The 144,179-nt window shown below is 47.9% G+C and overlaps 1 protein-coding gene across 8 annotated transcripts; it reads right to left on the bottom strand.

Moving 5' to 3' along the window:
• Nucleotides 1–67,849: 67,849 nt before the first annotated feature.
• Nucleotides 67,850–136,542, bottom strand: PCBP3 (poly(rC) binding protein 3). 8 transcript variants are annotated; one of them, XM_065413139.1, is made up of 13 exons: nt 136,474–136,542; nt 133,205–133,228; nt 130,585–130,617; nt 129,828–129,944; nt 116,679–116,810; nt 115,986–116,114; nt 113,078–113,221; nt 104,050–104,091; nt 89,331–89,409; nt 88,357–88,416; nt 83,317–83,369; nt 71,086–71,255; nt 67,850–67,886 (listed from the first exon to the last, which is right to left on the bottom strand). In XM_065413139.1, exons 1-13 carry the CDS (start codon nt 136,540–136,542, stop codon nt 67,850–67,852), a joined length of 1,089 nt encoding a protein of 362 aa, XP_065269211.1. The 8 variants fall into 8 exon arrangements, with proteins under 8 accessions (XP_065269211.1, XP_065269212.1, XP_065269214.1 ...); XM_065413140.1 differs by having other exon boundaries at nt 89,331–89,406; XM_065413142.1 differs by having other exon boundaries at nt 113,147–113,221.
• Between the last annotated feature and the right edge of the window lie 7,637 nt (nt 136,543–144,179).

The raw sequence follows: 144,179 nt of genomic DNA, 5'->3' as shown, positions 1-144,179 counted from the left end.
TGAGGACAAGGTCTGTTGTCTTGTCAATGGCAGCAAAGGTATTTGTATCCTGGGCCTCTCCAAGAAATATCATGGGCATTCCCCTGTGCCAGGGGAACCTGCCACCAAGATCCAGGAAGAGGTCACTTTGTCTTATCTCCCAGCCCTGTATGCAAAACAGGCTTGTGTTTCTTTTACCTTTTCCTCCAGGTACCACCTTGGTCTGCTTCATACCCTGTTGTACCTTCTAGGCCTAGGCTGAGATCCCGTGCAGTGCCTGGTGGAGGCGCCGCAGCCCAGGGGCAGGGGGCTATGGTTACTTTAAGTCACAGCTCCATGCTCCCAACCCTGGGAAGCTCTGGGGGTTGGACGGGCCCCTAGTGTAACTTAGGCTGGCCCCCAGGAGTGTCTTAGTTTGAGGAGCCTCTCCTGGCTGCCCCATGGAATCTCCGCAGTGCTGCATTCTGCAGCCCCACCCCAGCATGTCCCTTAGGCTGCAACTTGCAGGAGGTCCTTGGAGGGCAGGCTTATGGCTGTCTCTGCAGTGCCGACACTCAGGGAATTCTCCCCCGGCTGGATGAGGGCTTGCAGGGCCCCTTTCTGTAGCTCTCACCCCCTCACCTGGGACAGCGACTGGAGCAGAAGTGATGATCTCCCCCTAGCCTGGGCTGTCTGGTGCCGGGCGAAGGTTTACACAGTGCCCGGCGCAATGGGGTCAGGCGCCCTGCCTGTGGCCCCTGGGCATTGCCAGCCACCAACCAGCAACGTGACAGAGTGTGTCTCGCAATGACTCCTTCGCTCGACTCAGCACACTGTGTTCTCAGTCCCCACTGACGAGGAGTTTACACATGCAGCTGTGGCTGCTGCTTGCCAGCTGTTTTCACCATTTCCTCTTGGCTCCCTGCTCTCTGGCCCTAGGAGAATCGGACCACGCAGCAGCCATCGGAAGCGCTGACTTCTTTGGAAAGCAGCTGGCACTGTGCCTCGCCCTGCCTCAGGCTGTGCAGGGGGCGAATCCCCGCTGGGATCCTGGCTGTGGCCATGGCTGCACCATTCTCCTTTCCAGACCAGCAGGTCAGCCCCTTTGCTCTCCAATCAGCTGTGGCTGGCGACTGGTGGCAGACTGCAAGAGCTGGGTGTGTTAGCTGCTGCTTTCCCATAATGCACTTTGGGAGAGTGAGTGATGAAGTGCAGGAGCAACGGAAGGTCCCTCAAAGTGAGGGGGGGGGGCACAGGTGCCCAAACCATGGCCCCACCCCCCGTGCTGTACCTATCCCTCGCTACCCCACTCGCACGCCACCCCTTCTGCCCAAGCCCCCAGCCCTCCCCCGTCACGCACCCTTTCAGCCAGTAAAAACGGGGGGCATGCCCCCTGGCCCCCCTCTTTTGGCCCCCCTGATGAGGTGCCAGTGAAACACCAAAGCCACAGACACCCCAGAGAGCTGGCCAGACCCCATGCCAGTGTGAGCGGGCACCATTATCCTGGCTTCAAGGGAGCAATGCTCATTGATACAAGCTGAGGGCATGACTCTGTGTCCCAGGATGAGTGCTGAAGGATGGGGGCTCGCGTTAAATGGTGGGTACATTAGGAAACCCTCAGGCCTCTGGGAGGGTCACGAGGCCTGCTGCCAGCCTGGGGAGCGCAGTCAACTCTGCACCCAGGGAGGGCGGACCTAGAGACCAGGGCAGAAGCCTGATTGGCTCTGGTTTTACAATGGGAGAGCGGGGGGACCAGCAGGTATTGTCCGTGTGACTCTGGGGTAGGCGACAAAGCTGTGGATGGTGCAGGGCTGATGAGCTCGTTAGGGACAGGCTGCTCCTCCCGCATGGCTTCTGCATGGCTGTCGCAGGAGGTGCATGGATACATGCTGACAGCACAGGCACGCGCGCTGGGGGCAGGACTCACCAACGCTGCCGTACCTGACCCCTCCATTCCCCAGCCTGCCCCCTAGGGTTGCCAACTTATTAATTGCACAAAACCGAATACCACCGCCCCACCCCTTCCCCCGAGGCTCCACCCCTTCTCTGAGGCCCCACCCCCACTCACTCCATCCCCCCCTCCCTTCATTGCTCGCTCTCCCCCACCCTCACTCACTTTCACTGGGCTGGGCAGGAGGTTGGGGTGCAGGAGGGGGTGAGGGCTCCAGCTGGGGGTGTGGGCTCTGGGGTAGGTCCAGAAATGAGGGGTTCAGGGTGTTCAGCTCTGGGCTGGGGCTGGGGGTTGAGGTGCGGGAGGGGATGCAGGCTCCGGCTGGGGGTAGGGTTGCCAGGTGTCCAGTTTTCTACCGGAACACCTGGTCTAAAAGGGACCCTGGCAGCTCCGGTCGGCAACACCAACCAGGCCGTTAAAAGTCAGATTGGCAGCGCAGCGGGGGCCCGGGGCTAAGCAGGAGTGGCGCCAGGGTTTTTGCCGCCCTAGGCAGCAGCGCTCCTCCTTTGAGCATTCGGCGACGGGGGTCCTTCCGCTCCATGTCTTTGTGGCACTTCGGCGGCGGGTCCCGGAGCAAGTGAAGGACCCGCCGCCGAATTTCCGCCGAAGACCCGGAACGGAAGGACCCCCCGCCGCCGAATTTGCACCGAGGACGGCAAAATGCCGCCCCCCAAATCCTGCCGCCCTAGGCGACCGCCTAGGGTCACATAGTGGAAGCGCCGGCCCTGGGGCTAAGGCAGGCTCCCTGCCTGCCCTAGCGCCGTGTGGCTCCTGGAAGCGGCCGCCAGGTCCTTGCGGCCCCTAGGCACATGGGTAGCCAGGGAGGCTCCGTGTGTTGCCCCCGCCCCTAGTGCTGGCTCTGCAGCTCCCATTGGCCAGGAACCGTGACCAATGGGAGCTGTGGGAGTGGTGCCTGTGGGCACGAGGGCAGCACACAAGCCTCGCTGGCTGCCCATGCACCTAGGGGTTGCACTGCGGGGACCTGGTGGCCACTTCCTGGGAGCCGCTGCCTGAACCACACACACCGAACCCTCTTCCACACCCCAACCCACTGCCCCAGCCCAGAGTCCCCTCCCACACCCAAACTCCTTCCTGGAGCCCGCACCCTCACAAACCCCCACCACCCCAATGCCCTGCTGCAGCCCTGAGCCCCCTCCTGCTCCCCAAACCCCTCATCCCAGGCCCCACCCCAGAGCCCACACCCCCAGCCAGAGCCCACACACCCTCCCGTACTCCGAACCCCTCTGGGGTGAGGACTCAGGCTGGAGATGCAGCTCTGGGGTGGGGCTGAGTATGAGGGGTTTGGAGTGCAGGAGGGGGCTCAGGGCTTGGGTAGGTTATTGGGGTGCAGGAGGGGATGTGAGCTCTGGGAGGAAGTTTGGGTGCGGGAGGGGGTTCCGACCTGTGGCAGGGGTTGCAGTGCAGGCTCTGGCCAGATGGCACTTACCTCAGGCAGCTCCCAGCCAGCGGTGCAGTGGGGCTAAGGCACGCTCCCTTCCTGCCCTGGCTCTGCACTGCTCCCAGAAGTGGCAGCTATGTCTGGCCTCTAGGCGGAGGCACAGCCAGGCGGATCTGTGTGGTGCGCGCTGCCCGCGCCCACAGACACTGCCCCCAGAACTCCCATTGGCCGCGGTTCCCGGCCAATGGGAACTGCGGAGCCAGCGCTGGGGGTGGGGGCAGCGTGCTGAGTTTCCCTGATTGCCCCTGCGCCTAAGGGCCGCAGGGACATGCTGGCTGCTTCCGGGGAGCTGCGCAGAGCCAGGGCAGGCAGGGAGCCTGCCTTAGCCCCACTGCGCCACCGACTGGACTTTTAATGGCCCAGTCAGCAGTGCTGACCGGAGCAACCAGGGTCCCTTTTCGACCAGGCGTTGTGGTTGAAAACCGGACGCCTGGCAACCCTGCTGCCCCTCGGTCACTGACACCGGCTGCCTCAGTGTTTGCCAGGGAGGGAGTGGGGGGGGGGGCAGGTCTGAGTTACAGTGTGGTAGGGTGCCCTCCAGCAAGGGGTGCTGAGGTGCTGCATGGAATCGGCTCAGGTGCCTTGGCTACACCATTTCCTTGTGCAGCACCAGCCGCTGCTTTCTGCACAATGGCCTTCTCTCCAGTAGGGTCCAGTGCCAGGGCCAATCCTGACTGACGCTGGCCCATGCATTGTGAGGAGGCTGTCCAGGCACCTTCCCCCTCATATCCGAGATGGATACTCGCTCCAGAAAATACTGGCCCACGCCTGTCTTCCCAGCCAGACTGGCTTGATAAAGGTGTTCTGGTCGCAGGTCTCCACTAGAGGTACAGCTCTGGGAGGGTCGCCCATGCTAATGCCTTTCACACTCTGAGCTCCATCCTGCAGATGGATCATGAGTCAATGCAGCACATTCATTATGTCCCTTTTCTTTAACTGTACCCAGCTAGCCTGTGAGCAAAGCCTGTTTCACTTTGCACATGAGGGCCCATGGGCGGTGCGTGAACTGCAGACTCGGGGAAGCTAGCCCCCAGCCCTGCCCCTTCTGCCCGAGACCCCACCCCTTCCATGCACCTCCTCCCCGCTGGAGCCCAGAGCCTCTCCCCACCACAGCCACTGTCCCCTGCCCCAGGATAGCCCCCCAGCTCCGGAGCCGGGCCACCACACAGGGGGACTGGAACTACACACTGCCGCACGCAGTGCAGGCAGGAAGGGGGGAGCCTGGGGGCGCAGCATGGTTGGGGCCACGCCTGGCTGTTTGGGGAGGCACAGCCTCCCCCAGCCTATGGTACCCGCCGCTAATGTTAGGGCCCCACCAATAAATGCCAAGGACGCCTGCAAGGATAGGGCCTCCCTTTCCCCTTCATTCGCCTCTCTCCTTCCTGCTCTCACACGCTGTGCTTCCCCACTCTCAGAGCAGTTTGCTTGTGTTAATAGGGCTAATCCCCTTGCAACAGAGCCAGTCTGTTCTGGGCTACACATCGCACTGCCTGCCGCAGGCCAGGGGGCAGCTTGGGAAGAAATTCCTGGTTCTTGTTTGGCCAGCACTCAGCACAGAATCATAGAATAGAATCATAGAATATCAGGGTTGGAAGGGACCTCAGGAGGTCATCTAGTCCAACCCCCTGCTCAAAGCAGGACCAATTCCCAACTAAATCATCCCAGCCAGGGCTTTGTCAAGCCGGGCCTTAAAAACCTCCAAGGAAGGAGACTCCACCACCTCCCTAGGTAACGCATTCCAGTGCTTCACCACCCTCCTAGTGAAATACTGTTTCCTAATATCCAACCTAGACCTCCCCCACTGCAACTTGAGACCATTGCTCCTTGTTCTGTCATCTGCCACCATTGAGAACAGCCGAGTTCCATCCTCTTTGGAACCCCCCCTCAGGTAGCTGAAAGCAGCTATCAAATCCCCCCTCATTCTTCTCTTCTGGAGACTAAACAATCCCAGTTCCCTCAGCCTCTCCTCATAAGTCATGCACTCCAGACCCCTAATAATTTTTGTTGCCCTCCGCTGGACTCTTTCCAATTTTTCCACATCCTTCTTGTAGTGTGGGGCCCAAAACTGGACACAGTACTCCAGATGAGGCCTCACCAATGTCGAATAAAGGGGAACGATCACGTCCCTCGATCTGCTGGCAATGCCCCTACTTATACAGCCCAAAATGCCGTTAGCCTTCTTGGCAACAAGAGCACACTGTTGACTCATATCCAGCTTCTCGTCCACTGTGACCCCTAGGTCCTTTTCTGCAGAACTGCTACCTAGCCATTCGGTCCCTAGTCTGTAGCTGTGCATGGGATTCTTCCGTCCTAAGTGCAGGACTCTGCACTTGTCCTTGTTGAACCTCATCAGGTTTCTTTTGGCCCAATCCTCTAATTTGTCTAGGTCCCTCTGTATCCGATCCCTACCCTCTAGTGTATCTACCACGCCTCCTAGTTTAGTGTCATCGGCAAACTTGCTGAGAGTGCAGTCCACTCCATCCTCCAGATCATTAATAAAGATATTAAACAAAACCGGCCCCAGGACCGACCCTTGGGGCACTCCGCTTGAAACCGGCTGCCAACTAGACATGGAGCCATTGATCACTACCCGTTGAGCCCGACGATCTAGCCAGCTTTCTATCCACCTTACAGTCCATTCATCCAGCCCATACTTCTTTAACTTGGCAGCAAGAATACTGTGGGAGACCGTATCAAAAGCTTTGCTAAAGTCAAGGAATAACACATCCACTGCTTTCCCCTCATCCACAGAGCCAGTTATCTCATCACAGGAGGCAATTAGGTTAGTCAGGCACGACTTCCCCTTGGTGAATCCATGCTGACTGTTCCTGATCACTTTCCTCTCCTCTAAGAGTTTCATAATTGATTCCTTGAGGACCTGCTCCATGATTTTTCCAGGGACTGAGGTGAGGCTGACTGCCCTGTAGTTCCCCGGATCCTCCTTCTTCCCTTTTTTAAAGATGGGCACTACATTAGCCTTTTTCCAGTCATCCGGGACCTCCCCCGATCGCCACGAGTTTTCAAAAATAATGGCTAATGGCTCTGCAATCTCATCCGCCAACTCCTTTAGCACCCTCGGATGCAGCGCATCCGGCCCCATGGACTTGTGCACGTCCAGTTTTTCTAAATAGTCCCGAACCACTTCTTTCTCCACAGAGGGCTGGTCACCTTCTCCGCATATTGTGCTGCCCAGTGCAGCAGTCTGGGAGCTGACCTTGTTTGTGAAGACAGAGGCAAAAAAATCATTGAGTACATTAGCTTTTTCCACATCCTCAGTCACTAGGTTGCCTCCCTCATTCAGTAAGGGTCCCACACGTTCCTTGACTTTCTTCTTGTTGCTAACATACCTGAAGAAACCCTTCTTGTTACTCTTAACATCTCTTGCTAGCTGCAACTCCAAGTGTGATTTGGCCTTCCTGATTTCACTCCTGCATGCCTGAGCAATATTTTTATACTCCTCCCATGTCATTTGTCCAATCTTCCACTTCTTGTAAGCTTCTTTTTTGCGTTTAAGATCAGCAAGGATTTCACTGTTTAGCCAAGCTGGTCGCCTGCCATATTTACTATTCTTTCTACACATCGGGATGGTTTGTTCCTGCAACCACAATAAGGATTCTTTAAAATACAGCCAGCTCTCCTGGACCCCTTTTGCCCCTCATGTTATTCTCCCAGGGGATCCTGCCCATCTGTTCCCTGAGGGAGTCAAAGTCTGCTTTTCTGAAGTCCAGGGTCCGTATTCTGCTGCTCTTCTTTCTTCCTTGTGTCAGGATCCTGAACTCGACCATCTCATGGTCACTGCCTCCCAGGTTCCCATCCACTTTTGCTTCCCCTACTAATTCTTCCCAGTTTGTGAGCAGCAGGTCAAGAAAAGCTCTGCCCCTGGTTGGTTCCTCCAGCACTTGCACCAGGAAATTGTCCCCTACACTTTCCCAAAACTTCCTGGATTGTCTGTGCACCGCTGTATTGCTCTCCCAGCAGGTATCAGGGTGATTAAAGTCTCCCATGAGAACCAGGGCCTGCGATCTAGCAACTTCTGCTAGTTGCCAGAAGAAAGCCTCATCCACCTCATCCCCCTGGTCTGGTGGTCTATAGCAGACTCCGACCACGACATCACCCTTGTTGCTCACACTTCTCAACTTTATCCAGAGACACTCAGGTTTTTCTGCAGTTTCATACCGGAGCTCTGAGCAGTCATACTCCTCTCTTACATACAATGCAACTCCCCCACCTTTTCTGCCCTGCCTGTCCTTCCTGAACAGTTTATATCCATCCATGACAGTACTCCAGTCATGTGAGTTATCCCACCAAGTCTCTGTTATTCCAATCGCATCCTAGTTCCCTGACTGTGCCAGGACTTCCAGTTCTCCCTGCTTGTTTCCCAGGCTTCTTGCATTTGTGTATAGGCACTTAAGATAACTCATCGATCGTCCCTCTTTCTCAGTATGAGACAGGAGTCCTCCCCTCTTGCGCTCTCCTGCTTGTGCTTCCTCCCAGGATCCCATTTCCCCACTTACCTCAGGGCTTTGGTCTCCTTCCCCCGGTGAACCTAGTTTAAAGCCCTCTTCACTAGGTTAGCCAGCCTGCTGGCGAAGATGCTCTTCCCTCTCTTCGTTAGGTGGAGCCCGTCCCTGCCCAGCACTCCTCCTTCTTGGAACACCATCCCATGGTCGAAGAATCCAAAGCCTTCTCTCCCACACCACCTGCATAGCCATTCGTTGACTTCCACGATTCGACGGTCTCTACCCAGGCCTTTTCCTTGCACAGGGAGGATGGACGAGAACACCACTTGCGCCTCAAACTCCTTTATCCTTCTTCCCAGAGCCACGTAGTCTGCAGTGATCCGCTCAAGGTCATTCTTGGCAGTATCATTGGTGCCCACGTGGAGAAGCAGGAAGGGGTAGCGATCCGAGGGCTTGATGAGTCTCGGCAGTCTCTCCGTCACATTGTGTATCCTAGCTCCTGGCAAGCAGCAGACCTCTCGGTTTTCCCGGTCGGGGCGGCAGATAGATGACTCAGTCCCCCTGAGGAGGGAGTCCCCGACCACCACCACCCTCCTCCTCCTCTTGGGAGTGGTGGTCGTGGAACCCCCATCCCTAGGACAGTGCAACTTTTGCCTTCCAATCGGTGGAGTCTCCTTCTGCTCCCTTCCCTCAGATGGGTCATCTACTCCACTCTCCGCATTAGTACCTGTGGAGAGAACATGGAAACGATTGCTCACCTGTATCTCCATTGCTGGTACATGGACGCTCCTCTTTCTCCTTCTGGAGGTCACATGCTGCCAAACTTCTTCATCATCCGTCTGTCCCTGCTGCGCCTGCTCTGAATCTTCAGAACATTGTGGCCGTAGAAGCATCTCCTGACGTCTGTCCAGGAAATCTTCATTTTCCCTTATGCAACGCAGAGTCGATACTCGTTTCTCCAGACCTCGAACCTTCTCTTCCAATATGGAGACCAGCTTGCACTTTGTACAGACAAAGTCGCTTCTGTCCTGTGGAAGAAAGACAAACATGGCACAACCTGTGCAGGTTACAACAGCTGATCACTCACCTTCCATATCACCTTCCTCTTAAGAGCTTCCTCAGCTGTCGCAAGAACTACTCAGAGAAACCTGCAGATGAAAGCCTCAGTGAGCTCCTCTCGGACAGCTCCCAGGCAAACTCCCTCTGTTAGCCTCTGCTGTTCGCCGCTCAGCTGGTTCGCTGCTGACTGCCCTTATATACCAGTCAGGCCCACTCAAGACCCACCTGGAACAAAGCACTCCCAATTCACACTTTTCAAACAAACAAGCAAGCAATCAAGCACACGGTCAAACTGACAAACTGTCCCAGCAACAGACACTCAGATACTCACCAACACAGCCCCCCTAATGCAGCACTTAGCGTACCTCCTCTCGGACAGCTCCCAGGCAAACTCCCTCTGTTAGCCTCTGCTGTTCGCCGCTCAGCTGGTTCGCTGCTGACTGCCCTTATATACCAGTCAGGCCCACTCAAGGCCCACCTGGAACAAAGCACTCCCAATTCACTTTTCAAACAAACAAGCAAGCAATCAAGCACACGGTCAAACTGACAAACTGTCCCAGCAACAGACACTCAGATACTCACCAACACAGCCCCCCTAATGCAGCACTTAGCGTACCTCCTCTCGGACAGCTCCCAGGCAAACTCCCTCTGTTAGCCTCTGCTGTTCGCCGCCCCCGATCCCTGACTGGGGCCCCGGGTGCTGCTGTAAGGGAAATAATCCAGCATTATCCTGACCTGCATCCCTTCCTCTTTACTGTCTATGGTATCTTCGCTAGTCGTTCAGTCACATGTTATTGTGAGAAGACTGAAGCAAAGTAGGCATTAAGCTAGGGTTACCATTCGTCCGGATTTTCCCGGACATGTCCGGGTTTTGGGGTTAAAAATAGCGTCCGGGGGGAATCTGTAAATAGCTACAAATGTCTGGGATTTCCCCCCCATGCAGAGCGCGGCAGGGCTGCAGGAAATTCAGCCGGTCACATGGGGCTCCGGCAGCCGGAGCCCTTCCCCCACCGCTTCAGATCAGCTGCCGGAGTCCAGCCCGGCCAATGTAGAGCTACTCTCTTCCCCTCCCTCCCTGAATTCTCAGATCACCGATCGGCCGGGCCGTTTGCATCGGGCCTCGGCAGCTCCTCCTCCTCCCCCCCTTCTCCTCCTCCCCTGCTCCCCCTCCCCTGCTGCCCAGCGCCCCGCTCCAGCAGCACTGTGCGGGGGCAGGGACCGGGTTGTGTGTTGCGCTGGGGAGCGCAGCCACGGGTCGGGCTCCGCGCGGAGCCCGACATGCTGTTCTGAGCGGCAGGGTAAGGGGGCCAGGGGGCTGGAGAAGGGGCAGGGGGTTTCTGGAGGGGGCAGTCAAGGGACAGAGAGTAGGGGGGATTGGATGGGTCAGGGGTTCTCGGGGGGCTGTCTGGGCAGAGGTGTGGAGAGGGGTCGAGGCAGGCAGGGAGCAGAGGGGGTTGGATGGGTTAGGAGTTCTGGGGGTCCTGTCAGGGGGCAGGGAGCAGTTGGATAGGGCATGGGAGTCCCGGGGGTCTGTCTGGGGGCGGGGGAGTGGATATGGGGCAGGGCAATCAGGGGACAGATAGGGTCCTGGGGGGCAGTTAGGGTGGGGGGTTCTCAGGAGGGGGCAGTCAGGGGACAAGAAGCAGGGAGGCTTAGATAGGGGGTGGGGTCCTAGGGGGCAGTTAGTGGCAGGGGTCCCAGGAGGGGGCAGTCAGGGGACAAGGAGCAGGGGGAGGTTGGGGGTTCTGAGGGGGGCAGTCAGGGGTGGGAAGTGGGAGGGAGTGGATGGGGGCGGGGTGGGGGTGGGGCTCCCCACCCCCCCAGTGTCCTCTTTTTTGATTGTGGAACTATGGTAACCCTAATTAAGCATCTCTGCCTTCTTATCATCTTCCATTATCAGCTCACCTTCTCCACTGAGCAGCACACACACCATCCCTGATCTTCCTTTTTTGTCTGACATATTTGAAGAACCCCTTCGTGTTGTCTCCAACATTTCTTACCAGCTGTCACTCATTCTTTGCCTTGGCTTGCCTGATTTTGTCCTACACTCTCATGCTGTATACTTCCTTTTCATTTCCTGTAGCACAGGCGCCAACTTTCCAATGTGCCAGGGGGGTGATCAACCCCCTGCTCTGCTCCAGGCCCCATCCCCACCCCACCCCTTCCCCCAAGGCCCTGCCCCTGCTCTGCCTCTTCCCACCCCACCCCTGCTCCCAAGCCCCCGCCCATCCCATCTCTTCCCGACCTTGCTCCACCCCCATTCCGCCTCTTCCCACCCCATTCCACCCCCTCCCCCGAGCATGCCGCACCCTGGCTCCTCCCTCCTCCCCCCCCCATAGACTTCTGCACATGGCGAAACAGCTGATAGCAGTGGGTGGGAGGCGCGGGGAGAGAGGGGGAAGCATTGATCAGCAGGGCACGCCAGCAGGCAGGAGGCGCTGGGGGGAAGAGGGTACTGATAGGGGGATTGCCAGTGGGTGCTCAGCACCCACCACTTTTTCCCTGTGGGTGCTCCAGGCCCGGAGCACTCATGGAGTCGGCACCTATGTCCTGTATGGATCCCTTTTGGGTTTTAGATAGCTAAAAAGCTCTCTTCTTATCTTTCCTTGGCATTGGAATAGCTTGATGTTGAGCCTCTAGTATTACATCTTTTAAGAACTGCCAGTCCCCTTGGACTCCTTTTCTTCCTAACTGTTTTTACCACGGGAGCTTGCCTACCATTTCTCTGAGTCAGCTGAAATCTCCCTTTCTGAAGTCCAGTGTCTGTGTTTTGCTGTTCTCATGTCCTCCTTCCCTTAGGGTCTTAAATTCTGTCAGATCATAGAATCATAGCCTCATAGATTCATACGACTGGAGGGGACCTCGAGAGGTCATCTAGTCCAGTCCCCTGCACTCATGGCAGGACTAAGTATTATCTAGACCATCCCTAACAGGTGTTTGTCTAACCTGCTCTTAAACATCTCCACTGATGGAGATTCCACAACCTCCCTAGGCAATTTATTCCAGTGCTTAACCATCCTGACAGTTAGGAAGTTTTTCCTAATATCCAATCTAAACCGCCCTTGCTGCAATTTAAGCCCATTGCTTCTTGTCCTATCCTCAGAGGTTCACAAGAACGATTTTTCTCCCTCCTTCTTGTAACAATCTTTTATGTACTTGAAAACTGTTATCATGTCCCCTCTTAGTCTTCTCTTTCCAGACTAAACAAACCCATTTTTTTCAACATTCCCTCACAGGTCATGTTTTCTATACATTTTATCATTTTTGTTGCCCTTCTCTGGACTTTCTCCAGTTTGTCCACATCTTTCCTGAAATGTGACACCAGAACTGAACACAATACTACAGTTGGGGCCTAATCAGCGAGGAGTAGAGCCACCATGGTAGCATTTAATTTCAGAAAGGGCACCTGCACAAAAATGAGAAAGTTAAACAGAAATTAAAGGGGACAGCGCCAAAAGTGATATCCCTGCAAGGGGCATGGAAACTTTTTAAAGACATCATAATAGAGGCTCAATTTAAATATACACCCCAAATTTAAAAAAACAAGTAAGAGAACCAAAAATGTACCGCTGTGGCTAAACAACAAAGTAAAAGAAGCAGTGAGAGGCAAAAAGGCATCCTTTAAAAAGTGGAAGTTAAATCCCATTGAGGAAAATAGAAAGGAGCATAAACTCTGGCAAGTGAAGTGTAATGTGACATTGCAGTCTATATGATTTTATAAAAATATGCTAATCAGTGAATATAATGTAACTGGAATATGCTTCATGCAAAAGGTCTCTTGTAAGGTATCATTACAAAGCTTATAATCTACTGAGTGTGATCATCCGATTTGTATAAATGTACCAATCTTGTATCTAAAACTAGAAACATGGAATATAACTCTGAGGGCCTATTGTAATTATGCAAAGTGTGGGCCATTAATGGTGGTTTGGAATCTTGATGACTCCCATTAACCAGGACCATTGTCTGCAGATGGGTGTGTTTTACCTGTGAGTCTCCCTGTATACGTGTGTGCTGGCAAGTGGGCAATGAAGTCTTACAGTGACATGTGATCATGTCACCTGAACTGGAATCCATCTTTAACCTGGTGCTTTTCCATGGGGGGTGTGGGGAGGGACAAAAGATTCCCGCCTTATGCAAAAGATATATAAATGGGTGGAACAGAACAAAGGGGAGCCATCATGAGGAATCCCCTAGCTACCACCTGAGCTGGAACAAGGGCTGTACTAGGGGAAGGAATTGTGCCCAGGCCTGGAAGGTGTCCAGTCTGAGAAAAAAAACTTACTGAAGCATCTCTGAGGGTGTGATTATCTGTATTCAGTTTGATTAGGCATAGATTTGCGTGTTTTATTTTATTTTGCTTGGTGACTTACTTTGTTCTGCCTGTTACTACTTGGAACCACTTAACTCCTACTTTCTGTATTTAATAAAATCACTTTTTACTTATTAATTAACTCAGAGTATGTGTTAATACCTGGGTGGGCAAACAGCTGTGCATATCACTCTATCGGTGTTATAGAGGGTGAACAATTTATGAGTTTACCCTGCATAAGCTTTATGCAGGGTAAAATGGATTTATTTGGGTTTAGACCCCATTGGGAGTTGAGCATCTGAGTGTTAAAGACAAGAACACTTCTGTTAGCTGCTTTCAGTCAAGCCTACAGCAGTTAGGGGGCGTGATTCAGACCTGGGTCTGGCTTTGCAGCAGGCTAGTGAGTCTGGCTCAAACCAGGCACGGCATTGAAGTCCTAAGCTGACAGGGCAGGAAAGCAGGGGCAGAAGTAGTCTGGGCACATCAGGTGGCAGCTCCCAGGGGGTTTCTGTCATCCAACCTGTCACAAAATCCCATTGAGGAAAATAGAAAGGAGCATAAACTCTGGCAAGTGAAGTGTAAAAATATAATTAGGAAGGCCAAAAAAGAATTTGAAGAACAGCTAGCCAAAGAATCAAAAGCAAAAGCAAAAGCTTTTTTAAGTACATCAGAAGCAGAAAGCCTGCTAAACAACCAGTAGGGCCACTGGACGATCGAGATGCTAAAGGAGCACTCAAGGACGATAAGGCCATTGCAGAGAAAATAAATGAATTTTTTGCATTGGTCTTCATGGTTGAGGATGTGAGGGAGCCATTCTTTTTAGGTGACAAGTCTAAGGAACTGTCCCAGACTGAGGTGTCATTAGAGGAGGTTTTGGAACAAATTCATAAACTAAACAGTAATAAGTCACCAGGAGCATATGGTATTCACCCAAGAGTTCTGAAGAAACTCAAATGTGAAATTGCAGAACTACTAACAGTGGTATGTAACCTATCACTTAAATCAGCCTCTGTACCAGATAACTGGAGGATATCTAATGAGACATTTTAAAAAAAAGGCTCCAGAGATGATCCTGGCACTTACAGGCCGGTAATCCTAACTTCAGTACCCTGTTAATTGGTTGAAACTATAGTAAAGAACATAATTATCAGACACATAGATGAACACAATTTGTTGAGGAAGAGTCAACATGTTTTTTGTAAAGGGAAATCATGCCTCACCAATCTACTAGAATTCCTTGAGGGGGTCATCAAGCATGTGGACAACGGTGATCCAGTCCATACAGTGTACTTAGATTTTCAGAAAGCATTTGACATGGTCTCTCACCAAAGGCTCTTAAACAAAGAAAGCTGTCATGGGATAAGAGGGAAGATCCTCTCATGGATCAGTAACGAGTTAAAAGATAGGAAACAAATCGTAAGAATAAATGGTCTGTTTTCAGAATGGAGAGAGGTAAATAGTGGTGTCCCCTTGGGTCTGTACTGGGACCAGTCCTATTCAACATGTTAATAAATGATCTGGACAAAGGGGAAAACAGTGAAGTGGCAAAATTTGCAGATGATATAAAGCTACTCAAGATAGTTAAGTACAAACCAGACTGCAAAGAGTTACAAAGGGATCTCACAAATCTGGGTGACGGGGCAATAAAATGCGGATTAAATTCAATGTTGATAAATGCAAAGTAATGTACATTGGAAAACATAATCCCAACTATACATATAAAATGATTGGATTTAAATTAGCTGACTCAAGAAAGAGATCTTGGAGTCATTGTGGGTAGTTCTCTGAAAACATCCACTCAATGTGCCGAGGCAGTCAAAAAAGCTAACAGAATGCTGGGAATTATTAAGAAAGGGATAGATAAGTAATAAGACAGAAGATATCATATTGCCTCTATATAAATCCATGGTACACCCATATCTTGAATCCTGCGTGCGGATGTGGTCACCACATCTCAAAAAAGATATATTGGGATTGGAAAAGGTTCAGAAAAGGGCAACAAAAATGATTAGGGGTATGGAACAGGTTCCATATGAGGAGAGATTAATAAGACTGAGACTTTTCAGCTTGGAAAAGAGACGACTAAGGGGGGATATGGTAGAAATCTATAAAATCATGACTGATGTGGAGAAAGTAAATAAGGAAGTGTTATTTACTCCTTTTCATAACACAAGAACTAGGGGTCACCAAATAAAATTAATAGGCAGCAGGCTTAAAACTAACTAAAGGAAGTATTTCTTTACACAATGCCCAGTTAACCTGTGGAATTCTTTGCAAGAGGATGTTGTGAAGGCCAAGACTACAACAGTGTTCAAAAAAGAACTAGATAAGTTTCTGGAGAATAAGTCCATCAATGGCTATTAGCCAGGATGAGCAGGGATGGTGTCCCTAGCCTCTGTTTGCCAGAAGCTGGGAATGGGCGATAGGGGATGGATCACTGGATGATTATCTGTCTGTTCATTCCCTCTGAAGCACCAGGCCCTGATCACTGTCGGAAGATGGGATACTGAGCTAGATGGACCTTTGGTCTCACCCAGTATGGCTGGCCATATGTTCTTAGGAATTACTTCTGGTACTGTATCTTGCTTACAACATGTAAATAATTAACAGTAATTCAGATTACTCACATTTTAATCACGTCCTCCCAAGTTCCTGACCACCTTCACAATCACAACTAATTCATCCCTGTTGGTCAAAACCAGGTCCAAAATGGATGACTCCCAAGTTTTGCTGCAATGTTCTTCCAAAAGATATCAGAGAAGTTAAAATCCCCCATTAAGGTCTGGTCTACACTATGAGTTTAGGTCGAATTTAGCAGTGTTAAATCGAATTAACCCTGCACCCGATCACACAACGAAGCCATTTACTTCGACATAAAGGGCTCTTAAAATCAATTTCTGTACTCCTCCCCGACGAGGGGAGTAACGCTGACATCTACATTGCCGGTTCGAATTAGGGTTAGTGTGGACGCAATTCGACGGCATTGGCCTCCGGGAGCTATCCCACAGTGTACCATTGTGACCGCTCTGGACAGCAATCTGAACTCGGATGCACTGGCCAGGTAGACAGGAAAAGTCCCGCGAACTTTTGAATTTCATTTCCTGTTTGCCCAGCGTGGAGCACTGATCAGCACAGGTGACCATGCAGAGCTCATCAGCACAGGTAACCATGCAGTCCGAGAATCGAAAAAGAGCTCCAGCATGGACCGTACGGGAGATACTGGATCTGATCGCTGTATGGGGAGAGGATTCCATGTTAGCAGAACTACGTTCCAAAAGACGAAATGCCAAAACATTTGAAAAATCTCCAAGGGCATGATGGAGAGAGGCCACAATAGGGACTCACTACAGTGCCACGTGAAAGTTAAGGAGCTCAGACAAGCATACCAGAACACCAAAGAAGCAAACTTACACTCTGGGGCAGAGCCGCAGACATGCGGCTTCTACGCTGAGCTGCATGCAATTCTAGGGGGGGCTGCCACCACTACCCCACCCTGACCGTGGATTCCGATGAGGGGTTACTCTCAGCCATGCCTGAGGATTTTGCGGACGGGGAAGATGAGGAGGAGGACGACGAGCTTGCGGAGAGCACACAGCACACCGTTCTCCCCAACAGCCAGGATCTTTTTCTCAGCCTGACTGAAGTACCCTCCCAACCCTCCCAAGGCAGTATCCCGGACCATGAAGCCATAGAAGGGACCTCTGGTGAATGTACCTTTGTAAATATAAAACATTGTTTAAAAGCAAGCGTTTTTTAATGATTAATTTGCCCTGATGACTTGGGATGCATTCGTGGCCAGTACAGCTACTGGAAAAGTCTGTTAACGTGTCTGGGGATGGAGCGGAAATCCTCCAGGGACATCTCCATGAAGCTCTCCTGGAAGTACTCCAAAAGCCTTTGCAGAAGGTTTCTGGTGAGGGCAGCCTTATTCCGTCCTCCATGATAGGACACTTTACCACGCCATGCTCGTAGCAAGTAATCTGATATCATTGCATGACAAAGCCTGACAGTGTATAGTCCCGGTGTTTGCTGGCATTCAAGCAACATCCGTTCTTTATTTCGCTGTGTTATCCTCAGGAGAGTGATATCGTTCATGGTAACCTGGTTGAAATACGGGAATTTAATTAAGGGGACATTCTGAGGTGGCCGTTACTACTGGGCTGTTTGCTTGTGGCTGAAAAGAAATCTTCCCCGCAGTTAGCCAAGCGGGGGAGGGGGGAGGGGCATTGGCGCTGAGCTGTTTGCGTTTGGCTAACAGGGATCTTCCCTGATACCAGCCACATGTGGGGGGAAGGGTAAAGCGATCATCCCAGAGAATTGGATGGGGGGGGTGTTAGTTTGGTTTCTGCTGCTGCACGTTAACACGAAAACTGCAGCACTCAACGGGCTTTGCTTGCTATGGGAAAGGAGGGCGCTGCTTTTATGAAGGTTGCAGAAGCCGAAAGACAGTGGCTTACCATGGCCGCATGCAAGCCGAATTCTGTTGCCCAGCCCTGTGTCTGTGATCTCTAACACCAAAGCCGCAGGCACTCAATATTAAGATGCAAAATGCGACCTTGTACCAAAATCACATGTGCTATGTAATGTGAATAGTGTTGTTCACTGTGAAAGAGTATACCCATTGTTCTGTAAACTGTATCTTTTTAAATACTTCTCTCCCTTTTTTCCCTCCCTCCAGCAGCTGCAAATTTTTCAAGCCTCCCTCCTCTGTCCCGAAGGCTATCTCAGATAAGGCGGCGAAAAAAACGCACATGAGATGAAATGTTCTCCGAGATCATGCAGTCGACCTGCAATGAAAGAGCTCATCTGAATGAGTGGAAGGACACAGTATTACAATACAGGAAAGCGGCCAATGAACATGAGGACAGGAGGGATGAACGTGAGGACAGGAGGGACGAACGTGAGGACAGAAGGGATGCTCGAGATGAGAGGTGGCAGCAGGAATATCAGAGGAGGCAGGATGCAACGCTTGGGCTACTGCGGGATCAAACGGACATGCTCCAGCGTCTGGTGGAGCTTCAGGAACGGCAGCAGGATCACAGAGTGCCGCTGCAGCCCCTGTTTAACCGCCCTTCCCCCTCCCCAAGTTCCATAGCCTCCTCACCCAGACGCCCAAGAACGCGGGGGGGGGGAGGCTCCGTGCACCCTGCCACTCCACCCCAGTGGACAGCCCAAGCAACAGAAGGCTGTCATTCAACAAGTTTTGAAGTGGCCTTTTCCTTCCCTCCTCCCACACCCCACCCGGGCTACCTTGTCAGTTCTCTCCCTATTTTTATAATCAATTAATAAAGAATACATGGTTTTTAAACGATAGTGACTTTATTTCCTTTGCAAGCAAGCTGTGATCGAAGGGGGGAGGGGGGTGGCTTACAGGGAATGAGTCAATCAAGGGGTCAGGTTTTCATTAAGGAGAAACAAACAGAACTGTCACACCGTAGCCTGGCCAGTCACGAAACTGGTTTTCAAAGCTTCTCTGATGCGCAGCGCTTCCTGGTGTGCTCTTCTAATCGCCCTGGTGTCTGGCTGCATGTAATCAGCGGCCAGGCAATTTGCCTCAACCTCCCACCCCGCCATAAATGTCTCCCCCTTACTCTCACAGAAATTGTGGAGCACACAGCAAGCAGCAATAACAATGGGAATACTGGTTTGGCTGAGGTCTGAGCGAGTCAGTAAAGTGCGCCGGCGACCCTTTAAACATCCAAAGGTAGATTCTACCACCATTCTGCACTTGCTCAGCCTATAGTTGAACAGCTCCTGACTACTGTCCAGGCTGCCTGTGTATGGCTTCATGAGCCATGGCATTAAGGGGTAGGCTGGGTCCCCAAGGATAACTATAGGCATGTCAACATCCCCAACAGTTATTTTCTGGTCTGGGAAGTAAATCCGTTGCTGCAGCCATTTAAACAGACTACTGTTCCTGAAGACGCGAGCCATTCCCGGCCATCCCATGTTGATGCTGGAGAAACGTCCCTTGTGATCCACCAGTGCTTGCAGCACCATTGAAAAGTACCCCTTGGGGTTTATGTACTGGCTGCCCTGGTGGTCCAGTGCCAAGATAGTGATATGGGTTCCATCTATCGCCCCACCACAGTTAGGGAATCCCATTGCAGCAAAGCCATCTACTATGACCTGCACATTTCCCAGAGTCACTATCTTTGGTAGCAGCAGCTCAGTGATTGCTTTGGCTACTTGCATCACAGCAGCCCCCACAGTAGATTTGCCCACTCCAAATTGATTCCCGACTGACCGGTAGCTGTCTGGCGTTGCAAGCTTCCACAGGGCTATCGCCACTCGCTTCTCAACTGTGAGGGCTGCTCTCATCTTGGTATTCTGGTGCTTCAAGGCAGGGGAAAGCAAATCACAAAGTGCCCTTATGCATGCGAAAGTTTCACAGCCACTGGGAATTGTCCCAGACCTGCAACACTATGCGGTCCCACCAGTCTGTGCTTGTTTCCCGGGCCCAGAATCGGCGTTCCACGGCATGAACCTGCCCCATTAACACCATGATCTCCAAAGCGCCGGGGCCCGCACTTTGAGAGAATTCTGTGTCCATGTCCATATCACTCTCGTCGCCATGCTGCAGTCGCAGCCTCCTCCTCGCCTGGTTTTGCAGGTTCTGGTTCAGCATAAACTGCATGATAATGCGCGAGGTGTTTACAATGTTCATGACTGCTGCGTTGAGCTGAGCAGGCTCCATGCTTGCCGTGGTATGGCGTCTGCAGTGTTCACCCAGGAAAAAAGGCGTGAAACGGTTGTCTGCCGTTGCTTTCACGGAGGGAGGGGGAAAGGGGGGCCTGACGACATGTACCCAGAACCACCCGCGACAATGTTTTTTGCCCCATCAGGCATTGGGATCTCAACCCAGAATTCCAATGGGCACGGGAGACTGCGGGAACTATGGGTTAGCTATGGGATAGCTACTCACAGTGCAACGCTCCGGAAGTCAACACTAGCCTCGGTACTATGGATGCACACCGCTGAATTAATGTGCTTAATGCACTCGACTTTATACAATCTGTTGCCAAAAATCAAATTCTGTAAAATCGGAGTAATCCCGTAGTGTAGACATACCCTAAGAGTAGCTCATGTGTGTTAACTGATTTTGTTACCTGCTTGTCGAATGACTAAGAATGACTAAATGCTTGGAGAATGACTTTCTCTTCTTGATTTAGTGTCTATAATAGACCCCCAACACAACATCGCTACTGTTCTTTTCCCTTGTTATGCTCACCCAGAGACAGGGCCGGCTTTAGGAAGTGCGGGGCCCAATTCGAACATTTTCGGCGGGGCCCCAACAGGGATGACTTAAAAAAAAAAAAAAAACACGTAAAAAAACACCTTTCATTTCTTCCATGTATTATTTACTTTCCATAACTATATAAATAATAACAAAATTATATATTACATACATTGTGTAATGTATGCGGATGCATGCTAAGCCTACCTAAAGTTCTTGACACACCCCCCGGGACCCCTGACCCATCCACCCCCCTTCCCTGTCCCCTGACTGCCCCCTGCCGCCCCATCCAACCCTTCCTCTCATTCCTGATGGCCCACTGGGACCCCTGCCCCATCCAACCACCCCTTCTCTCTGTCCCCGACTGCCCCTGGAACCCCTGCCCCTGACTGCCCCCCACCGCCCAACCCAACCCCTGCTCCTTCCTGACTGCCCCCCCAGGACCCTTGCCCCCATTCAATCCCCCTGTTCCCTGCCCTCTGACCGCCCCGACCCCTATCCACCTCCCCACAACCCTCCGAACTCCCCTGCCCTCTTCCAACACCTGCTCCCTGCCCCCTTACCGCGCTGCCTGGAGCCGGTCAGCTGGGTCCGGGTCTGGGCCGGGTCCGCTCGGTCCGGGCTGGGTCCAGGGCCGGGTCCAGGGCCGGGTTCGGGCCCGCTCAGCCCGGGCCTGGGTCCGGGTCCGGGCCGGATCCGCTCGGCCGGGTCCGGGTCCGGGTCTGGGCTGGAGCCGCTGGGCCAGGGCCGGGCCGGAGCCTCTCGGTCCGCGCTGGCGCCGCTCGGCTGGGGCCGGCGCCGCAGGGCCCGAGCTGACCCGGGCCAGAGTGGCTCGGCCGGGTCCACGTCCGGGCCGGGGCCGGGGCCTGGGGCCGCGGGGCCGGGCCAGAGCCTCTCGGGCCGGGCCGGCGCCACTTGGCCAGGGCCAGCACCGCGGGGCCCCAGCTGGGCCGGAGCCGCTCGGCCGGTTCTGGGTCCGGGTCCCGGCCGGAGCCGCTCAGCCGGGCCCGAGACCGGCGCCGCGGGGCCCGAGCCGGGCCGGGCCAGAGCCACTCGGCCGGGACCGGGCTGGGGCTGGGGGTGTTCGGCCGGGGCCAGGCCGGAAGAAGCCGTGCGCTCGGCCAGGGCCGGACTGGGCCACACTGTGCCTCCCTGGAACTCTCCTCGCCCCTCCCCCCCCCCCCCCCCGCCAGCTTACCTCCTGCCTGCTGCTTGTTTCAGGCTTCCCACGAACATCTGATTCGCGGGAAGCAGGGGAGAGGGAGGAGAAGGTGGGCGGAGCGTTCAGGGGAGGAGGGGGAAGTGGGCCGGGGGCGGGGTGGACAGCTGCGCGGGGCCCTCTAGGCGCGGGGCCCCATTCAGGGGAATCGGCCGAATCGGCCTAAAGCCGGCCCTGCCCAGAGACTCTCAGTAGGTCTGTTGCTCACTTCCTCTTGGACCTCGGAGCAAGTGGATACATTCTTGATGTATATCGCAACCCGGACCCATTCTTCTCCTTTTTTCCCATACCTATCCTTTCAGAACAAGCTGTGTCCCTCAGTGCTGGTACTGCAATCATGGGAGTCATCCCACCAAGTCTCTCTGATGCCAATTAAGTCACAATTTTCTTCATATACCATGACTTTGTGTGTGTGTGTGTGTGTGTGCGCGTGACAGAGTACAAAATGTTTGTTCAGTAAACAGATTTCAGTTTATAATTTCCAGAAGAAGATGAACAAAATGAGTAAAATATCTTTAAACGCTAACAACTGTTGCAAGCAGGCAGGATTAACATTCCTTCACATAGCCACTGTTCCTATGACAACCAATTGACTCCAGATTCTCCTAGCAGCCAGTGGCGCTGCCTGCGCTTGCAAAAATACAACTTTCAAACTCACTTTTACTTTGCCCTGAGTTCCAGGAGAATCCAGCCTAACTACTTTATAAACCAACTTTAGCAACAATCAAAACAGACACCCAAATTCTCATTTACAAAAAGCCTAAAAGCCAAATAGGCATAGCTGCCACTACGATGGTTTGCAGGGAAAATAGGGCATGCTTTCAGCTCCAGGCCTGAATGGATCAGACTGGGTCAATATTATGGAGAGAGAATGGGGGAAGTGTCAGTGTGTATGCTCTCAATGTAAGGCTTGATTCTCCTCAATAGAGTAATCTGCCATGTAAAGAAATTGCCAAAGAAAATGCCCAAACTGACATACTGCCATCATCACCCTATAAAACAAAGGTCTCCAGTGTGCTGGGTATGCTGGGTTCTTTAACGACCTCACTGCATGGCATGAGACCCCCCAGCTGGGCCTGTGCAAAAACACACTCGCTCTCCCCCACCTTCACTCACTTTCACCAGGCTGGGGCAGGGGGTTGGGGTGTGGGAGGGGGCTCAGGGGTGGGGCAGGTGGTTGGGGTGTGGGAGGGGGCTCAGGGCTGGGGCAGAGGGGTGGGGTGCGGAAGGGGATGTGGGGTGTGGGCTCTGGGAGGGTGTTTGGGTGCAGGAGGGGGCTCAGGGCTGCGGCAGGGGCTGGGGTGTGGGAGGTGGTGTGGGGTGCAGACTCCTGGCGGGAGTTTGGGTGTGGGAGGGGGCTCAGATCTGAGGAAGGAGGAGGAGGTGTGGGTGGGGCTCCAAAAGGGAGTTTGGGTATGGGAGGGGGTCAGGGCTTGGGCAGAGGGTCAGGGTGTGGGAGGGGGCTCAGGGCTGGGGCAGAGGGGTGGGGTGCGAAAGGGGGCATGGGGTGTGGGCTCTGGGAGGGTGTTTGGGTGCAGGAGGGGGCTCAGGGCTGGGGTGTGGGAGGAGGTTCAGGGTGAAAGCTCCGGCCAGGCAGCGTTTACCTCAGGCAGCTCCCAGAAGTGGTTGTAATTATTATTATAATTATAAGTGGTGGCATGTCCAGCAGTGGCCCCTAGGCTCAGTGGTGGCCAGGCATCTCTGCGCTCTGCCCCTGCCTGCAGGCACCGCCCCTGCAGCTCCCATTGACCGTGGTTCCCAGCTAAGGGGAGCTGCGGAGTTGGCGCTCAGGGCGGGGGCAGCACGCAGAGACCCCCTTGACACCCCTCAGCCTAGGAGCCGCTGTTGGACATGCCGGCCACTTCCAGGAGCAGCGTGGAGCCAGGACAGGCAGGGAGCCTGCCTTAGCCTCACTGCACTGCCGGATTTTTAGCGGCCAAAAATCTCCCGGATTGGCTTCAGTAGCCTCTGGGAGATCAAGCCCAATTCCGGGAGACTCACAGCCAAACCGGGAGGGTTGGCAACCCTAGTTGTGATTGGGTATGGCTGGATTGTGAGGTGTGGCAGGGCTGTGAGGTGTGTTTGGGTATGGCTGGATTGTGAGGTGTGGCAGGGCTGTGAGGTGTGTTTGGGTATGGCTGGATTGTGAGGTGTGGCAGGGCTGTGAGATGTATTTGGGTATGGCTGGACTGTGAGGTGTGGCAGCAGGGCTCTGAGGTGTATTTGGGTATGGCTGGATTGTGAGGTGTGGCAGCAGGGCTCTGAGGTGTATTTGAGTATGGCTGGATTGTGAGGTGTGGCAGGGCTGTGAGGTGTGTTTGGGTATGGCTGGATTGTGAGGTGTGGCAGGGCTGTGAGGTGTGTTTGGGTATGGCTGGATTGTGAGGTGTGGCAGGGCTGTGAGATGTATTTGGGTATGACTGGATTGTGAGGTGTGGCAGGGCTGTGAGGTGTGTTTGGGTATGGCTGGATTGTGAGGTGTGGCAGGGCTATGAGATGTATTTGGGTATGCAGGGCCGGCTTTAGGCCGATTCCCCCGATTCCCCCAAATCGGGCCCCGCGCCTAAGAGGGCCCCGCACCTAAGAGAGCCCCGCGCCCAGTGGCCTTTTTAATTTTTACTCACTCGGCGGCACTCCAGGTCTTCAGCGGCACTTCGGCGGCGGGTCCTTCACTCGCTCCAGGTCTGTGAAGGACCCGCCGCCAAAGTGCCGCTGAAGACTCGGAGCACCGCCCGGTGAGAACAAGCCCCATGAATCGGGCCCCACACTTCCTAAAGCCGGCCCTGGGGTATGGCTGGATTGTGAGGTGTCGTTGGGTGTGGCTAGGTTGCGAGGTGTGGTTCGATGTGGTGGGGTTGTGAGGCGTGTTTGGGTGTGGCTGGATTGTGAGGTGTGGCAAGGTTGTGAGGCATGTTTGGTATAGCTGTATTGTGAGGAGTGATTCAGTGAGGCGGGACTGTGAGGTGTGACTGTATGTGGCGGGATTGTGAGGTGCGTTTGTGTGCTGAGCAGCTCTGATGTGCGTTTGGGTTGGTAGCACCGTTTTTTAGCAGTAATTCAGATTACTCACAATTGAATTCCCATCACATATATTGCTGTGTAGAGTAGGGCACAGTCCCAGCAGGAGAGGGCCTCCCATCCCAGCTCCTCTGTCTCTGCAGGGTGGTCTCAGTTCACTGAGTCACATCTCTACGTGTACTAATTTTGCTCGGTAAAAAGAGAGTTTCCTGGGTGAAATGCATTCTACAACAGATTGGCTATTTAGACGGAAATAGCCTATAGCTCAAGGGGGTTGTCCTCGGCACTGGGGAATGGAGCTGCAGGAGAAGGGTACATTGACTGGGTCTTTTTGAGAGCTACCATTGTATCACACAGTTCAGGCTGAGTTGGGGACTGGAGTGACTTGTCTCTTGCCCGCCTCCTGGAGCTGCCCCTGTCCCAGTTGTGGGGTGGCTGGAGGGCGTTCTACCCTGTGGCCTGGCTGTGACTCACAGTGCTATAAACACAGCCTCCTGTTGGATAATGAATCCAGGCCCTGCCAGCTGGGCTGCCATGTGGAAAACCTTTTGATTTTCTTTGTGATACTTTCCCCCTCCCTCTTTGCCTTCTGGCGGCTCCGCTCCTGCATTCTATCATTTCCTGATACAAACCAGAGCCAGGACGCTGAGGCCCGTTTTCCAACAGGCCATTTATAGGCTCCAGTTTATTCCAAGGCTCTCATAGGCCAAGTTTCAATGTTAACCCTTCTCGGGTCATTTGCACACATGTAAAGTCAGAGGGATGTTATTTTTCCCTGCCTCGGGAATACCCTGCAGCATTAGCTCCCACTGGGACTTTATGAGCACAGCTTCCCATTTCCAATCACTCCCTTTCTCTCGGCAGGATCGTCACAGGACTGATATGATGCAGGAGCATGAGGCTCAGTGCTAGCAGCATCCAACGTCTGAGCCTCTGCACCCGGCCCAGGAACTGGCAGTTTTTCCTCTGCCGCCCTCCCGGTTTCCGCTCAGTCCCCCAGAGAGCTGCTGAGACACCGATGCGTGGAGTCAGCCCAGGATAAGGCCTCTGTCCTCGAATGAGCAGAGCACAAGTGAACAGAGCCAGCTGGCAAAAGGTTCACTACTCTGTGTCAGCACCTCCTCAGAGGCCTGACAAATTCAGTACACCTAGCACGCCGCTTTCAGAGTATTCATCCATAGCGAATATGATGTAAGGTGTCTAACAGCAACTTACGTCATATTGCTTGTCATAATCACTGCAAAGGGTCTGTACAGCTGGTATTTAAGAATGGCCTGAGTGCAAGTACTGATAAGGTACGTTGGACAGACAGGTTTTGCCAGACAAAGGGCTGTATAGTCACCAGTCTGCCTAGGGTCAGATGGAGATTAAGCATTGTAAGCTGAACAATGGAAGCTCCATTCACATACAGGGGGGTGGGAAGGCCGCAGGAAGAGAACGGCAGGGCAGCTTTGCCTAGCGGGGCACTTCCAGGGGTTATTGGACTCTTAACTGGGGACAGGGACTGTGATCGACCACTGAGGGAGCAAAATGAACAACACTTTTTGCATCCCTGAGGGGTGGGTCCCAGCCACGTGGTTTGGTGACTCTGGGGGTTTGCTTCAAGAGAGAAATCACTTTAGACAAGGATTTGAGCCTGTTAAAGTTAAGTTTAGGCTCTAAGAAGTGTGTTATACTTTTTGTTTTATACGTGTGACCTTTCTGTTTCCACTTGTTAGCCTCTCTCACTAGCTCTTAAACTTCACTTTGATAATAAACTTTGATTGTTTCACTATGACTAGATCTCAGTGCTGTGTTGTTCTGAAGGCCTGATCCTGAGCTGTGCCAGTCAAGCTGTGCGCACACTGTCTCTTCGGGGACAGCTTACCTGGTCATTTCTGAGCGTGGCAGTGACGGGCTGGATGCTGCAGGGAGCGCACTGAGGGCTCAGGGCTTGCTGTGTGTCTGTCACTAGCCGCAACAGAGGGGGTGAGTCTGCAGAGACCTGGAAGTCAGTGCTGGGGGGTCCAGAGGCTGTTGGTTTCAGGGAGCAGAGCTACACAGGCACAGACAAGACTGTTGTAGGAAACCCTACAACAGATGCTCTACACTGGCATCTCTAGCAGACCTTGCCTCCAGCCCTCCCTCTCCCCGCCCTTCACCCCACAGGCGATATGTGGGAATTGTAGCCTCAGTCCCCATCCTCTCACCTCTTCTAAATAGGATTTTTAAAGCTGGGCCCAATCCTGAGCCACCTCCCTAAAATCTGACTCGATGGAGTCACTGAATATATCCTGTAACCGGGCACCTTCCAGACACAGCGCCATTGCTATGGTAGATCCAGGGACAATGGCCATCGAACTGACTTCTTATCATCTTATCTTGAGACAGATTGCCCTGTGCACAGTAAGAGGGCAGCATCTTGTCAGCAGGGCCACAGGAAAGCTACCCCACGCTCGCTAGGGAAACAGACATCTGCATACTTAGTCCTCCCACATAAGGAGACACCCTGACACATCAGGCAGTCCTTGGGGTTTCTGTTTCAAGGAGAAGGTGAATGCAGCCCCCATGTGTAAATAAATCTCACTTTTGCCTTTCTGGACTGTGCGGAAAGGGCTTTTTAAATAATTAATACTTTATTGTATTTCCACAAATAAACAGACATAGCCATTAAAATACAATAGAAAGCCTAATTACAGAGAGGAGTGTAATGCTAATAAAATGCAGCCCATGGCACAAAAGGGCAATGACACCTCTCCTTACAGACCCCTGTGCATTAGGAAGAGATGCCCCGTTTGCTAGGTTAAGGACGAAATGCTACACCAGAACTCCAGCTCTAGCTCCAGGCAAAGACACCAGAATCCGCATCTGCAAAAGCTGACACTGCTGACCACAAATGAATACATATGAGCAGGGGTGGAAGTAATATTAAATTAAATTCTTACTGGTATGGGGACCTGGCTCTGGGCCCCCGGAAGGGGTGGGGCCTCAGGTGGAAGGGGCGGGGGCTCAGGCAGAAGGGGCGGGGCTGGGGGTCAGCCTCCTCCAGACAGCCCATCCGTGCTCCTGGCCCGTGCCGCCTGGGGCTCCGGCGGCAATTTAAATGGGCCTGGGGCTGCTGACGGGATGGGTGTGGGGGAGGGGCAGCAACATTAAAGCGCTGCCAGCTGCATACTGGCCGGTACCAGCTTCTTACCGTTACGCCGTACCAGCCTGTACCAGCCCACTTCCATCCCTGCATGTGAGTCACTTGAAGAGTTCCCTCCCCCCTCAAAATCTCAATCCCACAGGAGTCCATCCAGGCATCTCGAAGGGAGTCTGCTTACACTAGAAAACATTAAGCAAAGCTTTAACCTGTAGATCTATGCAAACTAAAGAATGGTTTCGTACTGGTTCCAGTTCTGCAGTGTGAAAGCTCATTTGTACTGACCGGAGTTATACTAGGTTTCAAAGTAGCAGCCGTGTTAGTCTGTATCCGCAAAAAGAACAGGAGTACTTGTGGCACCTTAGAGACTAACAAATTTATTAGAGCATAAGCTTTCGTGGGCTACAACCCACTTCTTCATATATGCATATATGCATCTGAAGAAGTGGGTTGTAGCCCACGAAAGCTTATGCTGGAGTTATACTAGTTATACTCCATTTGCATCTTCAGAAGACGCTCCGATTTACTAAGCCAGTACCATGTGTTTGCGACGAAGCTCCAGGTATGCAGGGAATGTTTTTCTCACGTGGGGCCCTGGATCCAGAGAACTGAAAGGAGAGGAAACAATTTCAAACGACAGGGGTAACTTCAGCCTCCTGGCCAGCACTGCTTTTCAGCGAACCAGCTTCCATACTTGTGCCAGAACCCTCCTGGCTGGTCCCAGAGTCCTCTCCAGCCAGTGGACGGTCAAGTCGTCTCGCGAGCTCAAGCTGAGCCCAGAATGGCAGCTGTATCTACCAGCACACTGTGGCTGACATGTCCAAATACAGACACCTGATGTTAGGTGGCTAAATCCAGACTCCAGCCTTGCTACACTGGCATTTTCCTGGTATGGCTGGTGCAGCGAAACTCTCCTAGCGTTGACGCAGTTACTCCAGCATAAAGGGTGCTTTGGTTGCTCTAGCTGCCACTGGTTCGGTGTGCAAAATCAGCTCTGCCGCACAAGCCCTGCTTTGCTGGTATAACTGCAGCTACACTAGGGCTTGGCCTGCACAGCTATCTAGTCACTGCTCCCCCATCCCACACAGAGAGCATCGCCTAATAGTGGGAGTCCCAGGGCACACCCAGGGGAGGGAAATAGGAATTGCCAGACTGGATCAGACATGACTCCATCTAATCCAGCCTCCAACAGCAGCAGAACCAGATGCTGCAGATAGGGGCTCTCCTGGAGATTGGCCCACTCTCCGCTTCTATATCAACTCTGACCAAAGGGCTCCACCTTCCAAAGCTCTGAATTACATTTTTAATATTTACTATTATAACACTAGAATGTCTTGCTCATATCAGAGTCTACTACTGCTAAGTGTTGGGCCTCAATGACATCCGGTGGCAATGAGTTCCACGGGTTCTGTTCTCTCTGTCTCCTAACACAAGAACAAAGGGAGGTTCTGTGAAATTCAGAATTGACCAAAGGAAATATTTTTGTGGAGAGAACATAAAAATATTTCCTTTGGTCAATTCTGAATTTCACAGAACCTCCCTTTGTTCTTGTGTTAGGAGACAGGAAGAACAGAAACTCCACCTTATCTTCTCTAGGCCAGTCAGTAATTTATATAGTTATATCACATCCCCTCTTATCACTCTCCTCTCGAAGGTAACAGATCCAGTCTTTTCAATCTCTCTTCATAGGAGAGTTTTTCCAGGGCCTTCATCATTCTCATTAATAGGGAATTTTTCATCAGACCGATTTTCTAATTTGATTTGAATCAGAATATTTCAGTTTTTCCGGAGCCCATTTTCTTACATGGGCATGGTTCCCTGGAGGACTTCAGAGTAGCAGCCGTGTTAGTCTGTATCCGCAAAAAGAACAGGAGTACTTGTGGCACCTTAGAGACTAACAAATTTATTAGAGCATAAGCTTTCGTGGGCTACAACCCACTTCTTCGGATGCATATAGAGTGAAACATATCTTGAGGAGATATATATACACACCCATACAGAGAGCATGAACAGGTGGGAGTTGTCTTACCAACTCTGAGAGGCCAATTAAGTAAGAGAAAAAAAACTTTTGAAGTGATAATCAAGATGGCTCAGTACAGACAGTTTGATAAGAAGCAAGTGTGAAAATACTTACAAGGGGAGATAGATTCAATGTTTGTAATGGCTCAGCCATTCCCAGTCTTTATTTAATCCTGTGTTGATTGTGTCTAGTTTGCATATCAATTCCAGCTCAGCAGTCTCTCGTTGGAGTCTGTTTTTGAAGTTTTTCTGTTTTAAGATAGCCACCCGCAGGTGTGTCATAGAATGGCCAGACAGGTTAAAGTGTTCTCCCACTGGTTTTTGAGTATTATGATTCCTGATGTCAGATTTGTGTCCATTAATTCTTTTGTGTAGAGACTGTCCGGTTTGGCCAATGTACATGGCAGAGGGGCATTGCTGGCACATGATGGCATATATCACATTGGTAGATGTGCAGGTGAACGAGCCCCTGATGGTATGGCTGATGTGATTAGGCCCTATGATGATGTCACTTGAATAGATATGTGGACAGATAAATTTGTTAGTCTCTAAGGTGCCACAAGTACTCCTGTTCTTTTTTCTGGAGGACTTCATTTCCCATAATGCAATGTGGATTTGCCTCTGAGAGATGAGAGATATAGTCCAGCTAGGGAGCTTGGCCCATAAGGGAGAATGGAGACGTTAGGTTCCCAGACGACAACTCTATGGCACCCTAAGGAAATGCAGCTTAATGTTGAAATGATTTTTGAGTCTTTTCAGCAAAAAGAGATGAAACACTTTGATTTGGGGAATACTGAAATGTTGAATTTGGGTCAATAATGTCAAAGTGAGGCATTTTTGGAACTTCCATTCTATGGAAAATTTCAATCCTTCCTTAGAGTTTTTTAAGGTCAGCCCATATTTCTTTAACTTGCTGGCAAGAATACTGTTGGAGACCGTATCAAAAGCTTTGCTAAAGTCAAGGAATAACAGGACCACTGCTTTCTCCTCATCCACAGAGCCAGTTATCTCATCATAGAAAGCAATTAGGTTAGTCAGGCATGATTTGCCCTTGGTGAATCCATGCTGACTGTTCCTGATCACTTTCTTCTCCTCTAAGTGCTTTAGAATTGATTCCTTGAGGACCTGCTCCATGATTTTTCCAGAGACTAAGGTGAGGCTGACTGGCCTGTAGTTCCCTGGATCCTCCTTCTTTCGTTTTTAAAGATGGGGACTACATTAGCCTTTTTCCAGTCATTCGGGACCTCCCCCGATCGCCATGAGTTTTCAAAGATAATGGCCAATGGCTCTGCAATCACATCCGCCAACTCCTTTAGCACCCTCGGATGCAGTGCATCCAGCCCCATGGACTTGTGCTCATCCAGCTTTTCTAAATAGTCCTGAATCACTTCTTTCTCCACAGAGGACTGGTCACATCCTCTCCATGCTGTGCTGCCCAGTGCTAGGGTGACCAGATCGCAAGAGTGAAATATCAGGACACATTGGGCGAGCGGGGCAGGGGGAGGGGAGAGGACAACAATGACAGACACAGGTGCACAGAGCCATGAGAGGGGGCCCTAGGAAGCTGCGAGAGGGGTTGTACGGCCCCTGCTGCAGCCCGCACCACAAGCCACAGGGCAAGGACACCTATTGAATTCAATGAGAATTTTGCATGTGAATTGATGTACCTAGTTCTGAGATTATAAAGCCAGAAGGGATCCGGTGATCACCTGGTCTCACCGCCTGTATAGCACAGACATAGAACTTTCCCAAAATAATTCTTAGAGGATAGCTTTTAGAAAAAGCTTTTAGAAAAACACCATGACCCTTAGTATATTGTTAATCGTTAATTACTCTCACCATTGAAAAGGTATGCCTTATATCCAGTCTGAATTTGTCTAGCTGCAACTTCCAACCGTTCGCTCATGCTCTGCCTTTCTCTGCTAGACTGAAGTGCCCATGATTAACTATTTGTTCCCCATGTAGATACTTACAGTCTATGACCAAGTCACTTCTTAACCTTCTTTTTGTTAAGCTAAATAGATTGAGGTCCTTGAGTCGATCACTATAAGGCATGTTTTATAATCCTTTAATCAGTCTTGTGACTCTTCTCTGAACACTCTCCAATTTATCAATATCCTTCTTAAATTGTGCACACCAGAACTGGACACAGGATTCCAACAGTGGTTGCACCAGTGCCAAATACAGAGATAAAATAACCTCTCTACTCCTGCTTGAGATTCCCCTATTTAGGCATCTGGTCACCCTATTTCTGTATGCATTTCCCCAGGGTTTTTTGTAAAAATCAAAACTGAACTGCCCCAGAAATTCTGGCATGTGGAATCATCGTGAAACTCGCATGGCTCCAACCCTGCCAATGAACCTTTAGATCCACTGCACAGACTTCTGCCACTTGAGCTAATGGAGTAAGTGATGGCAGAGGCAGTAGGTTGTCATCCTATATGTGATAGATCAGCTCTATAGGGGGATGAGACACTTTTTTTGCCACTGGGTTTCACAGATATCTGCTGACAGAAGAGGAACTGTGAAACTCAGGAATCCTGAGTCTATCCCAGGCTCCTGAATGGAGTGGTCTCTAGTAGTCAAAGACCCTTCTTCCCCGTCCCCTCCAGTCTATGTCTATCCTATTGCTGTCTAACCCGCCCCAGCTCCTCATCTGATTTCAACTGCCCCCCACTACCGCTCTGGATTCCTTGTCCCAGTTTCCTGGTCCTGTCTCACTCTCCTCTCTTCCCGCCCCCATCCCTCAGATGGGATGTTTGTTCCAGACTGGCAAAATTATAAAGCTTCCCAACATTTCAATACTTCCCATTCTAAATTTTCGGTTGCTTAACTATAGGCTAGCTCTGCCTACAACAAGCATATTCAGAACCTCTGATGAAAGGGATTATAAGTGTAGCAACCTCCATCATAGCTAGTCACCAAAGATTGAACCTGAGCCATCCAGACTTAAAAGCATGAGCTTCTACTACTTGAGTTCAAGCTATAACTCCCTTAGCTGGTAGCTATACAGTTATCCTCTAAAAATCCACCAGAGGAGGGCACAAAACACAGGTTGGACAGTGAATTACAAAAGTGCCAAATATTATTATTAGACCTGCAATACTTTTCACAATGAACATCAGCGGGGGATAAACTGGGAGTTTAAGAATATTTGGAAAACAATTTTAGAATAACATTCAGTGCTGTGGTTTAAAAGAAAAAAAACCTGTTAAAACTCATAACTTAGCAGCATTCAGTGTTTGGGGAAAAAAAACAACTTCTAGGAGCTATGGGATACAAGTTAAGAATATTGAAACAGGAAGATGTTATGCTTAGTTACCACTTGGGCAAGGCGGCGTGCTATGTAATACTTGCAAGATTTCACTGTAATGTTTTACAATATATAGCAGCGCAATGCTGATTCCATTGATATTGTTGAGCAATTCATGCTGATTTTATTTCAGCCCACATCTTAATAGTTTCGAATACTATAGGTCACAATTTTCAGCTCAGTTGGTCTGAACATGCAGAGCTTTAAAACTGCTATGCTCTAAACTGTATATTAACTACAATTTTATAAACCTGCATGTCAGAGAACTGTGTGCCACTACTACTAGACAGTAGCACAAGGCAATTCAGTGTGAATCACAGAAATGTAGGACTGGAAGGGATATCAACAGGTCATCTAGTCAAACCCCTGCACTGAGGCAGGACTGAGTAATAACAACACTAGACCATCCTTGACAGGTGTTTGTCTAACCTCTTAAAAAACTCCAATGACTGCTATTCCATAACCTCTCTAGGTAATTTGTCCAGTGCTTAACTACCTTTACAGTTAGGAAGTTTTTCCTAATGTCTAACCTAAATCTCCCTTGCTACAATTTAAGCCCATTGCTTCTTTTTCCTGCATGTCCTGAGTGGGACGGGGGTGGGTCCAGGCAGTGGGATTGGGGGGAGGGAGGTCGAGGGAGTCGGTGGGTGTGTGGGGATGGACCAGGGGAAGCAGGGTGGAGGAACTGAGGGGGACAGGACTGGGAGAGTCGGGGGGGTTGAGGGGGATGGGACAGGACTGGGATGGGGGGAGTAGGGTAGGGGCTGAGGGGAGCATGAATGGGACAGGGTAGAGAGCTGTTTAGAGTGGGGCGGGGCGGGGGAGACAATGGGGCTGGGCTGGGGAGGGTCGGGGGGTTGGGGAGAGGGACAGGGTCTGGAGGGGATGAGACAGAGGGGAGCAGAACTGGAATGGGGGGAAGTTGAGGGGGTGGGACAGCAGGGGGAGCAATGGGGGTGGGATGACGGGGGAGGCTGAAGAAGAGATTTGGGGTAGGGCAAGGCTGAGGGCAGTGGGTTGGGGGGAGCAGGGGGACTGTGGGGGAGGCTGTTGGAATGGGGGCAGGGACTGAGGGCAGTGGGTTCGGGGTGGGAGGTACTGGGGGGACTGCGGGGGAGGCTGAGGGAACAGGGTCAGGGTGGGGGCTGAGGGCAGTGGGTCGGGTCAACACTGGCACCTCTCAGCATTGCTGTGCCGGGCGGCAGACCTGCACCAGCGCTACCCTTGCAATGGAAGAGTCCTCAGTGGAAATGCAGACGTCATGACACAGACCCTCCTCGTCACTTCAAACCTGGTGCTGCTCTGGTCAGTCGCTAGGCTCTTGTCACTTTCAAACCCATGCAGGTATCTGGCTCTTTTTCAGTGCTCAGGTTAAGAAAAGCCTCTGCATTTTGTGAGGGCTTCAGCATTCACATTCCTACTTGACAAACTGTCTGCCTGACACATTGCTCCCAGGGCATTCATCTTTATTCATTATCGGCAGGTCCATCAGACTAACGAGCAACCCAGGGGGAGGCAACACAATGGTGTCAAGGATTTTTAATTTTTCAAACCACTTTGGCCTCAACAGGGATAACAGCAAATCTGGACAGAGCAGATGGGTGTCAGGATGCGTTTGGGTATTTATTTATTTATTTTTTTAAGTGAAAATGTTTGGGTCTGAGCAAAGGCTGCAAACTTCCCTTTGGAAACCTCTGCTGATCTTTTGCCCCAGGGGCTAACGACAGCCTGGAATCCGGGACAGATTTCCACATCCATGCAGGGTGAGATGATCGGCGGCGGGGGGGAGGGACTGTGGGGGAGACAGAGGGAACAGGGTCAGGGGGGCTGAGGGCAGTGGATTGAGGGTGGAGGGCACAGGAGGGACACTGCAGGGGAGGCTGAGGGAACAGGGCCAGGGTGGGGCCTGAGGGCAGTGGGTCGGGTGAGATGATGGGGGGGGGGAGGGGAGGGACTGTGGGGGAGGCAGAGGGAACAGGGTCAGGAGGGCTGAGGGCAGTGGATTGAGGTTGGGGGGCACAGGGGGGACTGCGGGGGAGGCTGAGGGAACAGGGTCAGGGTGGGGCCTGAGGGCAGTGGGTCTGAGGGGAGCCCCCACAGAGGGACCTGCCAGGGGGCCAGGTGAGCCCAGCAGTGCTTACCTGGAGCGGCTCCCAGGAAGCATCCATCAGGCAGGTCCCTCCCAGTCCCTCTGGCCCCTTCCTAGGGTCGAGTCAGGTCGGGTCGAGGGGAGGGGGCGGGGGCAGGGGGGGGCTCTCTGCCCGGCGGCCGCTGCCTGCTGCCGGAGTCTACAAGCCCTGCCCCGCTGCAGTACGCAGGGGAGTGAGACCTCCTCGCTGCCTCTCTGTGTGCCGGGGCAGGGGCAGGGCTGCGCTCTGCAGGCTCCTGCCGGCCAGGCGTGGGGCCCTGTGGGCTGGCGCCGCTGCACCGGGAGCTCGGCTGCGCGCTGCCCCAGGGCCCGGGGAGGGAAGGTGAGTGGCACCGGCGGCGCCGGCTTGCCGCGGTCCCCCTCATATAGGGTGACCAGACGTCCCGACCAATGTAAGGTCGGGACGCGGGACAAGTCCCCTAAAATCCGGACTGTCCCGATAAAATCGGGACGTCTGGTCACCCTACCCAGTGCAGTAGTCTGGGAGCTGACCTTGTTCGTGAAGACAGAGGCAAAAAAAGCATTGAGTACATTAGCTTTTTCCACATCCTCTGTCACTAGGTTGCCTCCCTCATTCAGTAAGGGGCCCACACTTTCCTTGACTTTCTTCTTGTTGCTAACATACCTGAAGAAACCCTTCTTGTTACTCTTAACATCGCTTGCTAGCTGCAATTCCAAGTGTAATTTGGCCTTCCTGATTCACTCCTGCATGCCTGAGCAATATTTTTATACTCCTCCCTGGTCATTTGCCCAATCTTCCACTTCTTGTAAACTTCATTTTTGCGTTTAAGATCAGCAAGGATTTCACTGTCGCCTGCTATATTTGCTATTCTTTCTACATATCGGGATGGTTTGTTCCTGCAACCTCAATAAGGATTCTTTAAAATACAGCCAGCTCTCCTGGACTCCTTCCCCCTCATGTTATTCTCCCAAGGGATCCTGCCCATCAGTTCACTGAGGGAGTCAAAGTCTGCTTTTCTGAAGTCCAGGGTCTGTATTCTGCTGCTTTTCTTTCTTCCTTGTGTCAGGATCCTGAACTCGACCATCTCATGGTCACTGCCTCCCAGGTTCCCATTCACTTTTGCTTCACCTACTAATTCTTCCCAGTTTGTGAGCAGCAGGTCTAAAAGAGCTCTGCCCCTAGTTGGTTCCTCCAGCACTTGCACCAGGAAATTGTCCCCTACACTTTCCAAAAACTTCCTGGATTGTCTGTGCACCGCTGTATTGCTCTCCCAGCAGATATCAGGGTGATTGACGTTTCCCATGAGAACCAGGCCCTGTGATCTAGTAACTTCTGTTAGTTGCTGGAGGAAAGCCTCATCCACCTCATCCCCCTGGTCTGGTGGTCTATAGCAGACTCGCACCACGACATCACCCTTGTTGGTCACACTTCTTAACTTAATCCAGAGACTCTCAGGTTTTTCTGCAGTTTCATAGGAGCTCTGAGCAGTCACACTGCTCTCTTACATACAATGCAACTCCCCAACCCTTTTTGCCCTGCCTGTCCTTCCTGAACAGTTTATATCCATCCATGACAGTACTCCAGTCATGTGAGTTATCCCACCAAGTCTGTTATTCCAATCACATCATAGTTCCTTGACTGTGCCAGGACTTCCAGTTCTCCCTGCTTGTTTCCCAGGCTTCTTGCATTTGTGTATAGGCACTTAAGATAACTCGCTGATCATCCTGCTTTCTCAGTATGAGGCAGGAGTCCTCCCCGCTTGCACTCTCCTGCTTGTGCTTCCTCCCAGCATCCCACTTTCCCACTTACCTCAGGGCTTTGGTCTCCTTCCCCCGGTGAACCTAGTTTAAAGCCCTCCTCACTAGGTTAGCCAGCCTGCTTGCGAAGATGTTCTTCCCTCTCTTCGTTAGGTGGAGCCCGTCTCTACCTAGCACTCCTTCTTGGAACACCATCCCATGGTCAAAGAATACAAAGCCTTCTCTCCGACACCACCTGCATAGCCATTCGTTGACTTCCACGATTTGACGGTAATCTGGATCACCTGGTAAACTGGGTGCAAGCAAACATCATGCATTTTAATATGGCTCAATGTAAATGTACACATCTAGGAACAAAGGATGTGGGCCATACTTACAGGACGGAGGACTCCATCCTGGGAAGCAGGGACTCTGAAAAAGATTTGGGGGTCATGGTGGATAATCAGCTGAACATGAGCTGGAGACTCGCTCACAATACAGGAATCATCACTCCCTCTCTAGGTTTGGAAAAGGTCCATGGAATCGTAATGGCCACAGATAGATAAAAATATTCTCAAAATAATCTCATCCCAAAGGCAGCACTTCCAGTGCCTCATATAAACATGCTGAGGTACTGGGTGAACGTAGGCTCCAAGCAAAGAGTGCCTGAAATACCTGGCTTTTCTTTGGAGGTCTCTTATGCAAGTAATGGTCAGAACCAACCCTGCTTAGCTAATAGATTCACAGATTCAATAGACTCCAAGGCCAGAAGGGACCACTGTGATCATATAGGGTGACCGCCTGGTACAGCACAGGCCATAAAACCCCACCAAAGTAATTCCTAGAGCAGGTCTTTTAGAAAGACATCCAAAGTTGATTTAAAAATGGTCAGTGATGGAGAATCCCCCATGACCCTTGAGGAAATTGTTCCAGTGGTTAATTACTGTCACTTTTTAAAACATACACATTTTTTCCTGTCTGAATTTGTCTAGCTTCAACTTCCAGCCATTGGATCATGTGAGACCTTTCTCTGCTAGATTGAAGAGCCCATAGTAAATACTTGTTCCCCCTAAGGCAGGTTTTCCAATCCTTTAAGCATTCTTGTGGCTCCTCTCTGACCCCTCTCCACTTTATCAACATCCTTCTTGAATTGCTGGACACAGGATTCCAGCAGCGGTCACACCAGCGCCAAATAACAAAAGTAAAATAATCTCTCTGCTCTTGAGATTCCCCTGTTTATGCATCCCAGGGTCGCATTAGCCCTTTTGGCCACAGCGTCTCACAGGAAGTTCATGTTCAGCTGATTATCCACCATGACCCCCAAAGTGTTTTCAGAGTCACTGCTTTCCAGAATAGAGTCCTGTAAGTATGGCCGACATTCTTTGTTCTTAGATCCATACGTTTATATTTAGCCATATTAAAATGTATATTGTTTGCTTACTCGCTGCTTGCCACGTGATCCAGATCACTCTGAATTAGTGACCAGTCCTCATCATTATTTACCACTCCCCAATTTGTGTGCCATCTGCAAACTTCATCAGTGATAATTTTAGGTTTACTTTCAGGTCGTTGATAAAAATGTTAAATAGCATAGAACCAAGAACCGATCCCTGCGGTACTCTATTGGAAATAGACCCACTTGATGATGATTCCCGATTTATAGTTACATTTTTTAGACCCATCAGGTAGCCAGCTTTTAATCCATTTAATGTGTTCCATGTTAATTTGATATCATTCTACTTTTTTAATCAAACTATTGTGCGGTAGCAAATCAAATGCCTTAGGGAAGTTTAAGTATATTATATCTTATTTGAGATATATATATATATTATAGTCTCCCAATGGTGAGAAGCCAGATGAATTCGAGTCTGGTATTTCCCAGGCTCTCCTGGAGTTGGAGATTAACTCTGATTTAAAAGCTCAGCTGAGAGAGTTGAACATCACAGCAGCTAAGGAAATTGAAGTAGGGGGTGGGAGAAAAGCAATCATAATCTTTGTACCAGTTCCTCAGCTGAAATCTTTCCAGAAGATCCAGGTCCGACTAGTTCATGAGCTGGAGAAAAAAATTCAGCGGCAAGCATGTGGTGTTCATTGCTCAGAGAAGGATTTTGCCCAAACCAACAAGGAAAAGCCGTACAAAAAACAAGCAAAAATGTCCCAGGAGCCGTACACTTACTGCAGTGCATGATGCCATTCTCGAAGATCTGGTCTTCCCTAGTGAAATTGTGGACAAGAGAATCCGCATGAAACTAGACTATATCAACACTATTACCTTTGTCAACCAAACTCAGAAAAAGATATCAAGTTAGTTAGTTAGACACTGGATTTATGGCTCATTCCAACAATGTATAACCCACTAACAACCCCCTACCCACTGCCTTCCCCCTTCCATTTCCCCCCTATGACTGGAGGGATGTTAATGGGCCACTTCACCTTGAATGGTCCCTTGAAATGTGTGTTAACTGCTTATGCTAACAATCAGTTACACCTTATGTTTAGCTGTGATGCACTGAGTACATTGCCCAGACCCGAAGAAGAGCTCTGTGTCAGCTTGCAAGCTTCTCTCTCTCCCCAACAGAAGTTGGTCCAATAAAAGACAAGGTGGGTGAGGTAATATCTATCCAGTTAGTTTGACAAGATTTATTTTCCATTAGCCCATGTAGATTTGCATTAATTCCGTGACCTTCCTTTAGTTCTTTATTAAATGAGTTCCGTATCAGTCTCTCCATTACCTTGCCCATGGTCAATGTCAGGCTGACAGGCCTGTTATTACTCAGGTCATCCCGTTTACTCGTTTTAAATATTGGCACAACGTTAGCTTTCTTCCAGTCTCCTGGAACTTCCCCAGAGCTCAGAGACTTATTGAAAATCCACTCTAACGGTCCAGCAAGCTCCTCAGCCAACTCAGAGAGTCCCTGTGAGGATGTTTATGCAGCAGCTTCTGCTAGCACTGCGTTCTGTGCTTGGACTTTGTTCTGCACCCAGCCCGCACTTCCAGCAACATGGGAGCCCGTGGAGCCATTCTGGGAGGGACACCGCAGGAGTCCTGGCTCAGCAGGGAAAGTGCCATGTACTGAATTAACAGCACCACTGCCTGAAACTCCTGGTTCCCCTTTGGAGTGTTCCTTTCCAGCAAATGCTCAGAGTCGGGCGGGCCTGCTTAGCTTGGGAGCTCCCAAGTGCTCAGGTGAAGGTGGCGTGGCTGCTGTGCCTTACACCCCCGGGAGTGTGACTTGGTAGAAAGGGACATTCCTTCCTGTTCCCTGCAGGGATTGCACCTCCTCACCCACCTGCCCCTCTCCCTGACAGCGTTACTTCCCGAGGACGCTGGGGGAGATTGGCAAGGGCAGCTGAGCAGCCAGCTCCCTTGGACAGTCAATGACACCTAGCTGCGTTTTGTGCCTTTGAAAATCTCCCCCAGGCTTTAGCAGGAGCAATTGTGGTGATTGGGGTCTCACGGCTCTTTTATAACCTTAGCTCCACAGGTGCAGGGCCAGTAGAGGGCGCTCATGTGCATCCTCTGAAGTGCCACCATACTGAGGGATCTGCAGAGGCAAGACACTTGCAGAGCTGCAGTGACTGGTGACTTTCAAACCCTTTCACTGCTTGGTCCCTATCCCTGTGTCACTGCAGGAGTGACACTCCTGGAAAACAGGTGACCTCCCTCCCCCTCCCCCCCGGGCTTGGGTCTGAAAGTGAAAGTCACCTGTGCTCAGTGAGGGACTTGCTGTGGTGCTGGGAAACTCTGGATGAGCCTTGGGATGTTTGGGGTCTAGCTAGGATCCTTCCTCCCCACATGCACTGTCACCCCATTGCAGGAGGGTGAGGAGTACAGCAGAGCAAAATGTGGAATTTCCTTCCCGCAGGAAACTGACATTTCAACATTTGTTTTTGTTGTGAAACAGGACAAAAGCTTGACAAAGCCCTGGCTGGGATGATTTAGTTGGGGATTGGTCCTGCTTTGAGCAGGGGGTTGGACTAGATGACCTCCTGAGGTCCCTTCCAACCCTGATATTCTATGATTCTATGATTCTACTCTGTATTAGTGACTGGTCCTTATCATTTTTACCACTCCCGCAATTTGTGTGTCAGCTGTAGACTTTATCAGTGATGATTGTATGTTCTTTTCCAGCTCATTGATAAAAATGTTAAATAGTGTAGGCTCAAGCACTGATCTCTGCGGGAACCCACTAGAGACACAACTGCTGGCGGGAGTGGAAAGCGGACAGTGACTGTGACTTGCCAATGCTGTCTTGTGTGGGCATAATAGCTCTCTTCCAATACGCAGAAGAGAGGGGAATATAAAATAGTTCATGCACTGTCCTTTACCCAAAAGAATCCCTAAGCCCTTGACACACACACACATTACAGTTACCTGTTGAAATCCATCAGCCAGCTTTTCATCCATTTAATGTGTGTGTATTGGGGTGAACTCACCATGTACTGGACGGGGAAGGGTTAACTCCTCACTGGGGGGGAAGCCATGCCCCCACAGCTTACTGGGCATGCTCCAGGTGTAGCACCAGTATAAGAGGGAGGAGCCCGGCTCAGTCTGGGCTGACTGCCGGAGAGGAAGGACACTCCTTGCCGGCTCCTGCCCAGAAACAACTGGAGCCCCAGACCACGGAAGCCAGAGGCCCTGAGACCCAAGCAGATGCCCAGCTACTTGTGGGTGCCTCAGGGAGGTCTGAGCGACAGGGAGTTGCACTGGCCGAGGAACCCAGAGACTACAAAGATGCACAGACCGCCACCAGGAGTCTCACAGTAGAAAGTAGCCCGGGGGGCAACTAGCCATTGTCCCGATGATGGTCAGCGTGTTGTGGACGGATCCCCACTGACCCAGTGGTGGACACACATGCCACTGACACGGCCCTGGGTTGGTACCCTGTGGAGCAGAGATGGCCCAGGTCCCCCTACCCTGGCAGCCACCCACCCCCTCGGTTGGTGGCCCACACACCCCAACTGGCCAGTAGGCCATACAGCCCCACCCTGAAGGGCTATACTATTGACTCTGGCCACTAGGCCACACTGCTCTGCAAACCTGGGCATCTCTATTGACCCAGGCCGCCAGGCCTTATTGCCCTGCGCACCCAGGGTATCTCTCTTTACTCTGGCTGCTAGGCCACAGTGCCCTGTGAGCCCAGAGTAACTCTAGTAACACTGGACAACAGGCCTCGCTGCCCTGTAAACCAGGGTAAATCTATGGACTCCAACTGTTACGCCCCGCTGCCTGCGGAGAAGGGCTACCTCACTGACTTGAGCCACCAGGCCCTACTTCCCTGTGGATCAGGGTGACTATATAGACTCCAGCCACTAGACCTTACAGCCCTGCAGATCAGGGCAACTTAATTGACTTTAACCCTTAGGTCTCACTGCCTCGGGACTGAGGACAACTCAAAGGATGGGGTGAACTCACCCCGCACTGGACAGGGTCCCCCGACCCCGTCACAGTGTGCCATGTCATTATATTGTGCTAGCTTTTTTAATCCAAATGTTGTGTGGTACCAAGTCAAATGCCAACCCGCTTCAATACAGAACCATCGACCACACAGTGACTCTAGGCACGCTACACACTAATACACTCATAATTGTAGAAAATATGCCTTGTAAGCTATTATAGGGAAGCTAATAACACATGGGTTAATAAAATAATTGTAAAACACATGTTAACGGCACATGTGAAGTTATGAATTTCCTCTGTATGATGTGACTAGAACATGTTTAAGAGCAGACAACCTCGCCCAAGGAAAAGTATAAACACATCTGTTCCACACAAAGGAATGTGGGTTTATCTCAATTTACATATTAGCCATAAACAAATCCATTGAGCTAAACCAAGGGGGGCAGAGGGGTATCCTGAGCCTCAACGCAAGAGACAGAGAATTCACATGGCTCCTGTAGCCCAGAGAGACACAGACGACTGAATCCCTGGGAGGCCTTCCTGACTTGTAAGACAAACACAGTCCCTTTGGGATTATAAGAAACGGAGAGACTCCATCTTTACCCTTCACCGGGGGAGAGAAAGGAACCAAGTGATTTGATTTCTGTGATGGTCCTGGCCAGGCCAGCCAGTGAAAAGCTAGAAAGGGGGCTGTGGGTGAGAGAAACCATCTTGAACAAAGACTGTATCTTGCTAGATGAAGTTGTAGTCTTTTAGATGCATGTTTTCACTTTTATTTGCTTGTAGCCATCTCTGTTTTTATCCTTTTACTTGTATCACTTAATCCTGGCTCGTTTGTTACTAAACTTGTTTTACTCTAACCCAAGTCAATGTTGTGCTGGAAGGGAAGGGCGTATTTATCCCAGATAAATCAATCCGCTGTGATGTATTGACTCTTCATCAGAGCAGTGAATGTAACCTCCTCTGTGAATGGACAGGGGTAGTGGCTGTGCACTGCAGAAAAACATCTCTGAGGGGCTTGGGGGCTGGAGCTCGCTGTTACCTGCTTGGCGAGGTTTGGGCCGGGAGAGCCTTGAGGAGGTTGCTGGTGAGGAAGACAGACGGGGCTGACAGGGAGCTGACATAGGGTCTACTCTCTCACAAAGCTCACTCTTGCTGAGGAAGAGAGGTAACAGTGGCTCACAGCTCTGGGTGTCCCCAGCTGTGTGCTACATCTTCAACACAGAACACTCCCCTCTGACCGCACACTCCTACTTGTTATCTACCACCCCACACTGCAACTCATACGGGGATGTCAACCCATTTTCTGGCCTTCAAACAACCCCCCAGCCTCGCCAAGCGCGTCATCAGAAGGAAGCTCCCCACAGACCAGGACACACCAACTCAAAGTGGCACCAGATTCTGCCAGAACAGATGCAAAACCCACAGGCACATCTTCACTGCTATGATGTTCAATAACACCACAACTCACCCTTCAAAATCCTACACATGCCTATCACAATACCTGGTGTACCTCATTCAGTGCATCAAATGCCCCAACAACAGCTATGTAGGTGAAACCAGACAATCGTGATGCTCTCGAATGAACTCACACAGGAAAATGATAAAAGACAAAAACACCCTGTCACCTGTGGGTGAGCACTCTTCACAAAGCGATCGCTTCATATCTGATCTCTCAGTCCTCATCCTCAAAGGAAACCTGCACAGCACTTTCCAAAGACACGCCTGGGTGCTTCAATTCATAACTCCATGAGACACTAGAAATCATGGACTCAATAGGGATACTGGACTTTATGTCACTTTCCATAGGGCTCTGTCTACACTGATCATTTTACAGCAGTGCAGCTACCCCAATGCAGCTGTGCCATTGTAGCACTTCTGGTGAAGACGCTCTAAGCTGACAGGAGAGAGCTCTCCTGTCAGCTGAATAACTCCTGCCACTGTGAGAGACGGTAGCGATATCGGTGGTCTACACCGGCGCCTAGGTAGTTATCATTTACATAGCTCAGGGGTGTGGATTATTCACACCCCCGAGCGACATAAATTATACTGAAGTAATTTGTAATGTAGATGTAGCCTAAATCTGAAACCCACTAACTCACCTTTGTCCTATGACTGCAGAAGTGTAAACAGGCCACTTCATTTTCAGTGGCCCCTTGCAATGTGTTTACTCCTTTGCTTAACAATCCGTTCCACCTGGTATTTAGCTGTGACACTCGGAGTACCTTTTCTATACCCAACGAGCAATGTGTAGCTCAAAAGCCTGTCTCGGTCTCTTCCACCAACAGAATCTGGTCCAGTAAAAGATATTATCTCACCTACCCTGTGTCTCTCATATCCTAGGGTCAACACTCCTACAATAACATCACAGAAGGCTAAGCATATTACATCAATACAATTACCTTTCATCATCCAAACTTGTAATCTCATCAAAAATAGATAGCAAGTTAGTATGACAGCATCTATTTTTCACAAACCCAGGTTGATTGCCATTAATTGTACTACCCTCATTTAATTCTTTATTAAGCAAGTCCTATATCAGCTGTTCCATTATCTTGCCTGAGATTAATGTCAGGTTGACAGGCTTACAATTCTCTGGGTCATTCCATTTACTCTTCTTCTTAATGTCCTTAACTTGCGGGCTACAGCGTTCTCCTTGTGTCCCTTTGCTTCCCTTATCAGTTTTCTACAATTCCTAGCTTCTGAATTATATTCATTATTATCAAATTCCCATTTCTTCCTTTTGTGTGTGCATGTATACAATCTTGTATAGCTGTCTTCACTTCCCCTCTAAAGCTGGTTTTATTTTTGGGTTGTTTTTTTAAACAGTACAGCCTTCTTTCTCAATTCTGGCATTTCAGGCAACTAGGAAAGTATTCTAAACAATTTCCAATTATCATTTCACATTTTTCTGATTAAATTCTTCTTCCCAGATCTGATTTCGCTCATAATTGTTTGCAGCTTTGTAGAATTGGCCCTTTTGAAGCACCGTGTGTGTGTGTGTATAAATGGTCTGCACTTTATTCTGTTTGCACATTATAAATGTGAGCAAGTCACGATCACTTGTACCTACGTTGCCATTCTTTTTTAGCTCTGTGATCAGTTCCTCCTTATCTGTCAAGATGAAGTCTAATATAGAATTCCCCCATGTTGGATGCAACACTTTTTGAGTTATGAAATTGTCATTAAAAATGTTTAGAAATTGTGAGGATGTTTTCGTCCTGGCAGCATGAGCCCTACAGCGTGTGTCACTCAGACTGAAGGCCCCTGTAATCACACAGCTTTTTTTCCGACACATTGCAAAGCGGTGCATATGGAAGTGGTCATCCTGTTCCTAGTGTGATTTGGAGGGCTCTAGCAGACACTAACTAGCACCCCATCTTGTGCTTTATCTGTTAGGACATTGATCCATTAGCATTCTAGGTCATTTTCTTCTGAGTTATTAGTGACTTAGAAACATTTCATTTTTGGCAGAGTGCCACTCCCTCCCCCAGCCCTTTGCCTAACCAAATCTTTCCTAAATAGGTGATAAGACTTGACAAACACTCAGCCAAGCATGGGACATCCACAGACCACCTATAAGCAGTCAGCTTGCCGGTTTAATTACTGTAGTGTCGAATGGTGATAGGGAGAGGAACATTTCCAAGTTGAGAATACAGCAGGTATGCAAGTGTCTTATCTTTTATTGAAATATCTGTCCTAAAATACAGTAAAATGAATTTATAAATGGTGGCTTTATTTCACTTGTTTCTAAATTATTTTATTTCAGACTGAATCACATTGAGGGGAAATGCACTTACTGAAAGGAACGGAAAGCACAGGAAGGACTATTTGGGAGTCACCAGAGATGCACTGGGCATAAATCAATTCAGAGCAAGACCTTGTAATTTATTAACACACAAACACTTTTCCCTGGGCAATTCATAGAATCATAGAATCATAGAATATCAGGGTTGGAAGGGACCTCAGGAGGTCATCTAGTCCAACCCCCTGCTCAAAGCAGGACCAATCCCCAACTAAATCATCCCAGCCAGGGCTTTGTCAAGCTTGACCTTAAAAACCTCTAAGGTATCATAAATTATGAAGTGAGTTCAGAATATGTAATGTAACTGTACGTTTACACTACATTTGCTAACAGTTTCCACTGGGCTTGATGCTGCAGTCTTTGTGCACCCAGAACTCCCACTGACTTCACTGGAAAACTGCAAGGCCTGCTGGTGCTATGAGATATGGCCCTGCCACTCTAGTATGTGTATGCCTCACAATCCTGGAGACATTTGATCCTTATGACCTCCTGTAAGGCAAGGAGCTGTTCATTTTCTCAGTAGACTGCACTAACAATATCAGGGCCCAACCCTCCCTCCTTTGCTCAGATGACCTGTTCATTCTCACTTGCGCACCCCCAATTAAATCAATTTGCCCACGTGGATGAGTAAAGGTGGCAGGTGCATAAGGAGGTTGTGGAAGCTTCTTCCCTGTAGGTTTTCAAGAGAAGGCTGGATGGCCATCTGTCTTGGATGGTTTAGACACAACAAATCCTGCTCAACCTCCAGCACCCCAACCTTGCCAGACAGCTGTGTGCAGGCAGTGGCAGTACCGACAGCATCTGGGGCCTGTCGGAGGATTCTTCTCTTCCTGTGCTCAGCCCTGCAGCAGCTCTGCTAATGGTGGCAAGATTTCAGCCTTCCCTGTGCCAATGACCACTTACCTGCTAGTCAGAACTTGCTCCTTAGAATGCACAAGCCAGTAATTGCCCTAAACGGCTACCCACAAACCCAATTTTAGGCCCTAGGTTGAGAGAGTTCTCGACAGTTTCTCCCTGAGACTCGTTCCTGCCAGGGAAAATTTTTGGTATCAGTGTTACAATGGTCCTTCCCTTAGAGGTCTACTAGAGCATTTCAAATCCAAGGGCCAATTCTTCCTTGGAGTAACACTTTCAAAATCCAGGGAGTGGTGCACACGGATGGTTCTGGGTCCAGTTGCCAAAAGTCTGCATTCAGATTAGCTCCTTCTTTGGTCACTACTATTAGATTTCCATTTACACATGGATGTTCTCTTCCTCCAGGAACAATTCAGCTTCTCCAAGGTCCTTAGCTGAACAGAAGGGAACTCCGTCTTTCCAACTGATCCTGTCAAATACAGATGTCCCTCAGGCCCATCACAAAAGTGTCTATGCTCCTCAAGACCTGCATAGACAGTCCGCCATCAACCTTCTGTCTAACAATTCTATAATGACCTCTTTGAGATATGCCTCAATCTGCTGTCCCTGAACAAGCTCTGGTTATTCTGGAGATGGCCTTCCACTCAGAGATCAAAGTCGTTCATTCTAGAAACATCATGTGTGGGAAGTTCAGCCAGCCTAAGCAGTGTGATACAAAACTTCAAATCATACTTAGTCCAGATACAGTTAATTTTCACATTAACTACAGTGAGCTTTCATCTTTACTAATTCCTCTTTGAGGGATATATATTGCTAAATTGTCTGGTCAACTACATTTGCTCTCCATGTAGGGAAACAACAAAATTACAAACTCCTGAGAACAAATATGCATCTGTGGTGAAGTTGCATAAGCTGTGGAGTGGGAATTTGTATACATGTGAGCTGGTTTTTAAACAGTCAAGCAGACAGAGTTAATGTGCTGGATTTTTTTTTTTGAATGATTATGCCTCTCTCTGTACTACTGTTTCTCTTTGCAGGACCACAGCAGAGGGGGAGCAGATGCTACTAATACCACCAAAGGAATTGCACAAGGCACTGCCTGCCATGTTATCCTGTGATGAGCGCCCTTGGACGGTGCTATCATGCTTGATACATAACACAGTGGATTATGAAACAATACAGTATTTTTGAGAAAAGAAAACAATTGCATGGAGCAAAGCATTTGTCCCCCTCATCTGTAGGGCAAGGAGCGGGAACAGATGGGCCGCGTCACTGACCTTTTGTGTGAATAGCTCCGTACTAAGCTCTACGGCTGTACTTGTGTCAACCACAACTATTCCCAAAGTGAAACGTCTGAGAGCACAATGTGAGGCCAAAGGCGGCTGGGCGGAGAGACAGTCCCTCCCCCGAGGAGAAGAGCTGCCGGGGAGCACAGGCTCTGGGTTGGGCTGTGCCTCGGCACCAGCAGCAGCTCCAGGGACCATTGTGCCTGAAGGAGGCCCCATACTTCCCAGAGCTCCACAGAGCGCACCCACTGTCCCACACTGGCAAGAGGCTGTCGTGTCTGCTCCCCTCTGAGACCAACAGGCTCTGCTGGCCGCGGCATGGGCCATGGACAGGCTACCACCACCACCAGCACTAGCTTTGCACTAGCTTGGTGGGATCAAGGGCCATAAGGTAGGAGGTCCTGCACCAGTGTGCAAGTAAACAAGGCTCTACATGTCCAATCCCCATCCTTGTGCACCTGCACAGAGTTGGCCACATGCTAACTGGACCACCGCTTCCTTCAGGGTGTCATTTCAGACAGTGGGGGGCAGACCTGTGACAGCAGGTAGAACATTATACGGGATTATATTGTATCCTGCCAAGACGGGCGAGATAGGGAGAGGGCAAAAAGTGGAAGACATACTGGAGCATAGAGCCTGGGGGAGGACAAACGCTTCCTTGCCCATAGCAAATGATGCCCCTGGCTTCCCTTAGCAGTGCTGATTAAGAGTTAACGAGACAGACCGCTGGCCAGTGCCCGGCAGATATATTGATTTTCAAAGCAGGAGCGCTGGGGCCTGTGATTATTATATGCTATTTATTAAGGTAGCTGCATTTCTGTTGTTATGGGGCTTATGCAGCTGTCCCAGCGCAGGCAGCAACTCGGTCGCCCTTTTAAGCCCTGTTTTCAGCCCTCCCCCCACTAAAACCTGCAGTTAAAGATCTGGGGGCTGGGGGAGGGGCACCTCATGGCCCAGGCAGAATTTTTGTAGCAAGTTTCATGCGAATGGAAAGGGGGGAAATCGGGAGCTTTGGATCCCCAAGCCCAGCAGGTGTTGAGAGTCTGCATCTTGTCACTCTTCACTGTTGCCAAGCACACACCCCTGGGCCAGCACTAGCGCCTGGCAGCAGTTCCTGAAGCACCCCAAGGAGAGGGCGGGACATGCTTTTCTTGTTCCAGAAAAGAGGGCTCTTAGATTGCCAGCTGTGCTGAGCCACCCTTCAACCAACACTACGATGCCTCCGCTGGCTCGTCCCTCCTGCTGCTGATCCACCGCGAGATCCTGGCTTTGGGGCAAGCCAAGGCACAACCAGCATTGCTGCCACTCTCCCCTTTGGCCTAGCAGCTCTGGGCTGGGAGACAGGTGACCATGAGTTCTGGTTCATGGTACCCAGAGGAATGCAGCTCCATGGAAACAGTGCTGTCATGGAGGGGAGGGAGAGCTTGGAGGGGCTGCATGAATGATGCTGACCTTTGCCCAGTTCCATGGGACATGTGGGCTCCACAGGCTGAACCTCCTCCCCTTCCATCACCCCCACAGAAATGCTGGGGATGCCTACAGAGGACGGTAACAGCCACAGAGCTTACAACAGTCCAGGAGCTCTTGGTGCAGCTCCCAAAGGGTCACATGTCTCAGAGTAACATCTCCAGAAGTTTCCCCTCAGCCCTAGCAACAATGGCTGGTGCAGTAGCCACTGCTGAGGAGATTGGTCGGCTTCTACGAAAGCTTTGGAAGAACTGGGTTTCGTCCAATTCCCCTTCAGCATTCTGGAAAGAATTCTTCTCTGGCTTAAGAGCCAGGATGAGACATTTTAGACAAACAGGAATTTTCAGAATGTTGGAGACAGAGGATTAAAATGAGGCATATAATGGAAGCTGTCTCCCAACCTTCGTTACAGAGCCATGGCTGCGGCCCCATGGTTATATATAGAGAGAGTGTGGGTGCACATACTCAGCTCAGTGTCCTGAAAGGTTTTAAAGGATACCGTGTCTGCCAAACAAGCAACACAACACACTGCTGTGTGTCATGAATCTTCAGAGGCGAGGACATGAAAGCCAGCCCTTAATACCTGCTGGCTTGGGCCCTCCTCCAGAGCCCAGTGAAGTCAAGGGGAGTCTTTCCATGGACTTCAGTGGCTTTGGGTCAGGCCCCCAGTGTCCCCACTGCCCATGGGAGCTGCAAATGTTTGGTACTTTGGGAAGAAGCACTTAGCAACTCGCAGGATCGGGCCCTTACGTCAGCGAGCCCCTTCTAGCTGATTGGCAGGCACCATTGCATGCAAGCTCGCCAGCCCAGTCAGCGTACACGCCAATGACAATGGCTGTCTCTAGCTGAGGCCAGGTCTATTGCCCCGTCACTGCAGCTCCTGAGTTGTGGGCATGAGCACTTCACGGGGTCCAGCACAGGGGACACTGCATTTTCCAGTGAGCCACCAGAGGGCTCGTCTCTCACCGTCCCTCGGCGTGGAAGAATGCAGGGTGTGAAAGCGAGGCTGCTCTCTGTAATAGGAGCACACGGGCTGCACAACATCCAGCCCACTGCTGTGGGATTCCGCCCAGGGGAGGGACAAGGGGGCCATTGCTGACGCAAGGAGCTGTTTAAAACACAGGCAGAGAGTGACATCTGGTGGCCAGCCTGGGTGTTAATACTTACAACCTTGGCAATAGGGAAGAGGGACAGATGAGTAAGGAAGCTTCAAGCTGCAGGGGGTTATTACCCTCCAGCCCTGCTGCCAGAATCCTAACGCACATGTTAAAACTTACCAGAACAATTATGCCTATAACAAAACCATCCCCAAAATGAGAAGGACCCGATTCCGTATTTATTCAGGCCGCTTGGCAGCCTCTTCGACGTCAGTACCAATCTCAGAGTCAATTTAGCATGACAAGGCCCGATTTTGCCACCCTTACTGAGTAACACCTTCTGCCACGAGTACCCCACTGGTGCCAACAGCTGTACTTGTGCAGTAAAGTACGGCTCGTGAGTGAGAGTGGCAGCATCTGGCACCAGGCCTGATCCAACTCTGCTGAAGAGACTGAGGGTCTTTCTATTGACTTCAAATCCATTTTGAAGCACGTGGAGGAGAGGCAGGTGATCAGGAACAGTCAACATGGATTCACCAAGGGCAAGTCATGCCTGACCAACCTGATTGCCTTCTATGATGAGATAACTGGCTCTGTGGATATGGGGAAAGCAGTGGACATGATATACCTTGACTTTAGCAAAGCTTTTGATACAGTCTCCCATAGTATTCTTACCAGCAAGTTAAAGAAGTATGGGCTGGATGTATGGACTATAAGGTGGATAGAAAGCTGGCTAGATCGTCAGGCTCAATGGGTAGTGATCAATGGCTCCATGTCTAGTTGGCAGCCGATATCAAGCACAGTGGCCCCGGGATCGATCCTCGGGCTGGTTTTGTTCAACATCTTCATTAATGATCTGGATTATTGGATTAATTGCACCCTCAGCAAGTTCGTCAATGACACTAAACTGGGGGGAGAGGTAGATATGCTGGAGGGTAGGGATAGGGTCCAGAGTGACCTAGACAAATTGGAGGATTGGGCAAAAAGAAATCTGATGGGGTTCAACAAGGACAAGTGCAGAGGCCTGCACTTAGGAAGGAAGAATCCCATGCACCGCTACAGGCTGGGGACTGACTGGCTAAGCAGCAGTTCTGCAGAAAAGGGCCTCGGGATTACAGTGGACAAGAAGCTGGATATGAGTCAACAGTTTGCCCTTGCCAGCAGATCGAGGGAAGTGATTATTCCCCACCAGTATTATTTGACACTGGTGAGGCCACATCTGGAGTACTGCGTCCAGTTTTGGTCCCCCCACTACAGAAAGGATGTGGACAAATTGGAGAGAGTCCAGCTGAGGGCAACAAAAATGATTAGGGGGCTGAGGCCCATGACTTATGTTATAAGGAGAGGCTGAGGGAACTGGGGTTATTTAGTCTGCAGAAGAGAAGAGTGAGGGGGGATTTGATAGCAGCCTTCAACTACCTGAAGGGGGGTCCAAAGAGGATGGAACTAGGTTGTTCTCAGTGGTGGCAGATGACAGAACAAGGAGCAATGGTCTCAAGTTGCAGTGGGGGAGGTCTAGGTTGGATATTAGGAAAAACTATTTCAGTAGGAGGGTGGTGATGCACTGGAATGGGTTACCTGGGGGGGGGAGGGTGCAATCTCTGTCCTTTGAGGATTTTAAGACCCAGCTTGACAAAGCCCTGGCTGGGATGATTTAGTTGGGGATTGGTCCTGCTTTGAGCAGGGGGTTGGACTAGATGACCTCCTTTGGTCTCTTCCAACCCTAATCTTCTATGATTCAAAGGGGCCTGGCTCTGGTCCTAAGAATGTCGGGGTGACTAGGGCCAGCTGGAGATGATGCAAAGAGGTGAATGGTTCCCTCTCCTAATCTGCTAATTCACCTCAGTCCTGATCTGCTAAATCCACCATCAGGCCAAATGCACAAGTCTGTAAAACAGGCCCACATCAGTCTTCATTTGTTCTGGGCTTCATTTGAACCAAGGCTATTAGCACTGGCAAACCGCGCACTAGTTTTGTGATGGGGATAAGTAGGAAGAGCCCATCAACCAGTTTTCATTTGTGACCCAAACCAGGACTAAAATTCAGGACTTATCATATATAAAGCTAGCATGCTAAACCACTGAGCCAGCTAACCCCAGGGCTGAGCCCTGCCACTGGAAAAGGGAGGGTTATATTTCTTTTGGAATTTAACTGATCCATGGAATAGGTGTCTGGAAATAGACTCAACTACAGCTATAACTGATAAGTAGGAGGTGGACTTCTCAGGTTCCATTTCTTGCAAATGCAATGAGAAAAGCTGTCAAAAATCGTTTATACAGATCAAAACCCATCCTTCCACCTCTGTGACTCTATCTATCCCACATCTCCATGTGCAGAGGAATCCTGCAGCCCTAATTCCAGAGGCACTGCGGGTGGGGGGGGAATTACACTTTCTAATGGACTCCATGTTTGAAAATTAGAATAATTAAAAGTGACTAGTGTGAATACACAAAAAGCTGAATTACAGCTAAAGCAGAAGCATTTAAATGAAAAATGTCTCACTGGTGAAAGTCACTTTCCCGTAGGGAAAATGATCTATTTTTCCAAACCCATTACCAGTTATATATTGTGTTTGCTAAAGTATATTGTACATGCAGTATAGGAAAATATATGTAACAATACATGAAATACTTGGCCTAATTTTTGTTTAGTACCCAAATGTAAAAGCCAGAAGCACATTTTCCACTTACTGTCAATTTCAAGATATGGAGATTTCTTTAGTTAAGTGCTTTAAATAGCCAAGGTTTTACCTCTTCCTGTCTCTTCTTAAACTCCTCAAACCAAAGGAGAAACCTTTCCCAAGAAAGCAGAGATTGCCAGTCCAGCCTCAGACCAAAATGATTAGCGAGTCATTCAGCGATATTTTAGGGTGGACTCAAGTGGCAGATTCCTTCACTGACGGAGGAAGCCCTCCAACACCACCGGTGTGAGTTCAGGTCTTCACGGCTAAGCAAGAAAGGGTTCCAACAGTGCGCCAACTCTAGATACACAGCTGGTTGGAGACACACCAATGGCACGTTTACTGGGGTCACCCCCTAAACACTGGGGTTGGCTTTGGGGGTGTGTCAAGCCATTAAGATTTACACTAAAGAAACCCCCTGATTCTTTTCACACATGAAAAGTACGGCCACCGGATAAAATTAACGTTCTCTCAGACCTGCGGTCATGCAGATGGGGTCATCTGCCCCCTGCTGGCAGAGGCTGCTCATGGCAGCTGGAGATGGGACACAGCCTTGTGCCTCTTTGGAGCTCTCTGGAGCATTACTGGGGCAGGCCACTGACCTGTCATTCTGTACCACCTTGCAGGGTTCTTGCTCCTCCGGCAGAGCTGCCCAGTAGGACACTGCTGGAACTCCCCTGGCCAGGCAGCAGTAGCGGGGCAGAGCACGGACCAAGCCAGGCACAAAAGCTGCCCTGCAAATATTTGTTTGACTGCACAGAGGGGATGCTCCCAGAAAACAAAGCCAGCTCCGGATAGCTAACAGAAGCTCAACGCCTCTCCTGAGAGACAGCACTGGGACACCAGAGCTGGGGGAAAGCACCCATGCATGGGGGATGGAGCGTCCTGCCAAGCCACGGCTACGGAGATGCAGAATTACAGCTCAAATAGTCCCGCCTCTGCAGGACGCTCCCCCGAGAGGCAGCAGCTCAAGGGGCATCCCAAAGGAACAGCTGGCGTCCGCTGTGAGACTAGGGAGGTTTCTCTGTGCGCACAAAAGGCACGCTTTCTCACAGGCAGTGTGGGGACATAGCCCACGGGATCCTCTGAGGTGGGGCTTTTTCTCAAGCACCCTGCAGCGGGGGCAGCTGGGCGAGGTATGCAGTCCCTCTCCATTACCTGGTTGGAACAGAGACAAGGGCCAGCAACCCTGCTGCCTGCAGCACACCTGGGTTGTGGCCCCGACAAGTTCCTGGAATGGCTGTCACTCAAACTCAGCTGCCCTGGCCACTTTCTGGCTAGCCTGAGGCGGTGCACAGTGTTACCTCTGTTCCCCTAAAAACCAACCCAGGGTCACACTTGTATTAGTTTTATTACAATGCCGCTGTTAGGTCAGATAGAAAAGAGATGGAGCTTATTCATACACGCACACATTCACTGCATTCATACCCTCATGCACCCACACACTTACACAGGCAGAGAGTTACCGGAGACAGCATGGAGGCCGAGAAGCCGAAGCGTGGTAGATCTGCTGTGTCTGTCTGTGGTCACGAATCCAGGCTGCTGAGAGGGTCAAGAAGCAGGGGCTTGTGTGCATGCCTTCTTCCTCTTATTTTGGAACTGGCCGGCTCCTGTCACATACACTGAGTTTCCTTTCTGTGTCCATCACCGAGAAGCATTCCCAGACCAGTTCCTTTCATGCATACCAGGTTCTTCTTTTCTTTACAGCACTTCATGACTGCCTTCTCAGGGCAGATTATATCAGACACACCTGGCTCCTGGCTCCAGGCTCCGGGCTCGTCTCTCCTTGCAGTTCCTCTCCGCCCAGTCCCACATACACTCCCTTGTTCACACTCCCTCGTTCACACTCTCTCTGAGGGATGGGATATTACAAAGCTTGGAAGTTCATACAAGTGGCAACCTGAAAAGGCCACAGAGCTTGCAAAGGTTACAAAACTTAAAAGGCTATGCTAACAATAACTGAAGTTACAAAGTCTGCAAAAAGGTTGCAGAACTTAATGATACAAGTTACAGATCTTACAATTGCATTTGAGCGGAGGCTTTACATAACACACAGCAGCCAGCTCTGGTCCAAAATGATCACAAGTGACACATTCCAGTGAGATGTTCCAATTTTGACAAAGCTGCATTCTGCAGTGGAAACCTGTTCCACTGAATTGTCTTGGCCAGCTCTACTTCAAAATCTGGTGATGATGTAGGCGGGGGGGTGCTGCAGTCATTCCACATGGTTTGGTTTTCCGTTTTTCTTTGTGAAATAATCTAGGAAATTGCATACAAAAAGCTAAGTGAAAACAACATGATTAATGTTACAAAGTCAGAAGTTAGGAGGTGACACAATTAAGACTACCTAAACCATTTAATGGGTCCTGTGGCGGGGCGACGACTCATCGGCACGGCGCCTCCTGCTGGTTGTCCAGGGAATTAGCACTCCAGCCTCCAGAGCGGCCTCTGCAGGCCGGCTGATGTCTCGCCTGCCGCTGGCCCCCGTGTCCCTCCCGGCCCCCGTGCCCTTTCTCTCGGGGTTCTGCCTTCTGCAGTACCCCCGCAGTCTCTGGGTCTCCCCACCCAGGGGAACCCCCAACCCCCTATCCCCACCTTGCCTATGTGGAAAGGTTAGAAAAAATGGTACATTCAGTCTTGAGAAAAGAAGACTAAGGGGGATGATTAAGGGCCATTGGGAAGAGGATGGCAATCAGTGGTTCTCCATGACCACTGAAGGTAGGACAAGATGTAATGGGCTTGTTCTGCAGCAAGGGAGATAGGTTAGATATTAGGAGACACTTTCTAACTCTGAGGGTAGCTAAGCTCTGAACCAGGCTTCCAAGGGGGGTTGTGGAATCCCTATTACTGGAGGTTTTTAAGACCAAGTTGGACAAACACCTGCCAGGGATGGTTTAGGTTCACTTGGTCCTGCCCCACAGCAGGGGGCAGGACTTGATGAGTTCTCAAGGTCCCTTCCAGCCCCACATTGCTATGATGCTGTGCTGAGAATGAGACAGGGATCTGATGCAAGAGAAAGGCTGATCTCATGGTGAAGGCAGCTGGCTGTAATCCAGAAGAACTGGATTCCATACCTGCCTCTGACACAGAGTCTCTATGGGATGCTAGGCTATTCACCAACATCTTCGTTTAAGCAAGTGACCACTAACTGTGTGTTCTTCATTTTCTGAGAGCCCTCTGGCCTGTTTTGGTTTGCAGAAGTGCTGAGAGCACACAACTGCAACTGCTATCAATGGGAGCTTGCCTGTTCAATGCTGCTAGCCATAAAGCAGCGCATTCTGGGGGGCCAAGCCCTGAATTGGAAGTTACAATGTTCTAATCCTGGCTCTACCATAAACTCATAAATAGGGACCCCTGAACTGAAATCAGTAGACAGATGAGGGTGTACCTGCATAATACTTTTCATATTTTCTTTTTCATTTCTTATGCATCCTAACTTATTCTTTGCATTGTTTTAACTATCACTGTACAGATGTTTTCATTGAGCTGTCCACAGTGACAACCCATGTCTTTCTTGTCTTTCTCCTGCATGGTTACAGGTAACCAGCCATGTGTCTGTGTGGCGTGGCTTTGGTTTTACCTCTCCTCTGAAACACAACACTTCCTGCAGCACAGTGTCCCCACTGCTATGGGGAGCTGTGAGTTGGTATTGATGTGAATCTCTAGCATCACTTTCTGCAGCAACTGCGTTCTCCTTTGAAGCCTCAACTGCAAGCAGACCTAGCTTAGTGCCTAGCTTACTCAAAGATCACAACAGGGTGGGATGTGAGAAATAGAAGAAATAGGTATGTCTCTGGGTGTTAGTAATACAACCATGGAGCCTTAAAACTCCACCAGCCCTGCAGGAGAGGAATGCCTTTTTTAACAGAAAATCAGTGCTGTTCAGGGAATTCAACCTGAAGGCAGGGAATGCCTTGGGGACAGGGAGAAATAAGTGTCTCTAAGGGTACGTCCAGACTACCCGCCGAATCGGCAGGTAGTAATCAATCTATTGGGGATCGATATATCGCGTCTTGTCTAGACGCGATATATCGATCCCCGAACGCGCTCCCGTCGACTCCGGAACTCCACCAGGATGAGCAGCGGTAGCAGAGTCGACGGGGGAGCCGCGGCCGTCGATCCCGCGCCGTGAGGACCCGAGGTAAGTCAAAATAAGATACGTCGACTTCAGCTACGCTATTCCCGTAGCTGAAGTTGCGTATCTTACATCGACCCCCCTCTCCCCCCCAGTGTAGACCAGACCTAAGACTCTACCGTAATACACCATATGTTTGGCTCCCGAAATAAGTCAAATGATATTATTATTGGTTTACCACTTGTATGTCCATTAGGTGGCTACGAACGTGAGTGTCTCATAGCTCTGGTCTAGCGCCTGGCCCTGGTCTCAGTCAATTCCAAAGGAGAACCATACCGCACCATTATTTTGTGATGAATTTGTCCCATTATGACTGTACTGTTTGGAAGGGCTTCACACCCCTTCACATTGCTACAACAGTCAAATCTGGGTGACTTGGCCTTTCTTACAGCCATTTACCCCTGTGCAGAGGGTCTGCCAGGTCCTCCAGCCCCCTATAGATGGTGAAATACGCCTCTGTGCAGATCCACACAGGGTCTGTTCACCACGTCAGCCCCAACAGTGTCCTGCACAAGGATGAATGCCACCCCGAGGGCTCTGATGTTTCATGGGCCCTTGTACGGACCCTCTACACTGGCACACCCTCCTTCCATTGGTTGCAGCTGAGCGATTAACACCCATTGTGGTCCTGTGAAAGAAACAGCCAGGATAGTAGTGGAAAACCAAGAGGCGGGAGTGCTGTTTTACTAGAGTCTGTGAGCAGAGCAGAGACCCACAGCGCCTAACATTCATCGTTAGCATGGTTAATCGTGGCTATTGCGATAGTGCCTGAGGCCCAGCTTAGGATGGGGCCCCGGTCACTGTGCAAACAGCAGATGCCCCCTGCCCTGAGGAGCTGGCAGTGGAACTAGACCAGCCAAAGGCAGGGTGGGGGAAGGGTAGAATATACCAGCAGAGTGACCAGTGAACGGCGTGTTAGTGCCCCGATGTATTGACTTCGGGTGGGTTTAGTTAGGAGGGGATCCGCTACATGGAAAGACAAGGGACGAGGGGGCGGGGCGGGGCAGGAGGAAGGGGGCAGGTACAGAGTAAAGCTGAGTGAAGCACCAGTGGGAGCACTGGAGCAAACAGCCAATGAGCACAGGGCAGAGACTGTCCACTCAAACTGTAGAAAGTTCTCCAAATGTCCCGGCCTGCCCGGGGCAATGGGTGGCTTCCCCCTGCAGCTCCGCGCTGCGCTCCGCTCTGCTGGCTCCTGGCATCAACTGCCGCCACAGGGTCCTAGCACCCCCCCAACCACTAGTGCCAGGACAGACTAACCCTGCCTCTGCCCTTCCGCCTCGGACAGACGGACCCTTCCCTTTTCTGGCAGGACCCTGCACCAGCACAGCCTCCCGCCCCCCCACCCACAGTCACCGCTCCTGCCCCGCAAGGGGCAGCCCCATCCCCCACCCCCAGTGAGGCTGCCATGGGGGGCAGCAGCAGGGGAGGAGGCGCACACGTGATGGCAGCCCTCCCTCGCACCCATCACAGGGGAGGTGAGGGGGCTTCCTGGACCTGAGAGGGGCCCTAGCATGTGCAGTGACAGTGCTGCGAGGTGAGTGTGCTTCTGTGGGGGGGGGGGCCTCCCCCATAGGGTGACCAGATGTCTCGATTTTATAGGGACAGTCCTGATTTTGGGGGCTTTTTCTTATACAGGCACCTATTACCCCCCACCCCCTGTCCCGATTTTTCACATTTGCTGTCTGGTCACCCTACTCCCCCGGAGCTCACTCTGTGTAAGCTGGAAAGTTTGTCTGTTTCATCAAAGAAGCTGATCCAATGAAAGATCTGACCCCTCCCCTCCCCCGCCTTGTCTCTCTAAGGGGCACTAGCAATATTTTATAGAATCATAGAACTGGAAGGGACCTCGTGACGTCATCTAGTCCAGTCCCCTGCACTCATGGCAGGACTAAGTATTATCTAGACCATCCCTGACAGGTGTTTGTCCAACCTGCTCTTAAAAATCCCCAATGATGGAGATTCCACAACCTCCCTAGGCAAATGCTTAACCACTCTGCCAGTTGGGAAGTTTTTCCTAATGTCCAACCTAAATCTCCCTTGCTGCAATTTAAGCCCATTGCTACGTCTCCTATCCTCAGAGGTTAAGAAGAACAATTTTTCTCCTTCCTCCTCGTAACAACCTTTTATGTACTTGAAAACTGTTATCATGTCCCCTCTCAGTCTTCTCTTTTCCAGACTAAACAAACCCAATTTTTTCAATCTTCCCTCATAGGTCATGTTTTCTAGGCCTTTCATCATTTTTGTTGCTCTCTCCAATTTGTTCACATCTTTCCTGAAATGTGGTGCCCAGAACTGGACACAATACTCCAGTTGAGGCCTAATCAGGGTAGAGTAGAGCGGAAGAATTACTTCTCGTGTCTTGCTTACAACAGTCCTGCTAATACATCCCAGAACGATGTTCGCTTTTTTTGCAATAGTGTTACACTGTTGACTCATATTATGGCAGGTTCTCGACTCTATTTCATTCCCTTTGTGTCTCTCGTGCAGCAGAAGCCTCCCTCAAGTCTCCAGCTAGAGCAGGGCTGGGATAGCTGGTTCCTGTGCCCTCCTTTACCCTGTGGTGCAGGGGGCATGTTAGCTATGAGGACAGGGCATGGCTGCTGATGGGGCAGAGAATCAGGCAGCTGTCCTCCTTCTCTCCCTCCAGGGCGGCAGGGCCAACCCAGAACATTTTGGCACCAGAGGTGGGCAGCTCACATGACGCCCCCATGCCCCCTCGCTTGGGTCAAAACTTTGAAAGGTCTTGGCAACTGTTACAGGAAGTGTTAGAAGTATGCACAGAGCAGCAAAGGCATTTGGAAAGAGGGTGATCATCTTATTTCTGCACATATATTTCAGAACAGCCTTTGGAGTTGATCCTGCTGAAATGTATCTTGAAAGGGCTTTCAGTTCATCACATAAATCACTCGCATCAATATCGCACATGTCATCATGTGTCAGCACTGTCTCTAGTGCCCTGCATTGCTGGTGTAGGTCTTCCTCAGGTATAGTGAGGAGTTTTGGAATATCATACAACATCCCAACATCTCTGTGTTCCTTGAGCTGCATGAAACGTTCTTCAACTGACTGTATTGCACAATCTAGCACCTGGTTAAAGAATTAAACTTTGAATTGTTGTTTGGGGTCTCTTATGGGATTATCCCATGCCTCATAATCAAAATGTCTTCTTCTTCGGTGACTCTTGTATTCTTGAATGGGTGGGAAAATAGCTTCAGTGTGAAGTTCCTCTGCCAGCTTCTGGGCACTCTTCAGAACGTTTTGAAATCCCTCATCTGACCGGTAAGACTGTAGGTATGACTTTGCTTTCTCCAGTTGTTCCATTGCTCCAGATATAGCAAGGTCAACACCTTGGAGTCTCTTGCTTACAACATTTATTTCAAACAGTATGTCATGCCACAACACTAAGCCACACCGAAATTTGAAGTTATGTATGTTTCTGGTGATTCCATTTCCCTCTGCCACTGTTCTCCCATGAACAGTTCCTGTCATAGCATTATCCTCCATAATGGCAACTATGGCATCATCTATCTTCCCAATGTGGTGTTTGATAGGCTTTATCGCCTCCACTCGACTTTCCCATCATGTGGCACTCAGTGGTTTCAGTGTCAGAGAGGATGTTCCCAGAGGTTGCTTCAAAATTTGCCATCGATGAGTTGATGCAGAGAAAAATACATAGATGCTTTGAATTACATTAAAAAATTCAGCAGCCTCACTAGAAGCTGATGCTGCATCACTGACCACCAAGTTCAATGAATGAGAACTGCATGGGACAAAAAAAGCTCAAGGGTTTAACTCTCGGATCCGTGTCTGCACTCCTCTGTTCTTTCCTCTCATGTTGGCACCATTATCGTAGCCCTGTCAGCTATCGCAATTCCCGTATCTTCCAGCTTTTTAAGAAGCACATTTGTCATACCAGCTCCTGTAGTATCATCAATGTCAATAAATTCTAGAAAATGCTCTCTGACAGTCACCATTGCAGGGACATTTTCACTAGGTTCTGTTGTTGTTACAAAACGCACCAGTAAAGTCATTTGTTCCGTATGGCTGATGTCAGGTGTGCAGTCCAGAATAACAAAGTAATATCTTGCTGACTTAAGATCTGCCACAATCTTCTGTTTGACTTTTGTTGTCAGTAACTGTGTGATCTCATTTTGAATTGTTTTTCCAAGGTAGTGGTGTGTGTACATTCCTTGGGTGGTGACTCTTCTTAGATGCTCCTGGAGTACAGCATCAAACTCAGCCATCAGCTCCAGAATTTTAAGGAAGTTTCCATTGTTTGGCACATACAGCTGATCTGAAGCGCCACGCAGTGCTAGGTTTTGGGAAGCAAGCACTCTAACAATGGCAATGAGCCTTTTCAGAACATTTTGCCAGTAAAAAGACTCTGATGCAATCTTCTCTTGATGGTGATCATCTATGGTGGCCTTTAACCTTAGTCTCATCTCAAGCTCTTTCCACCTATGGAATGCCCTCTGGTGATTTGCTGCCTTCTCATGACATGCCAGATTTCTAGCCAGATTTTTCCGGTCCTTTGTTCCTGTAGAACCCAATGTGACTGGAACATTAGACTGGAAGAGTTTGCAACAAAAACAGTATGCAGCATTCTGGGTTTTTGAGTACATAAGCCATGGCCTCTCCACTTTGTCACCATTGGGGATTTCACGCCAGTAATGTGTTGGATGGAAACTTCTATTTTCATTGTCTTTGGGGAACATGAAGCTTTTCACTGCTGTGGCCCATGCAGTACAAGGAAGTCCCTCAGACTACTTCTTAAGTGGGTCCACAGTCCTGGATCATCTAGACTTAAGGAACTAAACTCAGCAGCAGCTGTTTCTTGCACCTCCACCACACTCTTCTCTGATTTACACTTTTCTTCAGGAATGTGCATGGTTACATCCATTTGAGATGGAGATATGGATGCTGCAGTAGCTGCCAGGTCACCTGCACTCTGACTAACTGGGAGATCAGGCATCTCCTCACCACTCACATCCTCACTGGGGCCGGAAGGCTCACCGTGAACATTTGTGTCTATGTATCTCAGGAGAGCTCCTTCCTGCTTAGATAGAAAAGCTTCCTTTGCTTTCTTTTCTTTTTCTGAATGCTGCCCCAGAGGGGCGTTTTCTTCTTTCACTCATGACTGCTGTTCTGTGCCAGCTATAGTGGCTCTCAACACTCAATTGAAGGGGACAAATAAGCAGGCTGGTAGCAGGGCCTGAGTGAGGGAAGATATCAGCGTCTTAAGGGCCTAACTGGCTCCTACTACTTCAGTTGACTGCCTGTTCTCCTCAAGTGGGTTCAGGGAAGCAGCAGGAAACAGGAAGCTCCCTGAGAAGCTGGTGTTAATCAGTCTAGGCTCCTGGGGGTGCTAGAAAGGTACATAAGAGGCTCCTCCTCCTCTCTCTCCCTGTAGCTCCTGCTGCTTTCTGTTATTCCTTCTCTCCTTTTCTCCTGCCTGCCTGTTATGTCTCTTGTGCCCTCCTTCCTCCAGCACAGCACTCCACCATCTCTGTGCATCTCGAGCAGAGAGAATACATATGCACCAGCAGCAGACACAATGTTCTACACTCTGGGTCCTAGTGGCGCCCCCCAGAGTCTGGCACCTGAGGCAGCCGCCTTAGTTCGCCTCATGGTAAGGCCAGCCCTGCAGGGCAGCCCTGGGCCGTTCTCAGGGCCCCTCTAGGCTCACAAAAAGCTAGTCAAGCTCCTACCAACATGAGCTAACCATTCCTAGCAATTATCATATTTGATTAATGCCACTCGGTTGTCTCTCGGTGGAGTTTATGGTGCTGGTTTTGACCTACAAAGCCTGGGAGCTGGAGAAAACCCTCTCTCCCCATGCTGCACTACTGCCGCTGAGATCAGCCGAGAGGAGGGGCACCACCATGGCCTTTGTCGCTGGGAGAAAGGTTTGCTGGTGGGGCCTTCTCCACAAAGACCCCTTGGCTCTGGAACTTTCGCCCCATACCGCTGACCTCCGGCGCATGCTTTCAAACCCGAGGTGAGAACGGTGTTCTGGGTGCAGAGTGATAGGGGATATTTTGCTGCTCTTCTTACTGGCTGGTGTGTTAGTGTATGCTGGTGTGAAACACTGCTGGGTGGCATTCTTCCATGGGCCATATGTTGGTTTGTTGTTAGGGCACCTAGGCCTCATGTACAGGCATTTCTTGTCATTGAAATCAGAAGAACCAATACAAATGCCAGAGCTGAGTTAGAAATGTGAAGGCTCCAAGAAGTTCTGGTACTGGAGGTGCCGGTCTTCGGCTAAGCTATTCAACCGAAATGTGGTTTGCGCTATGGAGTGAAATGGAAAGCCCGCCCTACAGGTGTTTGGTCTGTGTTTAAATGAGGAGACAGCTGTCACCCAGGTGCCTGTACTCATGGATTCTTTTGCCCAGATATCAGCACAGATGGGCCTGCGATCACTGTCTCCTGGTCACGTGGCTGCTAGCCCTGTTTGGAGCATGCAGCCACCCCACTACCTGTATGTAATGCGACGCTTTGTAATGCGCTTGGGTGCCAGATCATGTGCACGGAGCCAGGGAAATACAAACGGGCATGGATACCAAGTCACTCTGGCAGCAAGGTGGGAATGGAACAATGCATTTTAAGGCGTTTGATGCTCGTTTAAACATTTGGCCTTGAAATTCCTCAATGAACTCAAAACGCTTGAGGCTAGAGTCACAAAAGGACTTAGGTGCTTAACTGCCACTTTAGGTGCACAAAGCCCTGCTCAGCTGCCACCAAACCTGTCGGTGCCCACACTCACTCGGCACCTACATCTCTGCAGTAAAAATCCTAGGCGCCTCTGATCTCACGTGCAGCAGCCCCATGCCAGGTGTCCAGGTGCCCGAGTCCCAGAGCACTGCATGAACTGGCATGTCTAACTCGCTGTCGCAGCCCAATCCAGCCTGTGGGCTCAGAGCTTGCCCTATAGGTGAGCTTACACTGAAGGGTAGGAGGAGAAGGCTCACCCTCATAACCATTAGCCTAGTGGTTAGGGTACTCACCTGAGATGGGGGAGACCCTGGTTCAAGTCCCTGCTCTGCTTGAGGGGACGAGGGGATTTGAACAGGAGTTTCCTAGCTCTCAGGTGAGAGCGCTCATCAGTGGGCTATGGGGTATTCTGATGTGGGACTCCTTCCGTCTTGCCTGCAGAAGTGTGGATAAATAACTAGCGAAGTCACTGGGAACAGGCAGGATCTCCCAGGTGAGTGCTCTAAGCACCAGGCTATGGCATCACGCACGTGATGGCGCTCTCTCTGGTCCAATGGTTCTCTGAGACCAGCCTGTCTCCCTTAGGGGGCAGGGCCTATTACACCCTTCTCTGGTCAGCATCTCCCAGTCAGGTTGGGTGGGTCCATGCGCTGGCTTTGGTGGATCCCATTCTAAGGTGCCTCTCCCTCCCTGGTCATTGACCTCGGAGCCCAGGCGCTCAGCTCAGCCTTTGTGAATCCCAGGGCGTTTGGAGGCCCCCTAAAGTTAGGTGGTGTGATGCTCAGTGCTGCCGTTTCTTTGGGAATCTAGCCCCTGAGGTTCAGACTCTTTTATGGGACAGATTCCAGTGCAAGGGAAGGGGAAAGGCGCAGGGACCCCTGCCTGTTTTGCACACCTTTCCAGGAGGCAGCCAGAATCCTGCTACTTGCCTGCCCACAGCACAAGGTGTGAGGTAATGTTACTGTACTAGCAGTGCTGTGCACCAAATGGAGATGTGATGGGAGGAGCTGGGCCACTGCCCCACCCTCTTCCTGCTCATAGACTGAGGCCAGTGCTGGAAGAAGCACATACTGCATCCTTTCAACTAATGAGTGTAGCTCCGGCTTGAACCTCCTCACCAACCCACAGGCATTGCACCTGTGTCTGTTATGTGTCGGAGGAATACCTCTAGCAACTGCCACTCTCTGCAGAGCACATGCACACACACACCTGACTACAGCGGTGGCTTAAATAGCTAGACTATGAGGTGTTATAGCTGCTGGAGAATCAGAAATACCTACATGTGCATTCCTCCCCAACTGAGCTTATCAAATTGCAGTGGGTGCTGTGTGCAGCACTACAGGAGAAAATATGGACACATCTGCCTAACACATTTGTGGCATCAGGAGCAATGCTGACCACACCCGCTAAGCTCAGCTCGGACAGGAGCATTACAAGCAGACTGGTTGAACAGTAGGTGCTAGCCCAGTAGCACGGTTCCTGAGGCAGAATAAAGGAAACCTGGCACGTGTGTGTTTATAAGTGTGCGTTTGTGAGAAACAGAGAGAGAGTGGGGAAGAGCAGGAGCTCATATGGAAAAGTAATATATTTCCCATGTGTTACAATGCAAACATGTATTGCACAGATATTGTAGCTAGTTTTTATCTTGGTATTTTATACACATGTAATATATTAAATATGTGCTATACATTTTGTAAAGTATAAAGTTGTTATTTATGGAAAATATATAATTTTCCCCACATGGGAAATAGGATAGCGATACAAAGACAAAATTGTGGAAGCAGAAAGCAGGGCTGGCAGGGCCGCCCAGAGGGGGGGGCAAGTGGGGCAATTTGCCCCAGGCCCTGGGCCCCACAGGGGCCCCCAGGAAAGTTTTTCGGGCCCCTGGAGCGGGGTCCTTCACTCGCTCCGGGGGCCCTGGAAAACTCTCGTGGGGCCCGGGCCCCCGGAGCTTCTTCTGCTCCGGGTCTTCGGCGGCAATTCGGTGGCGGGGGGGTCCTTCCGCTCCGGGACCCAAGGCCGAAGTGCCCCGAAGACCCGCAGCGGCGGGTCCTTCCGCCCCAGGACCCGCCGCCGAAGTGCCGGGTCTTCGGCGGCAATTCAGTGGCGGGGGCCCAGGCCCCCTGAATCCTCTGGGTGGCCCTGAGGGCTGGATCTGAAGAACAATAGGTAAGAGCCCAGGACCTACCCATGGCAGATTTGTCCAGAAAAGTGGGCTGGAGATGTATGGGTTTTTTCATATTACAAGAGGTAAATTAATCTTAGGGAGAAATGGAATCATTTTGCAACAGGAATACCTTCCATTTATAAAAAGCATTGGGGAATTCAAAACCTCTCAAGCAATGCATCAATCAATGGGGATCTGTAAAAAAACCAGATCGGAAGGTTTTGTGGATGATCCCAGATTTTTCAGACAAAATGGAAAGAGCGGAAGGGGATGAAAAGCCCAGGATTAGCCTAGAAGCTCATTCGGGGAACCCCGGGAGAAAAACAGAATCAGAAGTCAGAGCTCGTTGGTAGCAGAGCTGCACAGATATTTATTGAATACAAACAATGGCAAACACAGCAGGCTCACAGAGATTTGAGCTTCCTGAGCTAAGTCCAAAATTCACTATGGGCTATTGTCTTAAGAATACTTTTAGAGGTCCCTGTGGCTTTGAATTGGATATCACTATATCCCCCACCCACCCCACTCCCAATTACTTCTGAGTTAAAAAATAAGACTGAATTTTTTTCTTCTTTCGTTAGTAATAAAAATGGCTTGTTTGGACCCTGCCATGTTGGAAAGAATATATTGTGTGTGGGAACCAATGGGGACTCATGGGTGTATTCATTGGCTCCTGCACATCCTGCTTCCAAAATTACATGGGGTAAACCATGCCACATTCTCTGGACATGGATTCAAGGTTTAAAAGGTGAGCCGGGACAAGCAAAATGAAAAATGGACATTTCAATGGGATAATTGTGAGCAGAGTATTTCAAAGCAAGCACAGCTCTAGCTGGCATCATAAATCATACATTACAGTAAATGCTGTTAAAATGTCAAAATAAAACATTAAAATAGCTAAGCTAAACTGACACCAGAGACCAAGCCTTCTTCTGAAGTCTCACCAATGGAAACCCCCCAAAAGGTAGTTAAAGTAATTAACACTGGACTTTGAAAACATGGACAGGCCTGGGACCATAAATAAAGAGTTCAGGAGCAATATCAGGAGCACAGTATGGAATATATAAAGAAACTGTGTGTGTGTGTGTGTGTGTGTGTGTGTGTGTGTGTGTGTGTGTGTGTGTGTGTGTGTGTGTGTTAGTAAAGAAAAAGTATCTATGGAGGTAAAGGGAAGGCAGTAAAAATACAGATTGTACAAGCCGGGTGAAGTGTCATTGGCTTTAGAGGGTCAGGTGATGCAGAATGAAGGATGATGGGTAGAAATTAGAGTGCGCCCATTCCAGTGACCTCAGACGTCAGCCTAGAATAGACAAAGGGGAAAAGGGAAAGGGGAGAGATAAAAACAAACAGCAGGATTAGAAAAGAAAATGAAGATTTTGTGGCATACTCACAAGTCCTCTTTTCCGCTGTCTCCTACTCACTCTTCCCTTTCTGCCAGTGCAACCTGCCAGCTAAAGTGGTCATTCACCAGCCTGGGAGTGACACCACAGTCAAGACTGCATTTTAAAATGGGTCTAAACTGGAGGCAATAATGTCTGCTGGTCTCCAAGAGCAGGTGGCCAATCAGTGAAATTTCCCACAAGGTTAGTTTTATGCCCGTTGAAATGTCGAGGTAGCCTCTTTGGTTTCTTTCCATAAACTTTTAGTGGGAAGTCTCTGAATTGGGACTCCAGATGGCTGCTTTCCTTGGCACCCCTGCTTTCATTGTTGACCAACATCTCTTAAAAGAGATGGTCAATCTACACAAAGTGCAGTAGAAAGGTGACCCTTGAGATCTCGTCCAGTGTGGAGGGGGGGGTTCAAAAAAAAAGAGAGAGAGAGGTTGGACTAGGGTGATTTTTAGACATAATTCACATAATGAATTGAAGTTTATGACACTGTGCAAACAAGCCTGATATATATGATCCTGGGCACATGCAAGCCTGATTAGTTGGTGAGGAGGGACCTTGAGATCACCCAGGCCTGACTGATTGGCTGGGCACACAAAAATCATTTCCTGTCTGGAATTATCAGTGATTATCCTACAGTGCACGAGAACTCTTGCACAGATGCTAACAGATAAAATATTTTCCTTCAGCTGCTGCACTTGTACTGTCACAAAGGTCTGCATCCCCCACACCTATGAAGCATTACAAACCTTGGAAATGAACGCACACCGACTCCATTGTGAAGCAGCGAGGGTTGCTACCCACACAGCACACTTGACATAAGCCCACAACAACATGTAGATGAAAAGTTAAGCCACCTAACAGTACATACCCTCTACTCTTCCTCCGAGGTGCGTACTTTGCCACTATTATATCTCTTGTACACCACAGACCCCACAACCTTAACTCTGCCCCCCTGGATGCTAGCCTTCCAGCACCCCCTTTTGCACATGACCCTTTGCCAAATTACCCTCTCACAACACAAACAACTACCATGCCCAAAAACCTCCACCCACAACTACTAGTGTTGGGGGGGAATAATCTGGTAAAGAGTGTGTGTAGAAGGACATAAGAAGGGGGCAGAATTAAGGTTGTGCTATGTGGCCTGTGATGTACAGATCCATTAAGTGGCTTAACTTTTCATTTTCTTGCTTTTGTGAGTTTGTGTCCAGGTGTAGTGTGTTCGTAGGAACCCTAACTGCATCATAACAAAGGGGTTTATATATTACATTTCCTTTTGGTCTTTTCACATTGCCATAGATTTTAAAAAGTTGGGAGAAAATGATTTATTAACAATTTTGCTACATCCCAACTCCATCTCTTTCTCTGTGCTATTCGCAGCTGGAATTCAGATTGCCTAATAGTTATTATTAATAAAAGCCCCACCTGCAAAGAAAGGAGAGTTTGTTTAAAGAGGCACTTAAAGTTAAAAGAAAGTTCTATGCCAGCAACTCAGACATGGTTTTCAAATGTGGCTCTGCAGCTAGGGAAGGACAGACATTTCATAGGAGGCTTTAGGCAGTGTGCTAGTCTCTGCTCAAGGGAGACCTGGGACTTGACCAACAGAGGTGCTACAGGTCAGAATGCAGGTGCTGCGGCACAGCAGAGTGGGAAGGAGGGTTTAGGATAGAAGGGCAGAGGTTGTGACAGGTCAGAATTGAGGTTAGTTGGCACAGCCTCCATTATGGCAAGAACGCTCACACAGACCCTGCTTGCACTATACCTGAGCTAGCCAGTGCGATCAGTCCCTCGCCTGGATGAGCACCAAAGTCATGAAGTTACTAAGAGAAGAGCACTTCTCGGGGGGCATTCTTACTGCAGGTTCATCCTGACAGTGTGATGGGGCAGGTGGAGAAAGTAATAAATGTGACGGGTAAATGCTAAAATCCCAGTGACCTCTCATGATTGGCTGGCATGATACAGACTCTGCCCTGTGTGGAAAGATTTGATAGTCAATCTAGCTGTATGAACCCCTTCTGCAACTGGTCCCTTTCTAATGTTAATGTGATGCATTGTTCAAGGGGCTCGTAAATAGAAAACTATCTCATTTCCTGTGAGGTCCGGTCCACCCTCCCCATCTCACCACCTGTGCATTTGTACGCAGACACAAAAAGTCTGACTAAATCCAGCCCCCTCCCCTTTTCCTCCTCGAGACTCAGTTACAGCTTGCACTCTGGGATAAACTCAACCAACCACACCCAATTACAGCCCTCTTAAAAAGCATGTCCTACTCAATGGTCCATACTTGCACGTTCACGTTTGCATGACTAGGCTTTGCTCAGTGCATCCTTGCCCCCTGGTGAACCATAGACACTGTTATGACTCCAGTTTGGGTCAATGTTAATAGTGAACATTCACCATCAGTTCAGCTACTAATTATCTTCATGAAATCTTCGGTCTCAAATGTATTGCATGTGTGCTATTATTAAAAGAAAATAACCAGGCGGTTTCATTTTTTTTATTTATTGGTCTAATTTGTTTGAAAGAGGAAGACATTTCTGAGTCTTGGAAACACATAAAAGAGGCACCTGGGACTTAACATTTAGCATTTGTTGTTCTTTATATTTTTGTCATGTGAACAAAGGGGCTAAATGAACTGTTTTCAAATTATGCCCTCTCCCCCAAAACAAATAACTTCCCACGCCCTGGCTGAGAACTCGCCATGCTTTTGAGGGAAAATAATATTACAGCCTAATTATAAACTCCTGCCAACGAGGGTACAACTATAGAGATGTTAACAGCCCCATAACTAGAGCAACACATAAGCTGTGGCCCTGAGTTCTCACACTGAGAAAATGGCTGAGTTGTCATTAGGAAGGTTTTCCTGGGAGAAAGGCCCAAATCGATGATATAATATTCCCACTCACTTTGAATATCATCAAACAATAAAATCACCAGTGTGTTCACTTCATGCAGTGCCCTGAAACCTAAATGAAATCACTCCCATGAAAGTAATGCTTGGAGTATACGTTACTGTCTGAGTTTTGTATGACTTATTCAATTGGCCTCTCTCTTTACAAGGAGGTCATGAGACTGCGGTGGATGAATGTGGCCTTGATTAGCACATCTCACCTGGCGTTGATGAGGTACTGGGCAAGGCTGATGTTAGCTGGGGTTCCTGTGATGGTAATTTGACGTTCCGATGAGCCTTCTGTGGCATTGGCGATTTTGATCTGCGCTCCAGACATCTGTCGAATTTCATTGATTTTGGTCCCTTGGCGTCCGATTATGCAGCCTATTAGCTAGAAAAAAGTATGGAGGGAATTTCTTAAAGCAGATCCTCAGGCAGTAACTTGCAGGATGCAAGCATGATCACACGGTGAAGTTCATAGGGGTTGTCAGACAACTCATCATTTCTGCTAAAGGATGTGAGTGACTTTAATGCTCATGAAGGCAAGAGACTAAAAGCACTGGTTTAAGCAATAGGTAATATGAGCAATTTCCTGCCCAAAGCTCTGCCATTGTAAGTTCATCCTGACCTGCAATAGCCTGGTGCTATTTCAGTCCTTTGGTTCTCTTGAGCAGCGACTGCTAGTTGTACTGAGATTATGCCAACTAGTGCTGAGGGCTAAGATATAGACATATAGCACTATGTCACCAAACTCATTTTCAGTTGTGTCCTCAGCTGGTTGGAACGTACCAGAGGTGAAAGGCTATCTATCTGCATTGTGATTTTAATGTGTGGGAGAGTTACGGAGTTTAAAATGATGGGTTACTGAACTTCTGCCAAATCATCAAAGACATCATCTGCTTCTGCATTCTCCTTCACTTTCGTTTAATAAGAGTAGCTACACTTCGAATCAGCATGAATGGGTCTGTCCTGTCCCTGACACCTTCCTGGGTCAGTCTGCCTCTCCACATTGAGTCAATCCCATGATAAGCAGATCCTAGAGGTCTCGATCTAAACAGGTCTGAAGTGGCCTGAGCTCACAAAGGTGAATGTCAGAGAGAAGGTGGCGGTATTTATTTTTGTGCTAGTGAAAGATAGCAGGTTGACAGCACTAGAGTGTGACGTTCTCTATTCCTAGAGAAGATACATTACAGACATATGCTTCACACGGTTCCTCAGCCCTTTTCTGGAAAGGTCAGCTATAGGGATGAGAAGGTTGGTCAGGTCTCCATTCCCATGCACTTGATAATGTCTCACATCAGACTGCCCTCAACGGTTAGGTGTTTACAGAAGGAATACCAGTCTACTTATGACAGCAGTGAGATCACAAACTTCCTTTGCATAGGCCCCCAAGGGAGAAATTTATCAACAGTAAGTGGAAAGAATAGATAAACAAAGTGAGGGGGGAAACTGAGAATCAGGAAAGTGAGAGGAGGATTTCTGAATGTTGCTGGGTTATTTTTCAAGAAAATCAAAACACTGCCAGAGTGGCTACTTTAAGGTACAGAAGTAAGGAAAGCGTGTCTATCTCCAGAGCTTCACCACTGTGTTCGAAGCAGTCAAAGAGAGCTAACTAACTTTGGGCCTGAGAAGTGGTGGTGAGGTATGCTAAGGAGATTTGCAGTGACCTGGTCACATTAAATATTCAGTTTTTCTGCCTTTCATCAATGGCATTCCCTCAGACTTGGTGAATGACATGAGAAACAGACAGAGGGCAAGATTAGGAAACTCAGAATGGTGACACTTTACTGAAGCTCTGCTCACAATCCTGCAGTACCTGAATTTCATTGTTTCAGTGCTGAACATTTTAGCAGAAACAGTTAATGGCCTCATTGGGCTTCAGAGCTAATGCATCATTGAGCTAACTAGGCATTGTTCACACCTGGTAAAGTGACTGCTGTAGCCTACCTGTAGATTTCACAGGACAACACTGTGTATATTCATTAGAGCTCTCAAGCGATTAAAAAAATTAATTGCAATTAATCACACTTTTAAACAATAATAGAATACCATTTATTTAAATCATTTTGGATGTTTTCTACATTTTTAAATATATTGATTTCAGTTACAACACAGAATACAAATTGTACAGTACTCACTTTATATTTATTTTTGATTGCAAATATTTGCACTGTAAAAAAAGAAAAGAAATTGTATTTTTCAATTCACCTAATTCAAGTACTATAGTGCAATCTCTTTATCATGAAAGTTGAACTTAGAAATGTAGAATTATGTACAAAAAAACTGCATTCAAAAATAAAACAATGTAAAACTTTAGAGCCTACAAGTCCACTCAGTCCTACTTCTTGTTCAGCCAATTGTTCAGACAAACAAGTTTGATTACAATTTGCAAGAGATAATGCTGTCTGCTTCTTGTTTACAATGTCCCCGGAAAGTGAGAACAGGCATTCCCATGGCACTGTTGTAGCTGGCGTTGCAAGATATTTATGTGCCAGATGCGCTAAAGATTCATATATCTCTTTATGCATCAACCACCATTCCAGAAGATGTGTCTATGCTGATGACGGGTTCTGCTTGATAACAATCCAAAGCAGTACATATAGACACATGTTCATTTTCATAATCTGAGTCAGATGCCACCAGCAGATGGCTGATTTTCTTTTTTGGTGGTTCGGTTTCTGTAGTTTCTGCATCGGAGTGTTGCTCTTTTAAGACTTCTGAAAGCACGCTCCACACCTCGTTCCTCTCAGATTTTGGACAGCACTTCAGATTCTTAAACCTTGGATTGAGTGCTGTAGCTATTTTTAGAAATCTCACATTGGTATCTTCTTTGCGTTTTGTCAAATCTGCAGTGAAAGTTCTTGAAACGAACATGTACTGGGTCATCATCCGAGACTGCTATAACATGAAATATATGGCAGAATGCAGGTAAAACAGAGCAGAAGACATACAATTCTCCCCCAAGGAGTTCAGTCACAAATTTAATTGAGCATTATCAGCATGGAAGCATGTCCTCTGGAATGGTGGTCATGAAGGGGCATACAAATGTTTAACATATCTGGCACATAAATACCTTGCAATGCCTGCTACAAAAGTGCCATGCCAATACCTGTTCTCACTTTCAGGTGACATTGTAAATAAGAAACAGGCAGCATTATCTCCTGTAAACGTAAACAAACTTGTTTGTCTAAGTGATTGGCTGAACAAGAAGTAGGACTGAGTAGACTTGTAGGCTGTAAAGTTTTACATTGTTCCATTTTTGAGTGCAGTTACATAACCAAAAACAATTCTACATTTGTAAGTTGCACTTTCATGATAAAGTGATTGCACTACAGTACTTGTATGAGGCAAATTGAAAAATACTATTTCTTTTGTTTATCATTTTTACAGTGCAAATAATAATATAAAGTGGGCACTGTACACTTTGTATTCTGTGTTGTAATTGAAATCAATGTATTTGAAAATGTAGAAAAAATCTAAAAAGATTTAATAAATTTCAATTGGTATTCTATTGTTTAATGGTGCGATTAATTTTTTTGAGTTAATTACGTGAGTTAACTGTGATTAACAGACAGCCCTAATATTCATATTTAGAAGGTTAACCTTACAACCATGAGGACTGAACACTTTTTAAGGCTGAAGTGCTGGTATAGTATTTCACTGTCTCAGCTCCACCTGAACTCTGAATGCAAACACTGAATCATTCATTGACAGCAAAGTTAATTCTAGCCTGCAGGTGGTTCACTGTGCCTGCAGAAAGGGAGATCAGCAGTTGAGGTATAGGTTGCACGGATTTCCACAGAATGAAAGGATTTTCCTTACAATATAACCCCACTCTGGCATTTTGATCTAGTCCTGTATAAAGAATCCAGTACTGGATGCAATTACCAGGTCAACCACAAAGTTATGAACACAAAGCTTCGATGTGTTATGATGCAGCTTGGAATTTGCAGTATTTGAAGAAAAATGCAAATATCCCCCTCATAGTCACCTGGGAGTGCAGGGTCTGGCTCATTTCCAGCTGAATGGCACTAATACATTTCTCACTAACACCACCCACATTTTTTCCTATTGGAAATTTGTAGTCAAATTCAGAGTCAATTGCCTCAGGTGTGGAGTCCAGTAAGTTCAGAGGTAAGAGAAATCCCTTGTTACTGGGTGGGTATGCTGCTGTTCTAAATGTTATCAGTTCTCAGTCCAGGAGTATTTGCTCAAAGCACGTTCAACCCCTGAGCCTCTTCAGGACCAACACTGATAATCGTGCTGAAGATGTCAATAGTGTGTACACTGGCTTGGTAAAATGAGTCTTGATCAACTAATGGTGGAACAAAGTTCTCCCACCTCATTCCAGTTAGGACCTGAAGTTAGAATTGAATGGAGCTCCTGGATTTTATCCACTCACAGCCTCCCTCCATACCCAGCCAAGCTGAAACTGCTCAGCAGAGTCATACAATTAGAAGAAAACAGGTAGGTCACTTACCACTGGACTCCTTTCCCCTCCTCAGGAGGCTCCTTAGGACAAGTGTCCCAACAGGAGGTGAGGTGACACATTTTCAGTAGTTCTCAATAATTACTCCTACCCCCCTGCCCCAATTTCCTCTCTCTCTCGCTCTCGCTCTATCTGTATGGGGATCAGAAACAGACTATGACACTGAGCAACCCAATAGACTCTCCAATACAATTCTCAAGAAATATGGGGCTAGAGCCTCAGCTAGTGTAAACTGACCTAGCTTCATTGATTTCAACAGGACTTAAGTTAAGCTTGAGCTTATGTCCTTTGCTGACTTGGGGTCAAAGTAGATAACAAAGTTGTTATAGGGAAACAGTATCTATTTAAAAATATGCTTATCTTAAAGATTAAGAAATCAGATTTTACCTTATACCAATTTTTAAGCCTCAATTTTCCAAATGGGCCCAACAAGGGCCTCTAAGATTTGCACTCCCTACAGAGGTGAAAGTGGGCCGGTATGGGCCGGTACGGCATACCAGTAAGAAGTGGCCGCCGGTACAGGCCCGTACACAGCTGACGTTAAAGCGCTGCCCCTTTTGCCCCTCCCTCTCCCACAGGGCCACCAAGGGGGGGGCAAAAGGGGCAGCTGCCCCGGGACCCAGCGATTTAAAAGGGCCCGGGGCTCCTGGCTGCTGCCACTGCTACCGTGGCAGCAGCCAGAGCCCCAGGCCCTTTAAATCGCCACCGGAGCCCTGGGCGGTGCGGGCCGACTAGTGCAGAAGGGCTGGCTGGGGGAGGCTGACCCCAAGCCACACCCCTTCCACCCTAGGCCCCACCCCTTCCACAAGAGGCCGGGCCCCTGTACCAGTAAGCCTTTTATGTTACTTTCTCCCCTGACTCCCTGTCATTTGTGTGTGCAAATTATAGTATTTGCAAGAGCCAACAGGGCTTGTGTGTACAATCAATTAGCTGTCTAACGACTTGATTCGATGTATGTCAGTCTCATTTGTGTGTGCACATTCCATTTGGGCATGCAAATTTAAGTTCACTTTCAAGAAATTTGCCTTGAAATTCTGTATTTCATTCAAATGGCAGCTGTGCTCCCTCTGTCACAATCTGTATAACTGGTGACAGCTTCTTAGAAGAATGTTTATTCTTCTTTTATCACATTGAAGACACAGTAATAGATCTTACAATGATTTGCTCCACTTTGCAATTAGATTTAATATATGAATATCGCTTCTATTACAGTGCAAATTTCCTCTTATTGCCGACTTCTCAGTAAGTGGAGGAGAATGGCTGCTGAGGGAGGATGATTAGGAAAGGGAATCCTCACTGGTAACCTATGCTATGTCTCCTTCCTCTTCTGTGGCCCTATAGTACATAATACTAGCATTACCAATGGAGCAATATGAAGTGGGGGTAAGTGAAGAAGGTGAACAGAGTTATCCTGGTGAGAGAAGGCGGCACAGAGAACATTAGGCCACTAGAATTCCTCTTTAAAATCTCACAGGAGGCTCCTCCACCAACGAAATGCTTCTTAGCTCGGAACACTAGGAGCCAACCATAGAGATAATTATAACATCACTTCATACAACATCATTCATCTAACAGGATGGGGTACCATATCCTGGAATGCAGAGACTCAGAAAAGGACATGGGGTCCTGGTGGAAAACCTGCTGATGTGGAAAACCTGTGTGATGCTGCAAAAAGGGCAAACATGATTCTAAGATGTATAAGCAGAAGACCATCGAACAGCAGCACGCAGAAGACCATCGAACAGCAGTACGCAGTTGAGACTATTACTGGATACTGTGTCCAGTTCTGGTGTCCACACTTCAGAAAGGATGTTGACCAATTAGAAATGGTTCAGAACGAATACAAGAATGATGTGAGGTCTGGAAAAGCTGCCTTATCGTGAGTGACTAAAGGAGCTCAATCTATTTCGTTCATCCAAGAGAATATAAGTACATCCATGAGGAGAAGGATCTGACCATAGAGGGCTCTTTAATCTACTAAGAGACGAAGGCATAACAATGGCTGGAAACCAATTCAGACTAGGGACAAGGCAATACTTTTCAACAGTGAGGGTAATTGCCATTGGAACAATGTACCAATGGATGTGATGCATTGTCCATCATTTGAAGTATTTAAATTGAGATTGGATGTCTCTCTAAAGGATCTGTTCTAGCTCAACCACAAGCTACTAGGTCTTATGCAGGAATCACAGGGTGACTTTCTCTGGCCTGTGTTACACAGGAGCTCAGACTAGATGATCCTGACAGTCCTCTCTGGCCTTAAAATAAAAATCTATGAATCTGCTAATCTCCAAGCATTACTGGAGAACATCTTACTACATACCCCAAAAAGGCCCAATCCCACAACTGAGAAGGAAGACTGTGCTGGGTAAAAAAAAAACGACCTAGTTTAGAGGAGAAGTGAAGGCAGCTATAAAAAATTAAAAAAATAATATATAACAAATGGAAGAAAGGGGAACTTGACAGTAATGAATATAAATCAGCAGTTATAAATTTTCTACAACTCCTAAGGGAAGCAAAGGAACACAAGGAAAAGTCTATGGCCAGCATAGTTCAGGCCAATAAGAAAGAGTTTTTCAAATAGGAACAAAAAGAATCTTAACAATGGTATTGGAAATGGTAGAATTGTCAGTAGTAATGCAGATAAGGCAGAGGTTCAATAAATATTTCTGTTCCTTATTTGGAGAAAAAACAGATTATAAAGTCTGATCATATGGTGATGATAACACTCTTTCCATTCCATTAGTATCCCTGGAGGATGTTAAACAGAACTACTAAAGTTAGACATTTTTAAATCAGCAGGTTCATATAACTTGCACCCATGAGTTTTAACAGAGCTGGCCAAGGAGCTGCTGGACCATTGATATTGATTTTCAATAAGTCTTGGATCACCAGAAGACTGGAAGAAAGCTAATGTCGTGCCAATATTTAAAAAGGGTGAATGGGGTGATCCAGGTAATTATAGGCCTGTCAGCCTGACATCAGTTGTGTGAGAGATAATGGAGTGGCTGATATGGGACTTGGTTAATAAAGAATTAAAGGAGGAGACTGTAATTAATGCAAATCAACATGGATTTATGGAAAATAGATCCTGTCAGACTAACCTCATATCTTTTCTTATGAGATTACAAGTTTGGTTAATAAAGGTAATAGTGTTAATGTAAGATATTCTGGCTTCTGTCAGGCATTTGGCTTGGTATCACATGACATTTTGATTGGTATAAAACTAATATGGTATGCATTAAATGGATTTAAAAGCTGGTTACTCTAAATGAGAAATAGTCATTGAGCGGGTCTGTTTCCAGTGGGATCCCACAGAGATCAGTTCTTGGCCCTGTGCTATTTAGCCTCTTTATCAAGCAACTGGAAGAAAACATAGAATCATCACTGATAAAGTTTGCAGATGACACAAAGATTGGGGGGGGGGGTAAATAACGAAGAGGACAGGTCACTGACACAGAGTGATCTGGATCGCTTGGTAAACTGGGCACAAGCAAACACTATGTGTTTTAATCTGGCTAAATGTAAATGTGTACATCTAGGAACAAAGAACTTACAGGATGGGAGACGATCCTGGGAAGCAGAGACTCTGAAAAGGATATGGGGGTCATGGTAGATAATCAGCTGAACATGAGCTTTCAATGTGATGCTGTGGCCAAAAGGACTAATGCAATCCTTGGATGCATAAACAAGGGAATCTCGAGTAGATATAGAGAGGATACTTTACCTCTGTATTGGCACTGGTGCGACCACTGCTGCCATACTGTGTCCAGTGCTGGTGCCCACAATTCAACAAGGATGATGATAAATTGGAGAGGATTCAGAGAAGAGCCACAAGAATGATGAAAATTTAAGAAACATTCCTTTTAGTGACAAATTCCAGGAGCTCAATCTATTTAGCTTAACAAAGAGAAGGTTAAGGGGTGACTTGATCACGGTCTACACGTATCTACATGGGGGAAAATATTTAATAATGGGCTCTTCAATCTAGCAGAGAAAAGGTCTAACACGATCCAATGGCTGGAAGCTGAAGCCAGACAAATTCAGACTGCAAATAAAGCATAAAGTTTTGACTGTGAGGCTAATTAACCATTGGAACATCTTACCAAGGATCGTGGTGGATTCTCTGTCACAGGCCATTTTAAAATCAAGATTGACGGTTTTTCTCAAAGGTCTGTCCTAGGAATTGGGGAAGTTCTCTGGCCTGTGCTATACACGAGGTCAGACTAGATGATAATAACAGTCCCTTCTGGCCTTGGAATCTATGAATGATGCAAATATTAACAACAGTTATTTATTAATGAATCAAGCCTCACAACATCCCTGTGAGGTAGGTCTTGTGTCTTGCACTGCCCAGTTTGCTTAGACTGCCATTGTGTTATCTGTTTTATAAGCATGGTTTTGTTCACCAGATGTTCACCATATGAACGTCTACAATTCCTGTGATAATTTCCCTATATCTGAACTATTGGTGATGAAACTTCCCAAACTGGAAATGGAGATTTATCTGCTGGGGCTCAAGTGATGGTTTTGGTGTCCCTCAGGAATACCTTAAAGGTGTTCTGCTCCTCCAGGATATTTGTCAAGACCCTTGAAGGTTCTGTCTCCCTCCTGACTGGAGACGGATGCTACATATCCAAAAGAAATGCAGGATTGGCCTCATCTACATGTGCTACAGGAACAAAGAACCCTAATTCAGAGACCAAGTTTCAGGGCTGATATTTTAAGCTTGTGAAGTTGAAGTGTGCATGAAAGAGGTCTTTTGCATATGTGGCTGCAAAGTGTAGCTTGCTTTCATATTAGAACAGTTATCATCTAGCCATAAAGCACCAAGGACAATGGTGTTTCTTTCATTCAGGTCTGGTATATTAAACGCTTTTGCAAAAACCCAGGAGGTGATGGGGAATGTTTGTTGACTGCTTCTGGACTCTCTGTTCTGCCACAACTCAAGATTTCCTGTTTTTCACCTGAAAAGAATCAAATTGAGATGGAAGCCTCCTGATTTGGGGATTTTGTTTTGATTTTAAAATAATGTTTTGATAAGCAGAGCAGTTCTGAAATTAACCTTCTTCTAGGATCAAAGAAAATACTTCGCTCCCTTGTACTCCCTTGACTCTCCCCACCCCGCCTAACACAATTGACAAGGAGCGCCCATGAGTGTATTGAATCATCATTAGTCAAAGAGAATTTCCCTAGGGCATGGATCCCTGGACTTCTGGCACTGATTTCTTCTGTAATACAAGGAAAGCTATTCAACATTTGCTAAAAAGAGTTGTTAGGCTATTTGCCTTACGATATGGAAGGGCATGTGAGCCCTTTTTCTCCAGGTGAAGATAAATTAGGGGATTTGAAAGCTTTCAAAACAGACTTCTCTATTTTCTTGGTCAAAATTATTTTGGACACCAAGAGGTAAAGAAAAAAAGATATTTTAGCATACCGGATGAGAAAGCAGCTGTAGATATTCAGCAGGCTGTCAATGTCTGACAAAAGCTGTGTGAGAACAAGTTTAGTTTCTAGCGATTGCAAGTCCCAAGTCATTGAAGTAATATATAGTAGTTTGTACATCGCCTTCACAGAGAGCAATAATTTATCAGAGACTAGATCCTTCTGCAAATAGTTGCTCCAATCTTCACAAAAATGCTTTAACAATCTCTACATTCACGTTTCCAATACCGAGATGACCCAACTATCTGAACCTTTGGGAATCAAGGCACAGGAAAGCACCTAATTTCCCAAGAGGATTTTTCTAAGAACATAAGAATGGCCATACTGGGTCCATCTAGCTCAGTATCCTGTCTTCTGACAGTGGCCAATGCCAGGTGCTTCAGAGGGAATGAACAAAATAGGAAATTATTGGGTGATCTATTCCCTGTCATCCAGTCCCAGCTTCTGGCAGTTAGAGGTTTAGGGACATCCAGAGCATGGGGTTGCGTCCCTGACCATCTTGGCTAATAGCCATCGATGGACCCATCCTCCATGAACTTATCCAGTTCTTTTTTTAACCCAGTTATTTGGCCTTCACAACATCCCCTGACAACTAGCTCCGCAGGTTGACTGTGCGTTGTGTGAAGTACTGCCTTATGTTAGTGTTAATCCCTCTGTCTATTAATTTAATTTGTGTGTTATGTGAAGAGGTAAATAACATTTCCCTATTCACTTCCGCCCCACCATTCACGATTTTGTAGACTTTGACCATATCCCTCCTTAGTTGTCTCTTTTCTAAGATTAAAAAGACTCAGATGGTTTATCTCCCCTTATAGGGAAGCTGTTCCATACCCCTAAATCATTTTGTTGCTCTTCTCTGTACCTTTTCCATTTCTAATGTATCCTTTTTGAGATGGTGTAACCAGAACTGCGTGCAATATTCAAGGTGTGGGTGCACCATAGATTTATATAGTGGCATTATGATATTATCTGTCTTATCTATCCCTTTCCTAATGGAACCTAACGTTCTGTTAGGTTTTTTTTACTGCCACTGCACACTGAGTGGATGTTTTCAGAGAATGATCAACAGTGACTTCAAGATCTTTTTCTTGAGTGGTAACAGCTAATTTAGACCCCATCATTTTATATGTATAGTTGGGATTATGTTTTCCAGTGTGCATTACTATGCACTTATCAACACTGAATTTCATGTGCCATTTTATCGCCCAGTCACCAGTTTTGTGAGATCCCTTTGTAACTCGTCATAGTCTGCTTTGGACTTCACTATCTAGAATAATTTTGTATCATCTGCAAATTTGCCACATCACTCTTTGCCCCTTTTTCCAGAGGTGAACCAGAGGAATAAGTAGGTTGGGAGAGTGCCCTGTGACTAGCTATGTCATCTATGCTACCCTCCATCCTACTCACAGCGGAAGCTTGCCAAGGTGCAAAAAGCGTTGAGAATTTTTGGCTTTCCTGACCCTGGGCTGCCTGGGGACCAAAATGCCCTGGACGGCATGTAGAGCAGCCTCAGGGCTGCTTTAAAATATGCTGCCTGCAGTGGTCCTACAGAAACCAGTGTGACAATCCAGGATCAATTAAGTGCCATGTGCTCTGCCTCTTTCATCCCTGTCCCTAACAATCTTCAACTTTTCGGGTGGGAGGAGCCAGTAGCATAGAGCTGGCTATGCTCCTGGAGCTCCACCTGAGAATTTCCCTTGGAATCCTTGGGATTTCCATTGGGACAGCTTTGTGCCTCAGCTGGGGCTGAGTCTAGCCCTTAAATGCTTCATTTCTGTCAATATTTGAGCATGTGAGTTTGACATTTACTTTATGCTAACATACCAGTAACACTCGACAGCTCAGATGCTGTCAGAATAACCATGGGTACGTGCACCCATAGACAATCTGCATGAATATTTATAAAAATATACATTCTATTTCCCTGCACCTGCTGAGGAACTTCGATCGTCTCATACTCTTCCTCCACACACCTGCCAATTTTTTCCTAAATTGGGATTTCCCTTTCTCTGTATAATCAAGCTTAAATTATAGTTAATCCCTTTCCAGATCGTCTTACAATAAATTAAACATATTAAACTGGCACTCAGCAGAGAGAACAAGGATTGAGTGGGCAGCTACATCACAGAGGTCCACATGGCTAAGGCGCATTGGTGGGACAATGGAAAGAGTCTACTCCTGCTGTACTGGTCATGGAATATTAGACGACTTCATTCTTTAGAGCTGTCAACCAGGCATATTTCATGAGCATTAAATTCACTTTAAAGAAAAGACATAGTCATAGATTTTAAACTAGCAAAGACCAAAAAAAAGGGGAGAGCCAGATTGACCCATTCTTAACTTTCTTTGTTTTATTCTGTGCATTAAGTCTAGTAATCATACTAAATGTTTTGACACAATACTGTCAAACCACGTGGCTGGGCTCAATGAACTGGCTGCTATAAAGGTATTTAACTGATTTATTTGTAGCTTTCATATATATCCTGGTACAGAGAGAGTTCAAAGGTGCTATACTCACATCATTGGGAATGGTGAGTTCATGAGTACTGGCCGGGGGACTGGCATCCAAACCTGAGCATATGCAAGGGGAAATGATTATAGCTTGCAGAGAAAGCACTGTGTATTGCCTGGTATTTTACCAAAATAGCAGACATTACAAATGTTCCGTACTTCTTCAGGGTCAGGAGGGTAAGTGGACAACACATTCTGGTATAATGACAAGGAACAAAATTACTATCAACACTCCTGCAACTGGTTACCACTGTTCTTCTGGGACCCTGAAACCTCCGAGTTGGTTCTCATTAGGAGGTTCACAGTCTAAAAGCCCGTGACTGTAGGTGCCTTCCCATCACTTTGTCTTCCTTCCAAGAAACAAGGAGGAAGAGCTCCTTGCTATTGCCAGCTGGTCCGTGCTTCCTTTCCTTTATTTTAACACTTGAACAATCCCTAGATTACTGCAAACCACTGTGCAAAATTACAGACCCACCTGGGAAATGCTGAAATAGGTTAAGCAAGCAACATTCTGTATTGCTTGAAGTCTGCCAATGAGAAATAAGAGATGCATTTTGTGTGGGGAAGTCTGTAAGTAAGCACTGGATAGTGAGAAATCACATGGCCCATAGCATATTAGAGGTAGTAAATGCCTTGTAGGATGAATGCTTTATCATCATGGTGATGACATCAAGGGGTAAGTAGTATACACACTACAAACCTCTCTGATCACATGATACAGCAGAATATGCTTAAGGAAACAGTCATGGAGAGGAGGTACAAGATAGATCAAGAACGGTCTTTGTTAGGACATGTGGCAGTGCTACATCACATGATATCATATTTCTGCCTGTCCTTCTGGCAGCAGTCTTCACCAGTGGTTTACGCATGATATTGAAAGTGGAATACTGTGTCACAATGCATCAGATAACACAGGCTGAGAGTGGAAGTTCTTCATGTGTACTCGTTTGTGGTCTGCAATGCAACTCTGGGAGTCCAAGCACCACAGATTAACACTCAGCAATGAATCAAAGACACAAAATATGAAACATGAACTGACTAGCTGACTTCAATACCCATCGTGCTCTTCCACCATAGGAAAAGCAAGACATCCAGTTTTAGAGCCTGCATCATTGTTCAACCAGATAGAAACATGTGGTATCTAGTGAGCGATATGTATAGAGACATATATTTCCTTTCAGTTTCCCTAAAGAGATAAAGAACACTTTCCATTAATATGGAAAGTGGAGGAGTCAGGGGACAAATCTATGCAGCTTGAAATGTAATCAATCAGCATTTCATAATGTTCTCAGTACAGGACCAAGCATATGTCACCAGTAGTTTCTCTAAATAAGATGATTACATCTTCACTCATTGCTGAAATAGTGACATTCATATCCCTATTTGCAGCACTGGGAGAGTGAAGCTGTCTGGTAGCCAATGTGAATTTACAGTTACTCACAAAAACTTTAATCATTATACAGAATAAACTACCAGGGAAAGAATTTAAGGCAAAGAATATAAATGAGACACCAAGGTTTGTGTCTGGAGAAATAGGGGATTAAGAGCATGAAGAAAAAGCACACGGAATATAGGATTAAAATGAAACAAAAGAAAAGGCAGGTATGTTAAGGCCAGATGGCCTTCACTGTTGCTAAAATGCCTCATGTTTTATCATTTCCCCCAATTAACAGCGATGAATCCAGTTACTTACAGTGTCACTATGAAAAAACACAGCAGCATTATTGAACTCTATCATGCAAGTCACAAAATGAAATTACCCCAGAATTGCTGCTGCATGTCCTGTGGTATTTTGAAGTTGCTCCAAAAGGAATATATAAACAATACAAGTAATGATCTAGCGTTGCTATCCTTCAGTTCCACCAACGTTTTCTGTACTGCTAAAGAGAATTTCCCATCTAATTTTGCTGATAACAACAGAGTACATTTAGAAAATGAATGACCCAATCATAGATGCTGGAACTAGGGGTCCGGTGGGAGAGGGGGGGCTGCCACACCACCTGGCTTGAAGTGGTTTCCATTATATACAGGGTCTACAGTTTGGTTCAATGGCTCTCAGCACCCCACTATACAAATTGTTCCACCACCCCTGGAACCAACAAGCTACATTTCTGTTGGTATCATTGTGTTTTAAGAATTCAAAACAGAACAACCATAGTTTACAGTATTAAGTCCATAACAAAGATTGACGTTGCATTAATAATCCAATGAAGAGTGAATATATGGAAAATTTCTTAAAAGAAATGTGATGTGTTGCCATTTTCCTTAGTATGCCAGAGTTGACATGATGCAAAGTACTTCTCACCAAGACTGAAATCTATGAACATATTACAAAATAAAGCTTTAAGTTTAAATAAGCATTTCGGAGACTACTCCTGGAAATAACTATATCAAATTGCTTTGCTTTGCTAGAAGATATAGCACTTCCCATATATTACTGAATATAGCCTCACGACCACCCCAGGAGGCCAGGTAAGTGTTGTACCCATCTCCCAGAAGAAGAAACTGAAGGAAGGGTAAGGCCACAATTTTCAAACTTGGCTGCTTGAGGTTAGACACCAAAGGGTCCAGATTTTCACAGAACTGATGAGCTCTCACGAGTCCCAGAAATTTCCAAGGGATTTGTTAAGAACCTCTGAGAATCTGAGCACTTATTTAAATATCTAAATATAGATTTAGTTGCCTAACCTTAGGCCCCCAAGTTTGAATATTTTGGCTGAAAGGACTAGTCTAAGGACACAAGATGGGAGGGGCAGAGCTGGGAATACAAGCCAGGTCTTCCAATTGCCAATCACGTGCCTTAACCACGAGAACACCCATCCTGCCTTGCAGCCCTCTGTTGTGGGCACAAAGCACCATTAGCCCTTGGCTGGGACACCAGCACAAGAGACTGTCACCACTAGCTCTCCCCTGGGTTTAATATTGGTTTTACAGCAGAGTAAGGACTTTACTGGTCAGCAGTAGGCTCCTAAATGCCAAGACTTAGTGAAAAGCACTTCTCACCAGGCAGGCTTGCAGAGTAACACACTCACTGAAATAGATGCAGCCTTCTTTTATATTACTCCATATTGTCACTTATACGCCCTTTCTGGGTTAACAAATCCACCCCCGCAGTGTTAATGGGAAGGGCAAATCATAGAGGCGAAATAATAGCTGATCCTAACATTTGCCCATACTCAAATGGGACTGGAGCCTCTGCTCAAGTCTGGACAAATTCCCTCTTCTCCACCATTCCATCTCCCCCTTGCTCCCAGTTCTGATCCACTCCTGACCCCATGGATCCCTCTTCACTATCCCTATCTAGAACCTACTCCTCATTCACCTTGATGCTCCCATCTCTACATCCTCTCCCACATTGAACATTGTAAGGTCCAGTAGGTCTTCTGGCTTCCTTGCTGGGTGCCACCCTAACTATCACATCCCATGTGCTGGAGTCTGGGTTATCCCTGTTACTTGCACCTTAGAGTGCACCACACAGCAGTGATGGAAGATCCCAGAGTGCATTACCTTGAACTCTCTCAGGGGGTTCTCACATGCATTATGAGGTTCAATTTAGTAACCGTTGGAATTCCACAGGAGACATTTTCTAAATCAATATGTTACACAGTTACAAAATTTATAGTGGGGGCGAGGCGAGGGGACGCTATGTCGGTATCCATGTCTGTCATGGAAGTTGTGGAAGTCACGGATTCCACAATTTTCCGTGACCTCCGTGACTTCTTCAGGGGCCAGTGTGGCTGACCCCAGGGCTGCCCAAGCAGCTGGCAACGGGGCCAGCTGCTCAGGTGGCCCCCAGGACAGCCACACCAGCCACTGCTGGAGTGGCCGCAGTTCGTTGGCTGGACAGCTGGTGCCACTGGCCCCGGATGCCCCCCCCAATGGAATCCCCCCCCGACCCCCCTCCCAGACACCCTCCCAGAAGTGGGCCCAGCGCAACCCCCGCCTCCCCCCCCCAGGATTTAATCACATGTATTTTTAATGTAAGTCATGGACAGGTCATGGGCCGTAAATTTTTGTTTATTGCCTGTGACCTGTCCATGACTTTTACTAAAAATACCCGTGACTATACGTAAGGCTACGATTTAAACATAAGGCCAGATCTTCAGCTGACATAAATAGACGTGACTCTATTGGCTTCATTGGAGCTACGCTGATTTACATGGGCTGAGGATATAGCCCATAAAATATACCCAGACTGCTTTAATAAAATGTACTTCCATTCCCCAACAAGAGATATTATAGTACAATAAGATCCCAAAAATTCTTTTCATTGGCATGAAGAATAAAATATTCACCGGAAAATCCATTAACTTATTAGCACTAGGCCATATTATGAAACGATTATTTTGCAAATGTATGTTTAAATTAAAGGTATGTTAAGTTATGTGAATGTCAACAGTATTTTTCAAGTGGTTAATTTCTTCTATCATTTACTCTCAAGTGCTAAAACACCCTGTTCTGACTGCATTTAAGATATAAACAATTATTATTAAAGAAAGTCTGTGCTGGCATGTGTTAGCTTCTTAGCCAATTGTCAGCGCAGAAAATTTGAAATAGGAATGTATCAAAAATGACAACTTTACTCAGATACATTAACGCATTGCATAGCTTAGAAAGCTATCTTACTTTGGATGGATTAATAAAGCTACACTAACAGAGCAATGCGGTCTCATGCCTCCCATGGGTATTCTTCTGTTATCTCATGGAGAACTTTATAAAAATCAAATACAATAATATAGGTCATAATTCTGTTATTCTCTTGACCATGCATAATTCCCATTAGCATGAATGATACACACATATCAAGAGACTATTAGTGGACTATTGAAGTACAGTACAGTACGGGCAAATTTATTCACTTCCTTGGACATACTGTAGAAAGAAAATGGCAGGTACTGTCCTACACCATCAGTTCTTGCCCATTGGAAGTCGTACTGTCTTGTCAACACAATAAGACAATTTATGTATGATTACAGCAACGATAGGGTCCTATTCAAGAAATATCGCAACAGAAGCCTACTAGATTTCCCTGTAGCTTTTATTTTACCTGATGATTGGCCCATCAGATTTTGAGCTTCTTCGGAGGAATGTAAGGGCAGCTTTTCTCCTGAAGAGCAAAGAAGAAACAGATTTAATGCTTTTGCCTTCAAGGAGATAAGCAATGTCACTTCATCTAGGAAGCTCAAAATATGATGGACAAAATGGCAGAAAAGGAATTTCCAGTTGGCATTTTGACCATCGAGTGAAATGAAGGTATTTTAAGTATTTTAATTCCCTACTCTATAGCTGCCACCCTAGTTCACAATGAAAAATTTAAACTGTATTATCAATTCTGCTAGCAAAGTTTGAGACATATAGCCCTAACTAGAGTTCTGGGGGTCCTCCATTGTAGCATACTTCTTCAAAGGCCTCCTTCACCAGAGGACAGGATTTCCCCCTAAAACTATGGCTAATTCCCACCACTTCTCATGAAGCACAAACCAAAGAGGCTTCATGTACGGTACGTTTCTGTTGACATTCTACAGCTACTTTGTGCATGTGAAGAGAACATCCTGGACAGTGATTGAGATCAATCGGAAGAGCTGAAAGGAATTTACACAGCCTTTACAGATTTTTGAATCTGCAGACAATGCTCAACAAATGAAGCACTGTCAGAGTGCATGGATGTCTCCCAAAGGACATACCAACCCATGGCAGTGAATACCCACTCCTCTGTGCTAGAAAGGGCCCACAAGCATTAGTTTTATCCCAAGGTTGATTAACCTCTATTCAAGCTAGCAAAGCAGGAAGCAGATAAACATGGCTTCCCAAGAGCAGACTGTACAAGCACAATTACAATGAGCTGAGCCATAAGGAAAAGCACTTTGAAATACTAATCTTTGTTAACTTTTCACCATTGACATTTGCAACTTCACTTTACTTGTCCTATTTATTTCCATTAAATAAAACAAGCTTAGAAAGAGAGAGAAACTCTACAGGTAAGAAGAGAAGGAAATCTGTAAAGGGCATCTGGGTACGTACCAGGGAAAGCGGGGGTGGTCTGTCCAAGGGGAGTAAAGGGGGTTTGCTGCATAGCCAACTGGTGGAGCTTGGTCAACTGCTGAGGGGTAGGAGGGACATTAGAACTAAGAAGGTTATTGTTATAGAATACAACAAGTCACACCAAAAAAATTAAGAACAAAATTATAATAAAAAAACCAAAGCAGGACGCCATGTTAAGACATGGCAAACACGACATTAACAGAAGGACTTGGCCTGGGTAGATACAGTAAAGCCCAAATCTTTAGCAGAAGTGCTTGATCAGGGTCTGAAGTACGATACCAGCAGCAAGCCCAGTTTTGGTCTCTAACTGAAATAGTTTAACTTTGTCAGTGCAGATCTCTCCTGATCCTGCCAGCCCACAGATAGCGCCACGTGCCCTGACGGAACAAGGAGCTGTCAACACAGGTAGAAGGGTGTCAAAGCAAAGCAATTCCAGCTGCAACTTGGCTGATCAGACTTTGTAACTCACTGTGACTGACTGCTGCTAGCTAAGAATAGTTGTAAAAATATCTGAGCAGTGTCAAATATGCTGCCAGGTCCATAACAATCAAATTCCAATATTTAAAAAGCACGGATAGTTCCTGGGATAGCTCTCAAAAATGTACAGTAATTGGCCATTTTGGTTCATTACCCACTGGATGTTCCCCTTGCTTGACTTGGATACTGCACATTTAAAGGAAAATTTATCTAGCTGCCAAACCAATTGTAGCTCTTAAAGTAGTCTCTTTTTCAATACAAACCACCCAGCAGTTGGCAAAACATGGGCTTCAGCCAAAACAGGTAAGTATTTCAGAGCCTGTATATCCCTTGTTGTGCTCGGAGTCTTTTCCTGGCCCCTTAAAAAGAGACCTTGGAAGAATAATATGTTTGGAATACATTTTGTGCTCTGTTTTATTGATTTCAAATTTAAGAAAATTGAAGAGATAGAAATTCCATCCTGATACGGCCCCCTTTGACATTTTGCTGTCTATGCAGGAAGGAGTGCCCTGTATCACTCCCCCTTCAATAATCTTCCAGAGCTTGGGTGGCCTGGGAAGTTTAACAGAATCATAGACATCAGAAATGGAAAAGACCTATTAGATCAATTAGTCCAGTCCTCCGCAGGTAAGTGGGGGAGTTGTCATTTAAATTTGCATGTGAAACAACATCCTAAAGGTCCTGGCTCCTGCAGCACATCTGAGGGAGGGAGTGCAGGGGAGTCTGACATCAGCAGTGGTGAGGGTGAAGCACTGGAGGCAGAAGAAAACAGGTGGAAAGGCGGAGAGGAGTTTTGGAAATGGTATCTATCAGTCAGTTACCAGAGAGCTGGCAAGTAAGAACATCAGAAGCATTTGGCATGCAAACTGTCAACTTTTAAACAAACCAGTGGAAAAGAGTATCATAGAATCATAGAATATCAGGGTTGGAAGGGACCTCAGAAGGTCATCTAGTCCAACCCCCTGCTCAAAGCAGGACCAATCCCCAAATAAATCATCCCAGCCAGGGCTTTGTCAAGCCTGATCTTAAACACCTCTAAGGAAGAAGATTCCACCACCTCCCTAGGTAACCCATTCCAGTGCTTCACCACCCTCCTAGTGAAAAAGTTTTTCCTAATATCCAACCTAAACCTCCCCCACTGCAACTTGAGACTATTACTCCTTGTTCTGTCATCCGCCACCACTGACAACAGCCTTGCTCCATCCTCTTTGGAACCCCCTTTCAGGTAGTTGAAAGCAGCTATCAAATCCCCCCTCATTCTTCTCTTCTGCAGACTAAAGAATCCCAGTTCCCCCAGCCTCTCCTCATAAATCATGTGCTCCAGCCCCCTAATCATTTTTGTTGCCCTCTGCTGGACTCTTTCCAATTTTTCCACATCCTTCTTGTAGTATGGGGCCCAAAACTGGACACAGTACTCCAGATGAGGCCTCACCAGTGTTGAATAGAGGGGAATAATCACGCCCCTCGATCTGCTGGCAATGTCCCTATTTATACAGCCCAAAATGCCGTTAGCCTTCTTGGCAACAAGGGCACACTGTTGACTCATATCCAGCTTCTCGACAACTGTAACCCCTAGGTCCTTTTCTGCAGAACTGCTGCCTAGCCATTCGGTCCCTAGTCTGTAGCAGTGCATGGGATTCTTCCGTCCTAAGTGCAGGACTCTGCACTTGTCCTTGTTGAACCTCATTGGATTTCTTTTGGCCCAATCCTCTAATTTGTCTAGGTCCCTCAGTATCCTATCCCTACCCTCCAGCGTATATACCACTCCTCCCAGTTTAGTGTCATCAGCAAACTTGCTGAGGGTGCAATCCACGCCATCCTCCAGATCATTAATGAAGATATTGAACAAAACCGGCCCCAGGACCGACCCTTGGGGCACTCCGCTTGATACCGACTGCCAACTAGACATGGAGCCATTGATCACTACCCGTTGAGCCCGACGATCTAGACAGCTTTCTATCCACCTTATAGTCCATTCATCCAGCCCATACTTCTTTAACTTGCCGGCAATAATACCGTGGGAGACCGTATCGAAAGCTTTGCTAAAGTTAAGGAATAATAGGCCAGATTCTAACCAACCCAAGAGGGCGAGCTCTAGTGTTCTAGTGCAACAACAGACATGAAGTATCAGCTTTTAAACTCTCTCAAGGCTTTACTGATCGAGGGGGCACAGTGTCATGTCAGTGCACAGAGAGTTTTGTGTATAAGTCCCAATGAATCAAAATGAGAATAACCCCTAATGTCACATGCAGTATGATTCCAGCAAACCAACATGGAAACCCGGGAATAAGACATGTTAGTCTACTGGGCAGACAACTCTCTAACTCAAGGGTGGGCAAACGTTTTGGCCCGAGGGCCACATCTGGGTATGGAAATTGTATGGTGGGCCATGAATGCTCACGAAATTGGGATTGGGGTGCAGGAGCAGGTGAGGTGGAGGACTCCAGCTGGAGGTGCGGGCTCTGGGGTGGAGCTGGGGATGCAGGATTTGGGTGTAGGAGGGTGCTCCAGGCTGGGACCAAGGAGTTCGGAGGGTGGGAGGGGGATCAGGGCTGGAGCAGGGGATTGGGGCATGGGGGAGGGTGAGCTCTGGCTGGGGGTGCAGGCCTTGGGGTGGGGCCAGAAATGAGGAGTTCAGGGTGTGGGAGGGGGCTCCGGGCTGGGGCAGGGGGTTAGGGTGTGGGAGAGGGATCAGGGCTGAGGCAGGGGGTTGGGGCATGGGAGGAGGTCAGGGGTGCAGGCTCCGGTCGGCGCTTACATGATGCAGCTCCTGGAAACAGCGACATGTCCCCCCTTCGGCTCCTATGCGGAGGTGTGGCCAAGCTGTTCTGCACGCTGCTCCATCTGCAGGTGCCACCCCTACAGTTCCCATTAGCCGCAGTTCCTGGCCAATGGGAGCTGTGGGGGTGGCGCTTGGGGCAAAGGCAGCGCACGCAGCCCCCTGGCTGCCCCTAAGCATAGGAGCCAGAGGGGGAACATGCTGCTGCTTCTGGGAGCCTCGCCTGCGCGCGTGGAGCGGCCTCCGACCCCACTCCCCGACTGGAGCATGGGAGCAGGGCAAGCTTCAGACCCCGCTTCCCAGCAGGAGCTCGAGGGCCGGATTTTCACCTCTGCTCTAACTGAAACAAAAAAAGAACAGGATTATTTTCTAAAAAACAGACCTTATCCTGCTTTACACTAAAATGGAGACCAAAATAAATCTCTTTGGGTTCATTTTCAATGGTTCTTTACCCCTTCACTTTCCTCTTTTAAAATTAGCATCTCCATGCTGAAGCCTCTCATCGCTGCCGTCCAAGGACAGCTGCAGTGCAGTACCTTACAAGAGCTGTTTCCTCATTACCAGACTAGCTTTCCCATCCTTCCTGCCCTGAACGACACATCTCCTGCCCACTGTTATTGGGGCTGTGAAATGGCAACCGGAGTAAAGCCAATCAGATTGCTCATTGACCTGAGCATTCCGAACTACATCAGTGTGAAGAGACGACGTTTTGCCCAATGGAATGACTTCAGGAGCCACAGACCATTCATTGGAGCTGCTCAGGGCCAGGGAAAATAGTGAAACCCTTTCTGTCTCTGTTATTGAATGAAAATACTTTTCATATGGATATGTAACAAACGCACCTGAGTGTAATGAAAAAACTCAAAAGACGTAGGGAACTCCGCATCCAGGCAGTAGGGTAAAGCAGCTGTTTAAACTAATGCCTAAACGGCTTTCAACATGTCCTATATTTCTAATTTCTGTATTTTGAAGAGCTGTGAGGAAAGTGTTGTGAGCCAGCATTTCATAGAATCATAGAATCATATAGGATTAGGGTTGGAAGAGACCTCAGGAGGTCATCTAGTCCTACCACCTGCTCAAAGCGGGACCAACCCCAGCTAATCATCCCAGCCAGGGCTTTGTCAAGCCGGGCCTTAAAAACCTCTAAGGATGGAGATTCCACCACCTCCCTAGGTAACCCATTCCAGTGCTTCACCACCCTCCTGGTGAAATAGCGTTTCCTAATATCCAACCTAGACCTCCCCCACTGCAACTTGAGACCATTGCTCCTTGTTCTGTCATCTGCCACCACTGAGAACAGTCTAGCTCCATCCTCTTTGGAACCCCCCTTCAGGTAGTTGAAGGCTGCTATCAAATCCCCCCTCACTCTTCTCTTCTGCAGACTACATGAGCCCAGTTCCCTAAGCCTCTCCTCATAAGTCATGTGCCCCAGCCCCCTAATCATTTTTGTTGCCCTCCACTGGACTCTTTCCAATTTGTCCACATCCCTTCTGTAGTGGGGGGAGAAAAACTGGACGCAATACTCCGGGTGTGGCCTCACCAGTGCTGAATAGAGGGGAATAATCACTTCTCTCGATCTGCTGGCAATGCTCCTACTTATACAGTCCAATATGCCGTTGGCCTTCTTGGCATCGAGGGCACACTGCTGACTCATATCCAGCTTCTCGTCCACTGTAATTTCCAGGACCTTTTCTGCAGAACTGCTGCTTAGCCAGTCGGTCCCCAACCTGTAGCGGTGCATGGGATTCTTCCGTCCTAAGTGCAGGACTCTGCACTTGTCCTTGTTGAACCTCATCAGATTTCTTTTGGCCCAATCCTCCAATTTGTCTAGGTCACTCTGGACCCTATCCCTACCCTCCAGCGTATCTACCACTCCTCCCAGTTTAGTGTTATCCACGAACTTGCTGAGGGTGCAATTAATCCCATCATCCAGATCATTGATAAAGATGTTGAACAAAACCGGCCCCAGGACCGACCCCTGGGGCACTCTACTTGATACCGGCTGCCCACTAGACATCATGCAGTTGATCACTACCCGTTGAGCCCGATGATCTAGCCAGCTTTCTATCCACCTTATAGTCCATTCATCCAATCCATACTTTTTTTACTTGTTGTCAAAAATACTGTGGGAGACTGTATCAAAAGCTTTGCTAAAGTCAAGATATATCACATCCACCACTTTCCCCAGATCCACAGAGCCAATTATCTTATCATAGGAGACAATCAGGTTGGTCAGGCATGACTTGCCCTTGTTGAATCCATGCTGACTGTTCCTGATCACCTTCCTCTCCTCCAAGTGGTTCAAAATGGATTCCTTGAGAATCTGCTCCATGATTTTGCTGGGGACTGAGGTGAGGCTGACTGATCTGTAGTTTCCGGGGTTCTCTTTCTTCCCTTTTTAATATATGGGCACTATATTTGCCTTTTTCCAATCGTCCGGGACCTCCCCCGATTGCCACGAATTTTCAAAGATAATGGCTAACGGCTCTGCAATCACATCAGCCAACTCCCTCAGCATCCTTGAATGCATTAGATCTGGACCCATGGACTTGTGCACTTTAGCTTTTCTAAATAGTCCTTAACCTGTTCTTTCACCACTGAGGGCTGCTCACCTCCTCCCCATACTGTGTTGCACAGTGCAGCAGTGTGGGACCTGAACTTGTCTGTGAAGACCGAGGCAAAAAAAGCATTGAGTACTTCAGCTTTTTCCACATCATCTGTCACTGGATTGCTTCCCCCATTCAGTAAGGATCCCACACTTTCCCTGCCCTTCTTGTTGCTAACATACCAGTAGAAACCCTTCTTGTTACCCTTCACATCCCTTGCTAGCTGCAACTCCAGTTGTGTTTTGGCCTTCCTAATTACACCGCTGCATGCTCTAGCAATATTTTTATACTCCTCCCTAGCCATCTGTCCAAATTTCCACTTCTTGTAAGCTTCCTTTTTGAGTTTAACCTCACCGACGATTTCACTGTTAAGCCAAGCTGGTCGCCTGCCATATTTGCTATTCTTTCTGTGGTGGTGGTGATGCCACCATCCCCCGGTGAACCTAGTTTAAAGACCTCCTCACTAGGTTAGCAAGCCTGCCTGCGAAGATGCTCTTCCCTCTCTTCATTAGGTGGATCCCATCTCTTCCTAGCAATCCTTCTTCCCGGAACAACATCCCGTGGTCAAAGAATCCAAAGCCCTCTCTCTGACACCACCTGCGTAACCACGCATTTACCTCCACAATTCGATGGTCCCTACCTTTTCCTTCAACAGGGAGGATGGACGAGAACACGACTTGCGCCTCAAACTCCTTTATCCTTCTTCCCAGAGCCATGTAGTCTGCAGTGATCCACTCAAGGTCATTCTTGGCAGTATCATTGGTGCCCACATGGAGAAGTAGTAAGGGGTAGCAGCCCGAGGGCTTGATCAGTCTCAGCAGACACTCCGTCACATCCTGAATTCTAGCTCCTGGCAAGCAGCACACTTCTCGAGTGTCCCGGTCTGGATGGCAGATAGATGACTCCATCCCCCTTAGGAGGGAGTCCCCAACCACCACCACCCATCTCCTCCTCCTCTTTACTGATACCAGACACCTCTGTGTTCTTGGGGAACCAGGGTGCAGTATCCAGCCTGACTCATGAAAGACACCCCCCCTCAGCCTCTGCTTAAACCAAAACCCATCAGAGGAAAAAACTTGCAGAGAGCAGTGAAGGGTGTTGGGAGACACACCTAGACCCCTCCTGACAAGGGTGACAAGAGTAAGACATCTCCATTAGCATACAGAATGGAGAGCAGAGACAACTCCCCTAGCCTCATCTGCATGAAAGATGGGACAGGAAGACATCTCAATTTACATACAGAATGGAGAACAGAGAACCACACTGAACTCTGGGACCAGAAAAAGCAGGGAAGCACTGCATCATGGGAATCTCTGCTCCAGATGCTACTGAACCTATGTCTGCACACACCCAGCTCAGCAATTATCAGACCAATTCTAGTAATGAATCCTTAATTGATATCCAAATACTGAAGCAGCCTAGTTGCATTGTGAGCTCCCTGGAAGAAAACACCACCCATAGCCAAGAGTGATCAGCTCCTATTGTCTAGCCTAAAGAAAACCCTTGAGTCATCAGCTTACCTATAAACAAATCTAGTGTTCTCCCTTGAACCATTGTATTTTCTCTACAAAAATCCCTACTCACCCTCTAGTCAGGGTTCTGATGCTTAGATCCAAACTATGCATCAGTTCCACTGGAACTCCATCTTCTCCTGACTGATCGTGCTGGGGGCTCTGCCTGTCTCCAGCACTCAGGACCCTCCACTACCACCATCACCTGGGAACCCCGACCAGTTCAAGCCTCACAGAATGGGTGAGATCCCCCGTCTTTCGCTCTCTCTGTTTTCCTTTCTACCTTAGGTATTAACCTTTAATAATGTATGTTCTGTTGGTTTAGGCTCTCCTTGTGTAGTTATCACTATTATTCAATAAATAACTTTTATGGTTAACTTGGTTGGTTCTCTTTCTCTTGCTGAACTTTACTCGTTTGTGTTTTTAGCTTCCCCCATTTACTCTGCAGCAACGCTTCTTTTACCTAAGCTAAAGATCCCTGCAGCGCCCAAAATACTGTGGGGTTTGCTCATCAAGTAGGTTACTACCAGTACAATTGTGATGTGAGAGTGGGGATAGGGACATGCTGAATCTGGGACGCATAAGGGTAACAGCTTGAAAGTGCTGCTTCATCCAGCCCAGTGAGTCCAGAGACCTATAAGGGGTCAGCTTGACAGTGCTGATTGACCCGGTCCGCTCAGACTTGCTCTGTTAATGTATGTGTGGGTGTGGGTGTGTTCATCCGGTTCTGGGGCTGGAGTAACCCAGCCCTAGGGAACCTAGGTCCTGCAGGATAGCTTCATTGGGAGGGGACTTGCAGAAGGGAGAAGTAGAGCTCCATATGAACACACAAGTGACACAAGCAGTACATTGATAGGATTACAGAATCTCCTTCCCCAGAAGAGTAACCCGAATAAATGAGCATAGCCCAAAGTAATGGGCCAATCTGGTAACATTACTCAGGTTCACAGTATAAAACTATGATGACATATCCTGGTAACCAAGCTGCCATGATGGGAAAGCATCACTAGGTACTGGCAAAATGTCTGCTTATACCCTATTAAGGGTAACTGGGCAATCTGGTGCATGGCTCAGGACACACAGTATCAGGTCCCACTATGCTAAAACAGTTCCTGTGCTCATCATACCCCAAAAAAACCCTAGCCTCCCAGTCACCACTGGCTTCCCTTCCATTGCAAATTCCAAATAGAGATTACCTTTCTCAATCTGTACATGAATGCCCAAGGGCCACCCTGAAGTCCTTACTGAGACAAAACTCCCATTCACTCGAGTGATCAATTTAGCCACGGAAAACTGAGAAAGGAATTTGGGGTTTGGCCCAGGATGTATGTATTCATTCATTCCTTACAGATAGTTACAAATCCCCAGGATAACAACGTTGCTGCAGTATCAATAAAAAGGGAAAGATCAAAGACAAATGTGTGTTGCAGCAAGTGAAAGAGAAAATTACCTAGTAAAATTGTTTTCATATTTCCATTAACTAAATAATTGAGCATTGTTTTAAATAATATAGCCTTGAAAGAGACACAAATACAGAGCCAAATTACTCAGGCACTGAATGAGGTCTCTGTAAATTCTGCAGGATTTGGCCACAGAGTATTGAACAAATCACAAATATTATTTGCCTATCACTGACCAGAGCACAAATGCTTCCACAATACAGCATATACCATAATATGTTTTGTTCCTCTGTCAGAGAGCAACATCATAACAATAAGAAATACAGTCTGAGTCAATGCTGGGGTGTATTGAGAAGGACAATTAGGAGAAAGGGCATGTTGATCTGACTAGCAAAGAATACTCATCATTATTCACAGTCTACTTAAGGAGAGAAATTGAAATATATACAATAAAAACTTCCTAGAAAATATATACAATGCTATGTTAAAAGGGGTATATTGGAAACAAACAAATGGGTAACACTGATCTCTGTTATACTCGACTAAAACAGTGCCTCTAACAGAATTTGGCCCAGTCTGTGTGTTATTACCACTACATTTGGCTGAATAGTAAACATCATTTCAGTAGTTTCCATTTTCAGAAGCTTTGATTTGTACGTTGTTATGCAAGAAGTAGTCTGTTAAACCATATTGATTATTGAACAACATGAGATTATTGAACAACATGAGATTTGCAATGGGTTGTTCAATAGCAGATTGCACAATACAGAGTGATGGGGGTTACAGTTAAGATTTCAGAGGGGTCTAGGAGAATTAGGTGCCCACATCTCATTGATGCTCATTGGGAGTTGGGCACCTAATTCCCTTCGGCTCCTTTGCCAACAGCATCTGCCAATGGTTCACACAGAGTGCTGTCAAGAGGTTACCACTGTTTGCCCTCGTGCTGAACTGAGAGGCCACCGTGGCATATTTTGTCTTTGTAATGACATCTGTTGCATACGCGATATGAAGTGCTACGCACGTGTGTCACAGGGATCGGGCAATACAGACCAACATGTCACATATCCTAGAGTTGTATGATCATGTTATAAGAGGTGCTGTTGTGAAGCATAAGTGAAGGGGACACAACTGAAGTTGCCCAGGGAACCTTAACCCTGAATGCCCTGGGTCAGACAGCCCACTGAAGTAATGCCAGTTTACTCCAGGGGAGCATCTGGCTTCCTGGCAGCATGCAATTAAATATCTGTCTTCATGTTGCAGTAAAGCAGCCTCTTGCATCTTATTTCTTTGTTGTTTATAAAAAAGAACAAAACATTTAAAATAAATCATGTTTTCTATTTTTATCAGTATTTTGTCAAAAAAATACGTCCCAATATTCATCTGTATACTTGCTCCTCAAAAATCTTCTGTATTCCCTTCATCCCCAACACCACTCCAAAATAATAAAAGCCCCAACAAATGTGAATACTGGCAAGAATGAATAAAAATTGCAAAACTAGATGTGGACAGTATAGGCTTACGCGAAATATCCACACAGCTATCTGTCAAATAAAGGATTGTCTTTATTTGTGATGAACACATTCCAGGGAGATAGTAAATCAAAACCAATAAGGTTACCTATCAAACAAAAGGAGACTCTGGTATCCTGTTAGTAGCTAGCAAGAGCTGAGGTCAGTAAGCGTCTGCCTGGTACACAAAGGATACATATATTCCACAGACCTCACCTTGCCCTGGTCTCCCATCTAAGTACTAACCAGGCCCATATCTGCTTAGCATTTAAATACAAGCATCGAGACAAGCAAGCATATTAATAGCAACACAGCTCCTTTCTATCACTCATCCAACCACTCAACACACTCTACAAATTTCATAAATGATTGCCAACTATAGAGAAAGCGACCACTTCACTCACCACTGAAATGCAACCACCTCTAAGTAGAAGTTGTCAGCCTTCAATCTGCGCACAGAAAAAATATACAACAAAGGAGGCCAGGAAGGGAAGAATATCATAACCAATGCCACAGATTTTGGGGAGTAGAATTTCACCATGGCACTCAATTTTTGTGGAAAGTGCAAAGGCATTTCTACTGAACACAACTGATCAGGACCTCAACTTTACATTTTGTCTAAAAGTCGGGGTTCTAGCAGCACAGAGCCACTAACCCCATATGAAGTCCTACCTCAGTACTGCCTCAGAGGGAAGAGCTCCACCTACTGAATCTCCAGTATTGCTTTCTAAAGCACCTGCAGGTATATGTCATAGCTGGAAGTCTCACATCCAAGTACTGATTATGGCCAACCTTCATAGCTTAAAAGATCTGACAAAATCACATCACAAGGCCCACAGAATGCATTTGCAAATAGACTAACAGAATATGAGCTTAATATTCCATTAAATCACTAGGATCAGTATTCATGACCCTCATGGGTTTGTCATATCCTGAATTGTTTGTGAAGCTGTGCATGCAAACAGACACAATGGAGCTGATCTTAGGCAACAGCCTGACCATTGTAGGCAGAGGAATATGCCTTCATCATGGTCTAATCACCACTTCCTGCAGGAGGGTCCTTCCACTATGCTAATGCGGCAAAGGACCCAGCTCTAAGAGTCTGGTCTCCGCGACTCATAGACTTTAAGGCCAGAAGGGACCATCTCACCCACCCCATCCAAGCAGGACCAGTATTAGACTTGCTGGGGCCCAGGGCAGAAAGCCAGAGTCCCATTGCATGGGGCTGAAGCTCAGGGCCCTGAGCTCCGCCACCTGGGGCTGAAGCAGAAGCCTGAGCAACTTAGCTTCACGGTGCCCCCTGTGGCATGGGGCCCTAGGCAATTGACCAGCTTGCTACCCCTTAGTGGCGGCCCTGGCTTTTATATCCAGAAAACCAGTTATTGTGGTACAGGTGGGCCGTGGAATTGTTATAGCATGTCGGGGTGGGGGTGGGGGACTCAGAAAAAAAAGGTTGAGAAACACTCCTCTAAAAGACCCCTAACCTCTGGCTGCATTATTTAAGTCCTCAAATTATTATTTAAAGTCTTCAAGTTACAGAGAATCCACCATTTACACTAGTTCAAACCAGCAAGTGACCTGTTCCCCATGCTGCAGAGAAGGTGAAAATCCCCCAGGGTCTCTGCCAATCTGACCTGGAGGAAAATTCCTTCCCGACCGCAAATATGGTGATCAGTTGAACATTGAGCACATGGGCGAGATCCTCTAGCCAGACATCTGGGAAAGAATTCTCTGTAGTAACTCAGAGCCCTCCCCATCTAGTGTCCCATCCCCAGCCATTGGGGATCTTTGCTACTAGCAGTCACAGATGAGCCACATGCCTTGTAGGTAATCTTATCATACCATCCCTTCCATAACTTTATCAAGCTCAGTCTTGAAACAAGTTAGTTTTTTGCCTCCACTGCTCCCCTTGGGAGGCTGTTCCAGGACTTCACTCCTCTGATGGTTAGAAAACTTGTTAATGGTCAGTTTATATCCATTTGTTCATGTGTCAACATTGGCGCTTAACTTAAATAACGGCTCTCCCTCCTTGGTGTTTATCCCTCTGATGTATTTAGAAAGAGCAATACACCCATGTTTCTTTCTTCCTTTCTCCTCCTTTGTCACTTCCAACTGATAAGTTCCCAGCTTATACCAAAAATTCTTGTTGTTCATTACTAAGTGAATGACCTTGCACTTTGCACTATTTTAGTTTTTATGTTTTCCCCTTTTCTTCCCTTCCTTTTTGCCTCTGAAATAGGAGGTGGTAGAAAACGGTAAAAAATGAAATAATGAAAAAATTCCATTTTTGGTTTCAAAAAAGCAAAAAAAGAGGGGGGTGGATTTCAGGGGTCATTTCTGGAAAAATCTGAAAATTGTGCATTTTTTCATGAAAACTTTGGAGAAAATTTAAATGTGTGAAAAACACACAGTGTCCTCCACCAAGTAAAGAAACAAATTCACAAACACAAAATAAAGGGGGATTCCTTTTCCTTCCCCCCTCTCTGGAGCGGTGTTCCTGCCCCCCTCTCTGGAGGGGTGTTGGCCCAGGGTGCAGTCAGTTTGGTTGTTTCCGCTGTACAGATGAGAGCAGCCTCTCACCCTGGAGAAGCCTATCTCCCTACTGCCCTGCAGCAGCTTGCCTCTTCCCCCCCCCCCCTGCCCCCCCGAGGAGGGGTTTTCAAAGGCCTCAGGCAGCCCTTAACTGGACTCAGGTGTCCCTAGTTGAACTGAGGTAACCCCTTCTCAGCTTATAGGGCAGGGGTCGGCAACCTTCTGTACACGGCCCATCAAGGTAATCTGCTGGCAGGCCGCGAGACATTTTGTTTACATTTACCGTCTGCAGGCACGGCCCCCCTCAGCTCCCAGTGGCTGCAGTTCGCTGTTCCTGAGAGCCGTGTAGCTGGAAGGTCTTCCTTCCACCCATGGAAGGCTAAAAGACTCCCTCTTTTCACCTCACCTCAGTGCACTTGCCCTAGTTCATACCCACCATTATAAAACATATGGTTTGGCCTTCTTCCCTGCTTCTCCTCACACTAAGGAGGGAATGCCTCAAAATGACAGAACGGGTCAGCAAGGGAAGATACGGAACAGGCCTATACCCCAGGAGAGTGTTGCCTCCTGGAGATGGTGGCGTCTGTATCCCTCCTGCCTTCCCTTGGGGAACCTGTCGAGGAGGATCATTTTAATTTATGCTGGGTGCTGCACACGAGCCACACAGGTGAAAGCTACAGAGGGGATGTGTTTACTCCCCGCTCACCTGAGCCCAGGTATTTCTAACTAGAAATAAGCATTAATCAGGAATGAATTTGGCACAAAGACTCCTTTTCTTTCTTTCCTCTCTATGTCGCCTCTCCCCACGACTAACATTAAGATCAACAGAAAAAATCCACAACCTTACCAGAAAAGACAGAGAGCACCAAGGGCCTTCCTCTACAGTCTTGACTAGGAATTGAACTCAACACAGAAACCTGTGTTGCCATTCATTTCTAGGGGTCTTTTGGGTGTTGCTTGTAAGCCATGCTGAAGAGAGTGGTTGGGACATTTGTTCCCTTCCACCAAAACATGAGGAATGTGTGCATCTATGTTTAGGCTACTGAACAGTTTGACTGTAAACCAATCATAGAATATCAGGTTTGGAAGGGACCTCAGGACCCCCTGTTCAAAACAGGACCAATTCCCCAGACAAATTTTTGCCCCTGATCCCTAAATGGCCCCTTAAGGATTGAACTCACAACCCTGGGTTTAACAAGCCCATGCTCAAACCACTGAGCTATCCCTCCCCCCATATTAATCACCCAATGTGGGCTCAAACCCACAACCCTGAGATTAAGAGTCACGCTCTACTAACTGATCTAGCCAGGCTCTAAAAGCTAGCTGGGCTCAGTCTAAAATAATAGCTGGAAAGTGGGGAGCGAAATCAGCATCACCAGACACCCAGACTTCCTTTGCAATACAACTGAGAACATACCCAAAGACAGACCAACCTGTGAGAAGGCACAGCTTTTAGAAAGCAAAGTCTATGAGACAGCCAGAACACTCTAAGCTTTCAAACATAGCTACCCCCTCACAAGAGCTCCGGAATAAGCCATTGTATTTCATTAGCAACATTTTATGGAGAGGGGGACACAGAGGGAAAAGACTATTTTTGACCATTCTCTGAGGCACAAAATGCATATAGGGTTTATGTCTTAGTGAAGGGATAGCACTGAACAATACAAATAATTTAACATCAGGCCAAGTCCTCAATATGAATAAAGTTTAGTGCTAATAGGTTAAAAGGCTATTCAAGGTATTACAGATACTACACACAGACTGTTACTTTGAGAATATGCTATTAATATTATTGTCTAATATTAATATTAGTAGTAATTAACAGTATCATGCAGGTGACGTAAAAGAGTAAAATGGGTATAAGAAAAATTAGGGTAAAACTCACATCCGGGTGTGGAATTGCATATTGTCCCTGAATTGTATAGGCCTGCAAAAGGAAAAGATATGTCATTAGACTTGGATGTAGTGTCCATTTAAGCCCTATGCCTCAGCTGCAACTTTTATACAAATTCCTTCCCCCTGTAATAGCCAATCTGGGAAGGGGGAGAAGCCCCTTACGATTTTTGGAAAAGTATTTTTTATGTATAAATGAAGCCAGACAAGGCATCCACCCCCTCCCCATAAAGAACCCTATCATCACTGTTAAAACCGCTCCTCTCACAACTCTTGTCAGCACTGGTTTTTTGGACTGCCACTATAAAGCACTCAGCACCCCAGACTGCTGGCACACTGTTGACCTTCGCGTTACACAATGAGCATGCCTCTCTGCTTGAAATGATTTCTGTCACAGGGAGCAGCGCTGCCCACTAAGCAACTCCAGAGCCGTCACTTAACAACACACAATTCTAGCAAATGTACGTATGAGTTCCCAAGTGCCTCTCTTTGGATTACAGGATCCTCATTTAGAGGTCAGCACTGGGATGTCACTGCAGAATTGCTGCACAGTCCTTACACCCAATGCACAAATTGCCCTGAAGGTTTTTGAACAGTGGTACGCTTGGGAAGCTGGATAAATACATAGCAGCAGCTGGCTAGCTTAGAAAATCCCTTGTCATGTGACCACCTCCAATCTCTCCAGTGTGAATCTGATTAAATAACTCTAAGGTTATGAGTAGGGCCCTACCAAATTCACAGTCCATTTTGATCAATTTCACAGCCAGGGGTTTTTTTAATTGGTCAATTTTATGTTTTTAACTGTTTACATCTGAAATTTCACAGTGTTGTAATCATGGGGGTCCCAACCCACAAGGTACCAGGAAGTGGGTCTGATCCTGCCATTCCAGAGCTTCCATGCAAGGCAAGTCCTGACCCTTCCCAGCCTAGCAGGGACTCACAGCTAGGACCCCCCCCCAGCTGGGGTGCTCCCAGGAGCAGGGGGATATTGGACCCATCTCCACAAGTCTCCTCCAGCTGCAGGAACCTCTGGGGCTGGAGCTTCCTGCAGCAGGGGGAGGCACTCCAAGGTGGGTCTGATCTCCCCCTGAGAACGAGAGGGGCCATGCAGGGGAAGGACAAGTCCTCTCCCTCCCTAGCCCAGCCAGGACTCGCAGCTAGGAGCCCCCTGACTGAGGCGCTCCCAGCAGCAAGGGGGAGATCAGATTTCATGGGGAAGGGCTTATTTCACGGTCTGTGACGCATTTTTCAGGGCCGTGAAATTGGTAGGACCCTAGTTCTGTGGTTGCAGGAAAGGGCGCCATGTTGGGTGATCAGAATGCTGCTGTGTTTGTACTGAAGAGGATCGATGTAGTCGGCATTACCGTATCACAGGGGCTGAGACTGAGGGCTTGTCTACACTTACGGCGCTGCAGCTGTGGCACTGCAGCGCTTAGTCATGATGCTACCTATGCTGATGGGAGAGTTTCTCCGCCGGTGCAAGTACTCCACCTCCGGGAGAGGCAGTAGCCGGGTCCCTGGGAGTTCGGTCAGTGTTTTCCAACCCCCTGAGCGATGTCGTTATACCGACAGACATTTGCAGTGTAGACCAGGGCTGGGAGGTCACAACTATGGAAACATTTGAGTGGAAAGCAAATTCATGTATTCATCCCTGGATTCCATGCTATGCCATGAAACACATATCACATGTGGTTCTTAGGGGTTACGCTGTCCATCTGTTCCATGTGTGTATCATAGAAGTTCCTTCTAGGAGTTGATGGGCATGCTACATGCTGTGGAACTGAGACCATTACAAGTCAGGCAGGGAGGCATTTAGGCCACATCTATGCTGCAATCGTGGAGGGGGAAGGTAGACATACCCGCGCTAGCTTTAATGTAGCTAGCTCACTAAAAATAGCAGTAAAGACATGGCAGCGTGGGCTGTACGAGCCCGCTTGGCCTCCCTGGGTACATATTGTCATTGCTAGCCTCCACTGAAGCCCCCATCACGGCGTCCTTTTTAGCTTGCTAGCCAGATGACAGCTAGTGCAGGTACTTCTGCCCAAGCCGTAAATCATACCATGCTGCGGAGACCGATCCTTAGAGAGAGGGTGGGCTGCGGGTTTGAATTTATTTCTGAGAACTTTTTTCTTTTATCTAGAGACCATCCTTTCATGATAGTCCAACTTGAATTTAGAAGTTGCACAGCTGAACAGACAACGTAACTGCAAGCCCGAGTCACCTCTCACGACCAACCTGATCCCTCAGGGACCGGCCATCCGACAGGAGCTCAGCAACCACAAGTTAGGGCTCTAGCATTCTGATCACCCAACATGGTGCCCTTTCCTGCAACCTCAGAACTAGGGTCCTAATAGCTTGAACCATAATTGATAGAGCTAAATGGCTTTGTACGGGGGGTGTGCAAAGTGACATCCTACAAACATCACCATCACTTAATATACAGCAGATATTTGGGAAGCCAGTATTAACCAGGGCTCTGAATTTGCCAGCTTGCTGCTACACTTATGGCCGGAGCATGAGATGTGCGCAGAATATACCAACTGTAAACGGCACCAACTACTTCCCTTTTCCCCCTGTACATGGCCTATACTCCTACCCAGGATTGATCATTCTGAAATAGTGTTCTTCCTCCAGACAGAATTTCCATCTGTCAGTGGGAGTTTAGCCAGAGGAAGGTTTCCACTAGCAGAACTGAATCCTTTAGTCATATTCATCTACCCTACAAAACATTATGGCTGGGATTTGCAAAGCCACGTAAGAGATTTGGACATCCAATTTCTCTTACAGTTAGCGGGAACTGGACATCCAAACCCCACGTGTGGCGTTGAAAGTCTCAGCCCATAGACATGCTAACACTACAAAGCAGGGTATTTACAGAAAGAAAAATAATTCAGTCCAGGATCTGTGGCTGGTGTAGGGAAAAGGGGGCTAAGGAAATGTCTCTGTCCTTGGTACTGACTTCAACAGACAGCGATTTCCCCCTCCTGGCCACTACAGATAAATTGTCTCTATCCACTGTCCAAAAGGGACATAGCAACAGTCACCGAAACAGCACCTTTGTGCAGAGTGAGTGTGATTTGCTTCTCAGGTCTGACAAAGGGTTTGCTGAGCCCTGCAGCTCAGCATCTTGGAAGAGTTTGTTTAGAAAGAAACACTCAAATCAGTGACAGAATGGCCTGTAATGTGTAGAATTAGCAATGAAAGGCCCAATTCTGTTTTACATCATTGATGGTGTAAGTGAGCTCAGAATCAGACCCTAAACCCTTCAGTTATTTAGGTGTTTGTGATGTCATCATTAGCTTTTGCAGGGGTAACGCAAAATCCTGCTCTCGGGCCTTAGAAAGTGAGAAATATTTTGTTTACAATTATAAAATGTCCAGTATTTATACACTTTTAATCTGTACATACATTATGTTACTACATTAGGGTGAAATGTACCCCGGGCAGAGATGCAGCAAAAGTCCAGTGTACCACTTATGTCTCACTTATGCCCTCAAAATAGAGCGTAAGTGGCATTTAAGTGGCATGTAGGCCTTGTGGTGGCTCTCTACATTGTGGTGAATTTCACCCGCTGTAATTCAGGGTTTGGTGTTTTCTAGGTATCTTGTCTCTTCAGCAAAGTTTTGCAACAATCCTTTAACATACTCTTTTTAACACTTTGAAAATAAGCATTATTGTCTGCCAACAGCTGTAAAGTAGATGTCCCAGTGCTAAGGAGTTTATTGGGTAGTAATACATAGCTGATTAATTAAAACATTTTTCAGATGATTCCAAAATAAATGGCATAAAGGATGGATAACACTTTGTAAAGGGAGAGTAAAGACAGCAAAGAAGAGGAAAGTCTCGTAACCTTTGAAAAGTTACATCACTCTTTGCAAACAACAAGGTGTTTGGCTCAGTCATATCCTCAGCTTGGTGGGGTGAAGACCAATAACAAGTGTAGAGAAATCGGACACAAAAGCCAATTCAGTGTTTTCTTGCCATCAAAAATTCTATTCTCTGATTCTTAGAACATTGACAAAGATAAGGTGGGTGAGGTAATATCTTTTACTCGCATTATACATGTCCACAGTCTCCAAAGGGTTAAATTTCCATTCCCAAATCTTTCACGCCCTGGGCTGTATTCACACAGGGTATAGTAATAGAAAGGAAAACAGATTGAGGATGTTCTCTAAATTGTTCAATTTTTCCTTTAAATTTCCATTTGATATTTTGCTTTAATTTTTTTTAAATGGTCAGGCTCTGAACATAGTTCATTGGTGTACATGCTTGTCAGCTCCTAATTACAAATCAGGTCCAAAAGGATCAGTAATATACATACTTATTTCTAATGGGGACTCGATAACTAGAGTTGTCGAAATGAAAAGTGGTGCAATAAGCATAATCTTAAATAACGTCCAAAATAAACAGCCCAATCTCTTGAGGCTATTCTGTGATATCTTTCGATGATTGCATACAGAATTAGCCACAGATAGGACGGTGTCTTGGACAGATGCAAATCAACTTTCTTAAAAAATAAACTGGATACAGTAGTTGTTTTTAAAAGGTCAAGATTTCCCAACAGAGACTTTAGAGATATTGCCAATCCAAAGCACATGGAAAAACCACAGAGTGCTAATTGTAAGAAAACACTGATATTTTAATGGGAACCACTGTAAATATATTTGAAAATACTGGAGTTTTACTACAAGTCAAAATGCACCTTGAGTTGATCTACATGCAAATTCCCATCGCCCCATGGACCTGGTCCACACTGTAGTTTTCTCAAACACCTCCCTTCTGCTGCCATGTGGCATACCAGTGACCCAAAGGGACACATTGCTTGGAGCCCTCCATTGCTTTGACGCTGGAGGTCTCATGTAATCAGTCAGGTGTGGGGCCTTCCCTCCCCTGGAGAGACAGGGGGTATGGCCTAAACTGTGCCATCTGCACAGAGGGCCGGGATCTGTGTGTGGCTCCTGAAAGAGCCACGTTGCCAGGGCTCAGAGGTGGGGGTGGCTCTTGGAAGCATGGAGGGGGAAGCTGTGCATTAGTTGCTGAAGGTGCAGTGTGCACTAACCTGTACTACCTCAGTGCTGGGGAGCAGTGGAATCTACAGGGCCCAGCCAGCCCCTAGCCCTGCTCCCTGCTAACCCATAGAGCCTTCCTTTGCACAGTCCCTACAGAGGGGCTCCCAAAGGATCCGGAGCATGTTGTGGAAGCGGCACTCCCTTCTGCCCCTTCTCCCCATCCAGGATCAGAGCTACCAAGTTCTGCTCAACTCCATGGGTGACATCTCACCAGGAATGGTCACTGACTCCCCTCAGGGTGCCCCAGGGCCCAGGGCCGCTCTGGCAAGGAGGCAGGAGCACTCCCTCTCTGCACAGGAGGTTGGGTTGGGCAGATGCATGAGCAGCTGGGGAATGGGAAGTCAGAAGTGACTGGGGAGCCTGGAAAAGTCAGTGGGGTCCAGAGCATTTCAGGGAGTCAGGGTCGGAGTGTGGCAGACTGGGTTCACTGAGTCATTGCGAGTGGGGTGGAGAGAAAGCACTGGTGGAGCCTGAGGCTGGTGTGGGTTCCTGGTGGAATGGGAGACCCTGAGACTGTTGGGGGGTGTTGGGGATAGAACAGCCTGAAGTGGAGAGGGGGGAGAGCCTCAGCAGTTAGTGGGATTGCTGGTGGGTGGCAGCCTGAGGCTGTTGGAGGATTGTTGGGGGAATGGAACAGCCTGAGGTGAGTGGGGTGTGGCAGAGCCTGAGGCTGTTGGAGGGTCGTTGGGGGGATGGAACAGCCTGAGGTGGGTGGGATGTGGCAGAGCCTGAGGCTGTTGGAGGGTTGTTGGGAGGATGGAACAGCCTGAGATGGGTGGGGTGTGGCAGAGCCTCAGGCAGTTGGAGGGTTGTTGGGGGGATGGAACAGCCTGAGGTGGGTGGGGTGTGGCAGAGCCTGAGGCTGTTGGAGGGTTGTTGGGGGGATGGAACAGCCTGAGGTGGGGGTGTGGGGTGTGGCAGAGCCTGAGGCTGTTGGAGGGTTGTTGGGGGGATGGAACAGCCTGAGGTGGGTGGGGTGTGGCAGAGCCTGAGGCTGTTGGAGGGTTGTTGGGGGGATGGAACAGCCTGAGGTGGGGGTGTGGGGTGTGGCAGAGCCTGAGGCTGTTGGAGGGTTGTTGGGAAGATGGAACAGCCTGAGATGGGTGGGGTGTGGCAGAGCCTCAGGCAGTTGCGGGGATTGTTGGGGAAGCGATGGGGGGCAGTACCTGTGCCAGGAACTATAGCTGGGGATGATGAACTGGAAACTGCCTGCGGGGGTGAGGTTACATGGGAGTGTGGCACTGAACGCCTGACACCCCTCAACCCTGCTGTATACAGGGGGAGATCTGAGGCAGCTGGGGGCATTTTTCCCTGTACATTTGTTCTTCCAGTCCCAGGACAGGGCACCTGCCCCTTTCTGAGGCAGAGCCCTTACAACTAATGGCATCTTATGCAGAGTAGCTAAGGAGTTTTTCTTTATACAGCCAATGAGGATTTCCGACCTCTAGCGCCCCACTTCTTTCCTTGAAATAAACCTCTGCTCAAGACACCAGAAATTTAACAGCAGGGGGAAGTTCCTTCCATCTTACTCTCCCTTTTGAGAAGATACAGTTCACTCCACAGCTGGACCCAAAGCTCTTCTGCAGGACTGCTGCTCAGAGGACAGTGATACACTCGATTTAGCAAGCTTTTGGCGACTGGTTAAAAAGTCAGATGCTAAGTCTGCATTCTGCTGTGTGTCCTTATCATGTGCTCCCATACTTGGTTTGCATTTCTGCTACCAATTATGGGCTGGGGGAACAACATGCTTTAAACAGGGTTGTCTTGGAAGGCACATAGATGTTTAGCTACCACAAAGATATAAATTGGCTACTAATGCCCATTTTTCCAAGGGCACACATTGGAGTGGCTCCATTTCTGAGCATCTAAATGGAGAGAACTGGGGCCTGACTTCCAGGACTCCCCTGGAAGTCAATGGCACCTGCAGGTGCTCGTCCCTTCTGAAAATCAGGCTGGAGTGTTTCAAATTGGGCACTCACTCACTCACTCACTCACTCACTCACTGAGTGAGGCACCCAAAAGGATGTTTGGGGAATTTTGGGCCACATATTTTTCTGTTTGCTATCATTGTGGTTTGAAGGGAAATTACTGGAGACTGGGAGAATTCCCATCCTAATTTGCTTCTTAGATACAACAATGATGAATCCTATAGAAAACAGAGATTTTATTGGAGACAATTAGATTAGACAGATGACATAAGTGTAATGAATGTCATTGCAAGCTGGACCCCGAACTTCAGAATAGGGCTACCTACACATCTGGAAATGCCCTGAGCACTTAAGCCCTCTCTCTACAAAGTTGCTAGGGTTTAATTCAGATTGGTTTTATAAGGCAGTTGCAAACCAATTTCAGGGTTTCCATCCAGAGGTTTGTACTGGTTTAACTAAACTGATTTTTTAAATGACTTCAGCTAAACTGGTGCAACGAGGTGTTTAGAGCAGCCCCCTCAAGCCAGCTCCAGCCCTAAGGAATGATGTGTAATAAATATGGCAATGTAGGTCTCACAGGGGCCTCGCTGACAGTCACTTCCACGCTTGAGGAGTAATGAGAAATCACAACGCTAGAGGAGAGATGGGGATGCTAACATTTACTTCATATTTTATATCAGTTTTTAAAATTCATGTAATGCTTGATCTATGTTTGATTTTAAAAAATGTGCATTGATTATCTTAAGCAAAAAGCAGTGCCAGCAACCCAGAATTCAGACTCTGCAAATCTCCAGCAAGCCAATGTGGGCGAGTGCCACGAAAGGCACTAGTCACTACGGAAAAGAAAGTGCGGATTCACTTTCAAAGGGTTATTATAAACACATTCAAAGTTCCTTAATTGTGGGCCCGACTCTGCCCTGATTTACAGGCAGTAAAGCCAGTGCAATACTGCCTGTTATTTTTCAGTCCCTCCATTAAAAACAATGGTGATTGTGTAGTAACAAACATTACTGGTACAGCATTATCTTCTGCTAACTGTGTAAAAAATGTGCAACACCTCCCTGGATTGTGGGCTTTAAAAAAAGGCCCAACTCAGGCAAAACTTTAATGAGAGGTTTGTGTAACTAAGGACTTAGGACCCAAGGGGCTGAGTTTTCTCTGGGAAGCGCTGAGCCCCCTAGCTCCAAGTCCAATCCTACTGCTACCCAAGTGATGGTTAATTAGAGCTGTGTGAAACTTTCGGAGTGAAAGTGAAAATACTAGAAGTGAGAAAGCTTTTGGATTCCTCTGAGAAAATATTAACTGGCCTCTCTTCATATGAAAAGCTAATTTTCACTAGAAAATAGGAAAATGTCAGTGAAAAAGGCTTCATTTTTATGCATCTAAAGGTGAAATGTTGCTCAAAACTGAGCAGAATATAAGAAAAATAAAGCTAAAGTTCCAGCAAAGATGGGGCTGCAGCAAAAACATGCCAAAGTGTGATGTTTTACATCACAAGTGGTATTGTAACTGTGGGTAAGCATCCCAAACAAACTAGTGAAAAGTGTTCCCATTCCTCACAGCCCTTGTCTCACAGCACGAAGGAATCGATCCTGCAAGGTGCTCAGTTCTCTGAGACAAACCCAGCACAGCACTTCATCATGTGCTGAATATGCATGTGTTAAGGTTCTTTCTTGGATCAGGACTAGAGCGCCCAGCACCTTACCTTGCAGACTCAAGCCCCAAATGTGGGGAAGAGCACGTTCCAAACTGAGTGCTGCCTGCCTTCTAAGAATGTTCAGTTGTTTCCGATAATGCAAGACAGCATGTAAGCGGATTGTAAAATTCACTTCTATTCCCAGCAACTTGGCTGGAGGAAGAATTTTTCATACTCTCCTCCCATGGATGGAGCAACTAAGCCAGGTATTCAGGAAAATTAACCAAGAGCAGTTTAGCAAAGAGCTTTCAGTCCAGCTGCTTTGGCACAATATGAATGGGATGAAACCATGCAAGTGAGAAGGCGAGAAAACCTGAGTGCACTAACAGGCAGCGGCTGGTGCTGCAGTAAAAGGCTGAGGTTGGCAGTGGAGGCCGCAAGCGGGTCGGCTCTTACCTGACCACCTGCAAAAATGACAGGGGTGGAGGCGGGCTTTGGGCGATAGGGAATGGTGGCACCTTTCGGTGGGGACTAGGAAAAGGGACAAGGAGAGGGAGAGAGAACATTAGAACAGCTTTCCTGAAACATCAGTAAAAAGAAAGTTAGAAAGCAACCAACCCAACACAGGTCATGGACACCACAAGGCACATGAATTCTATTAGATTGTCCTTGTCCCGCAGAGATTCCTTCAATAACTTTAACAGAAACATTGGGACTGGGCGAATATCATTTCCAAATGATAGGAGACAAGGGAAATAGTCATATGAATGGGGGAGAAAGTCCTTAAATTAAATGAGATGAGGCTTCTCAGCAATTCCCTTTCCTACGGGCTTTACTCCAATGAACCTTCTCAATTTTAATCTATTTCACTCTCCTACACTCATCACCATACACACTGTATATACTTATTTCTCTGCTAATCTACATTCATAATTTACCAGGCTTTTGTGCATGAGAGAACATCCTAGCAGTACCACCCTCAAACTCTCATTGAAGACACATGTATCCAGAGACAAGTGGCAATAGCAGGATGTGCTGGCTATGGGATATGCAGTGGGGTTGCTAGGGAGATAACTTGTTAGGAATACATATAGAGAAGTTTTCTTCATATCGTAGCCTTTGTTACCATCATCAAGCTATGCTGTACATATCAACAGCTGATTACAGCATCGCATCGGTGATGACAGGTGTTGGATGTGATGCTGTGGCACTATTGTAGAGCACAATACACTATAGGTGTGTTGGAGGGAAATTAGAAAGAGTGAGAAGATTGTACAACAGATTGATCATCTTTGTCTTCTCCACTTAAAAAAATGCAGCTAGGCCACCAGTGCTGCTGATCCCACTTTTAATCTTATGAACCTTGCAACCATTGCAAGGTCTTTGGGGCAGAGACTGTCTGGTTACTATATATCTACACAGGACAGTGCAGGGCTGTTCTGGAATGGGGTCTGCTATGTGGTGCAGTAGTAGCAATAATAATAATAAAGAGCTGGTGAATGTAATATACACACCCAGGGCAGCTTACAAACTATTGTCACACAAAGGCTTGGAAATGACCCTGCCTCTCCACTGAGCTCTATATCTTAGAAGAAAAGCATTTTAGTATAAACCTGCAAATAAGAAATTATGTTTATTACACTCCGTGGTAAGTGATTTCCTTGTTCCCTCGTTTAGAAAGGAAATGGCATACAGCTATTGTGACCCCTTTCCGTGATGTTACTGTACTTACGAAAGGGTTCACGCTGGGGGCATGGGAGATTCAAGTCCTTTGCTTATCCACAGAACAGGGACAGCCCAAGCAGCAATTGTGCAAGCTGCACACACACAAACTCCAACAATGTGCTGGTGGAACAAGTGAGCAGTGACTGAAGAGCCACCATGTAGCCATATGCTGTTGGGAGGGTTCTCCCCACACACACCCTCTATCTTTTCATCCTGCCACAAGTCAATGCCATTGGCCAATTTAGTCTCCTGCTTCAGCCTGACCTGCCTGTTGTGAAGGCAATGCAAGAGCTGTATTCTGTGACTATTGCTCTTAACAGTGTTTGTGAGAGGTGTATGCGGAGTTCTGTCTGAGAACCAAATCATTGTTAATGCATGAAAGAAATCTTGCGAAAGCCTCTTCCTATGAGATTTCAGACCAAAATGTTTGGATTCGTATCCATTATTGTTTATATTATATACAATACGTATTGTAACTACACACACAACTACTCTCCGCAGAACGCACGGCATATAAAATCAATATGAGTATCAAGAACCTCACAATAAATATTAACACACAGAAAAACTGTGTGATCAAATCCCCCAAATGAACTACAGTATTTCAAGGCTCTATATTCACAAGTCTGCTTTCTCTCGTACTGCATTAACAACACGGAAAAAATGAGAATTTCACTGGTTAAGTAACAGAAAGGTGACAGGATTGTAGTGAAAGTCATTGTAAAGCTTTACAATAATTATCGATACTTCAGCTCAGAGACCTATCTCCCATTTTGACCCAGGCTTCCCATTTGCCTCTACTGCCATAATGGGCACTGAATTCTGCATCTCCAAACAGGTACCTGGTGCTGCAAATCTGCCCATCACTGGTGCAGCCCTGCCTGTGATTACTGCTGCTCCAAACCCACCTCTGCCAAAATCCTTCTCCCAACCTCCTCCCTCTCCCAACTTCCCTTGCTAAGAACTCCCCAGACTCCAGTGTGCAGAAGGCTGATTCCTGCCTTCTCTCACATACTAAATACAGTGACCATATCGCTCCGGTCCTCAGACAATACCGCTGCCCCATTCATTTCAGGATCCAGTTCAAAATGATCTTCCTAGTTTTTCAAACGCTCCACGGTCTTGCTCCAGCTCATGTCACAGATCTTATTTCTCTCTATGCCCTTCCCACTCCCCTTGCTTTTCTAGCACTAAGCCATCTGTGTCCCACCACACAAGCTCTTCAGCCTAAGGGAGAGCGCCTACGGCCTCCTAATTTCGAAAGCAACCTTCTTGTGACTCTACTGCTGACTGCCCCTCCATCTCAGTTCAAATCTCAAGAGAAAATATCATATTTCACTTATCAGTTAAGTTAGAGGTCAGCCCCAGACTCCATAACTAGTAAATTAACAGAGTGCAGGGCTGGCCAAGAACATATTATGAGGATTTTAAAATAAAGGTACCAGGAAACATCTATGATCCAGTAACTGAGGGTGAACAATAACATCAATAGCTATTCCAGGGTTTTGACTGTAGTTTGGTTGTTGATAGCTTTTCCTATATACTTTACCCCCATTGTTACAGACTGTACCTCCAGCATCACCACACAGATCTGTTTGACACACTGGATAATTGCATCGGGGGTCCCCGAAATTGTCACTGCCCGCTCTGTGGAGTTGGGCAGCATGTCCCCCGCCACTTGAACCTGAGCACCTGTTGACTGGAGAAAGCAGGAAGAGAGAGAGAGAGAGAGAGAGAGAGAGAGAGAGAGAGAGAGAGAGAGAGAGAGAGAGAGAGAGAGGAAGAATAGCAAAGTTGAATGCACAGCAGCTGTAACAATGAAAACACCTAATCGTCCCTTCCTTTGTAGTCAGCTGCAACTTCAATGTGCTCGTTTTTTGGTGCGTTAGACCCTGGTTAAGAATTGCTTGCTTTGCAAACATTACATGACAATCACCCTCCCTCCTCTTGCCACGCCATGTACACAGTGAATATGTCAGTCTTCAAGGCCTGTAGAAGTCAAATGTAATGCCATGCCAGTGCTGGCAGGAGCCCATGTCAGTTACATGCTGGGATCCTTAGGAAATCAAAAGTCCCAGTTTAACATTTCTGAGTCAGCTGCTGGTGGCAGGCATTTTGCTGCAGGTGACACCATTTGTGAAGCTGGCTGCAGGTGGATACCCACTGCAGAGGCTGCAAAGTCAGTTTCCATTCTCACTTGAGTTAAATGTAGCTTTTAAACGGTGCACTTACAACTGAGGTTTAAGAAAAGGGTCTGCCTTACCTCCCTGATTTCCTTAATCTTGGAGCCTCCTTTGCCAATCAGTGACCCACACTGGCTAGCAGGCACGACCAACCTCAATGTTACTGGTGGTTTACTGGTAGCAGTGCTGTTACTCATTGAGTTGATTATGTCCTTGGGAAGGGGAAAAATAAAACTGGCTTTATTATTCTGCCATACACACCCTATCCCAACTGGTGAAAATATACAAGGAAGGGGACAGCTCAATCTTCCCTTAAATTGCACATAGGACCATATCGTGCTGTCAGAAACCAAAAGCACTGTCAGTCAACTATTTCCAGAGCTCATAATTATCTATCTTAGGTGTCTGTCTGGTTCCAGTCACTGCTCTACACCCATAGCTGTCCACAGACCATACTTCCCAGTTTGGTGGAGCCATTTGTGATACCTTCTTGACTAATATCTAAGGCATCTCTATTTCTGATGGATTCATGTGGTGCTCGTGAAAATGAGGAAAACATAGCATTGATATTATTCATGTAAATCATAGAATCATAGGACTGGAAGGGACCTTGAGAGTTCACCCAGTCCAGTCCCCTGCACTTATGGCAGGACTAAATATTATCCAGGGGTGGGCAAACTTTTTGGCCCAAGGGCCACATCTGGGTATGGAAATTGTATGGTGGGCCATGAATGCTCACAAAATTGGGGGTTGGGCTCTGGGATGGGGCCAGAAATGAGAAGTTCAGGGTGCGGGAGGGGGCTCTGGGCTGGGGCAGGGGGTTGGGGTGCAGGTGGGAGGGGGGTGACGCTCCAGCTGGGGGTGCAGGTTCTGGGGTGCAGGAGGAGGCTGGGACTGAGGGGTTTGGAGGGCGGAACGGGGGATCAGGGCTGGGGCAGGGGTTCGGGACACGGGAAGGGGTCAGGGGTGCAGGCTCCAGGCAGCGCTTACCTCAAGCAGCTCCTAGAAGCAGCAGTATGTCCCCCCTCCGGCTCCTACACAGAGGTGTGGTCAGGTGGCACTGTGCGCTGCCCCATCTGCAGGCACCGCCCCTGCAGTTCCCATTGGCCGTGGTTGCCGGCCAATGGGAGCTGTGGGAGCTGCACGGAGCCATGGAATGCATGGAGCGGGGCAAGCCCCTGACCCCGCTCCTTGGCTGGAGCACCAGAGTGGAGCAAGCACCGGACGCTGCTCCCCGGCAGGAGCTTGAGGGCCTGATTAAAACATCTGAAGGGCTGGATACGGTCTCCGGGCCATAGTTTGTCCACCCCTGATCTAGACCATCTCTAACAGGTGTTTGTCCAACTTGCTCTTAAAAACCTCCAATGATGGAGATTCCACAACCTCCCCAGGCAATTTATTCCAGTGCTTAACCACCCTGACAGTTAGGAAGTTTTTTCCTAATGTCCAACCTAAACCGCCCTTGCTGCAATGTAAGCCCATTGCTTCTTGTCCTATCCTCAGAGGTTAAGAAGAACAATTTTTCTCCCTCCTCATTGTAACAACCTTTTATGTACTTGAAAACTGTTATCACGTCCCTCCTCAGTCTTCTGTTTTCCAGACTAAACAAACCCAATTTTTTCAATCTTCCCTCATAAGTCATGTTTTCTAGACCTTTTATCATTTTTGTTCCTCTTCTCTGGACTTTCTCCAATTTGTCCACATCTTTCCTGAAATGTGACGCCCAGAACTGGACACAATACTCCACTTGAGGCCTAATCAGCGCGGTGTAGAGCAGAAGAATTACTTCTCGTGTCTTGCTTATAACACTCCTGCTAATACATCCCAGAATGATGTTCACTTTTTTTGCAACAATGTTCCACTGTTGACTCATATTTAGCTAGTGATCCAGTATGACCCCCCAGATCCCTTTCCACAGTACTCCTTTGTAGGCAGTCATTTCCCATTTTGTATGTGTGCAACTGATCGTTCCTTCGTAAGTGGAGTACTTTGCATTTGTCCTCATTGGATTGCATCCTATTTACTTCAGACCATTTCTCCAGTTTGTCCAGATCATTTTGAATTTTAATTCTGTCCTCCAAAGCATTTGCAACCCCTCCCCGCTTGGTATCATCCACAAACTTTATAAGTGTACTCTCTATGCCATTATCTAAATCACGGGTGGGCAAACCTTTTGGCCCGAAGGCCACATCGGGGTTGTGAAATGGTATGGAGGGCCAGGTAGGGAAGGCTGTGCCTCCCCAAACAGCCTGGCCCCTGCCCCCTATACACTCCCTCCCACTTCCCGCCCCCTGACTGCCTCCCTCAGAGCCTCCAACCCATCCAACCCCCTGCTCCTTGTCCCCTGACCGTCCCCTCCTGAGACCGCCCCCCCAGGACCTCACCCCCTATCCAACCCACCCGGCTCCCTGTCCCCTGACTGCCTCAACCCCTATCCACACCCCCACCCCCTGGCAGGCACCCCGGGACTCCCACGCCTATTCAACCCCCCCATTCCCTGTCTCTGACCGCCCCTCCCAGAACCAGTGAAAATCAGATAGGATCAGAGGCTAAAATAGGGAAAGAACAAGTTAAAAATTACTTAGACAAATTAGATGTCTTCAAGTCACCAGGGCCTGATTAAATGCATCCTAGAATACTCAAGGAGCTGACTGAGGAGATATCGGAGCCACTAGTGATTATCTTTGAAAAGTCATGGAAGATGGGAGAGACTCCAGAAGACTGGAAAAGGGCAAATATAGTGCCAGTCTATAAAACCGAAAATGCTCTATAAGTTCCCTCAACACAGCTCTGACCCAGCACCTCAATCCCTATCTGGAGCACTCGCAAAGCTGCTTTGGGAAATCTTGGGGCCATTTAGCTCACTCCCCACGAATTGTAGTGCTCAAATATCATGTGAGCTGACTCCTTTTTCAAGTGTGTGAAAAGTCTATGCAAGTTTGAAAATATTCCAATTAATGGAAGTGCGGTGTTCACACAGACTGAAAAGCCACCTGCATGACGATGAACTAAGTTACTTTGGAACAAATTCACAAATTCCAAACCCAGAAGAGACCATTGTCATCATCTGGTCTGACCTCCTGTATAACACAGGCCACAGACATGCCCCAAAATAATTCCTTTTGTACTAGAGTAGATCTTTTAAATATTTAAAATTGCCAGTGATGAAGCATTCAGCACAGACCTTGGTAAATTGTTCCAATGGTTAATTACTATTACTGTTACAAATATACAACTTATTTCCAGTCTGAATTTGTCTAGCTTCAACTTCCAGCCATTGGGTTATTTTATAACTTTGTCTACTAGATTGAAGAGCCCATTTTCAAATATTTCTTCCCCATGTAGATACCTATAGACCATGATAAAGTCAACCCTTACCCTCCTCTTTGTTAAACTAAATAGACAGAGCTCCTTGAGTCTATCACTATAAGACACATTCTACAATCCTTTAATCATTCTTATGGCTCTTCTCGGACCTCTCTCCAATTTACCAACATCCTTCCTGAATTGTGGGCACTAGAACTGGGCACAGGATTCCAGCAGCGGTTGCACTAGTGCCAAATGCAGAGGTAAAATAACCTCTCTGCCCCTACTCGAGATTCCCCTGTTTATGCATTCAAGGATTGCTTTAGTCCTTTTGGCCACAGCATCACACTGAGAGCTCATGTTCAGCTGATTATCTACCAATCTTTTTCAGAGTCTCTGCTTCCCAGGATAGAGTCTTTCCTCGTGTAAGACTCGTGTGACTCTATGATTTTTGTTGTTAGATGTATATGCACTTATTCCTGTGTATTTAGGCCACATTTTCTCAAACTCACCCTGTGTCTCATAAAAATAAAGTGCAAGATCTTCCAGGGCCATGAGATGAAACTCAATTCTTTCCTAGCTAGAGATGTAAATATTGAGTGGAAGGTTTTCTGTTGAACACTAGAAGAGATTTTGAATGCCATACAGTGTTGGGAGTGAAGGCATATGTAGGCCTGATAGAAGCCTGAGGTAGATTTTAAGAGTCTGCTCTGATAACATTTAAGTATAAGCATAAGTAGAGTAATCATCTTTGTGAGAACAAGAAAAGATAAAGTAACAAAAAATCTAGAAAAGATCGGTTTGAACTAACACGACACCTGTACTGATAGGGGAGGAGAGTTAACATGGAAATGAGAGATTAATACATATAAGAAAAGGTAAGAAAAAATTATAAATAAGTTTGTGTAACAAAGGGAGGTTGAAGCTGTATAGTCTGGTACTGGTGGCAACTGTCATGAGATCATTCTAATGAACTTCCCACTTGTAAGTAATTGATCACTACTTGCTGAGTGTTTTGCCTTAATAAATAGTTGTTAGATCAATCTGTTGAGCAAGTGAACCTCAATCCACATTCTGGTGAGCCAGGGTGTTTGCAGCTTGGGCTAACAGCCAATATCCCAGGGACCGCGACCTACAGTACTCAGGGGTTTAAGGCATTTGTAAGGGACAATGGAGTCACTGGGGGGATATGTAGATAAGTATCTAGCCAGACATGGTGGGGTCCCCTTAAGGAGGTGGTCATCCTCACAAGCCAGAATCCATGTCAAGTGGGGGCTAATCTGGTGGAAAGCAACTTTTTTGGCAACAAGTTTGCTAAGACAAGGGGAAAAGCCCTGGTTGTTCAGGGTTTGATCATAGCAGCCAGAGCTTTTGTGAAACAAAACAAAGCATTGAAACTAGAAAGCAGAAAATATAAAACTCAGCTCAAGGATATGCAGGAGGGGACAGACAAGAACAGAGAGACAAGGTCCCTGAGCTACGGGCACAGTGTGCTACACGTTCCAAGGCTTTCACTGAGACAGTCCAGGAATGAGTCACTTAAGAAGCAGAATGGAGTTCTGCAAGCACAGCTACCAGCAGTGCAACTGGAGAATACAGACCGGGCAGGTGCTTTTCATCTTACAGGGAAACTTTTGGAAGGAGAAAGCATTGATGTGGACAGTGCTGTACTGTCTTAGGAGTCTCCACCTCCTTATAATCCACTTTTTGCTTCCTTGAGCAATCTGGATTCTAAAGCCCCCTACAGCTCTTGTCCCTGTGGAGCCTCTAATCACAGCCACAGCACAAAACAATCAGGGTGATACATGTACAGAGGTGAAGGCTAAAAACCTTTCACCACCAGAGATATCAGCCATAATAAAAAAAATGGGTCCTTCTCCCAGGAGCAGGGCACAGAGGCAGTGTTAAAAGTGGCTTATGAAAACTAGTGAGCAGGTTGAATGTTGTGATCTGGCTAGAGGGGATTGGGAGAGAATTTTGCAGAAGGCAGTCAGCACTGGGGATTGGCTACGTAGTTCACAGGGCTATAGAGCTATGGGACAGTAGGAGTTCAGAGATTATCTGAGTTGTATTCAGGTCTGACGCAGCCATCACCACTGTCGGTGCTGAAAAATAGAAACCTGCAGAATATGATGGCTATAAACTGGCCATCAACAAGTTTAGGCTTGAAATTAGATGAAGGTTTCTAACCATCAGAGGAGTGAAGTTCTGGCACAGCCTCTGAAGGGGAGCAGTGGAGGCAAAAAACCTGGCAGTGGGGGCAAAAAAACTAATTGGCTTCAAGACTGAGCTTGATAAGTTTTTGGGAGGGAAGGTATGATGGGACTACCTACAATGGTGGACTGGCCTCCTTCTGGCGCTGACAGGGAGGAGCCACTCAAAGCCCACTACACATATTCATTTACACCAGCAACAGGGAGGACCACTTGCTGGCCCTCAGGGAGGTACTTACACGTTTGCTGGAGATTGGTTTAAAGGTTAACCCCACTAAACTCCAATTGGTGCAACAAAGGTTTAAGTTTTGGGTGTCACCCTGGAGCAGGAGGTAGGTCCCTAGATCAGGATGAAGTTAGGGTAATACTGTCCCTACCTATCGCTGCTGAGGAGACGGCTCTGCATTCTGCATTCTGTTTTAGGCCTGACAAGGTTTTGCAGAGTTCATTACAGAGCCAGAGTTCATTACAGAGCTGGCTGCCCCATTGCAGGACCTGTTACTTAAATCTCAAGACTAGTCCTGGACTCACACACACACCTTGCGTGCCCTTAAAAATCAGTTGGCAATTGCCTCGGTGTTGGTAGCCCCATGATACAATTGGGACTTTAAATTGTACACTCTGGGCAAGCATAGTGTTTGGGTGGCAGCCAGGGCCGGCTCCAGGCACCAGCTTGCCAAGCAGGTGCTTGGGGTGGCCACCCCGGAGAGGGGCGGCAGGTCCAACTATTCGGCGGCAATTCGGCGGATGGTCCCTCACTCCCGCTCGGAGCGAAGGACCTCCCGCCGAATTGCCACCGCAGATCGCGATCATGGCTTTTATTTATTTATTTATTTATTTTGCGCCGCTTGGGGCGGCAAAAACCCTGGAGCCGACCCTGGTGGCAGCTCTTACCCAGGAATGCCCTGGGAAGGACAGACTTATTGCAATATGCCTCCCGGCAATTGCAGGGCCCTGATCTGCAGTATGAGTGTGAAGAGAGCATGCTGTGCACTCCTTGGGCTCTTCAGAAATGTCGTTACATTGTGGGGGGTAGCAAGGTTAAGGCATGTTCAGTTCATGCTCCTTTATTATTGTTAGCTAAAGGACAGATTAAGGACGGGAATGTCTCCAGCATGGGAGTATCCAGATGGATGGCATCCCTCTTGGGGGATAGCCTAGAGTGGTTCCAACTGCATAATCCAGCCCCCTTGTAGAAAGGTTTACAATCCCAGGAGAGTGTGAGGAGAGTGTACCAAGCCCCAACACAGAGACAATCTGACTGGGATTTTTCTAGCAAAGACCGATGCTGTCTTGGGTCCTGATGGCATTTGGGATTACCCCTCAACATACACTGATGGCTCCTCCTACTATGTAGCAGGAAAGCCGGTTACTGGTTTAGCCTTGATTTACACCAGACAGGACCAACACAAACTGTTTTCATGCCAGGCTCCCTCAGCTCAGGGTGCTGAAATTGCTGCAGTGGTTCAGGCTATAGGAGGCCTGACAGTGGGGAGTGCTGGTGGCCAGGGAATTATATGCTCAGATTCAAACTGTGTGTGTAAGGCACTTAGTGCTTTTCTTCCGTTCTGGAAAAGGAATGACTGGAAAAGCAGTGACGGCAGGAGCATTAGCATGCAAGCTTGTGGAAGTCGTTGGATCGGGTGATGCAGGACAAGGGATTGACGGAGGTTTGGGTAGTGAAGGTTAAGACACATGCCAAGAGTGGAAAAACTAAAAGATGGAATTGTCTTAGCACATGACCAGGATTCATCACCAAATTTGGTCTGCTGGTTGGATCATTAGCTTCCCCAGCCCTGGTACTGACGGGGAGTGTGATGTGAACACTTATCCATGCAGATAGGACAGCAAAGGAAGTGGCCAAAAATGGAATTACATGGCCAGGAGAGATGGCCTCCACTGTGCAAGAGGCAGTGTCAACCAGGGCCATTAAACAGAGACAGGAAAAAGATTTTGATCCACTGACACTACAAAAGGAAGATGCGGAAATACAAGAAATCTTAAAATCATTAAGTAGGGGAAGTGGTGTACTAAATAGGTGGGAACTGAGAGATGGGAATGGACTGCTTGTGGCTCGGACATCAGGAGATGACCCCTGGGCGTGGGTGGTCCCGGATGGATGAAGTGAGGAGTTCATGAGAACAGTTCATGACACACCGGCAGGTGGACGTTTAAATGAACTTAGCACTAAAGAGCAAGTGTTTGCAGTGGAATGGTAGCCCACAGCAGAAAAAGATATACAGGAGTACGTGGCAGCATATCTAACCCGTGCCAGAAATAACCTGGTGGGGAGGAAAAGAAGGGAACTGTTAAGGTCACAGGCTCCGAAGGGCCCTTGTGAAGGAATACCACTGGACTATACTGGAGAATTACCTACAGCCGCTAGAGGGAACAAGTATATTTTGGTAATTGTAGATGCTTTCATTAGGTGAACAGAAGCTATCCCGACTCAACGCTGTACAGCCACCCCGACAGCTAAGGTGCTAACAGAGCAGGTGTTCTCTAGGTCTTCCGAAGGCTGTGGATAGTGATAATGGTCCAGGATTTGTGGAAAAGGTGATGAGAGAGATTTGTGAGCTACTAGAACTTGATCAGAAATTCCATATACAATACCACCTGCAGCTCTGGGGATTGGTGGAATGAGCCAACTGGACTGATAAAACCTTGTTGAAGAAGGTGTTTTAATGGCCATAAAGGAAGTGTGATGAAGGCTACGGGGGTTGCTCCTTTTAGGCTATCACTGGAAGGGAGATGAGACTCTGGGAACACTTATTCATTACCCCAGTGGCAGATGTAATGCAGTAGGTCATTGTAACAGATCAGTGGGCTAAGGAATTGGTATGGCATACACAAGATAGACACAAGATGGTGGCAGGAAACCTAGGGGAAGCCCATCGAAAAATGAAAAGATATTCTGGTGACCAAGCTTCTGGTGAGGAGTATGAAGTGCGAGATCAGGTACTTGTGCAGCATGTCTCAGGTAAAAGGCCATTTCCAAAAGCCAGTTGGGAGGGTCACTGCTATGTAATGGACAAGACTAGTCCATCAGTACACCTGGTTCAGGTAAAGGGTGGTGTATCGATGGTTGCATGCTATGCAGCTGAAACTGTACAGAGAGCAGGACAGAAGGGAATCCACTGATGCAAAAAGAGGGAAGTGAGAATAATTGTTTTCTTTTTCAGGTGTTGACCATCGTGGGAGGCATAACACGCACTGCCTTGGGGTCTGTGGAATTCGTGATCCAGCAGAGGAACAAGGTGATGACAATGCACGAGGGGAGAATGCCACTTTAGCCTTCTGGCTCCTGGGTAATCATGCAGGAAAGTCTGCACTGTTCTGGTGCAGACTGGACCACAGCCAAGGTGGCGGATGCTGCAGCACAAGCAACTCTCGGGAGCAGGTACTTGGACTGGGGGACCTAGATGGGGCAGTGCGTTACATGGGGTGGTAATGGATAACCTAACCATTTATAGGGCACAGTTAACACACATGGGAAATATTACAGTGACTTCAGCAGATCATTGAAGTACCACCTATATCATGCCAGCAAAGTGACTGAGACTTTGACCTTCTCTCGGAATGTGAGGAAGGACTGGCAGAGTACCACCACCACTCCTGAACACACTGGAGTAACAATGCCTCCTACTCCAGAATTGAAGCAAGGTGATGAAACATGCCTGAAAGAGAAGTGGGACCTGACAATGCACTAGTGATAAATCGTGAACATCAGATTATGTATAATAATGTACAGTACCAAAAGATACCTGTAGTATTGAATTTAACCATTTTTACATTAGCACAGAAGCTCTGTCATGCAAAATATGTGCATTTCTATATGCAAATGCTAGCAAAAGTGGTGCCAAATTTCAGACAATCAATGGATGGGGTGGAAGAGGAGGAAATTTGGTGGCCTGAGAAGGGAAAGAGAAAGATGAAGAAAGATAAAAGAGATCTAGGAACAATAAAAGAGATATAGGAACAGTATTAGGAGTTGGGGTGTTGGGAACTTCCACATGGAATCATATAGATATCACAGTATTGTGGGAGGAAAATGAGACTTAAATTACAAAACCTGTTAACAAAGTTACATAAACAACAGAATGGGGGTATAGGGGAGGATTTAAAGGCTGTTCGGGATGCTAGGATAACAGGACAGCTGTTATGGGAAGTGGAAGCAGCAATCAACTAAATGGGAAAAATCATGAACCATCCTCATGTATCAAAGGCATGCTATAGTATGGCTTAAGGTATGGCAGCTTCCTAATACTGGAGCTACAGGTAGGACTAAAGGAAACTCGAGGTGGGGAAGTGCCTGGGTTCAGAACAAATAAGATGCTCGACAGAAATAAAGGGAGTAGATTGGTGCAAGGTTAGGTGCTACTCGAGGGTCTGTTATGCTGAGAAAAGGTGCAAGCTTGATGAACCATGGATCCTTCCTCTGGTACTAGCAGTGCCAGTGGCCACAGGACCAAGTGAGGCATTAAGAGTGTATAGTGTCCAGTCCATAGGTACGTTGGAACCTTCCGTGACAGATTACATCTCAAAGGAACATGTATCAGAGGGGTAGCCATGTTAGTCTGGATCTGTAAAAAGCAACAAAGAGTCCTGTGGCAATAGACTAACAGATGTATTGGAGCATAAGCTTTCTGGGTGAATACCCTCTTCGTCTCATGCGTCTGACGAAGTGGGTATTCACCCACGAAAGCTTATGCTCCAATACATCTGTTAGTCTATAAGGTGCCACAGGACTCTTTGCTGCTTTTCAAAGGAACATGTCACACATCCTCAGACACCGGAAAGGATGGGTGGGGGAGTCTGGAAAGCCCCAGATACCTCACATTGTTCCAAGAGGCATGGTACCTGGTTGTGTTGTTGTGATGTACTGCAGAGTGCATTGCTGGCATGGGGGTTCATCTTGGATGAAGAAACCTGGAATTGCACAGTATGGCTGAGGCAAGGAGGACAAGGTCAGCCAAGGTTGCAAGGGCTGGAGAAAGCAAATATTGTATAAGCTCTTGGGCCGGACACTTCCAGTATGGGACACAAACATGCTGTTATGACTGGCCAATCTTCTGCCAAGAAATTTTACCTGAATAGGGGACAAGATAATTTTTCCAGTTCCCCAGCATGAGATCCACAGTGTATCAGCTGATGCTCATCTGGTTGGTGCTGCCCTAGACTGCATGATAAAGCTAAGCTGAGAGTCATACCACCACTGCACTGAAATGTGCAGGCTTTAATGAGCAGATGCCCAGAACATTTGTTGACCTTAAAACAAGAGAGTTGAAATATTCAGAGCAACTTAGATACACTGGGAAATGCTCCATGGTGGGAGTTAGTATATAATATTGGGGAACATCCACGGATACGTATGATATCAATGGACTTCACAGTTGCACAAGCCATACTAGTAGGGGTGTTAATTGCATTGATCTGGAAGGTTAGGAGGCAGTTGGGAAAGAGAAGAGATGTATATGAAATACAGGCTTAGATGAAGCCTTAGAAAGGATTCTATGGCTTCACGGTGGGGAGTGTTGGGAGCGAAGGCATATGTAGGCCTGACAGAAGCCTGCTGGGGATTTTAAGAGTCTGTGCTTATAACGTTTAATGGCATAAGCATAAGTAGAGCCGTGTATGTGTGAGAAATTGCAGAGCAATCATGTTTGTGAGAACAAGAAAAGATAAAATCACTAAAAAGCTAGAAAAGATCGGTTTGAACTAACACAACACCTGTACCGATGCGGGAGGAGAGTTGACATGGAAATGAGAGACTGATACATATGTATAAGACAAGATAACAAAAAGTTATAAATAATTTGCATAACAAAGGGAGGTGGAAGCTGTATTGTCCGGTGCTGGCGGCGACTGTGATGAGATCGTCCTAATGAGCTTCCTACTTGTAAGTAATTGATCACTACTTGCTGAGTATTTTCCCTTAATAAATATGTGTTAGATCTATCTGTTGAGTAAGTGAACCTCAATGGAACAATCTGTATCGAGTGTACAGATACCTCCTTCCTATTCCCATCAGCATGAGAAGGGCTGTCTTGAGGAGCTGTAACCAGGAGGGCACTGATTCAGGGGCGGAATTTGCCTCTATTCCCACAAGACTACATGGGAATCCTTACACTTGACAGAAAGACAATGGGCAAAGACTGAATTAAACGTGAGGCAAAACCTGAAGGAGATCACCTGCTGACAAAGTTAGAGACAGCGACCGTGTAATATACAGAGATGGTCTCTCCTCCAGCACACACCACCTGTGAACTCTATCTCCTCCCAGCAGTTTTACCAAGGAGTAACGCTTTTGCTTTTCTCACCCTCCCCGGAAGAGACCACTCCTTGTGCCATCAACGCTCACAACTCTGTGTAATGCACAAAGCCCTCTATTGCAGAGGGATTTCTGTGGCTGTATTTTTCATCGGTTGAGCACAAATGTAGTGAAGGGGTGTGGTCTAGTGGATGGTGCCCTGCCCTGGGATACCTAGCCCTGGCTCTGCCACTGGCTGACTTTGGGCAAGTTACTGTACTGCCCCATGCCTCCGTTTCCCCATCTGTAGAGGGGGGATAATGATACTGATCTCCTTTGTAAAGTGCTGTGAGATCTACCGATGAAAAGTGCTGGGTATTCTGAAAAGTACTGTACTGTGAGGTGCAGAAACGGACTTTTCCCACTCAGGAACAGGTGCAGCATCCATGCTGGCCTATTCCATGCCACCTCATCCAGCCAGCTCAACCTTGGCCAGGAGGGACAAGCTCTACAAATAAGTACTTCTGTTTCTAATCCTGCCCATTTCGGTTCTTGGCCTCTCTGCTGAGACTACCTGAAACGATGCCAGTTGGTGACCTTCACCTTGCACGAGGGCTACCCCCTTCTCCACTAAGAAATGGGCGGATCTCACTCTCAGGGCTGGAATGAATCTGTTGCCAGGATGTCAGGCTCCAAAACAAGAACGGAAGCAGGGCCACTCTGTATCTCCCAGCACGAGGTGGCTCTGCATGGACTCGTTCACTCCAGCTCCTGACCAGTGGATCGCCTCGTCAATGGATTTTGGCATCCCTCGGTGATTTTCCTCCCTCCCGCCCTGCTCCACCACCCCTGTTCCCCACACACACACATGCATGCACATATACGCACGCTCCCCCCAGCTCTCCCCTTCCCCTCTCTGCCTCACCTTTCCATCTCCCCTGCTTCCCAAGCTCCCTGGCCCTCTTACCAGGTCCATCTGGTAGTATTCCCTGATACAGCACCGCCACCGACATTACAGCCCATTGGCTCCTCACAGCAGCAGCCAGAGGGTGCACAGCAAGAGACTGCAGCGGCAGCCTCAGAAAGCTTTCCCGCCCCTGTCTCACTACTTGATGCTCAGGCCTAGAAACTTTGTCCTGTTGTCCTCATCCCCAGCCTGAGGTGACAGCTGTGTCCTGACATTACATCGCAGCCTTGTAACACTGCGCCATGACAATGTCATGTAATGCTACATCATAATAGTGAGCTGTAGCTCGCCATGACAATGTCATGTAATGCTACATCATAATAGTGAGCTGTAGGCACGGCAGCATGATAAACTTGTGTGCACTGACCCACAATTATTTCCACCAGACTTTAGTGGTCTTGGCAGCATTAGGGATGGTCCCCCAGCTTTGGAACTTTGTCAAAAATCAGCTCACCAGTTCTCCTTCTGCAAAGGAGCATGTGTGTTTCCTTACCTCCTCAAATTTGTAAGCTATCATGGCAAAGGCCTTGAAGATGGCATCAGTGGGGCCTGTGATGGTCACAATTCTTTCCGGACAGTTTCCCTCAGAGATGTTGATTCTTGCTCCACTCTAGAAAGAAAAGAAAAACATCTTCTCAGCCCTTTAAAAAGCCCATCAACCTGCACAGTCCCACACTGAACCATAGCTGGCTACTGACCTAGAGAAACAGGCGAGAGGTTCACCAATGACCTCAGCTCTTGCAATCTGACCAGTGTGTAGGCAGAGCCCTGCACCCATGTGGACTGCTGGTGGCTCCCCTCCAATGTAAAGGTACGCTGGCAGGGGTCAGGTTCATTTAAAAAACAAACAAACCTTTTATACGGATGTGACAACCAATCAGTACACAAAAGCACAAAGTGCTCGGACAATGAACTTGTAAGGCAAATTAATGGTTCAGGTAAATCTCCACTGAAGTTAATGGGAGCTTTCCTGAGTATGGCATGAATAAAATCTGACAAAGGGTCTCTGGCCGTAGCCTACATTTTTATTTTATGCAGCTTGCTTAAATTTCTTGAATAACGGGTCAATGGTCTTTAGTACTGAGTATGTAACTAATTGTATGTTTTCTCATAGATAAAATCAAATATCTGCAGAGCTCTAGGCAACTATACACCGAAACTCCCACAAACTGGGCCGTAGGAGCAAGGCCTTTCCATTAGTCTCCATGTCGCTTTCATTAGAAATCATTTCAAATGTCTGGGTAGCTCACCTCCTCACGCATCTTTTTCACGGTCTCTCCTTTCTGAAATAAGATGCAGAAACACAACCATTAGAATATCATCAATAGCTTCATCCAAAGACCTATCCTGATACTGAAACTTCGTAAAGTTTCTAATACGTTTTCATAAAATACAAATACATAAAATACAGTTTAGAAAGCTGGGAGAAGAGTTCACCCCCTGCTCCCCCTCCCCAATCCTGCTAGAGCTTTGAAGTGTATTTGTATTCTGAGAATAGACTATTAACAATTTCCTTTTCATACTCTACAGATTTTATCCCTGCGTGAATTGGAATCATGTCTGCTCACTTAACTGACAAAACAGCATTCAGATCATTCTCATAGCGATTCACAATGAGTTTCTTCCTTTCTAAATGTCCTTCGCCATGGAAGAAGCTCAAAGACATTCATACCCATAAAAAAGTTGACTAAACAATCTGAGTTTGATAAGAAAATAATGGAAAAAACAAGGGCCATGTGTGGAGGGACAAGCATCCTCCCTCTTACCAGTCGTTGTAATGACCCCTTCTTCTACCGACCTACCAATCTATCAAAACACTTCAGCCTTCTCCAGTAACGGTCCTCCACAATGCTGTAGTAACATCACTGCAAGCATTGTTCTTTGGGGGCAGTGCCATAGAATATCATGGCACTTTTCATAAAGGTCCAGTGGGGCAAATGATATTCTATGTTCTTTACTGTAAGTGCCATCCAATTTTGAATTTTAACACATAAGCACCTGTCCATTTTTCAGGAAGGTTGTAATTGTAATTGGAGCAGTTGTGTAAACAGGTCACTTATAACTGAGTACTCTGCTATAGAAGAATTGTAGGAATTTCTTTGTTGTTATGCTAATTTGCCAAGGTCATGAAACCAATGTATTTACTGACATTTTGCTACTCTTGTGTAAGCAGAGTCAGGATGAGCTCTACCCTGACATCTGGTGGTGAATTATGGCGAGTGTGGAAAAGAACTCCAGGGGCTGATCTTGTTTGCATAGGCACACCCACTCGCCTGGCATGAAACAACAGCAACTGAAAGTGGTTACTTTGGCTGGTATGGGATCCCCAGTTTCTCTGTTATTGGGGCAGGAAGAATAAAGTTTTGTTACCCTGATTCTGTGAATCAAGGCCAGTGGAACTGTTGTATGACAGAAGGACTGAGTGAGTCCTTCACCATTACCTAAGTAGCACTTGCTTGACAAGGGGCATGGGTTACAAAACCCAGTGAACTGAGAGAGGATGGGGACAGGTATTTGTACCTGATGGTATGGGCCCCCTCTGAGGGTTTGAAACACCAATTGCACTACCTCCTTTCTCTACTGTTGAATGTCAGAGCTAACTTTGATTCCATTAGGAGTCTAGTTACGGGCTGCTGAGCTGAATTCATTTTGGGCCAATAGTGCACCAGCACTGGGGCTCCCCTATTATGAGCTGAAATTGCTAAGAACTGAAATGGCTAAGAGCTAAAGTTATTAAGAGCTGAGATCACTGAGTGCTGTGTTAACTAGTGGGGGAGCCTGAAGCTATATTGCTAAGCAGCTGGCGGAGCAATTTGTGGGGACGACTGGAGGAGCAGCGAGTGGCGCGGAGCCTTGCGGGGACGGTTGGAGCGACCCAAAGAATGGCGAGCGGAGCTGTTTGTGGGGACGGCTGGAGCGGCTCACAGGTCGATGAGTGGAGCGGAGCGGAGCGGTTCGTGGGATGGCAGGAAGTGGACTGGCTCGTGGTAAAGGCATGGCGGAACTCCACGGAGAGACCGCCGGTCGGCCTCGGATCACGTAAGGTGCCCCTTAACACCCTGCATGCACCCTTTTACTCTGGGGCTGCACTGACCAGGGACAGAGACTTTGGGGGTTGTTGGACCTTTGGGACTTTGGGTGGTTGCTGGACCCAAGAGACTTTGGGGGTGTTGGACTTTGGGGACTCTGGGTGATTTTTGGGTTGCTGGATTCAAGAACCAAAGGGAAAGGACACAGCCCAATTTGCTGGGGTGGGTTTGTTGCTCATGGTTTGTGTTATGAATCCTGTTTGTAGTGTTTTTCCAATTTAATGCTGATGTCGTTTACCTCATGTTATTAAACATTTTCTGCTACACTCAGACTCCGTGCTTGCGAGAGGGGAAGTATTGCCTCTTAGAGGCACCCAGGGGGGTGGTATGTAATTGTCCCAGGTCACTGGGTGGGGGCTCGAGCCGGTTTTGCATTGCGTTATTGAAACGGAACCCCTAGATACAGAACCCGGCCCTTGTTGCTGCCAACTTAGATGGGCAGAAGGGTTACACTTGTGATGAGATTCATCTTTTTCCTTAATGTATCAGTGGGAACAAAATTATCATCATCCCAGAATGAACATATATATTAGTAGCCAGAGTGACACAGCAATAGTGATAGACTAAAAAAATGACAGTATTTTAGATGCATTTTGTAAGGAGAACATTATTTGATTTCTTCTTCAGTTACATGAATAATCTATCATGCAATCAGAACAATAGATCCACATAACGATAATTTTCAGAGGTGTGTCATGCAATAATTAACAGCTGTAAAAATACAGGTTATAACTACTATACAACTAACATATACAATGATGGAATTTGAAGAAATATTTACCTTCCCAATAATGCTTCCAACTTCCTATAAAAGACCCAAACACAAAGACAGAAATTACAGAATTTAAGAAACTCCAATAAAATCTCATAGGGATATACAGGAGTTGGTGTACTCACTGAATTCAATGAATTATGAACCACACAGAGCAATTTTCAAACAGCCACAAAAAACACGGAGCAGAAAGGGAATTACTTCTTTATTTCAGAGGGGTGCTCACATGTGTTTCCCAAAGGTACATGGTGCTCTGCCCTGAGGAGGGTATAAACTCTGTTTGCTTTCTGAGGTGCCTCAGACAGTGTTGGTTCTGAACTATGGCCCCGGTTCAGGAGATCACGTAAGTACATGCTTTCCTGAATGGGGCCTGGATGTCTGCAAAGTGAAGCCGAGTGGCTGCATGATCTCCTGGACAAGCTGGTTGCGAGGCAGCCTAGAACAGAGCTATAGCAGTCTCATGGCAACATGTGCAAAAAACCAGTATCTATGTAATAAAGGGGGGGTTTAATTTTTTTTTAAAGAAAATATGTCTCCTAAACATGGAACTATGACTCTCAGAACAGAGCAATCAGTTGTGTTTCAGTTCCACGGTACGTGGCCCTCCTCCAGCACACGAGCATGCATGTCTTCTGGCACGTTCAGCCAGTCAAGCAAAACGACAGGCTGTACATTCCCAGGTAGGCTGTATTACACTACATGACTTCACAACGAGTTCAGAAGTGGTTTGTGTTGCGGTTGATTAGCACAGCCATTCCCACAGTGAGCAAGTGAGAGGAATGTCTGTCACTCAGAGCACTACTGACACATTAGGGGGAGGCACACACCTTCCCAAATGCCATCAGTTGGAGGATTGGACTTTCCTCTAAAGCCTCATTTCTCAGCTGGAGGATTGTGACCCCTGGGGGGTTATGAGAGGCCAACGGGGGGAAGGGTTGCGAGGTGTTGAAACTTCTATTACAGTCTAAAGCAAAGGAAATCTCATTCCCCCACTCCCCATAAACCCTTCCATTTCAAGATCAAGTATTCTCTGTCAGCCTCTTGAAACACACCCACAAATCAATGATACAGGCTTACCACTGAAACGTATTTTGCTCTTACTCTTTTAATAAATGTAAGGGGACCACAAACATCTTTGACTTTAAATACTAAGTCAATGCCAACCTGAGAAGGTTGAGAAACACTGCTCTAAAGCTGTGGAATGGTGCTAAATTCATGTGACTTCAATGTATAATAATGCTCCATCAGGTCTCATCCTTCACTAAGCTCTGCAAAGAGCTCCTTGCCTTTAAAAGCGGGAAATGAAGAGGAAGAGTCTTGATATCATCTCCTTGGTACACAGACTTCTCCCAGACTTCCCCACAGACTGGGCCTGCTGGGGAATACTGGGAGAACTGATCAAAAATACCAGACAATATCATTGTTTTTCAAAGGCATGAGGTGGGTGGGCACCAAGGCTGCAGGGCACCAGTCTGACTCACGCTGGTTTCCTGAAAGGTTTTGAAAGCTTGGGATGGGCAGAGCTGTGGCTTTGAAACCACAAGGTGCCATTTGCCTGAGCAGGCTGCTTGGGCTGACACCTGCAGTGAAGGCTCTTGGGAGGAAGCAGTCCCTTGTTCACACGGCACATGAGGGCTGCACCGATACAGCCATGGTCACAGCTGTCGACTGCTGGCACCCGAGGAGTCTGACAGGGCACAGAGTGGGGGGCACGGCTGACAGAGACACTGTCTCTCATCACAGCAGGGCACTGGGTGGCACCGTCTGTGACTGTAACGCCTTGGCTCACGATGGTGACCAGGAAACGGGAGTGAATGAGGGAGGAGGGGCTGTGGCTCAATGTGGCTGGAGACCCGAGTGCAGCCAGAGAGCTTGCGGGGAGGGGAATTCGGAAAGGAATCTATGCAGTCTAGGAGTCTGTGCAAAGTCTATGCAAATGACCCATGCTCATTGCCCTGCATGTCTGCACCCATCTGCGTCTCCCTAGCATGTGGAAACTATTCATTACATCGTGCACTCGGGGAGCAGCTGGAAGAAGTGGAACATGGTCAGAGAGGTGCTTGGTGTCCCAGTGCACAGCCCAGCATGGGCCTGGGAGATGCTGAAAAGAAACCTGAGCATGGGAAGGGATCCCCAGGGAGGGCACGGCTGGTCCTGGTGATGGGCTGTGGAGGGATGCACTGTCTGGGAGAGGACAAGCTAAGCTTCTGCCCTCACATAGAAATACTGCGCTCCAGGGTGCCACGCTCACCAGTGCTGAGCTGTCAGGCAGCTCCAGAGCGAGAAGAACAAGCGTTCTCTGCAATGCTGGGCTAAAGACAATGGCTAGCCACAGTCGGAGGGGGTGCTGAAGGGTGGGGTCTCCCCCAGAGGCTGCTATCCCCAGCGTCCAGAATATCAGACTCCCCATCTCCCCACTCCTGCACTCCCCTGGGCTCTCTGCCCCATCCCTCACTCCAGCAGCTGCCCAGGGTAGAGATGTGCATGCCTGTCTGCTCTCTCCCATCGTCTGCCTCCAGCGGATTCACCTGCCTGCACGAAGGGCTGCACATGTTGCACCAGAGAGCACCCCTAGGCCCTGTTCCTGCTGCGCCCTCACACACAAGGGCACCAGGTAGTGGGCCAGGTGTGTTCCCCCCAGCCCTGCCTGACCTCCTCTGGGCATGGTGCCCACAGTGTTAGCCTGAGGAGCACCACCCTCTGGGGCTGGTGGGCTGAGGCCCGGAACACCCTGGTCTGTGTTCGCTATCTCAGCCCTTGGGATGGCTGGAGAGGGCCCTCCAGCTGGTGCGAGTTCACGTGATAACATGGGGCCAGGGTGGGGGGGAGGGCTCTGTGTGCGTGTGAGCGCGTGTGTGAGGGTGTGGCAGGGAGTCCCCCTCACTCTGTCTCTGTCTAATGGATTGTTCCCCCTGCTCCGCCTGGGGAGCAGCGGCAGGGCTGAGCCAAAGCCAAAGGCAGTCTGTCTGCTCCTGCTGAGTTTGTCATGCGCGAGCAGGTGAAGCCGTGACATCGCTCAACCTGTGCAAGGGGGGAAGTCAGCTGCACTCCTGTCAGGGCTGGCCCAAGCAGGGAGCAGGAATTGCACCCCTTGGAGTCACAGTTCCCTCCCAGGCTTCTCCTGGAGCAGTGCAGTGACACGGTGCCCCTTGCTCGGGGTGGGGCCGAACAGCTCGATCTAGCACTTCACCTTCCTCCATTTGGTAAACACTGATTACTTCATTGTTACGGGCAATGGAGCTGAAATGAAGACAACAAAATGTGCATCCACTCCTTACCTTTCCATGCATGAGCAGCCGGATGGTGAGAGTAACATTCAGGCCACCTTCCGAGACTTTTGATTCCATTTCCTACCGAGTACGGGAGATGTGTGGTAAGGAACAGGAGGCCCCAAGGAAGGACAAGACAGCCCTAAAACAATCACCTGTAAGGAGACAGAGGAAGAGCTGCTTAGTGCTCCCTGCTTTATGAATCAGTGGAGTCTACCAGCTGATTTCACTCTTTCCACAACACCTGCTGCCAATGGCCAGGGACTTGGACAGGGCCTTCTGTGGAACACGAACAAGCTTGGAGGCAAGGGACATTTGTAAGGTTCTGTTCACTGACCGATGGGGAGATGCTTTGCTCTGCCCTTGCCCTGCTCAGCTAGGCATGCAGCTCCCGTGGTCAGGGCACTGAATACTCATGGGTTTGCTTCTTTGTTTTTGTTACAGCAAAAGGATGTGGGTGCATGTATGTGACACGCAGTACATTGCTTGTGCGACATGGCAAGAGCTCGCTGCATGGGGCACATCAAAAACAGAAGAGTGAGGTAGGGGCTCACCCCCGTCTGGGACAGACAAAGGGTATGTCTACACTGCGGCTGGCCCATGCCAGCTGACTCAGGCATGCAGGGCTCAGGCTAAGGGGCTGTTTACAGGTTCCCCTCCCACCTTGCAGGGTCCTAGATCCCAGGCTCCAGCCCAAACCTGAACGTCCACACTGCAATTAGACAACCCTGGAACCCAAGCCTGAGTCAGCTGGCACAGGCCAGCCGTGGGGTTTTAATCACAGCGTAAACACACCCAATGAGTGCAGCCAGTCTTTGTAATACAGATTTTTCATCTTGCTTATAACCAAGAGTAGAACCTACCCAGCCAGCTTTTCTTCCCAGCGTGAGGTGCTAGCTCTGCTCATGTGCTGCTGAACTTTTATTTGTGGTTTTCTCTTTGGGTCAGCTCCTCGGCTTGCAGATCTCCAGCATTACCAGCTGCATAGGAATTCTGCAAGGGGAATCCCTGCTTGTCGAGAGCCGGCTCAGTGCTACCCCCACCTCAGGCAAAGTGGCGGGAATGGGGAAAAGGGAAGTGTGCCTTGGGGCATAGGGAGCCTGACATGCACCAGGGGCCAAAGCATTCTCTGGATGGCCCAAGGATCAGAGAAACACAAAGGTGGCGTGTGCTAAATTCCCTCTGGTCCTGTGCCAAGCACACCTGGGTGTGCCAGAGAACCTGGGCCAGATGTTTATTGTCTACAACTGCAGCTGAAACCAAACGCATCCAGTGGGCTGCTATACTCACTAGCAGCCACAAGCAATGATGCTTTTTCCGATTGGTTACATGTGAGCTATAGACATTCATGGATACATGGCGAGAAGGGACCATCAGATCAACTAGTCTGACCACCTGTGTAGCACGGCCCATTACAATTCACCCAGTTACCCTGTCCTCAGCCCAGGCATTTGTGTTTGTATAGGCATATCTTCCAGAAAGGCATCCAGTCTGAAGACATCACAAGATGGAGAATGCACCACTCCCAGGGAGGTTGGCTCCAATGGATAATTCCCCATCACTGTTAACAATCCACGCCTGACTTCTAATTTGAATTTGTCTGGCTTCAGCTTCCAGCCACTGGTGCTTGTTACATTTTTCTCCACTAGATTAAAGAGCCCTGTAGTATCTGGTATTTTTCTTCTTGTGAAGGTCCTTACACATTTCAGTTCCTTCCATTTGACTTAACGGACCAATCATTTCATCCATCTAACCCGCCAAAACATATGCCCTTAAGGCAATGGAAAACCTTCCCTCTCTCCACTGGACCAGTGAGTTGCCCTGTGGGACCATGACAGCCAGCAGAAGACCGCTGTACTACATTCATTACAGCCATCTGCAATTGCTCTTGGTTTCCACATGGCAATGTTACATGGTGGAAGAAACAGGGCCGGCCCACAACATTTTGGCACCTGAGGCTGGGAGCTCAAATTTGAATCGAAAGGTCTCAATTCTGCCCTCTTCCTGTTCTACTCCTCTCATGGTACTGCTCAGCTGCCTACCCCAATAAAGAACTAACAACTTAATATGCCTTGTTCAAAAATTTTAAGTAACACTTAACTTTCAAACGCCTGAACAGCAAATGTAACTTTTTCTTGTCGGCATAGTAAACACTGGCATTTTTATCTGTTTGAATAATCAAAGTGGTGCTTTCCGTGCTGCCTTGGTTGCAAAGATTTGAACTGCTTCCTGCTGAAGGTCCACAGTCTGGACCAGCTCATGCTCTATTGAGATGGTTGCAAGGCCGACCGGCCTCTCCTGTGTCATTGTGGAGCGTAGATGTGTTTTTATTAACTTCAGCTTGGAGAAGCTGCGTTCTCCACTGGCAACTGTTACAGGAAGTGTTAGAAGTATGCGCAGAGCAACAAAAGCATTTGGAAAGAGGGTGGTCAGCTTATTTGTGCACATATATTCCAGAACAGCCTTTGGAGTTGATCCTGCTGAAATGTATCTTGAAAGGGCTCTCAATTAATCACCTAAATCACTCACATCAATATCTGTGAATCTAGAGCAGAGAGAATACATATGCACCAGCAGCAGACACAATTTTCTACACCCTGGGTCCTAGTGGCGCCCCCCAGAGTCTGGCACCTGAGGCGGCTGCCTCAGTTCGCCTCATGGTAAAGCCAGCCCTGGGAAGAAATGTCCCTGGCACATAGTCCTATGGTAGAAGGAGCTTCCCTTGGGGAGAGAGGAGATGGGAGAAAGCTGCACATCATTAAGGTGCATGGCTGATTAAGCTAGGGTTGGGAGAGACTGGAATGACCAAACTCCATCAGTAACATTTCACATTCAGGAGGTCACCATTCAATGATTATTTGTATTGTAGCAGCCCTGGCAGCACCATGCCTCATGGATCATGGCCCTTCTGTGTGTCCCCCTCTTCCCTTCTCCTTCCCCATCACTTTCTTCTCCTCCATTCTTGTCACTGATGGAGATGTCTCCCCACTCTCTTCCTGTAACCTCTCCATTCACCCCAGCAACCCCATCCCATACTGTTTCATGACCTCCCTTATACCCACTCTCTTCCTGTTTTCACTTCTCTCTTACACTTTTCACTGCCTATCACTGTCATCTACTTTCTTCCCCTCACAATATAAGCATTGTCTCCCAACCATAAAACCCCACAGAATCATAGAAATGTAGGACTGGAAGAGACCTCGAGAGGTCATCTAGTCCAGTTCCCTGCGCTAAGGCAGGATTATGTATTATCTAGACCATCCTTGACAGGTGTTTGTCTAACCTGCTCCTAAATACTCCAGTGACGGATATTCCACAACCTCCTAAGGGAATTTGTTCCAGTGCTTAACCACCCTGACCATTAGGAAGTTTTCCTAATATCCAACCTAAATCTCTGTTGCTGCAGTTTAAGCCCATTGCTTCTTGTCCTATCCTCAGAGGTTAAGGAGAACAATTTATACTTCTCCTATTTATGTACCTTTTATGTACTTGAAGATTATCATGTCCCCCCTCAGTCTTCTCTCCAGTCTAAGCAAACCCAATTTTTTCAAATCTTCCCTCACAAGTCATGTTTTCTAGACCTTTAATCATTTTGTTGCTCTCTTCTGGAGTTTCGACTTTCTCTAATTAGTCCACGTCTTTCCCTAAGTGTGGTGCCCAGAACTGAACACATTATTCCAGGTGAGGCCTTATCAGCACGGAGTAGAGCGGAAGAATTACTTCTCGTGTCTTGCTTACAACACTCCTGCTAATACATCCCAGAGTGATGTTTGATTGTTTTGTGACAGTGTTACACTGTTGACCCATATTTAGCTTGTGATCCACTAAAACTCCCAGATCCCTTTCCGCAGTACTCCTTCCTAGTCAGTCATTTTCATTTTGCATTTGTGCAATTGATTGTTCCTTCCTAAGTGGAGTACTTTGCATTTGTCCTTATTGAATTTCACCCTATTTACTTCAGACCATTTCTCCAGTTTGTCCAGATCACTTTGAATTTTAATTCTGTCCTCCGAAGCACTTGCAACCCCTCCCAGCTTGGTATCGTCTGCAAACTTTATCAGTGTACTCTCTATGCCATTATCTAAATCATTGATGAAGATATTGAATAGAACCAGACCCAGGACAGATCCTTCCAGTTTGACTGTGAGCCATTGATAACTAATCTCTGAGTGTGATTAGAATAATAGAAAACCAGGGTTGGAAGGGACCTGAGGAGGTCATCTAGTCCAACCCCCTGCTCAAAGCAGGACCAATCCCCAGACAGATTTTTGCCCCAGATCCCTAAATGGCCCCCTCAAGGATTGAACTCACAACCCTGGGTTTAGCAGGCCAATACTCAAACAACTAAGCTATCCCTCCCCCCCACAAAACTGGTTCTCCAACCATTTCCAACCATCCTTGACCCTTGATCCTGCCTTACTCTCCTATTACCTCCCTGTGACCCTTGACCCTGCCTCACTCTCCTACCACCTCCCCATCTCCTTTTATCTCTAAACACATCGACTACTATCTACTAGAGTCACCTTCCCCATAGCCCTTCCGCTCTGGTTGCCGTCCTCCCCAGTCCACTGTGCCCATCAGGCTCTAAGCCATCTTTGCACCTCCCCTATTCTTAGGCTTGCTGAGAGGCAGAAACAATTGCCACCACACACACACACCCCACTAGCCTGACTCTCCTCTTCCCCTCCCAGGAGTCCCCCTCACTGGCCTGACCTCCTGCCCCCTCCCTGGACCCTCCCTGGGGTAACCCTGGGGCAATTTCTACCTCTTTATGTTACCAGAGAGGAATGGGAAATGAATCCCATTGTTTCCCTTCTAACCCCTCCCCAGGTTCTCCATCACCACTGGCAAAGTGTTTCAATCACGTTGTCTAGTCTAGGTGTGTTCTGCTGAACAACATCCTCCGTTTCAGACCGGGCTGAAATACCTACTGGGATGGAAAGTGGTGACATTGCATCTGCTACCCTCTCACACCATTTATCACTCTTCTGAACTCGGTCCAGCAGAGAAAATAAGGCATGTCACAACCTGCACAGCCACACCACAATTTACACAGAAACGGCAACAGCGAAGACGCTCAGACCCTTTCATCCTCTGCATTAGGCGTGTGCAGGGATTGCAGCACTCATGGGAGGTCTCCCGAGCTCCAGGCAGGACCAAGGGGACGGCTTGAGGGGCAGTTAATGGGGGATCATTTCTGTAAGAGTTGATTATCCAGCAGTCTGTAGGGTGCAGTTGTGCCCTGGGCAGTTCAGGAGGAAGGTGGGCTCTGCTAGCTAGTCACAGAGTATTTCAGGCAGCTTACAAGCATCTGTTAGGCATCATTTATTTTTACAATAGTCTAATGATAACCAACCATTAAAGACCAGTCTGATGGCTGTGGGCAGGAGTATAGATGTGATGGAGAGAGCGGGGGGGAGGGAGGGTGAATCAGTAATTAGTAACTCAAAGTGTGTTTTGCTTGCTCACTGCATGTCACAGCTTGAAACAGGTCCCCAGTCAGTTGGGTCTCTCCCTCGCGGAGTGAAAACTAAAGCTCTATTTACCCTCAGAAGGCAAAATCCATCCGAGCCGATTTCAGGGGCTGCCTAATCCCTGCCTGTTTAATGCACTTTATAAATGACTCTATTCCTGTCTCTAAATGAACAGGGGAAAGGCTCTCATTGGTGGATCCTGATTCTTTCCAAACTCATAGCAGTCGCCTTCCCCAACCTGACGGTGCAGAGCCCCAGGGCTCCTGGCATGCTGTCAAGAGTGCCCTCAATTAGCTGCCAGCTCTGCCAGTCCTGCAGTAATGGGGCCACAGGGTCTCTCTGCCCCAGGCTGTAGGGCATCTTAGCCACAACTGCTGCACACAGAGAAAATACATTTCCAGGAGGGACAGTCCGAATTAGGACAGCTCAGCCCCCCGGGGCAGGGAGCTCTGGACTCTTGAAGGGAGCTGCACCCCCCACCCAGACTGTGGGGTCAGCATGACACTGAGCCTTCCAGAGCAGTAGGAAAAGGAGACAAAGGGACACGGGTGCTCAAGGATCCAGGAGGGGGAGTCAAGGATGTCAAGGAGAAAAGCATTGTTTGGGGGGCTGAGGGGAGAAGGCAGGCAGTTCCTGGCAGGTCTGTTCTTGGTGCAGCCATTGGAGGGAAAAACCTGGGGTCAGCCCAAGGGTTCAACTGCCCTCATTTTATGAATGCAAGTGGGATCAAAGTGGCAGGGTGGTAGTTCCATAGTCTGGCAGCTTCAGTCAATAAATAGTTCGCCACCCCTCCCTCCTCCCACCTAACAATGAACCCCTGAAGGGGCAGGTTGGCGCCAGCGCCCTGCATTAAGAACATCAGGAAAGAGACTAGAAAAGAGTATAAACAATGAAGCACAAGCAATTGCAGCTACTTCATAGCCTGACCAGGGAACATATTGCTTCTCCCTGCACCGATGGCCCTGTGGCGCCGATCCTGGCCTTCTTACTGGAATCAATGGGATGGCCTGCAGAGCCCCAGCAGTAATGGTGGCAGAGCCTGGCGCCCCCAGAGCACATCCTAGCGGCTCAGGCGGTGCAGCAGAGCGGGGTCGTGGGGGAAACGCATTGCACACACAGCCTGAGAAAACACCTCACACGGCGTAGGACAGCTTTCCAATATTACAAATAGCCAAGACGTCCCAGCATGCTGGGCCACGCTCTTCAGGCTATCTTGGGAGGTGGGCTACACAAAAAAGATTGTGAGGCCTCCCACTGCACTCCTGCATGGCCTCCCCAGCCCGTGGCTCGAGGCATGCAGGGGCAAAGCAGGTGGGCAGGAGGGGTGGGGAGTGGGTATACCTTTGGCTCCACCCCTACAATGCAACAGCCAGCAGAAAGGACCTGGCATGGAGGGCTCAGCAGACAAATACCCCTACAACAACAGGAAACACCAATGTGCCGACCCTTGCACACGGCAAGAGGGAAAACACAATGTAGCCCTGAATGTCCGGTTCACAACTCACATTTAAAGGTCTGATCGAATTTGCCATCTTTCAGTTACAAGATGTACACCATCATGTATGAAATGCATATGCAAGGAATGGTTTAGCAAATCCTTATCAGAGATACTTATCTGAGCTGTAACCGATTTGAGGGGTTTGTTTCTGTTAACTGTGTGTTTTTATTCCTTCCTCCGTATCCAACAAATGCAGAACACTGAATCAGTCAGTTATGTAAATGTTTCCAATTGATTGAAAAAGTGGGTCATGTGTTAGCCAAATGCTCCTGGCTTTAAGATTTATCAGCATTATTAAATTAAACACGCTTCATGCTTCAATGTGCAGCAAAGCTACATTGGCCTTTTCTTAATCATACTGGTGAAAGGTACGTCTTTTATATCTGAGTTCCTAAACTGCCTGAAAAACGTGAGGGATAGTACAGCCACGGCATTGACTTTAGCTATGTGCCTTTCACCATTTGGTAATTACCCACAGAGACAAAGGGCTTAAAAACAATGTTCCCAACACGTTATTTTGTGTGTTTCAGAACAATGCGTTCTATGTCCTGCCCAAAAATAGCGAGAGGCCATTTAAAGCTTCTCCTCTTCAGAGGCCATCATCTTCTGCTTAGTTCAGAGAAGCCTTGAAAATGCTTCTTTGTCTTTCTGCTTGAAGGCCCCACAGATACCATTATGTCTAGTCCAATGGATCAAAAATATAAGGGGCCAGATTCAGACCTGGGTAAGTAGGTGCACCTCCA

This window comes from Emys orbicularis, chromosome 11 (assembly GCF_028017835.1).
Source record: "Emys orbicularis isolate rEmyOrb1 chromosome 11, rEmyOrb1.hap1, whole genome shotgun sequence".
NCBI lineage: Eukaryota > Metazoa > Chordata > Testudines > Emydidae > Emys > Emys orbicularis.
Note: the sequence above shows the minus strand (reverse complement) of the source record. Positions and strands in the feature narration are given on the sequence as shown.

What these genes read in the sequence shown, in the direction of transcription:
- PCBP3 (XM_065413139.1), bottom strand. Translation starts at nt 136,542, where the DNA reads ATGGAATCAAAAGTCTCGGAAGGTGGCCTGAATGTTACTCTCACCATC. An exon ending in GACCACCCCCGCTTTCCCTG is followed by an intron (nt 88,417 to 89,330) that starts GTACGTACCCAG and finishes TTTGCTCTTCAG; the next exon opens with GAGAAAAGCTGCCCTTACAT. An exon ending in CAGTACCTCATCAACGCCAG is followed by an intron (nt 67,887 to 71,085) that starts GTGAGATGTGCT and finishes TGTCTATTCTAG; the next exon opens with GCTGACGTCTGAGGTCACTG.